General features: G+C 47.7%; 4 protein-coding genes across 7 annotated transcripts in view; all 4 read left to right on the forward strand.

Moving 5' to 3' along the window:
- Nucleotides 1-758: 758 nt before the first annotated feature.
- Nucleotides 759-35,830, forward strand: LOC135819504 (uncharacterized). Its single transcript, XM_065332721.1, has 16 exons — nt 759-1,612; nt 2,758-2,869; nt 3,257-3,362; nt 6,652-6,764; nt 8,391-8,502; nt 8,749-8,860; nt 9,258-9,376; nt 10,451-10,562; nt 11,282-11,393; nt 11,904-12,016; nt 18,061-18,475; nt 18,879-21,042; nt 21,503-21,833; nt 23,736-24,126; nt 24,596-24,744; nt 30,588-35,830. Exon 16 carries the CDS (start codon nt 30,755-30,757, stop codon nt 35,243-35,245), a length of 4,491 nt encoding a protein of 1,496 aa, XP_065188793.1. The 5' UTR covers nt 759-1,612; nt 2,758-2,869; nt 3,257-3,362; nt 6,652-6,764; nt 8,391-8,502; nt 8,749-8,860; nt 9,258-9,376; nt 10,451-10,562; nt 11,282-11,393; nt 11,904-12,016; nt 18,061-18,475; nt 18,879-21,042; nt 21,503-21,833; nt 23,736-24,126; nt 24,596-24,744; nt 30,588-30,754; the 3' UTR covers nt 35,246-35,830.
- A 7,969-nt stretch (nt 35,831-43,799) lies between these two features.
- On the forward strand, nt 43,800-111,086 carry LOC135819500 (uncharacterized). 2 transcript variants are annotated; one of them, XM_065332715.1, is made up of 16 exons: nt 43,800-44,759; nt 45,555-45,666; nt 46,041-46,146; nt 49,459-49,571; nt 51,195-51,306; nt 51,568-51,679; nt 52,082-52,193; nt 53,259-53,370; nt 53,932-54,027; nt 55,262-55,373; nt 93,672-93,783; nt 96,503-98,028; nt 98,488-98,818; nt 100,966-101,348; nt 101,830-102,139; nt 105,774-111,086. In XM_065332715.1, exon 16 carries the CDS (start codon nt 105,961-105,963, stop codon nt 110,497-110,499), a length of 4,539 nt encoding a protein of 1,512 aa, XP_065188787.1. In that variant the 5' UTR covers nt 43,800-44,759; nt 45,555-45,666; nt 46,041-46,146; nt 49,459-49,571; nt 51,195-51,306; nt 51,568-51,679; nt 52,082-52,193; nt 53,259-53,370; nt 53,932-54,027; nt 55,262-55,373; nt 93,672-93,783; nt 96,503-98,028; nt 98,488-98,818; nt 100,966-101,348; nt 101,830-102,139; nt 105,774-105,960; the 3' UTR covers nt 110,500-111,086. The 2 variants fall into 2 exon arrangements, with proteins under 2 accessions (XP_065188787.1, XP_065188788.1); XM_065332716.1 differs by lacking the exons at nt 43,800-44,759; nt 45,555-45,666; nt 46,041-46,146; ... (6 more) ...; nt 55,262-55,373; nt 93,672-93,783 and adding an exon at nt 95,753-96,159.
- Nucleotides 59,749-78,539, forward strand: LOC135819499 (uncharacterized). The gene is made up of 5 exons (XM_065332714.1): nt 59,749-60,263; nt 60,723-61,042; nt 62,320-62,705; nt 63,191-63,498; nt 73,260-78,539. Exon 5 carries the CDS (start codon nt 73,427-73,429, stop codon nt 77,975-77,977), a length of 4,551 nt encoding a protein of 1,516 aa, XP_065188786.1. The 5' UTR covers nt 59,749-60,263; nt 60,723-61,042; nt 62,320-62,705; nt 63,191-63,498; nt 73,260-73,426; the 3' UTR covers nt 77,978-78,539.
- A 23,045-nt stretch (nt 111,087-134,131) lies between the features above and the next one.
- LOC135819505 (uncharacterized) overlaps nt 134,132-144,179 on the forward strand; it is an 11,635-nt gene continuing 1,587 nt past the window's right edge. Inside the window, exons 1-5 of one of the 3 annotated variants that reach the window (XM_065332722.1) lie at nt 134,132-135,331; nt 135,791-136,118; nt 137,329-137,714; nt 138,202-138,510; nt 140,557-144,179. The exon at nt 140,557-144,179 is cut by the window's right edge and continues 1,587 nt beyond it. In XM_065332722.1, coding sequence (XP_065188794.1) covers nt 140,741-144,179 — 3,439 coding nt within the window. In that variant the 5' untranslated portion in view covers nt 134,132-135,331; nt 135,791-136,118; nt 137,329-137,714; nt 138,202-138,510; nt 140,557-140,740. The remainder of the gene's footprint in view (nt 135,332-135,790; nt 136,119-137,328; nt 137,715-138,201; nt 138,511-140,556) is intronic. The other 2 variants (XM_065332723.1, XM_065332724.1) reach the window with 2 other exon arrangements.

The following is a 144,179-nucleotide window of genomic DNA, read 5'->3' on the forward strand; positions in this document are numbered from 1 at the left end:
CACTGGCTACATCACCTTGCTGTGAGTATAGTAAGACCGCTTGAAATGTGCTTGGATCCATACAAAAACTGGATCCAAGTGGATCCAGTTTTTGAATTTTTGAAATTGTTGCTATGCTGTGACGTAGCACTTTCAAGCCCTTACATGTATATCCATTCTCCGGTAAACATGGTAAATCTACGTGGAGAGGTGTGTCAGAGATCGGTAGGCAGACATGTCGACAGTTACCTGGTTACTTGACAATGGTTTGTATGACTGTAGCTACATGTATTGTTGCCTATGTTTGTAGCCTGTTTGTAGGTGCACCCCGGTGATACTCACGTGATATCAAGACAAAGCTTTAGGTCAGTGTAGCCTTTGCCGGCATGCGCAGGAGATTCATGCACGATTTTTCGGCCTCTCCGGGGCCGCGGCGACATGTCGACAGTTAGTTGACAATGGTTTGTATGACTGTAGCTATTGTTGGTGCAGTGGTGCAACCCGGTGAGACTCATGTGATATCAAGACAAAGGTCAGTGTAGCCTTTGCAGGCATGCGCAGGAGATTCATGCACGATTTTTCGGCCTCTCCGGGTCCGCGGCCGTAGCCTAGCCATGGCATAGGCGTAGGCCCAAATGCACCTAACCCAACCCCGTCCCGCGACGGGCAAGTCGGAGTCACTTGGCACCGCTGCCAGCGCGAAGTGACAGACTAGTGCAGTGCTTCTTGCCCGAGTCGCGAGTGGGCATGACCTTGATGACACGAATCGGCAACGGTAATTTTGGTCAATTTGAACTGGAAAGCTTTCCGAGCCGGATCAGCTTTCTTTGGCTCTGGTTTTCGTTTTGTAGCCTATTTCGGCTGGGAGCAGGGAGTCGACTCCCTGGTTGGGGGCGCTAGAGTGAGGAGAAACACTTCCAACTTGCCGCTATTGCCTCTACAGACTCTATTGGGTATCGTTCGCATTCGAAAGAAAGAGACTATTGTGTTGAGTCTCTCACGATTCGCTTTCCTTCGACAAGAACCGTGCATTGGGCAGTACTAAGAGTTGCTCGCTGTCGTGTCAGTCAATTATTATTCGTGAATTTTCTCCGTTGACGAAGACCCTGACAAGAGGTGGACTAGGTTAGGCTCTTTACCAGCACCCGCTCGCACACGGGTGGTGCAGTCGTTGCTCTTCAAACCAGTTGTCCGGCGCTCGACGTCCGATTGTTACTGGTGCATACCGCGTATCGCTGGCTTCGTGACCCGGCTTAGAGCACTCAGTGCCAGGAACAGGTATTTCGTTCGCTATTCGCCGTTTCGTAACATCGGAACAAGTGTAGTTCACTGGTCGCAGGTCGCCAGCTAAGCATCCCATACGTTTGGTGGTCGTTTCAATCATCTTGATACCAAGTCAGTTGTTTGCCTTGCCACCAGAGTGAAACGGAACGCAGCATCGTTGGCTACTCATCCAGGTGAGACAACTCTTCGTCACGGCCCGGTCGTGGATCAGCCCTCTATCTCGATCCGGAACAAGTGCAAGGGGTGAGGAGAGGACGTGAGAGCGACACGCACGTTGAGTGGCGTCTGGTGACGACGGAAAGACATCACCCACACTCGCCACGCCACACCGCTCAGCAAGTGCAGACCGGTGAGTCTTCAGAAAACAAAATGATGTACCGTAAAGTACCGTTGATCCGCCCCCTCTCTAATTCCCGCCCCCTGTCGATTTTCTGCCTCTGAATACTTCGGCATATACAACGAAATACGATGTTGAACCGACGTATGCACTGCTGTACACAATCTGTGCCAACCCCAGGATGAAAATGTGCACAATCCAGCACATCGAGTCTCATCCTCTAAAGTTGTTGTTGTACATCGTACTGCACTTGACAGCATTGATCTAATTCTCGCCCCCTGCCGAAAATCCAGCTGGGAAGCGACGTGTGTGTGTGTGGGGGGGGGGGGAGGGGGGGGGGGGGGATCAATGGTGCTTTGCAGTAGTTGTCAATGGTTCTGCACTCCCAGTTCGGTATGCTTTTCTAGCTCTGTAACATAGCTGGAAACATAACTTTTTGTGCGTGACCATGACAATCATTATTGTGGTCCTTTGCGAGTCTGGCGACTAATGTGTTACTTGAAGGAGACGTGACCCAACGTGTTTGCTTCACTTGACATTAGGATACCTCGTTGTTGAGAATAGACCCAGCAATGGCAGTCGCTGGCTATGCCAGTATGAACTGTTCACTGGTGTGTTGTCCTAAAAGGATAAAGTGATTGATCACACAGTGTGTTTCTTGTGGTCGGGTGTAACGGTTTTAAACTAAGTTCTCTGTGAGTGTTGATGAAGTGTTACGTCACCTTGCCAACAGGTACAAGTTTACTATTATTGGTATGTACCCCCCCCCCCCTCCCCCCCCCCCCCCCCCCCAGCCCAGCCCTCCTAACACACTCAGTGGTGGTTGGTGGTGGGGCTGCACACTACATGTAGATGGAGACAAGTGACATGTCATATTAATTCACTGGGCACACTTCACAGTCCTCTTTACTGGCATTCAACAAAGCATGTTTGCAGGGATTTCCCCTTGTTCCATACAGTGTATGGCTGCTGGGATCATTCCGACTGCGAACTGTTCACTTCTTATTGCATGCAGTGATGCATTTATGCACGGGTTGTGTTTAGATCTTGAGTTACACAACGCCATGTTGGAACTGTCCCACGGGTTGAATATAAGGGGTGTTGCTTCAATAAAAAATTTGGGCCGTTCTCTTTTGCTCAATTTTACCACCATACAGGGTCTTTGTAACCTGCTGAAAGAGATCCTTGCTGGAAAGCTGCGATTAGCTGAAGTGGATTCATCGACTCATCGGCGATCTCTCCCAATAGCTGAGCTTGCCGTTCATCAAGGTAAGTTTCTGTAAAGTCCAAATTCTGAAGTTCTCGTGTGGTTTCTTGTTTGAGTGGATGATGAAAGGAATGTTCGGTCTAGGACCGTTTTGCGGTGAATCTGATCTATTCACCTCCCACCGCTTTAGGAGCTGCATCTACACCTTGATCTTTGAGAGTGATGGAGTTCCTATAGATGCTGAAAACTCGGTCTTTCGCGGAGTTTAACGCGAACCGTGAAATGTGTGCGTGTGCTTGTGTTTTCTGAGTTTAACGCGAACCGTTAAATGTGTGCGTGTGTTTTATTGTGTGTGTGTGTGTGTGTGTGTGTGTGTGTGTGTGCGTGTGTATGAGTGTGTGAGTGTGTGTGTGTGTGTGTGTGTGTGTGTGTGTGTATTTCTACCACAGATACTCAGTTACTTGTAGACAGCGTTCCCTGCCGGAAAACTGCGGTTAGCTGGTGTGGATTTCATCAAATCATCTCCAATCTACGCTGATATCACCGTTCACTAAGGTAGCTTATGTTTCTGTTCTTGCTGGGGTGCTCTGCCCCGAATACATCACAATTTACATGCAGGTACTTCATCCGTAAACAAAATAATACTTTGTGATGGGTTACGATCGGTACAGGTTAAGAACAATTTGTGTAGACTGGAAATCACTCGTCGAAGGTGATTCACCCAATGTACTTTACAGCGTCTATACAAGAGGAACTTTTGGTGGCGTGACCCGAGAGTTCATTTTGCGTCGCAATTGCACGACTCATCTTTTGCTTTCAAGATGCGTAATCCACGGTGGTGAATATAATAATGCCCGCCATGGTGTCGTTAAATATTTTGAGACTTTCTGGTGTTCACCTCCACTCTCTAGTATTCTGCGAAAGGAGGAGGAAAGGCACAGCCAAACACATTCCATTTTCCATGCTGGATACTCCTCCCAGTACTGAGCGCCAACCACTAGCAAGTGACGTCGACTTGCCTTAGCCACGAGAAGTCGCACTTCAGAATTCTAAAGAATGCATGGTCGTCAACTTTCAGATTTGCACTTTGCTGAGGTTGAACAAGAACTTGAATTCAGAATCCTTTCATTTTACCATGTGATTGGAACAACTGGGTGTCCACTTGTTCAAGGAATGGTCTCGCTGCTCCTTTTCATCGCTCTCTTTTACTCTCAAACTGAGAGCTAGAGAGGTCGAGCAGCGCATTATGTCCTTGGAGAAGTGGTATTCCTGTTCCGTTCATCATGGCTTTCATCAACGATGTTGCCAGAGAGCAACCATCGGTTCCCCTTGGTTTTCCTCTCGGTTTGTTGTGAATAATCGCTTTCCGTGCTTTGTATCTCTTTCCCGGCATGCACGTGAAGGCAGAGGAAGTGATCACGACTGTTTTTATGGCAGTTGATGTGCAAACCAGTGCATCAAAAACCCATCCCAAAGTTTTTGTTCACGGAGGAAGCATGCAGTGCTTGTACCTGCTACAAGTGAAACTTGGCGCGTTTTTTAGTTCAATCACTCAAACTATCTCACACTTTACGATCGAAAATTATGATTGGCTCACCAAAATACAACTTTGCATTGCTCAACAAGGACACTACTCGAAGATACATCATTTAGTCTAAATCACATACCTCTGCATCTGAGATCGCAGCTTCTTGAGGAGGGGAATTGTCACTGTCTTTGGACGAATGCGACTAAAGCGGATTCAGGTGCAGCAAGCGCCTCAGCTGTGATCGCTCTATAGCTCTCGATGTTGCTCCTGTGTGCAGTGCGAGAGCCACAATGTTGAGGGTAGTAATTTTGCCCGCCACTCTCCAGAATGCCGTAGTAAGAAACGTGGAAACACCTCCACATGGACTCCATCGTTTCGGCTGCGTCTTCTCGCCAACCAAGCGAGTACAAAATTGCCGCTAGCAATTCCTGGAGAATTTCCTTAGCAACCAGACACACATCGCTCTGGAGCCTATTGAAAATCACCAGGTCGTTGACAATTTCATCTGTACTCTGTGCGAGTGACGACGCAGAGAGAGCGAGAACAAGTTGAGTTTGCTTCTACACGCGAAAGCAGAACAGTTCTCCTTCGAAGTTTGAGGGGGCGCATCATCGTACTGCTACAGAAGAGACTCGCCTGCCTCAGCACACTATGTACCTCTGGAACGTGAAAATCGCCATGTGCCACTCGGCAGCTCAACGCTTGGCTTTCTGCACCCGGATACAACCATTCGAGGTCGTGCCTCGCACTAGAGTTGCAGTCTTGTGGTACAACCACAACAAATCGAATAGCACAAAAACACGCCAAGTTTCGCTTGTCGGAGGTAGTAAGTTAGGTGTATGCCTCAATGATGTTCTCCACCCTGGGAACTGTGAAATGTGATGCCGAGTTATTGAGTTGTTTTACCAAGCAGACAAATCATTGTGTGTGTGTGTGTGTGTGTGTGTGTGTGTGTGTGTGTGTGTGTGTGTGTGTGTGTGTGTGTGTGGTGGCGCGGGGGGGGGGGGGGGGGGGGGAGGGTGCAGGGTGAGTGTTTGTGGTGGTGGTGGTGGTGGGGGGTGGTGTGTGTGTGTGTGTGTGTTTGTGTGTGCGTGTGTGACACAATGATTCCCTCTCTCTAAGTGTACCTCCCGCCAATCTCCGGTTCCAAGTCTTTGCTCGTTTACTTGCATATAATTCCTAGTTCAATGATGCAACCTTGGTCAGCGGGGCATTCTAGGGCTTGGCCTGATTCTTAACTTGTTGGAAAGTGGCTTAAGTTTTCCACTGTTGCTATGACAATGGGTATTCATGAAACACCCAACCAACTCGCTACCACTGTGCCCTAGGAAGGTGAAACACGTGTCAATAGTACAGCTTGTAGATGAGTATCCGTTTACTCCTGCAGTGCAGTGTGCTAGTGTCATGGTACTCTAGTGCTGTGCCAAGCCACATTACTTCTCTCTGTTGCAATCATACCTGTGCACCAGATACCTTGTTCAGGCCGTGGCCAAATACAACGAACTTGTTCTTCTGTGACTGGAATAGGGGATAGCAAGGGGTGGGTGTGGAGATTGTGCAGCCTGTAGCTAAACAAGACTTATTTCTGCTGGCTTTCAGTGTGCCATGCTAGCCAGGGATAATTGATCACTGTCCATGGTCAATGTTTGCAGTATGTATTGTCCATGCAGTACTTGCCTGTACACACAGTTCCGGGGTGCAGTGGCAAAAGCCGACCTGCAAAGCGGCATGACGAAGTTGGTCTCATGTAGACAGCTTTTTAGCTTTCAGAGAAGACGTCGCTTGTTTCAAGTGGGGTACTGGTAATTGCTCTGTCGGGGGCGAGGAACCCGTGCCGCCAAAATTGTGGCCAAAGCCGCACCTTGGCCGAACCGACTATCTTGTGCCGTTTGAAGCATAGTAATTTGGGAATTTGGGTCCAATTTTCCGAAAAATATAAATGGCGGAGGGTCTTTCCCCCCCCTCCCTGCATGTTAATGGCTGCACCAGTGTGGAATACTCTCTGACCCCTGACCCCCCCCCCCCCATCCCTCCCTCTCCCCCTATCTCTCCCCCTGTTTAGTCCATGGATGCTTGAAGATAGCAGCTGTGATGAAATCTGAAGCGTTTGATTTTCTCGTCCTGCGTATAAACAACACTATGCACTCCGCAAAATGTGTTATGAAAACTACCAGTGATCTCCGTATACTCCATTATGGGAAGCCAAGGCACTGGTAAAATTAGGCAAAACATGCCCCCAACGATAGCTTACTTTGTGAAGATCTTGATGGCCAATTTGCTTTGATCTCTTGTGTTTTCAAACCTATTACTTTACAGAGAATCGGTGTCTTGTTGAAAGAGAACCTCGCACGATAGCTGCTGTTAGACAGTGTGGATTTCATCGCATCATCATCGATATCTGCCAGTATCTGTGCTCACGTTTCATCAAGGTATGTTTCTGTTCTTACCGGGATGCTCTCCAATGAATACATCACAACTTACATGTGTGTATGTGTTTCATGTTAGTATACTTCACACAGAGTAAACAATGGTCAAACAAGCTGCCACGTCTACCCATTGCAATTAAAGGGGAAGTATACCCTAAAATCTATTGTTCGCTAGTTGTAGTCTTCGGGGTGCTGAGTCGAATGGTGTTGGTCCGAGGAAGCTGAGATGATCTCTTTCTCCTTTATTCACAATCGAACTCGCGCATCTCCACCGAAACTGGGTGACTGCGCCCTACTAGATGGGGATTTGTATGCAAAATGTCACTAAAAGCGCCATTTCGCTATTTTAAAAGCACGGATGATCGCGATTGGCCCATATGTTGTAGTCTTTCGGACCCTGAGTCGACTGGTTTTGGTCCGAAAAGGCTACGACGCAGTGTTCAGGCCTTATTTCCAGTCAAACACGTGTGAGTAAGCGGTCACGGGCTCATGCGTACACCAGTCGCCTGGTCAGCGTGCCTGCAGGCTACAACTTTCACACGAAGGTTCAATACAAAAGCTCAAAGGTTCAACTCAAGTGACAGGAACGCTGTAAAAGTTGTGGCCTGCAGACACGGTGACCAGGTGAATGGTGTACGCATGACGGCTTATTTACTCGTGTTCGATTCAGAATAAGGGCGAACGCTGCATCGCAGCCTCTTCAGACAAAAAACAGTCGACTCAGCATCCAAAGGTCTACAGCATATGGACCAATCACGGTCATCCGTGCTTTTATAAGAGCGAAACGGTGCTTTATAGTGACATTTTGCTTACAAGTCCCCATCTAGTAGGGTGCAGTCAACCAGTATTGGTGGAAGTGCACGAGTTCGATTGGGAATAAAGAAGGAAGAGAGCGACTCAGGTTCCTCGGACCAAGGCCGTTCGACTCAGCACCCCGAAGATTAAAACTGGTGAAAGTTTGATTTTTGGGTATACTTCAACTTATCACATCTACCATCACGGTGGAAAGATTGTACTCTAAGATATAATCAATTTTAGGGATTGGGGAAGTGTGTGTTGCATCCTACATGGGAGCTCGCGGTTTTCTTGCCGACTTGAATTCTCACTTGACTGACTCTCGACTGCCATCCAGAGCACACGAGAAGTCCATCGAACCGTCCACTCGGCAAACCTGCAAGAAAGCACCACTACCAGCTCAATACACGGTGTTTCGGGGAATTCACCCCTCATCAGTTGAGCTTGAGTAGGCTGAGGAAGATTGTACCTGAAGAGCACCACTTATATACTGCTCTCCAGGCACAAGCATCACCAGGGATACAAACTTACAGAGACGCTCCGTTTCCAGCGCAGGAAAGCCGCGAGCTCCCATGTAGGGAGCAACACACAGTTCCCCAACTATCGCCGAAGTCGCACCACCCTCTTCTTCACATTTAGGGATTGGGTTGTGGTGTTTCAGAAAATTAACATGGCTTTTGTTTCTTATACAGCGATGATAGCATGGTCATCAATCTGTTGTTGTTGCCACTCTATTCATTCTGTTGTCTCCCTGTCCATTATGTTGTATCTTTGTTTGCTCTGTTGTGTCCCTGTCCATTCTGTTATCTTCCTGTTTATTCCGCATTCTTACAGAGAAGGGGCCAAGGCGAGAGGTAGCATTCGCAGGACAGCTGTCAGTTTTTGGAGTGTGGTCTTCACAAGCATCGAAGTTCACGATCGATATCGCATACTCCTATTCAACAAGGTATGTTGGATATGTCCCTAAGATTATATCGGGTTGACAGAATCATTGGGGAAATTTTCAATGGTGCTGGGGGGGGGGGGGGGGGGGTGTCTTTGTTGTGTCCCTGTCCTTTCTGTTGTCTAGCTGTCCTTTCTGTTGTCTAGCTGTCCTTTCTGTTGTCTAGCTGTCCTTTCTGTTGTCTCCCTATCCATTCTGTTGTCAACCTGTGTATTCTGTTGTCTCCCTGTCTATTCTGTCGTGTTTCAGAGAAGCGACCAAGGAGAGAGGTAGAATTCGCACGGAAGCTGTCCATTTTCAGACGGTGGTCTTCACAGGCCTCGTATTTCATGGTCGATACCACAGACTCCTATTTAACAAGGTATGTTTGAAATGGTTCTTAGATGTACTGGTTAAACATATTATTACAAGTTGAACCCCTCACAGCCCCAAACACGCGAACTTGGCAGGATCTAATTACTTTTTTTGATCGCTAGGGGCAACTATTTGATGTGTATGGTGCTTGTGCCAAGCCGCTTTATTAAGCTACTATGTGCCTGGCAAGGGAATGAAACCTGATCCCTGAAAAGATCATGGCTGCTGGAATTATTCTAAGTACGAAATGTGATCTTTTTATTGCTTCTTGCGATGAATTTGTGCACGTGTTTAACATCTCTAGTTACAAAATGCATTGTTTGAACTGTTCTGTGGCCTGTAAGGTGTCGCTTCCATTAACACCTACATGTATTTGTGCCTTTCTCTTGTGTTAATTTTACCAGCACACAGGAAATTGGTCACTCGTTGAAGGAGTTTCTTCCAGTAAACCTGGGGTTAGCAGGAGTGGATTCATCTAACCTTTGGTGATCTCTGCCGATATCTGTGCTCTCTATTCATTAAGGTATGTTTCTGTTCTTACCGGGGTGCTCTGTCTAGAAAACATCACAATTTACATGTAGGTACTTCCTCCGTAAACAAATATATACTTTGTGATGGATTACGATGGATATGAAAACAATTGGGACAGGTCAAGAACAATCTGCGTGGACTGGAAATCACTCGCCGGAGGTGGTTCAACCAATATACTTTTACACAGTGTCTATACAAGAGGAACTGTTGGTGGTGTGACCTGACAATTCATTTTGCGTCGCAATTGCACGACGCATATTTTGCTCTCAAGCTGCGTAATGCGTGGTGGCGAATATACTAAAGGCCACCAGGGAGTCGTGGAACATTTTATGATTTCCTGGTCTCTTCCAATCTCTAGTATTTTGTGATAGGAGTAGTAAAGGCACTAGCAAGTCACTTCGACTTTCCGTAGCCACGAGAAATCGGACTTCAGAATTCTAAAGAATGCATGGTCGTCAATGTTCAAATTTGGGCTTTTGCGCAGGTTGAACAAGTACTTGAATTCGGAATCCTTTCATTTCACAGTGCAATCGAAACAGCAGCGTGTTCACTCGTTCATTGAGTGGTCTCGCTGCTCCTTTTCATCGCTCTCTATCACTCTCAAGCTGAGAGCTAGAGAGGTCAAGAGGCGCATTATGTCACCGGAGAAGTGGTATTGCCGGCCCGTTTGTCACGGCTGTCATCAACTATGTTCCCATAGAGGGACCGTTGATTCCTCTCAGCTTGTTGTGAACAGTCGCTCTCTTTGCATCGTATCACTTTCATGTCGAGAACTGCCGTTCGCAAATATTTAATACGGATAGAAACTTTGTGTTCATGTCTTACTTGAATTCCTTGTGGTTTCTGTCTGAAACTCCATCGGCGTCTTGAAAAATAGATCTCTGTTTACGGATGGCCCCTCATACACCTTGAGAAAGCAAACATGATCTCTAGTTCCCCTACTGTGATGATAGCATGGTCATCAATCTGTCTTTGTTGCCGTCCTGTTCATTCTGTTGTCTCCCTGTCCATTCTGCTGTCTCCCTGTCTGCTCTGTTGTCTCCCTGTCCGTTCTGTTGTCTTACAGAGAAACCGTCAAGGCGAGACGTAGAATTCGCCCGGCAGCTGATAATTTTCAGAAGGTGGGTTTCACAGGCATCGTATCTCACGGTCGATATCACAGACGCCTATTCAACAAGGTATTTTGATATGTCCTTTAGATATACTGTCTTGAAATAATCAGACAAATTTTCAATGGTGCTAGACGCAAGCTATTATTGAAGTAGTGGGCCCAAAAATTGACTTTGACCAACAAGTTCACTTTACCATACTATTTCATTTAAGAGGTCGGGCACACCAGGAGTCGATGCAACTTCGTTTGACCAATCGGTTAAATTGGTATCAATTGCAGTGGGGTGGGAGGTAGAGGGGGCGGTACGTTTGTGGCTGAGCATGGTAGGAGTAATAAGTTAGTGTTATCGATGTTATCAGCACTTACTGTCCATGCAACTTATCCTCTGTGACTGGGATGGGAATAGGGGTGGGGGTGCAGGGGAGGAGTAGGGGAGGGGTTTAGGGGTGGGGTGGCGGCGTAGGGGCGGGGCGGGGGAGGAGTTGGGAGGGGTGTAGGGGTGGGGCGGGGGTGTAGGCGCGGGGGTGTGGGGGGGGGGGAGGAGGAAGAGAGGGGGTGCCATAAACTGTATCTTTGTTGTCTCCCTGCCCGTTCTGTTGTCTCGCTCTCCATTCTGTTGCCCCCTGTCCATTCTGTTGTCTCCTTGTCCATTCTATTGTCTTGCTCTCCATTCTGTTGTCTCGCTCTCCAATCTGTTGTCTCTCTGTCCATTCTGTTGCCTCCCTGTTCATTCTGTCATCTCGCTCTCTATTCTATTTTCTCCCTGTTCATTCTATTGTCTTACAGAGAAACGGCCAAGACAAAAGGTGGAATTCTCACGAAAGCTGTCAATGTTCAGAGCGTGGTCTTCATAGGCATCGTAGTTAACGGTCAGCATTACTGGTTCCTGTTCAACAAGGTATGTTGGATATGTCCCTCAGATATCCGGTCTGAAAACAATCATTGGGCAAATGTGTAATGGTGCATCATGCAAGGTAATATTGATGTAGTCATCTCAAAAATTGGCTTTGACCAACAAGTTCACTCAACCATACTATTATATTTGCGAGGTCGGGCACACCAGGAGTCGGTGTAACCTGATTTGACCGATCAGTTAAAATTGTATCAAATGCGGTAGGGTTGGAGTGTGGGGTTGGCAGAGTACTTACTGCACATGCTATTTGTCCTCTGTGGCTGGGATGGGGATAGGGGTGGGGTGGACGGGTTGGTAGGGGGGGGGGGGGGGGAGGGTTTGTTATAATCATCAATCTGTCTTTCTTGTGTCCCTGTCCTTTCCGTTGTCTGGCTCTCCATTCGGTTGTCTCCGTTTCCATTCTATTGTCTCCCTATCCCTTCAGTTATCTCCCTGTCTATTCTGTTGTCTCCCTGTCCATTCTGTTGTCTCCCTGTCCATTCTGTTGTTTTACAGAGAAGAGGCTCGAGGCGAGAGGTAGAATTCGCACGGAAGTTGTCAATTTTCGGAGCGTGGTCTTCATAGGCATCGTGTTTCACCGTCGATATCACGGATCCCTATTCAACAAGGTATGTTTGATATGTCCCTCAGATGTACTGTTTAAAAAAATGAGCCAAATTTTCAATTGTGTTTCACGCAACCTATTGTTGAACTGCCCCCAACCAAAAAAAAAACAAAAAAAACAACAAATGGCCTTAACCAACAACGTCCCTGTGGCATGATAATCCAGCTGCGAAGTCAGACACATCAGTGGTCGGAGCAACCTGAATTACCTATCGGTGAAGCTGGTATCAATTTTCCGGTATCTCACTTTTTCTCATCCTCCTTTCCTGGGATGTACATTTATAGCATTGACTGTCTGGTCTAATTCAAGATTGGCTTCTCTTTGGGGTTTACAGTTCCATTAGTAACATTTGGTCAACCAAACACACCAAGGTGCAAGCCAAAGCTGTCCATGTAGGGTACCTCTGTTGGAAAAATGGAGATATCAGGGTCTGCAGAGTTTGAAACACCTAGTCAAAGGGTATTGATTCCACTGGAACATTTCTATGACGGAGCTCTCCAGAGGATCTAAGAACTGAAGACGTGAGTCTCATGGGCAGTGCTATGACGCCATGTGACCGCAAAACACCGCTGCTGCATCCGTGCATGCAGCCAGGTCAACAGAACTTTATAACGGCAATAGTGCCTACGCATTTTGAGCTGATTTTCAAATCGATTCTTAGGCAGGATGAGCAACCCCCAGCGAGGATACATCCTATGTTAGACTGTGGATGGGTACATCCTATGTTTGAGTGTGGATGGGGTCATCCTATGTTAGAGTGTGGATGGATACATCCTATGTTAGAGTGTGGATGGATACATCCTATGTTTGAGTGTGGATGGGTACATCCTATGTTAGAGTGTGGATGGGTCCATCCTATGTTAGACTGTGGATGGATACATCCTATGTTAGAGTGTGGATGGGTACATCCTATGTTAGAGTGTGGATGTGTGCATCCTATGTTAGACTGTGGATGGGTACATCCTATGTTAGAGTGTGGATGGGTACATCCTATGTTGGAGTGTGGATGGGTACATCCTATGTTAGAGTGTGGATGGGTAAATCCTATGTTAGACTGTGAATGGAGCCATGCCTGACCAGTATGTGTTTTGTCTTGGCAAAAAATCTCGGTATTCTGCTGAAGAATTGGCCTCAGGGCAAAATATAGACTAAGAGTGAGCCCTGCGTCAAATGAAGAAGAAGCATCCATTCGAGATAGAGCTGATCTATGGGCGGCAAAGTCGGTAGCAAAGAGAAGGATGATGAGAATTCACTTAATATAAGTTTCCGTGCATGGCACGGTAAGTGAAGTTAGCAACCCACCAACAATTACATTCCTAACATAATTTGCACGTACTTGCCATAGCGCATCACGTGCCCGTGCAGAACACGCACTCCGAACTCCCGCGCCCCGGCACGGGACCACGCGGAGCATGCGCATTACTCCGGCTCTCGATGCTGTTTCTTCTTCATCCTTGCTGCGCCAACAGTCAGATCGCTTGACAACCTTGGCCAGTTTTTGAGCTTGGTCTTCGCTTTGCTGTGCTGACGGTCAAATTGTTTGACTATCGCGGCCAGTTTCTGATCAATATCCGATCAACCAGGTCTCTGTCAGTGAGCGATGTCCAGCCAAAACGCTCCGTTTGCTTTGCTGCGCTGACGCAGTGACGGTCAAATTGTTTGACAATTGCGGCCAGTTTCTGATCAATATCCGATCAACCATGTCTCTGTCAGTGAGCGATGTCCAGCCATAACGCTCTTTGCTTTGCTGCCTTGACGGTCAAATTGTTTGACAATCACGGCCAGTTTCTGATCAATATCCGATCAACCATGTCTCTGTCAGTGAGCGATGTCCAGCCAAAATGCGCTCTGCTGAGCTGCGAAACGCACTGGCATCCCGCAATTATTTAGACCCGACAGGAACAAAACCTACTCCGCGGACTCGCCTGCTCGAGTTGAAGTTGGCTCCAGACTACTGTACGCGAGGACTTGGCCGCTCCGGCAGCGGAGCAGAGGCAACTGCAGCCCCATCCCTGGCCTGGGAGACTTTAGTCGGGAGGAGGTTCGCGACGCTTGGAGCACGTATTGTGCGACTGACGCAGCAGCACACCCCTCCAGGGCCCCCGGAGCTGTTTTCGCACCAGCCCATAATCTTGAAGATGGCTCGGAAATTTAGGTCCCTGATGCTGAGCTCTTCTCTCTAAAGCTGACACGAAGTATGCCTGGCGGCTTTGGCCTGTTTCCCCTCATGTCTGGCCCCGGCTTGGCATTTTTGGGAAGGTTCGTACCATGTAGATAAGGCACCACCATTTGGCCTTAGATCCTCCCCCTTCCGTTCAACAGACCAGCTGATGTGGACTCTCAGCCCAACGGCGACTCTGCAATGATCCTGCTAAGTCTCTTACTCGTCTTCGAGTGCAGCGCTTCCGGACTCTCAGCCCATCTACCGACGCAGTGCTGACACACCCTGCACAGTCCACCCTCCAGCAGTTGACGACGCAACCATGGACCTCATCCGCCAGGGCCTGGCGGCCAGTTCCAGCATAACATGCGCTTCGCTGCCGCGCTCCGAACACTTGTCGCCCTGCGCCAGGGCAAGCCACACTCAGGGACTGATCAGTGCCGGCAGCATTGTTCCAGATCCTGTACTTTGAGTGCATTGCCCACTGTGCTAATGGCTAGCCGCATTGTACGGCACTCACATCAAATGCAGTGTAATAGTAATGCAGATAAATCCTGTTTGGGTCAGGTTGTCAGCGCTGCCGGACTCGCATCCCAACTGCCGAAGTGGTGCCGACACAACCAGCGCAGTCCACCCTCCAGCAGTTGACGACGCAACCATGGACCTCATCCGCCAGGGCCTGGCGGACAGCTCCAGCATGGCATGCGCTTCGCCGCAGCACTCCGAACGCTTGTCGCCCTGCGCCAGGGCAAGCCAACCTCAGGGACTGATCAGTGCCGGCAGCATTGTTCCAGATCCTGTACTTCGAGCACATCCCCCACTATGCTAATGGGCAGCCGCATTGGACGGCACTCACATAAATTGCAGTGTAATAGTAATGCAGATAAATCCTGTCTGGGTCCGGATGTCAGCGCGTCTGGACTTGCAGCCCAACTGCCGAAGCGGTGCCGGCACAACCAGCGCAATCCACCTTTCAGCAGTTGATGACGCAACCATGGACCTCATCCGCCAGGGCCTGGCGGGCAGCTCCAGCACAACATACGCTTCGCTGCAGCGCTCCGAACGCTTGTCACCCCGCACTAGGGCAAGCCATACCCAGTGACTGATCAGTGCCAGCAGCATTGTTCCATATCCGGTACGTTGAGCGCATTGCCCACTATGCTAATGGGCAGCCGCATTGGACGGCACTCACATCAATTGTAGTGTAATAGTAATGTAGATAAATCCTGTTTGGGTCAGGTTGTCGACGCTTCTGGACTCGCAGCCCAACTGCCGACGCAGTGCCGACACAACCAGCGCAGTCCACCCTTCAGCAGTTGACGACGCGGGCCGCAACTTTGGACGATCTGGCTGGCGTACAGCACTACCTGCAGTCCACCGTGCCTAGCCCGCACAACCGCGCCATGCTCTGGAGCGCCGTGACTCTGGCCTTCCACGGGCTGCTCAGAGTCAACGAGTACACCTTCGCGGCACGGGGCGCCGGCCTTGAGTACAGCGATGCGACCATGTACCCAGACCGCGTGGAGCTGCGCCTGCGTGTGACAAAGACGAGCCAATACGGCGGCGGCCAGGACATTAGCGTCAGGAGGACAGGCTCGCCGACATGCCCGCACACGGCAGCCACCAGCTACCTAGCAGCCCGTGGCTCGGCACCTGGCCCGCTCTATTGCTATGATGACGGCACGCCCCTGAAGCCGTATAACATCAACAGGCTACTACAAACAGCCTTGCCTAACAAAGACGTGCGCAGCCACAGCCTCAGACGAGGCGCTGCAACGCTGGCAGGCAAAGCTGGCGTGCCTGAGTACGTGCTGAAGACCGCCGGCAGGTGGCAAAGCTCTGCCTACCTCCGCTATGTCCGCACCCCTGTCGCAGACAGAGCATTGCCAGCGGCATTGTTCTAGTCCCTGCCCGTTATGCTAATGGGTAGCCGCATTGGACGGCCCTAGCAACAGCTGTAGTGTACATATGATATACCTATTATACTATAACTATAGTAACGCAACTATAACTATAGTAATGCCGATAATTACTGTTTGGGTCATGTTGTATTTTGGGAGAACGGTAGGGATCGTGGGTCAGGCCGGCATTGAGCCAAGTGCGCCTACATGTGCTCACAAGTGCATCCCTACCGTATGCGTGTATTGACACGCCGGGCAATTGTTGCCCCCATTAGCCCTGGCATTGGCCAGTCTAACGCACATTGGTGCTTGCGATACTACGGCATTGGTCCATAGTATTGCATACTGCATGCGGCAATTGTTGCCTGCGATACTACGGCATTGGTCCATAGTATTGCATACTGCATGCGGCAATTGTTGCCTATGCCCTGATAATACAACGCGTAATAGCTCCCAAACAGGTCGGCTTGTGTGGTTGTTAAATATAAGTTTCCGTGCATGGCACGGTAAGTGAAGTTAGCAACCCACCAACAATTACATTCCTAACATAATTTGCACGTACTTGCCATAGCGCATCACGTGCCCGTGCAGAACACGCACTCCGAACTCCCGCGCCCCGGCACGGGACCACGCGGAGCATGCGCATTACTCCGGCTCTCGATGCTGTTTCTTCTTCATCCTTGCTGCGCCAACAGTCAGATCGCTTGACAACCTTGGCCAGTTTTTGAGCACCACCACCCACCCCATCATCTCTAACCATCATTCTATTCTAAGCCATCCCGGAAGGGAGGACGGTAGGGATCGTGGGTCAGGCCGGCATTGAGCCAAGTGCGCCTACATGTGGTCACAAGTGCATCCCTACCGTATGCGTGTATTTACACGCCGGGCAATTGTTGCCCCCATTAGCCCTGGCATTGGCCAGTCCAACGCACATTGGTGCTTGCGATACTACGGCATTGGTCCATAGTATTGCATACTGCATGCGGCAATTGTTGCCTGCGATACTACGGCATTGGTCCAAAGTATTGCATACTGCATGCGGCAATTGTTGCCTATGCCCTGATAATACAACGCGTAATAGCTCCCAAACAGGTCGGCTTGTGTGGTTGTTAAATGTAGTTATAAGCCCACTCAAATTCGGCTGCCACCTAGCCAGCGTTGGCGTGAAAATAGGGCACTTTGGGTTCTCCTTAATTCGCAAACAAGTCCCTGCTCTTCGAACCACGACCACGGCCACTCGATTACATGCTCATGCATGCCTTTGTTGAAAACGAGGGTTCCAGTTCAAAGTTCGGACAATGCATGACTCTTGGAAAGCTTCTGGCCTACTAGCCTGCTGCAGGTATACTTCAATACCATGAGGAATTCAAGTCTCTCATTTTGAAAACTGCAACAAGTGACCCAGCACATTCGATGGCAAACTGTCCAATGGAATGGCAACCTGTCAAATGGGATGGCAAACTGTCAATAGCATGGCAACCTGTCAAATGGGATAGAAAACTGTCAAATTGGATGGCAAACTGTCAGTCATGCAGGGCCAAAACCTGTCACTTTGAGCCACAACCTGTCCCTTTTTAGCCAAAACCGAGTCATTATTTGCCAAAACTGGTCACTTTTGAGCAACAACCTGTAACTTTGAGCCACTCCCTGTGACTTTGAGCCAAAACCTGTCATGGCTTTACGCCACAACCTGTTACTTTGAACGAAATTGGAAGTAAGGTCTGTCCATTTGAACATAAATCCGTCCCCTTGAACCTAAACCCTTCACTATAAACTCAATTCAAGTATCTGACCAGAAATTCCACTAGAAATGTTCGCGAATGATCAATTTGTGTTTTTTCAAGCCTTATCGCTATTTTCTTTCATGTACCATTTGTTTGGCATTTTCCATCTCCCAGCTTTTGCTACTTTCACGGTTCGTTTCCAATGTTAACTTGTTTGCTGTCTATGTGTTGCTTGCTCTGTGTTGTTCACTAACATATACAGATTACTGTACTAAGCACGGCTGGCTCTCTGCAAACTGATCATTTTTGCACGTCCAGTTCCAAGCTCTGTGTTGGCTACAACGTGTGCCGATGAGCATGTCAGCTCAGTTGTACATGAACAACGTGTGGGTTGTGTAAAGTGTGCAGATCACCAGATCACGGCTATATCTCTACAGTTACAGTGTTATTATTGACATCCTCACTCTCTTTCATTGGTGTCTGTCAATCACTCACCAATATACTTTCTCACTGCAATAACCAACGGTGAACGTTAGAGCTGGTGTGACAGGTCGTTGGACAGCCTTGAAACACCTTGTTGAACTTGTGAAGTAAAACAAGGATCCTGCCACGTTGTCATCACCTACACAGAGCTGTGATCGGCCGTTCTTTGAGCAACCTTCCCAAAGGATTAACAGGTTCGTCACGATTGTTGTATGCAATTGTCAATCTCAGTGAAAGTTGACATGCATTGAACAAGTATGACATTGCCTTAGCAATCTTGTCTTGATAATCAGTGGCGTAAATCTCTGCTGTTGGGACAATGAGCACTTCTAGCTGCAGGTACTAAATAGCTAGAGAATTGTAAAGTTTTATCATTGCTACAGATCGACTGTTGTAATGTCCGATTCTTTGCTAATTTGTTCTTCATTTGTGTGTGTGTGTGTATGTTTGTGTGTGTGTGTGTGTGTGTGTGTGTGTGTGTGTGTGTGTGTGTACGTATGTATGTGTGTATGTATGTGTGTATGTATACGTGTGCGTGTGCGTGTGTGTGTGTGTGTGTGCGTGTGCGTGTGTGTGTTTATTCTGTATGCTCTGTAGCCTGGCCAGAGTTCCACTACAAAAATCAGCAAAACAGCTCCCACATTGACTGGCAGTACTGGAACCGAACAGGTGGTAGCAAAACTGGAGTGTTTCCATCAACAGCACAGCACTATAAACTATTTGGCATTTGTTTTCAGGGCTATGGTCATCTGCTATCCAACATTGAAGTAACTGTTTGATATCAACAACAACGTTCACTGGAACAGGAATTGTCATCTACAGATACCACCACGACTTGAATTGTCATCTACCAATACTACCACTGCCTGGAATTGTCAGCTACCACTGCTGCAATTGACCGTATCTGTTATCTACCACTGATACAATTAACTCCAGCTGTCATCTACCACTGCTGGAATTAACTGCAGCTGTCATCTACCACTGATACAATTAACTGCAGCTGTCATCTACCACTGCTGGAATTAACTGCAGCTGTCATCTACCACTGATACAATTACCTGCAGCTGTCATCTACAACTGCTGGAATTAACTGCAGCTGTCACCTACCACTGGTACAATTAACTGCGGCTGTCATCTACCACTGATACACATGACTACAGCTGTCATCTACCACTGGTACAATTAACTGCAGCTGTCATCTACCACTGATACAATTAACTGCAGCTGTCATCTACCACTGACACAATTAACTGCAGCTGTCATCTACCACTGATACAATTAACTGCAGCCGTCATCTACCACTGGTGGAATTAACTGCAGCTGTCATCTACCACTGCTGGAATTAACTGCAGCTGTCATCTACCACTGATACAATTAACTGCAGCTGTCATCTACCACTGCTACAATTAACTGCAGCTGTCATCTACCACTGGTACAATTAACTGCAGCTGTCATCTACCACTGATACAATTAACTGCAGCCGTCATCTACCACTGGTGGAACTAACTGCAGCTGTCATCTACCACTGACACACTTAACTGCAGCTGTCATCTACCACTGCTGGAATTAACTGCAGCTGTCATCTACCACTGACACACTTAACTGCAGCTGTCATCTACCACTGCTGGAAGTAACTGCAGGTGTCATCTGCCACTGACACAATTAACTGCAGCTGTCATCTACCACTGCTGGAATTAACTGCAGCTGTCATCTACCACTGATACAATTAACTGCAGCTGGCATCTACCACTGACACAATTAACTGCAGCTGTTATCTACCACTGCTGGAATTAACTGCAGCTGTCATCTACCACTGCTGGAATTAACTGCAGCTGTCATCAACCACTGCAGGAATTAACTGCAGCTGTCATCTACCACTGATACCATTAACTTCAGTTGTAATCTACCACTGCTGGAATTAACTGCAGCTGTCATCTACCACTGATACAATTATCTGCAGCTGTCATCTAACACTGATACAATTAACTGCAGCTGTCATCTACCACTGATACAATTAACTGCAGCTGTCATCTAACACTGACACAATTAACTGCAGCTGTCATCTTCCACTGCTGGAATTAACTGCAGCTGTCATCTACCACTGATACAATTAACTGCAGCTGGCATCTACCACTGACACAATTAACTGCAGCTGTCACAAACCACTGCAGGAATTAACTGCAGCTGTCATCTACCACTGCAGGAATTAACTGCAGCTGTCATCTACCACTGATACAATTAACTTCAGCTGTCATCTACCACTGCTGGAATTAACTGCAGCTGGCATCTACCACTGATACAATGAACTGCAGCTGTCATCTACCACTGATACAATTAACTGCAGCTGTCATCTACCACTGATAGTTGCAGCTGTCATCTACGACTGATACAATTAACTGCAGCTGTCATCTACCACTGACACAATTAACTGCAGCTGTCATCTACCACTGCTGGAATTAACTGCAGCTGTCATCTACCACTGCTGGAATTAACTGCAGCTGTCATCTACCAATGCTACACTTAACTGCAGCTGTCATCTACAAATTCTACAATTGACTGGAATTGTAACCACTATTACCATTGACTGGCACTGGTATTTACTACTGCTATCACTGGAATTTCTACGACTCATCAGGAAAGCAGTCAAAGCCTGCATTGTGTGAGGGTTGCTGGCTTGCCTTGTTGTCTCTTGGCATTTGCACCTGTGTTCTCTACATCAAAGGAAACACGTGGACTCAAGGAGTTTCTGTCCAAAAGAAAGGTCAGTTCACCATGGTTTTACACAGTGGTCTACTGTTGTCTCAATAGATTTTTCCCAGAGTGGAGTCCTTGTCTAACGAGTAATTGGATTCCAGGTTTACCTGCGGGCACTATACGTACACCATGTTTAGGGGTTTCCCCTACATAGAGTAAATCAAGGTGTGGAGCGGTTCACTCTACAAAATCATGGAGGATGGCCGCTTCCAAGTCCACACGGCATAATTCCCAAACCAAGTTGGACATTGTTTTGAGCTATGTGCATTCTTTTTAAGGAAGCTCTGCCGGTTGCAGTACTGAGCAGTGTTTGGATGGAGGAGTAATTCTACTGTTTAGCTACCTTCCACAGAGATTCCTGTCCTAGAGCTTTGCTGTGATTGGTCGTTGCCCCATCTGTCTATATTCAGCCAGAATGTTTTGTCGTTGTTTGTCTTTGGTTCATTTTTGTCTTGTTATTGTTGCAGGAAACCGCCAACACAAACTTCAGAGAGTCACTGGTCAGCAGCTTACCGCAAAAGAGCCTCCCTCAGCGGAGCAATAATTGTTATACTCTGGCATTCCACTTTGTCAATAGATCTGAAATCTGAAGTTGATTTGTAGTCGTAACACAATCCAGCACACCCAGCCAGCAACACAAAGCCGGAACCGGATATCCAGGGTCATATACACCCTGTCCTGTGCTGCTAACACTCTACACCGTAATACAGTACTCATGGTGTTCATCTGGTTGTCATAGTAACCTGGATTTCAACACCATTTCTACAGGATTTACTAGAGGATGTATTAAGTCGCCAGGTGAGTGTTACAGGTTTCTGTCTGAAAATGAGAGTTGCCATGCAAAGGGATAGGTTGCTTTCGAAAGTGACAGCTTGCTAACTGAAATGACAGCTTGCTGTCCACAATGGCAGGTTACTGTCCACCGGCAATAGCAGACCTTCGTCAAAATTGGCTGGTAGATGTCCCAATTAGCAGGCCACTGTCTAAAGTGACAGGTACTATATTACAGGATGTAGAAATGTTTTTCTATCAACACTCTTAGAGATAGGGCACACCAGCCCTGTCACCACAAACAAGACCGTACTGGAACAGAATCCCTTTCTATCCCCCAGTATCCCTCCGCATCCCTCAGTATCCCTCTGAATCCCTCTGTATCCCTCTGTATCCCTCTGTATCCCTCTGTATCCCTCTGCATCCCTCTGTATCCCTCTGCATCCCTCTGTATCCCTCTGTATCCCTCTGCATCCCTCTGCATCCCTCTGTATCCCTCTGTATCCCTCTGTATCCCTCTGTATCCCTCCGCATCCCTCTGTATCCCTCTGCATCCCTCTGTATCCCTCTGTATCCCTCCGCATCCCTCTGTATCCCTCTGTATCCCTCTGCATCCCTCTGTATCCCTCTGCATCCCTCTGTATCCCTCTGTATCCCTCTGCATCCCTCTGTATCCCTCTGTATCCCTCTGTATCCCTCTGTATCCCTCTGTATCCCTCCGCATCCCTCTGTATCCCTCTGCATCCCTCTGTATCCCTCTGCATCCCTCTGTATCCCTCTGTATCCCTCCGCATCCCTCTGTATCCCTCTGTATCCCTCTGCATCCCTCTGTATCCCTCTGTATCCCTCTGTATCCCTCTGTATCCCTCTGTATCCCTCCGCATCCCTCTGTATCCCTCTGTATCCCTCCGCATCCCTCTGTATCCCTCTGTATCCCTCTGTATCCCTCTGTATCCCTCCGCATCCCTCTGTATCCCTCTGTATCCCTCCGCATCCCTCTGTATCCCTCTGCATCCCTCTGTATCCCTCTGTATCCCTCTGCATCCCTCTGTATCCCTCTGTATCCCTCTGTATCCCTCTGTATCCCTCTGTATCCCTCTGTATCCCTCTGCATCCCTCTGTATCCCTCCGCATCCCTCTGTATCCCTCTGTATCCCTCTGTATCCCTCTGAATCCCTCCCACACCCTGTTTCACTTACAATTCTACTGCAAGCCACACTGATCTCACCTCAAGGCGTTCTCTCACCTTTCCACTAGTACTCGCCATGACGCTCCATCCTTATCATACATATGTACATGTAATCCCACGTCTTGACGTCCACACCCTAGTTAGCTCACCACCAGCAACCATATTCTAGATAGCACCCAACACACATTTTAACTTGAATTCATTCAGTGGAATATAGCACTAGAGGAGGTGGTTGCTGCCCCACTTTGGAGCTCCCCCCGCAAGCAGAGGACACGGCGGGGATTCCATTGAACCTACTACCTACCTACATGTACATGTATGTACTGGTGTGGGGGTTGAGTTCCCTTTTGGGAACGGACACGATAATTTACTTACTTTTTACTGGTGTGGGCATTGAAATCCGGTGAGACGTCAAGCGACCACGGGGTGCTGGCCATGCAGCTGTCAGTACTGCTGGTACAGTTCTGCAATGTTACAGTGCATGTACACGCTAAGCTAGTAAGGTCACCAGCCCTGGCTATTCCACCGGGTTTCTATATATATATAGCAGTCACTACTACCACTACCCTCAAACCTAATTCCTACCAATATGTCATATACGTATCCTAATGCTATTTAAACATTGATCGTTCCAGCCAGGAACATTCATTTGCTCTACTAGCATTTGACCACGTTCAAAACAGTATCCTATTCATCCAGTTTGGCTGCAAACCTCTCTATTCTTGTTGATGTTTTCCCAGATCTCAATCTCCACCCCTGTATCGGATTGGATTGATATTACAGTGGTGACGATCACAGACATCCGCCTAATAACAATAGACCCACTCGGGTATCAAGTCATCATATCAACCTATCAGCCATCAAAGATTTATCGCAGTTCATCTCAACTACAGCACGTTCAACAAAGTACCTACGTCAGTACGCTCTCAATTCCTATCAAGTACACCGCCTCTGCTTCAAAGTTGTCTACTTGTGTTCGGTCTTCACCTGGCTAAGTCAACACCACAACTACAAGTACAACTTGAGAGTTTTCTGCAGAGACTAGGGGAAACTTGCCAGAACAACACTATTGTCTTTTGCTCAAGTCACCAAGGCTAGCTGTGTGGTAGCTTCACCCTTTACATATCCAAGGTTAGTTCATCCCGCTATATGGACAAGTAACTGCTTGCAAGAGTGAAGTAGCAGTGCTGCCTATGTTTACATACTCCTGACTGACACACTGCACTACTGCATTATTGTGCAATAAGGTTGTGGGTGATGATAGGAGTCGTACGTCTTGTAGAAAACGTCATGAACTTGGAGTTTGGCTTTCTTGTTGTTGTGTACCCATCCTGTTGGTCTGTCTGTAGCAGAAATTAGTGAAACATTTCTACTGACTGTAACTATCTGCCTGTGTATTATACTCAGTCTGTGAGCATTCACAAGGAAAAGAGGGGAAAATAAGAAGAAGATAATGTTTATCACAAGAATTTGAGCAAGGGACCCTCGCTTATGACGAGTGATGCTTTACCACTGATTTATGGTAAAGTCTGCGAACACTTCACTGGTTTCACAATGCTGTTGTAATCTCTGATATTCTACTGTGTGCATTCTTGCCTAGGACACTCAACACAGCCAGAACAAGATCTGGTGACGTCATCAAACCATTCTCTCCGCTACTCCACTCACAGATCAATACTGTGGAACAGGTCACTCGCTGAACGTGCAAATTCCTCAGCTGACCGTGGTGTATCCTCGGCCATAGACACGGTGAGTTTTTCTCTATTCCCATTCCTGACATCTAGCACAGTGATGAAGTACATAGTGCTGTGAAATTGCTAGGAAGTACATCCCATGAACCAGCCATGCAGGATAACGAATAGCAAATATATATCCGGCCACACCACATCTATTTACTATGTGTATGACCACACTTATCAAGTTATTGGTCTTGCCCCCCCCCCCCCCATCCCCTATCCAAACAAGACCAGTCTGATCACTACTCCCCCCCCCCCCCCACCCCTATCCACACAAGACCAGTCTGATCACTACTCCCCCCCCCCCCCCTGCTATCCACACAAGACAAGTCTGATCACTACTCCCCCCGCCCCCCCCCCCCCCCCCTCATCACCTATCCACACAAGACCAGTCTGATCACTACTCCCCCCACACCCCATCCCCTATCCACACAAGACAAGTCTGATCACTACTCCCCTCCCCCCCCCCCCCCCATCCCCAATCCACACAAGACAAGTCTGATCAATACTCCCCCCCCCCCCCCCCCCACCCCCATCCCCTATCCACACAAGACCAGTCTGATCACTACTCCCCCCCCCCATCCCCTATCCACGCTAGACAAGTCTGATCCCCTCCCCCCCCCCCCCCATCCCCTATCCACACAAGACAAATCTGATCACCACACCCCCCCCCCCCCTTATCACCTATCCACGCAAGGCCAGTCTGATCACTACTCCCCCCCCCCCACACCCCATCCCCTATCCACACAAGACCAGTCTGATCACTACTCCCCTTCCCCCCCCCCCCCCCCCCTGCTATCCACACAAGACAAGTCTGATCCTTACCTCCCCCCCCCCCCCCCATCCCTTATCCACACAAGACCAGTCTTACCACTACTCCCCCCCCCCCCCCACCCTTCCCCTATCCACCAAGACAAGTCTGATCACTACTCCCCTTCCCCCCCCCCTGCTATCCACACAAGACAAGTCTGATCCTTACCTCCCCCCCCCCCCCCCATCCCTTATCCACACAAGACCAGTCTTACCACTACTCCCCCCCCCCCACCCTTCCCCTATCCACCAAGACAAGTCTGATCACTACTCCCCCCCCCCCCCCATCACCTATCCACACTAGACAAGTCTGATCACTACTCCACCCCCCCCCCCCCCCCTATCACCTATCCACACAAGACCAGCCTGATCACTACTCCCCCCCCCCCCATCCACACTGCTATCCACACAAGACCGGTTTGATCACTACTCCCCCCCCCCCCCCATCCCCTATCCACGCTAGACAAGTCTGATCACTACTCCCCCCCCCCCCCCATCCCCTATCCACACTAGACAAGTCTGATCACTACTCCCCCCCCCCCATCCCCTATCCACACAAGACAAGTCTGATCACCACTCCCCCCACCCCCCCCCCCATCCCCTATCCACACAAGACAAGTCTGATCACCACTCCCCCCACCCCCCCCCCCCCCCCATCCCCTATCCACACTAGACAAGTCTGATCACTACTCCCCCCCCCCCCCCATCACCTATCCACACAAGACAAGTCTGATCACCACTCCCCCCCCCCCCATCCCCTATCCACACAAGACAAGTCTGATCACTACTCCATCCCCCCCCCCCCCTAACCTATCCACACAAGACCAGTCTGATCACTACTCCCCTTCCCCCCCCCCCCCCTGCTATCCACGCAAGGCCAGTCTGATCACTACTCCCCCCACACCCCATCCCCTATCCACGCTAGACAAGTCTGATCACTACCCCCCTCCCCCCCCCCCCCCATCCCCTATCCACACAAGACAAATCTGATCACCACTCCCCCCACCCCCCCCTTATCACCTATCCACGCAAGGCCAGTCTGATCACTACTCCCCCCCCCCCCCACACCCAATCCCCTATCCTCACTAGACAAGTCTGATCACTACTCCCTCCCCCCCCCCCCCCTAACCTATCCACACAAGACCAGTCTTACCACTACTCCCCCCCCCCCCATCCCCTATCCACGCTAGACAAGTCTGATCACTACTCCCCCCCCCCCCCATCCCCTATCCACACTAGACAAGTCTGATCATTACTCCACCCCCCCCCCTAACCTATCCACACAAGACCAGTCTGATCACTACTCCCCTTCCCCCCCCCCCCCCCTGCTATCCACACAAGACCAGTCTGATCACTACTTCCCCCCCCCCCCATCCCTTATCCACACTAGACAAGTCTGATCATTACTCCACCCCCCCCCCCCCCCCCTAACCTATCCACACAAGACCAGTCTGATCACTACTCCCCTTCCCCCCCCCCCCCCTGCTATCCACACAAGACCAGTCTGATCACTACTCCCCCCCCCATCCCCTATCCACACTAGACAAGTCTGATCACTACTCCCCCCCCCCCCCCCCCATCCCCTATCCACACTAGACAAGTCTGATCATTACTCCACCCCCCCCCCCCCCTAACCTATCCACACAAGACCAGTCTGATCACTACTCCCCTTCCCCCCCCCCCCCCTGCTATCCACACAAGACCAGTCTGATCACTACTCCCCCCCCCCCCCCCATCCCCTATCCACACTAGACAAGTCTGATCATTACTCCACCCCTACCCCCCCCCCCCCCTAACCTATCCACACAAGACCAGTCTGATCACTACTCCCCTTCCCCCCCCCCCCCCCTGCTATCCACACAAGACCAGTCTGATCACTACTTCCCCCCCCCCCCCCATCCCTTATCCACACAAGACCAGTCTTACCACTACTCCCCCCCCCCCCCCCCATCCCTTATCCACACAAGACCAGTCTGATCACCACTCCCCCCCCCCCCCCCCATCACCTATCCACACTAGACAAGTCTGATCACTACTCCATCCCCCCCCCCCCCCCCATCACCTATCCACACAAGACCAGCCTGATCACTACTCCCCCCCCCCCCCCCCCCATCCACACTGGTATCCACACAAGACCAGTTTGATCACTACTCCCCCCCCCCCCTCCCCTCCCCTATCCACACAAGACAAGTCTGATCACCACTCCCCCCCCCCATCACCTATTCACACAAGGCCAGTCTGATCACTACTCCCCTTCCCCCCCCCATCCCCTATCCACACAAGACAAGTCAGATCACTACCCCCCCCCCCCCCCCCCTGCTATCCACGCAAGACCAGTCTGATCACTACTCCCCTTCCCCCCCCCCCCCCATCCCCTATCCACACAAGACAAGTCAGATCACTACCCCCCCCCCCCCCCCTGCTATCCACACAAGACCAGTCTGATCACTACTCCCCTTCCCCCCCCATCCCCTATCCACACAAGACAAGTCAGATCACTACTCCCCCCCCCCCTGCTATCCACACAAGACCAGTCTGATTACTACTCCCCCCCCCCCCATCCCCTATCCACACAAGACAAGTCTTACCACTACTCCCCCCCCCCCCCCCGTCCCCTATCCACACAAGACAAGTGATCACTACCCCCCCCCCCCCCCCACCCATCCCCTATCCACACAAGACAAGTCTGATCACTACTCCCCCCCCCCCATCCCCTATCCACACAAGACAAGTGATCACTACCCCCCCCCCCCCACCCATCCCCTATCCACGCTAGACAAGTCTGACCACTACCCCCCTCCCCCCATCCCCTATCCACACAAGACAGGTATGATCACTACTCCCCCCCCCCTCCCCCCATCCCCTATCCACACAAGACAAGTCTGATCACATCCCCCCCCCCCCCCCATCCCCTTTCCACACAAGACAAGTCTGATCACTACTGCCCCCCCCCCCCCTTCTCTCTTCATACTAGAGAAAACTAATCACTATTCCACCCTTCTCACCACCCCCTCCCATACCCCTTTCCAGACAAGACACTTCCCATCACAATGACCCCTCCTCCCCTACCCCTCTTCACACAATTCCCAACACTGCGCGCCCCTCTCCCCTCTCACCAGCATTGTGATTCACTCATACTGCTTTGGTCATCTTCATGGGATGTAGTTCTGCAAATCCTGCAATTTTAGTTAACATAGCATTTTGTCTGTCGGACCCTTGTGTTGCTACTGTCATTGGTGCATCACAACTTTACCCACTAACGGTGCATTCAGATGGGCCGATTTGGCGGTGCTGCGCAATAAACGGTGGGAAAAGACGAGAGGCATTCAGGTGCTCTCTCCGTTCGCACCAGCGATTTGTGGACATTGGGTTGTCGAATTAAAGGTTTCGAACTTTCAACACATTCGTTCGGTTTCGTGGTTGTGAGTTGGAGAGAGACGAATTAATCAAAGGGGATGTATGGTCTAGAATCAACATTTCACTACTCGTATTCTTCAGGGTGCTAAGTCGAATGGTCTTGGTCCGAGGAAGCTGAGACACTCATTTTGTCCCAGATTGCTCAACCGAAACAGTGTTACTGAACCATACTAGATGAGGATTTATACGCAAAACGTCACTAAAAGCACCATTTCGTTCTAATCAAAGGACGGATGAACGAGATTTGCCCGTATGTTGTAGTTTTTTGCATGCTGAATGGACTGATTTTGGTCCTTGAAGGCTGCGATGCAGCGCATTCACCCCTTATTCCCAATCGAACACGGTTGAGTAAGCGGTCACATTCTGATGCGAACACCAGTCACCTGGTTACTGTGCATGCAGGCTAAAACTTGCAAACAAAAGCTCAACTAGAGTGACAGGAACACGCACTAGTAGGCTGTTACTTGTAGCCTGCAGGAACAGTGACCAAGTGATTGCTGTACGCATCAGCACGTGACCGCTTACTCAACCCTGTTTGATCAGGAATAAGGGCCGAACGCTGCACTGCAGCCTCCTCACACCACAACCACTCGACTCAGCGTCCAAAACACAACAACAGATAAGTCAATCTCATTCATCCGTGATTTTAAAAGAACAATTTGGCACTTTTAGTGACGTTTTGTATAGAAATCTCCATCTAGAGTTCAGTCGCCCAGTTTCAGTGGAAGTGGCGAGTTCGATTGGGCAATCTGGGATGAAGGAAGCGTCTCAGCTTCCTCGTACCAAGACCATTTGACTCAGCGCCCTGAAGACTACGAGTAGTAAAATTTTGATTCCAGACAATGCAAACCCTATCAAACTATAGTTTTTTTGCAGCATTCTGAGGTTGCGGAATCCTGCTGAACCGTGCAAAACTTTTGAAATATTTTCAACAGGCAGTGTGCTCGGAAAACCCTCCTCCCCTGTTCATTCTGTTCCCCGACGGCTCCCAATTTTTTTTGCGTTGCCGGTGCAGGATCAGAAGACTACACGGACACTTCTTGGTAGCTGCGCATAGCCGGCACACTACATATCTGACGAGAACAAGAAGCAAGGCAGTACAGATGCCAGAGCCAACACAACAAACTTTGCATGTAACACAATACACCAACTTTTGTCTTCGAGCAAGTATTAGCAGTTGGCCGTTCACACTCGGGAAACCTTTTCTTGCGGGAATGGCTGCGTATGGGAAAGATTTAGGGATCGAGATCAAAGGAAATGTCACATGAGCCATGAAATCAAGGAAAATTGTCCGAGAATGCAACTTTTCACGCCTGTCTGAATGCACCCAAAAGAAAAATTATATTCCCATAATCAACACTGAACGTCATTTTGGCAAGAAATACATAATTTGAGTTGGCCTCCAGAATAGGCCACTTCATCACAGAATCGGTATTCAGAGATCCTCAGACGATTGCTTCAGTGCTCCTGATTCCTGATGATATACATTTTATTCTTGTACAACATATCTTCTTTCCATGGTTGGTGTAGCCCTAGTCTTTATGAATGCTTATACTATACTAAGGAGGTATTGCCATTCTAAATCTATCCTTTCTCCTTTTCTCTTTGTTCTTTCCAAATTGTCCACAGATTCTGAACTAAAGTGTCAGTGCCATTGCCGCGTCATCTCCATCTTTGACCTCATCTACCTGCAACACACCAACTAGTAAAGGTCTGGTTAGTCAATCAACTTCGCCTAGTACAGCCCTTGCCGAAGTCAACAACCGACACCAGCCTGATCATCCCCAGCCTCAGCAATGAAGACCAACCAGGCACTCGCACTCAAAGACCTCGAGGAACGGCTAAGAAATGAACTTCAACATAAAGTCCCTGATATCATGGATCACCTGGAGAGCGATCACAACTTGCTGCAGCACACGAGTTATGAGTTTGCCAAAATCACACACCGCATGTTGACTGGCCATGAACAGATCAGTTTGCTTATCGGTTATTTCCTGACTCTTGCAGGTCAGAAGGGAAAGAAGGTGTTCGCAATGTTTTGCAATGTTCTACGTCAGATCAACTTTGAGCAGCTTGCCAAGGAGCTGGAAAGCAAGGAAGAAATGTACGATCAAGGTACTTTGTCCAGCCAATCCAGTGGTGACATGGAGTTCCACGGATGGGAGTGTAAACGCTCTGCTCCATTTCTACCAGAAACCTTCCCATCGCCATCTACTGGATTACAACAAGCAGCCACCAATGCAGCCACTGCCAGTGTACAGAAGAGCCAAACAACAACTCAACAACAACAACAACCGCAGGCTGATGTTGAACCATTGCTAGCACACTACCGTAAGCGTCTTCTTCAACTTTGTCGAATCGAAAGCAAGAGGACTGCTCTACCAGGAATTGGGACACGGCGTGAAGGACAGACAGATGTTCGCAGTTTCTACACTAGCGTTCAGGCCTTGACACTGGAACAAGCTGAACAACGACTGAACGAAAAGGGTGGGAAAACAGAGAGATGCAGCACGACAACGGGATCAATACCAATACGTCGAGCATCACAACTTCTGCAACGTAAGCTAGGTGAACATGTGCCATCAGGTTACGATAACGACCGCAGATCACTTGTTGAAAGCAGCATGCTTGTTTCTCCAGCTGGCAGTGGTAAAAGCACAGTGTGTAAAATGCTTTTGTCCGACCACTACCATAACAACACTGACAGCAGCAGCAGCAACAGCAGCAGCAACAGCAGCAGTGCTGTACCTTCTTGCAGTGCTGTTGACAGTGGTACATGCACCAGTGCTACTGATCCTGATTCCACACGCCAAGCTAACACTACAACCAGCAAGGATGTAACTGCTACCAACAGTGGTAACGCCTCAACCAAGACAGGCAGTCTTAGCACATCTTCCAACACAACCAGCAGCAGCACGAGCACCAGCAGCAGCAGCACCAGCAGCAGCACCAGCTCCTACAGCAGCAGCACCAGCACCAACAGCAGCAGCACCAGCAGCAGCAGCAGCAGCACCAGCACCAGCAGCAGCAGCAGTACATGTGGTAGCAGCTGCGAAAACAGTGCAAGTGGCAAGAATGATGACGGCAAAAGTGGTGGAAGCAGAGATGGGCCCAACAGTGAAAAAGGTCGTGGGAGCAGCACTGAGAGCAGCGGTGGGAGAAGTCGGAGACAACATGCCGAAGAGGAGAGGAAGTTTAGAAGAGATGCAGTGCTGTCCAACTTCAACTATGTCGTACATCTACCTTGCCGTGATGTGGATCGAGTCTGCAGTTACAATTGGTCTACTCTACTTGGCCTGGATGAGCAATGTCTGCATCTAGACACGCACCAGCAAGACCAAATGATCGAGTACCTAGAGGATCAATCACAACAAGTCCTGTTCATTGTCGATGGATTGGACGAAATTGGCAAAGATGTGCTTGAGGATCGATCAGCTCTCTCATCTCTCGTCCATCGTGAACGGTTTGCTGACTCCCGAATCTTGTTGACAAGCCGTCCTTGTCAGCTAGCGTCCACGCTTGCAAAAAAATGTGAAGAACACTATTGGCTGGCTGGGTTCAATGAGCATCAACTCAAACGCTACTGCCTTCGTAATCTTGGTGAAGATCTTGGTCAGTCTTGTTGGGACGAGCTATGCGAGGTTAGCTCGGTGCACGTCAAAGAAGCACTTAAGTCCTCCCCATTGCTATGTGCAATGCTCTGTGAGCTCTACCGAAGTCGTCAGAATGTACCAAGGTGTGCAACCATGATGTACTCCGGCTTTGTCAAGCAAGCTGCAAACCTGCGTGGCTGGCAGTTGCAAGATAATGGAGTCAGCCTTGAGAGTCCCGCACTGAGTAACAGCTTGGCTCGTGCCACAACAACAGAGGAGGACCAAGAGGAACACTCTGCTCCACTGTGGACAACTCATAGCAGTCAACCCCATCACTGTGTACCAGCATCAACTGATACAGCCCACACCGCAGCTGTCAGTGGAGATACTGTACTAATACAACGTAGCAGTGATACGGAGCAATCACATCAATGTATGAGCAAACGTGCACAGAACGAGCTTGGTCGTGTAGCTCTCATGTACTTGAATAGCAAGCAAGTACTGATTCCTACTAGCGCCTTGTCCAGTGAGTGCAGGAATGCAGCTTGCTCTATTGGTCTCCTTGTTGAGAGTAACACCGGTATTGGCAATGTACTACGTTCACAGGCAAAACCATGTGTCTACTTCGTACACTACTCACTACAGGAGTACTTTGCAGCACAGTACTTGTGTGCAGATACTGAGCATGCTCAAGCTGTGAGAGAATGTGCACAATATGGTTATGGTGTTGGTGAGGAGACAGCACCATTCTGGGCATTTGTTTGTGGTACTGCAACTAGCAAGCAACTAGCGGAGATCATCAGTGTTCTAAAATCAGCAATGTTACAACATAGCCGGACTGTTGCTAACACTTCTCGTTCTCTCCTGTCCTACTTCATGGAGCATGTCAACACCAGACCAACCCTCGCAGAGCAAGCAATGCTAGGTTCTGGCGCAAGTGGGGAGACCAGTTACCTCTCCAAGGCAGTGGACTGCATTGCTGCTGATGGACTAAGACTGAATAACGTCCAACTTGGAATGAGTGATGTACTGGCTCTACAGTGTGTACATGATCATGCAACTACTATCAAGCTATTGGACCTCACAGGCTGCAACCTCACAGCAGAGAAGTGCAACATACTCACACTGTCCAAGGCTCAAGAGCTACGACTGCATGTGAATCCATGCAGTACCAGTCTGGTGGAAATGGCAGCAAGATCCCTATCTTGTCCAGGCAGCAAAGTGAGAAACCTTCGTCTTGCCACGTGTAATCTATCAGCATGTACCTATCCAGGTCTGCTGGCATGTGTGCAAGCTAAGAATCTCCAGGGATTACAGTTATCTTCCAATAAGGAACTTGGAAATGGTTTTCTGGAGTATCTACAACAGACACTCCACAGTGAGTGTCAGCTTACATACCTTAATCTGAGGAAGGTTGGTCTGACAGGTGGTTGTGGAAGTCGATTGGCTGAACTGATCACCAAACTGCCACAGCTTCAGCGACTGAATACGAGCGGCAATAACCTCAGCAACTCAGACGTGGAGCAAGTTCTGGCCGCTTTGAATACCAATGTAATTGGGATAGTCTGGGTCAAGGGCAATGCCCTGGATGATGGTATCGTTCCAGCTATCTGTGAGTTCTATCAGAGAAAGAACGGAAAGCTGCAGGAGCGGCATTCATCAACTAGCACCTCTCAAGCAGTTCAGAATGGCCACAAATGTCAAGTACAGTTACAAGGCTGTAATGTGACCCGAGAAGGTCTGGAAACCATAGCAACAGCACAGTGCTTATCCTGTGGTGATCAGGTGTTCACTGGTCTACACTTTGTGAACAGTGATGGTGTAAGGGAGCGGGATCTGCTGCAACCGTTGCTCGAGACCCATGCCAATCTCCACATGCAATATATTGGTGATACTGGCGCACAGCAGATTGCTCCAGCTATTGGCTTTAATGGCAGAGATCTCTATATGTACTACATAGCCCATCAAACCATCCAGAAAGTCATCCCAGTCATGGCTGTCAACACGACTATGGAGAGCCTATCACTTCCGTACTGCAACATGACCAACACTGGTGCAGAGGTGCTTGCCGAGCAAGGTCTGGCACACAACAACACACTCCGAGTGGTCGACTTATCGGACAACAACATTGGACTGCGTGGATTGTGCTCAGTACTAAGAGCATGTCGTCACCGCAATCTATCATCTCCACTGGCATTGGATATGTCAGATAACAACATCTTTCCTACGTATCAACAACTGCCACCGCTCCAACAACCACAACAGCAGCAGCAAATTGAAGTTATCCGTCCATTCACGAGTCTACTGTCACAGTGCACAGGGATTGTTTGTCTCGCACTTTCAGGGACAGGACTGGATGATGACACTGGAGCTAAGTTCATCACATCTCTACGCAGTAATCAGTCTATCAAGTGGCTCTCACTTATCCGTAATACCTTGAGTGATCGCAGCGCTGGTGCACTGTGTGTTGCTATGGAGACCAACACCTCGCTGAAGACCATCTCACTGTACAAGAACAATGTGACAGATGATGGAGTGAAGCAGCTCATCACATCACCTGGTGTACAGCGTATGTATGCTGTAGCATTGCGTGACAATCCATGTCACACAGAGCAGTTCAGATTGCCGCTGTTTGATGGTCGGATCTCATATAGCCATAGTAGTCTTCTGGAACTCACGAAGCGACGTGATTGAACAGCTGGAGCAATATGACAGTGAGTGTTTTCAGTCACGTGATCAATATTCTGCTGGCCATAGACTCTTCCTGTTTGCTATTATCATAATGACCATAAATTTTCAGGGAGCAGCCTTGAAACTGGAAATAGCTGCTACACTTGAATAGACGGAATGCATGACAGTACCCGCAGTGTTTGAGTTACCTGAGAGAGACAACTACAGTTGAAATCTATACTTTTTCTCATATCAGCAATGTTTAGTGAGAGCTACCATAGTTGGTTTAGATCACTTGTCAGACATTTCTTCAGCACGATCTTCACAAGACACACTTCATTCCCAAAACACGTAGAGATTGCAGTGCAAGAAGCAACATATCCACCAGCATCATTGTTTTTCTCTCCAGTAATTCTGTGTTGCTGTGTAATGCAACGTACACAGCAACTCAACTGTAATCATGGTTACAGCTATGTTACAGAATATACATTCACAGAGCATGGATAGTGCTGTCCTTTTCTTACACCCTTCCTCCCCTTCCATTTCCATCATTGAATTATGCAACTTTTGGATGAATTCCCTAAAAGAAGATCATGCTTCTAGAGGTAATCCCTCCTAGTGTGTTGCAGTGCTGCATGGGAGGAGGTAGCTGGAGCAAAGGAAGGGAGGGGAGCTGAGGGGAGGGAGACGGGAAGGGGAGAGTGACAGAGAGGGGAGCGGAGGGGAATGATACGGGGAGGGAGGGAGACGGGTAGGGGAGCGGAGGGAGACGTGGGGCGGAGGGGAGGCAGATGGGGAAGGGAACAGAGCGGAGGGGAGTGAGACTGGAGGGCAGGAAGAGATTAGGAAGAAAGCGGAGTGAAGGTTTCGGACTCGGCCGACTTGTTACAGGCACCCGAGGTGCTCCGCAGGGTTCAGTCCTGGGTCCGCTGCTCTCCAGCATCTACACCAGAGACGCACCGACTGTTACCTCCTCGACTAGGTCAATCCAGTTTGCAGACGATATAGCCTTGACTTCCAGTCGCCGCAGCGCTGTCTCGTCCAAGCTCACAACAGCAGTCTCTAGTCTAGTCGCAGGTGGTCTAATCGTCAACGCGACCACGAGTCAGCTGCTTGTCTTTGCATGATCAGATAGCTTCTAATGGGGGGGGGGGGGAATGGTTTAGACTATAACGCATAGTGGAAGCTTCGCCGGGATGAATTGCAAGGGCATCCGGTTTTTTGATTTATACAATTGAGTGCAGTAACAGTTCTACTTCCCACCTGGCTCCTTCATTCAACTGGACATAACCACGTATAGTGTAGTGATGCATGCCAAACAAACCTCTTTTTGCACAGCTACATGAAGCTACTTGTACACGTCATGTGACTCTGATCAAGGCACAGTTTGGCAAGAGAACATACATTGTACATCAGTACATGTACACAGAAAAACAGTTTTGTATAATAGTAGATTGGATACACTGCGGAATACCATCTTCAAAGTAATAATTTTGCAGGACTTTGCATTACAATATACCAGATAAATAATTTAACCTTGGATACACTGTACCTCGAATAAAACAGAGGAGTAGGAACCGGAGCGGCACGTGTGAGAAAAGAGGCACCAATAAAGATTTCATCTGGAGAATTTTCAAGCAATAAAACATGGGTTGTTTGGACCCATTCATAGAAACATTGCTCGCTCCCCACACCGGAGCTTGCGTTTATTCACCGACTTCACTGGACACTTGACTAATGATAGCCACCCAGAGCACACGAGAAGTCCATCGAACCTTCGACCCGGTGAATCTACAAGAAGGCATCTCTCCCTGCTCAATACACAGTGTTTCGGGGCATTCACCCACCGTCAGGTGACCATGAGGATGAGAAGTTTCAATGGAATTCTAGTGTGCTCTGGATCGCAGTCGTGAGTCAGTCAAGTGTCAAGGCGATTCGGCGGAAAAACGCAACCTCCGGTGTGGGGAGCGAACACCTTTCCTATAAAATCATTGCCACAGTCCCTACTACTATCACGTACTTTTGGACTCATTTCCCCAATTTGTTCCCGGACAACCCCTGCCCCCCCCCCCCCCCCCCCTCTCACTGCACACCTTTTTCATACGCACAACAATGTCGAGTACCATCCGACACCACCTGTACGTGTATAGGTTTTTCCAGTGCTTGATGGTACATGATGAGGGTAGTTCGGAGTTCAGACTTAGTACGTGCGATGCAGTATCTCTTCAGTCGCACCACACGTACACCGGATGATTAAAGGGGAAGTGCATCGCCGGATTTTTCGAGTATGGTCCGGAAGAAAGACAATTTGACATCGGTTCGAATGGCATATCTCTCGCTTCCATACGATAAGCCAAACTTGCCAAATCGCCAATTGTATACTCACGTTGCCATAGCGACCAGCGCAGTGATGGCGTACGAAAGGCTTAGCTTCACCACAGAGAAGGTGGATTACTGCAGAATTTGGTCATTTTCAATTGGTTTATTGTATTCACGAAGTGAAAGAAGGGCTCTGTTCAATGCTGTTAGTGCAGTGAACTGTTTGTAAGTAGTCCTCGTGGTTGTGTACTGGGACGTGACACCGACAGGAGAAAGCTGGAGTGCGGAGACACCAGCAGACAAGTGAAAATAGTGACGAACAAAATTCTGAAATCTTGGTTGGGGCAAAATAGAAGTTCAGCATTTCCCCCAACCAAGGAACATGCCGTTTGCTCTTTTCACTTCCTGAAGATGAATGTGATGCTTCCTGGCGACTCTACTATCTCTCGTAACATCCTCTGAAGCCAGGTGAGACGACGGGTGGCGGAGATTGACGAATGAAATAATGTTGTAGGTTTGAAAGTTTGCGAAAAATGTCTCAGTAGAGATGGCGAATTCCAAGCATCTTGTCCTGGAGGAAACCATTTCCTAGGCACAGTCAGCCTAGGGAAATGCATGAGAAGAGCGGTAAATAGTTCTTGGCACTAACAGCATTGAACAAAGCACTTCTTTCACATCGTGAATACAATAAGAAAATTGAAAATGACAAATTTCTGCAGTGATCGACCTTCTCTGTGGAAGAGCTAAGCCTTTCATACGTCATCACTGCGCTGGTCGCTATGGCAACGTGAGCATACAATTGGCGATTTGGCAAGTTTGGCTTATCGTAGGGAAGCGAGAGATACGCCATTCGAACCGGTATCAAATTGTCTTTCTTCTGGACCCTACTAGAAAAATCGATGCACTTCCCCTTTACATGTAACATGTACATCTACACTACAGTATAACCTGTCTAGGGTCACAGCTCAAGGTGCCTTCAAAATGTGGTCGCTGTCTACAGGTGATCTCCGCATCCAGGGTCGTTTGACTGAAAGCAACATCATTACAGTAAAACCGGAAAGTCTAACGAGTCACAAAGTCTAACGTTTTAAAGACCAATTTTTTATCTATTTTTTTCGTTACGTGAAGAAACGTTATAGGGAGATGTCTGTGCATATAGATGGGTACCGGGTGGCCGGCCAGGTAGCCATCGTTAAACTTTCTGCACGTTATCATGCCGAAATTACAAAAACGTTAAATTTTTTGGTCGTAAAACTTTCTGGTTTTACAATACTATAGCAGGAAATTTTCGGACGGAATTTATTTTCGTACGATTTCGTACACAGCCTCTTTTGCACTAAAATTAATTCCGTACTAAAATTTGTTCATGTGAAATTGCGTACACTATACATGTACCAGTATATGCATACTGCTTGCGAACACGTTTATTTACCATTCACTGATGCAGCACTGTACGAAAATACAATCTGTACGAAAGGTAGAAATCCGACTTTGGCCGAAACATTTTCCGTCCGAAAATGTCCTGCTATACAGTAATTCCTGAGCTGTGGTGGTCTCTGAGGCAGGTGGTCGCCTTATAAGACTTAAGAGTGGTCACCTTGACAGTTTACTGTACATGAAGACTACCGGTAGTCAAGTTTAGTTAGTACTAGCATTGCCTATGCAAGAAGAGCAAGTGTCTGCATGCCATCCCTAATAAGTCAGTACAGTCATGCTGGCCCAGTACATGTACCATTGGATACCGTACACGTACGAGATGTACGGCATCTTACCTATGCAAACAGGGACATGTATCCTGCAAGTCGACATGCTCCGGAAAATTTGGCCAAAATCGTATGCACGTCCATTGACATTCCAATGTCTCGACTGCAGTAATTCCAGTGACAGTACCTCAGCCTGTATAATAGTATTTTATACTAATATGCTAGGCAACCGTAAAAGCTGGTCACTCGCCAGCAGGCACCTTGGGTCTCATAACGTGTTCTCCTAACCTAGCTGAGCAGACTAATTTATGCCATTGTATGCAGTAACACTGTGGGCACTTCAACACAAACTTAGAGTAGGTGATAAAGAAGACCTGACTGTACCCATAGAGTGCAGGCTATGGGCATGCTTGGAAAGAATAAAATCCACCTAGAAACTTACTACACATTACAGTGATGACTGTACGTGTACGAATGTGACCAGCTCTAGCTGACCTAGTCAGTGCTCTTCAAGAAAAGTAAGCACAAACACAAAGAACTGAACATCACCATCTACCAGCGACGTGTCGTGCACAATGCCATGTACATGTTGTACAACTATGCTGTTTTTGGTTTGTGTGTCGGGTTAGTGCTAGCTGTAGTGTAGGTGTGAAGTCTAGACATGCAGCAGAAATCAGCACTGATAAAATTAAATGATAAGCTACTACAGCTGTAGTGCTAACAATAGCAAGACTCTCATTGTGTCAATATCCCTATGATTATGACACGGGCATGTCTACTCTGATAATGTACTCACCGACTACAAACTAGTTTTCATCTCGAAATTGAAGCGAACGCAACCTCGCGGCCGGCCCATCAACAACATCAAGATAATTATTAAACGACGTTTATTTAAAAATTGTATGGCTGCAGCGAAGGGGATTTTCTTTGTGGCGGGTCTGATCTACTCACCTCCCACCGTTTTAGGAGGTAGCCCTTTCCCAAAGGTGCTCTTGCTTTTCGCGTCCCTCAAAATATGCTGAAAAAGCTCTTTTTTCAGTGAAAACAGGCAAAAAGTACTCTTTTTTCAGTGAAGCATAGCCATGATACATGTTCAGATATGAACCCAAGCTGAGAAATGAATACGCACTCTTCCATTTATGGGTCCACGAAAGGCAAAACAGGAAGTAAAATTCAAAAACCCACATTTTACAGGATTATGTACACCGGGTACAAGCTTCATCAACTAACTACTTGTTCATCAACTAACTACTTGTTGCCCCCCAAAAAAACGGCGTGCCAAGGCCCATCGAGCACTCGGAAACTGTGATCGCGATCGCACGCATGCGCAAACAAACATTAATTTTAGCACTTTGTCTGCTAAAAATGCTCAAAAAGTGCGATATTCACCAAAAAACGCAATAAAGGGCGAAAGAAACTAGGCCTTGACAGATTATGCTAGCATAATTTGTCGCTTAATTCCTACCAAAATCGAATCATCGCATAATTCGAGGCAAAATGCATACGAATCGCATAAAATTGGAATAATCCGCCTGTTCGCATCAAATTCCATACAGTAAAAATTGTGTACATGTTCTACAAGTACAAGTACAAGTAGATGCACCAGGAAGTCGTAGGTTTACGACTTCCGTGAGAACATGTCCAGTCGGGACCAGCCCACTACAATCAGTGACGGTCGCGCGGTCGTAGCTAGCTGTAGGTCGGACGGTGCGTTGACCCCGTTGAACTTTTGCTACTACAGTACAACGCCCTCTACAAAAAAATTCCCCTGTTATTTTGCACAGAACCATTATACATCAGCAGCATTATGTGAGCACAATGCGGCATAATATGATAACTTTTAGCATAAAAATAGCATAATTCTGCAATTTTTTCAGCAATGCGAAAAGCATAATTTCACGAAAATATTAGCATAATCTGTCAAGGCCTAAAAACAAAGCACAATGGCTCATTCCTAGTCTGTTTTATTTTCCTTTTTACTTCCGTGAGAGAGAAGGTCAATCACTGCAGAATTTTGTCATTTTCAACTATGATTATTATTAAATGGAAAACCTTACAAGCACTATCTTCAATCCAAGTGGTCACTTCGCTGCAAATTACAATAATTCTCAATCAAATTTTCGGCCAGGAGTCATCATCTGGATTCCTGATGATGGCTCCTGGCCGGAAATTTGATTGAGAATTGTTGTAATTTGCAGCGAAGACTCGAAGAGACCACTTGGATTGAAAATGGTATGTGTAAGGTTGTCCATTTTAAATGGAAACCCTTACACCACTGCAGCCACTTCATTAAAATGAAGTAGGTAGGTACATTTTTATTTGAATTCGCAGAACCAAACGGGCGGTGTCGCCCAATTACATGGAAGCGAATGGAAACAGTAAAATATTGTAGGAAATAGCCTAACATGATAGCAGGGTGTAGTACAAAGCAAAGAACGCTCAGTCAATGAATAACGTTAACGTTAGAATACAACAACGGGGAGGCGGTAAACAGCACATGACTGGTACTGTGCAAACGTTCAAAGATTCCTGTGTGTTCAGTAGTGGGTGCTACTGCTAGCAAGACAGAACGGGAGGCAGGCTTGTTTGAACTGGTGGTACTGGGTAATACCACGCACGTCGGATGGCAGGGTGTTCCATAAAATGGACCCGCGAGCGGTTGGACGGTCGTGGCCGGCTTTGGAGGCAGATTTGGGCACTCGAAGGCCCAAGCTGCGTTGTGCGCGCGTTGTTCGAGTACTGGGATGCTCCAGAAGGGCTTGCAGTGTATTGCTTGCCCGACCATTCGAGCAACGCCAGATCATAATAAGGGTCTTTTGCTTGTGGAGCTCTTCGATGCCATACAGCTGCAGACGAGCAAGCAGAGGTTGGGCGCTTGTGCGAGGTGGCAGGCCGAATACGGCGCGTGCCGCACGGTTTTGCTGGACCTGAAGGCGGGACCGCTGGTCTTGTCGAAGGCACCCAGAGAACGCCACGGACCCGTAGAGCAAATCTGGCATCACAACGGATTTCACGTACTGCTCTCTGTGGCTGCAGTGAAGCTTGCGCACATTAAGAAATTCTTATTATTATGTGCCTCTCCTCGTTTGCATCAGGGTGTGTTACTACAAAAATCAACAAATCGACATAATAACACATCCACCGCTAGCATTCGCTCAGGCCGCTCAACTAGTCAGAAGACAGTAAGGACAAGAGAAAGCGAGGGAAGGGTCACAGTGCAGCGGGGTCGAAGGAGGGTTCCCAGTAAAAAGGCAATGGCTGTTGGGAGTTCCCTAGTAAAAATAATAAATTCTACTACTTGTACTTCTACTTCTAGCACTCAGGAAAAAAAGAAGGAGGCAAAGGATATGGAAGAAATGATTGTCCATTCCATTCCATTCATACATCATGTCATGTTCCATTTGGGCAAATCCGGGCATTCCTCTGCAGGCTCAGGTAAGGAAAAGCTGCCGCCATCCTGCACTGTCCTGTGTCAATTGTCTTATTTTATTCACGATGTGAAAGAAGTGCTGCGTTCAATGCCGCAAGATGTTTCTTTGAAATTTGGATGCCAAATATATTGCGCATTAGCTGCGGTTGATCTGAGGAAATCTTTCTCGCTTGTGGAGATGAAAGGCGCCGAGCTCGAGTCGTATGTGGAAAACATCAAACTAAAACAAACAAAACAACGGTGGTAGGATTCGTAGCGCGCATCTCAAAAGGCAGTCTTTCCTGCCGAATTTATTTGATACTTCACTAACTCACGACTGTCACCCAAAGCAGACGAAAAGTCTATCGTACCTTCGACTCGGAAATACATCATGAAAGAAAGCCTGCAAGGAGGCACAAGTCGCCCGCTCAATACACGATATTTCGGGGAATACTTCAGTTGAGCTTGAGTAGGCTGAAGAAGATTATGCGTGAAGAGCACCACTTTTATAGTGTTCTCTACATTGTAGGCCAAAACATTACCAGGCATGCAACCTAGCTCACAGAGCTAGAGCCGATCAATTTGCAGCGCGACAAACATCTCGGGAACACCAGATAACAGTGCGAGCTTTACATCGTCAGTCTTTTCTAGCCACCATGCATACAATCATGCATGTCAGGCTGTGCGTCCTTGTCTGATACAGTGATGATTCCTGTCAAACGCACAAATGACGTCGTATTCCCTGCGTTGAGACAAAGTCCCTCGCCATGCACAGGAGATCACCGAGTCAGATTACTCATACTGGATCACAGTGCTGAGAATCGACATCACGTGTCAAGCTGACACATGGTTGACAAGTCGAAGGATCGAAGAGAGAATGCCGCCATTGGTCAAATGTGAAGGGCCTCTCCACGCATGCGGTACAACAGTACCAGTATGACCAGAACAAGCTCTTCATGGCTCAGTGTCCTGGTGTCTGTCTCTGTAATAATGCCTGTCTCTTGTCCATTGGCCTTGGCACATCGTGCGACACAGGTAAATCTACGCACAGAGGTGTCAGAAATCAGTAGGCAGTGGATATGGTTGGCTACGGTTTTCGGCTTCTGTTCTCCGATGCCGCGATGTCCCGATGCACATAGTCCGTCCAACCCCGAGCGTGTGTGACAATCCAGAGTTGGCACCGTTGCCAGTGCCAAGTGAGCGCGTGCTTCTTGCCAGAGTGGGCATCATGACACGAATAGGCAACGGTAATTTTGGTCTATTTGAACTGGAAAGCTCTCCGAGCCAGATCGGCTTTCCTTGGCTCTGGTTTTCGTTTTGTAGCCTATTTTGGCTGGGAGCAGGGAGTCGACTCCCTCGTTGCGGGCGCTAGAGCGGGGAGAAACAATCTCAACTTGCCTGGAATAGTTCCGATCGAACTCCATACCCTATTGGGCATCGTTCGCATTCGGAAAAAGAGGCTATTGTGTTGAGTCTCTTAGGATTCGCTTTCCTTCAACAAGAACCGTACATTAGGTCAGTACTAAGAGTAGCTGGCTGTCGCGACAGTCAATTATTATTCGTGAATTTTCTCCGTTGACGAAGACCCTGTGGACTAGGTTAGGCTCTTTACCGGCAGCCGCCCCCACACGGGTGGTGCAGTCGTTGCTCTTCAAACCAGTTGTCCGGCTCTCGATGTCCGATTGTTACTGGTGCATACCGCGTATCGCTGGCTTCGTGACCCGGCTTAGAGCACTCAGTGCCAGGAACAGGTATTTCGTTCGCTATTCGCCGTTTCGTAACATCGGAACAAGTGTAGTTCACTGGTCGAAGGTCGCCAGCTAAGCACCCCATACGTTTGGTGGTCGTTTCAATCATCTTGATACCAAGTCAGTTGTTTGCCTTGCGACCAGAGTGAAACGGAACGCAGCTTCGTTGGCTACCCATCCAGGTGAGACAACTCTTCGTCACGGCCCGGTCGTGGATTCAGCCCTCTATCTCGATCCGGAACAAGTGCAAGGGGTGAGGAGAGGACGTGAGAGCGACACGCACGTTTAGTGGTGTCTGGTGACGACGCAAAGGCATCATCCACACTCGCCACGCCACACCGCTCAGCAAGTACAGACCGGTGAGTTTCCAGAATACAAAAATATGATGTAATTGTTACTCTTCTACACTCCCAGTTCGGTATGCTTTTCTAGCTCTGTAAGATAGGTGGAAACATTACTTTTTCTGCGTGACCATGACAGTCATATTGTGGTCCTTTGCGAGTCTGGCAACTTGGGGGAGACGTGACCCAACGTGTTTGCTTCACTTGACATTAGGATACCTCGTTGTTGAGAATAGACCCAGCAATGGCAGTCGTTGGCTATGCCAGTATGAACTGTTCACTGGTGTGTTGTCCTAAAAGGATAAAGTGATTGATCACACAGTGTGTTTCTTGTGGTCGGGTGTAACGGTTTTAAACTAAGTTCTCTGTGAGTGTTGATGAAGTGTTACGTCAACTTGCCAACAGGTACAAGTGTACTGTTATTGGTATGTACCCCCCCCCCCCCCCCGCCCAGCCCTCCTAACACACTCAGTGGTGGGTGGTGGTGGGGCTGCACACTACATGTATATGGAGACAAGTGACATGTCATATTAATTCACTGGGCACACTTCACAGTCCTCATTACTAGCATTCAACAAAGCCTTTTTGCAGGGATTTCCCCTTGTTCGATACAGTGTATGGCTGCTGGGATCATTCCGACTGCGAAATGTTCATTTCTTATTGCATGCAGTGATGCATTTATGCACGGGTTGTGTTTATATCTTGAGTTACACAACGCCATGTTAAAACTGTCCCACGGGTTGTATATAAGGGGTGTTGCTTCAATAAAATTTTTTGGGCCGTTCTCTTTTGCTCAATTTTACCACCATACAGGGACTTGGTCACCTGTTGAAAGAGATCCTTGCTTGAAAGCTGCGGTTAGCTGAAGTGGATTCATCGAATCATCGGCGATCTCTCCCAATAGCTGTGCTTGCTATTCATCAAGGTAAGTTTCTGTGAAGGCCAAATTCTGAAGTTCTCTTGTGTTTTCTTGTTTGCGTGGATGATGAAATAGAATGTTCGGTCTAGGACCATTTTGCGGTGAATCTGATCTACTCACCTCCCACTGCTTTATGAGCTGCATCTACACCTTGATCTTTGAGGGTGGTGGAGTTCCTATAGATGCTGAAAACTCGGTCTTTCGCGGAGTTTAACGCGAACCGTGAATTTTGTGGGTGTGGGTGTGCGTGTGTTTTCATGTGCGTGTGAGTGAGTGTGTGTGTGTATTTGTGTGTGTATGTGTGTGTGTGTGTGTGTGTGTGTGTGTGTCTGTGTGTGTGTGTGTGTGTGAGTGAGTGTGTATGTGTATTTCTACCACAGATACTCAGTTACTTGTAGAAAGCGTTCCCTGGCGGAAAGCTGCGGTTAGCTGGTGTGGATTTCATCAAATCATCTCCAATCTACGCTGATATCACCGTTCACTAAGGTAGCTTATGTTTCTGTTCTTGCTGGGGTGCTCTGCCCCGAATACATCACAATTTACATGCAGGTACTTCACCCGTAAACAAAAAATACTTTGTGATGGGTTACGATCGGTACAGGTAAAGAACATTTTGTGTAGACTAGAAATCACTCGTCGAAGGTGGTTCACCCAATGTACTTTACAGCGTCTATACAAGAGAAACTGTTGGTGGCATGACCCAAGAGTTCATTTTGCGTCGCAATTGCACGATTCATCTTTTGCTTTCAAGCTCCGTAATCCACGGTGGTGAATATAATAATGCCCACGATGGTGTCGTTAAATATTTTGAGACTTTCTGGTGTTCACCTCCACTCTCTAGTATTCTGCGAACGGAGGAGGAAAGGCACAGCCAAACACATTCCATTTTCCATGCTGGATACTCCTCCCAGTACTGAGCGGCAACCACTAGCAAGTGACGTCAACTTGCCTTAGCCACGAGAAGTCGCACTTCAGAATTCTAAAGAATGCATGGTCGTCAACTTTCAGATTTGCACTTTGTTGAGGTTGAACAAGAACTTGAATTCAGAATCCTTTCATTTTACCATGTGATTGGAACAACTGGGTGTCTACTTGTTCAAGGAATGGTCTCGCTGCTCCTTTTCATCGCTCTCTTTCACTCTCAAACTGAGAGCTAGAGAGGTCGAGCAGCGCATTATGTCCTTGGAGAAGTGGTATTCCTGTTCCGTTCATCATGGCTTTCATGAACGATGTTGCCAGAGAGCAACCATCGGTTCCCCTCGGTTTTCCTCTCGGTTTGTTGTGAATAATCGCTTTCCGTGCTTGTATCTCTTTCCCGGCATGCACGTGAAGGCAGAGGAAGTGATCACGACTGTTTTTATGGCAATTGATGTGCAAACCAGTGCATCAAAAATCCATCACAAAGTTTTTGTTCACGGAGGAAGCATGCAGTGCTTGTACCTGCGACAAGTGAAACTTGGCACGTTTTTTAGTTCAATCACTCAAACTATCTCACACTTTACGATCGAAAATAATGATTGGCTCACCAAAATACAACTTTGCATTGCTCAACAAGGACACTACTCGTCGAGACATCAGTTAGTCTAAATCACATACCTCTGCATCTGAGATCGCAGCTTCTTGAGGAGGGGAATTGTCACTGTCTTTGGACGAATGTGACTAAAGCGGATTCAGGTGCAGCAAGCGCCTCAGCTGTGATCGCTCTATAGCTCTCGATGTTGCTCCTGTGTGCAGTGCGAGAGCCACAATGTTGAGGGTAGTAATTTCGGCCGCCACTCTTTAGAATACCGTGGTAAGAAATGTGGAAACACCTCCACATGGACTCCATCGTTTCGCCTGCGTCTTCTCGCCAACCAAGCGAGTCCAAAATGGCCGCTAGCAATTCCTGGAGATTTTCCTTACAAAACAGACACATCGGTCTGGAGCCTATTGAAAATCACCAGGTAGTTGACAATGCCATCTGTACTCCCGCAGAGGGAGCGAGAACAAATTGGGTTTGCTTCTACACGCGAAAGCAGGACGATTCTCCTTTGAAGTTTGAGGGGGAGCATCATCGTACTGCTACAGAAGAGACTCGCCTGCCTCAGCACACTGTGTACCTCTGGAACGTGAAAATCACCATGTGCCACTCGACAGCTCAACGCTTGGCTTCCTGCACCCGGATACAACCATTCGTCGGAGGTAGTAAGTTAGGTGTATGCCTTAATGATGTTCTCCACCCTGGGAATTGTGAAATGTGATGCCGAGTTATTGAGTTGTTTTACCAAGCAGACAAATCATTGTGTGTGTGTGTGTGTGTGTGTGTGTGTGTGTGTGTGTGTGTGTGTGTGTGTGTGTGTGTGTGTGTGTGTGTGTGTGTGTGTGTGTGTGTGTGTGTGTGTGTGTGTGTGTGTGTGTGTGTGTGTGTGTGTGTGTGTGTGTGTGTGTGTGTGTGTGTGTGTTAGGTAGTGTGTGTGTGTGTGTGTGTGTGTGTGTGGTGGCGGGGGGGGGGGGGGGGATGGGGTGCAGGGTGAGTGTGTGTGGTGGTGGTGGTGGGGGGGGGGGGGGGGGGGGTGTTTGTGTGTGTGTGTGACACAATGATTCCCTCTCTCTAAGTGTACCTCCCGCCAATCTCCGGTTCCAAGTCTTTGCTCATTTACTTGCATATAATTCCAAGTTCAATGATGCAACCTTGGTCAGCGGGGGCATTCTAGGGCTTGGCCTGATTCTTAACTTGTTGGAAAGAGGCTAAAGTTGTCCACTGTTGCTATGACAATGAGTATTCATGAAACCCCCAACCAACCCGCTACCACTGTGCCCTAGGAAGGTGAAACACGTGTCAATAGTACAGCTTGTAGTCGAGTATCCGTTTACTCCTGCAGTGCACAGTGTGCTAGTGTCATGGTACTCTAGTGTTGTGCCAAGCCACATTACTTCTCTCTGTGAGAATCATACCTGTGCACCAGATATCTTGTGCAGGCCGTGGCCAAATTCAACTAACTTGTCGCCTGTGACTGGAATAGGGGATAGCAAGGGGTGGATGTGGAGATTGTGCAGCCTGTAGCTAAACAAGACTTGTTTCTGCTGGTTTTCAGTGTGCCATGCTAGCCAGGGATAATTGATCAGTGTGCATGGTCGATATTTGCAGTACTTATTGTAATTGCAGTAGCCTGCCTAATCAGTACCGGGGTGAAATGGCAAAAAGCCGACTTGCAAAGCGGCTTGACGAAGTTGGTCTCTTGAAGACAGCATTTCAGCTTTCAGAGAAGACGTCGCTTGTTTCAAGTGGGGTACTGACAATTGCTTTGCCGGGGCGAGGAACCCGTGCGGCCAATATTGTGGCCAAAGCCGCACCTTTGGCCGAACCGACTATCTTGTGCCGTTTGAAGCATTGTATTTTGGGATTTTGGGTCCAATTTTCCGAAAAATATAAATGGCGGAGGGCCCCTCCCCCCCCCCCCCCTCACTCCCCTGCATGTTTATGGCTGTACCAGTGTGGAATACTCTCTGACCCCTGCCCCCCCCCCCATTCCCTCCCTGCCCCCCTATCTCTCCCCCTGTTCAGTCCATGAATGCTTGGAGATAGCAGCTGTGATGAAATCTGAAGCGTTTGATTTCCTCGTCCCGCGTATAAGCAACACTATACACACCACAAAATATGTTATGAAAACTACCAGTGCTCGCCGTATATTCCATTGTGGGAAGCCAAGGCACTGGTAACATTAGGCAAAACATGTCCCCAACGATAGCTTACTTTGTGAAGATCTTGATAGTCAATTTGCTTTGTTCTCTTGTGTTTTCAATCCTATTACTTTACAGAGAATCGGTGTCTTGTTGAAAGAGAACCTCGCAGGATAGCTGCTGTTAGATGGTGTGGATTTCATCGCATCATCATCGATATCTGCCAGTATCTGTGTTCACGTTTCATCAAGGTATGTTTCTGTTCTTACCGGGATGCTCTCCAATGAATACATCACAACTTACATGTGTGTATGTGTTTCATGTTAGTATACTTCACACAGAGTAAACAATGGTCAAACAAGCTGCCACGTCTACCCATTGCAATTAAAGGGGAAGTATACTCTAAAATATATTGTTCGCCAGTTGTAGTCTTTGGGGTGCTGAGTCGAATGGTGTTGGTCCGAGGAAGCTGAGACGATCCCTTCCTCCTTTATTCACAATCGAACTCGCGCATCTCCACCGAAACTGGGTGACTGCGCCCTACTAGATGGGGATTTGTATGCAAAAGGTCCCTTAAAGCGTAATTTCGCTCTTGTAGAAGCACGGATGATCGCGATTGGCCCATATGTTGTAGTCTTTCGGACCCTGAGTGGACTGGTTTTGGTCCGAAAAGGCTACGACGCAGTGTTCAGGCCTTATTTCCAGTCAAACACGTGTGAGTAAGCGGTCACGGGCTCATGCGTACACCAGTCGCCTGGTCAGCGTGCCTGCAGGCTACAACTTTCACGAGAAAGGTTCAACTCAAAAGCTCAAAGGTTCAACTCGAGTGACAGGAACGCTGTAAAAGTTGTAGCCTGCAGACACGGTGACCAGGTGACTGGTGTACGCATGACGGCTTATTTACTCGTGTTCGATTCAGAATAAGGGTGAATGTTGCATCGCAGCCTCTTCGGACAAAAACCAATCGACTCAGCATCCAAAGGTCTACAGCATATGGACCAATCACGGTCATCCGTGCTTTTATAAGAGCGAAACGGTGCTTTTAAGTGACATGTTGCTTACAAGTCCCCATCTAGTAGGGCGCAGTCAACCAGTTTTGATGGAAGTGCGTGAGTTCGATTGAGAATAAAGAAGGAAGAGAGTGTCTCAGGTTCCTCGGACCAAGACCATTCGACTCAGCACCCCGAAGACTACAACTGGTGAAAGTTTGATTTTTGGGTATACTTCCCCTTATCACATCTACCATCACGGTGGAAAGATTGTACTCTAAGATATAATCAATTTTAGGGATTGGGGAAGTGTGTCTTGCACCCTACATGGGAGCTCGCGGTTTTCCTGCCGACTTGAATTCTCACTTGACTGACCCATGACTGCCATCCAGAGCACATGAGAAGTCAATCGAACCGTCCACTCGGCAAACCTGCAAGAAAGCACCACTCCCTGCTCAATACACAGTGTTGGGAATTCACCCCTCATCAGTTGAGCTTGAGTAGGCTGAGGAAGATTGTGCCTGAAGAGCACCACTTATGAAGTGCTCTCCAGGCACACACATTACCTGGGATACAAACTTACAGAGACCCTCCGTTTCCAGCGCAGGAAAACCGCGAGGTCCCATGTAGGTAGCAACACACAGTTCCCAAACTATCGCCGAACTCGCACCACCCTCTTCTTCACATTTAGGGATTGGGTTGTAGTATTTCAGAAAATTAACATGGCTTTGGTTCTTATACAGCGATGATAGCATGGTCATCAATCTGTCTTTGTTGCCTCTCTATTCATTCTGTTGTCTCCCTGTCCATTCTGTTGTGTCTTTGTTTATTCTGTTGTGTCCCTGTTCATTCTGTTATCTTCCTGTTTATTCCGCATTCTTACAGAGAAGGGGCCAAGGCGAGAGGTAGAATTCGCAGGACAGCTGTCAGATTTTGGAGCGTGGTCTTCACAAGCATCGAAGTTCACGATCGATATCACATACTCCTATTCAACAAGGTATGTTTGATATATCCCTAAGATTACACCGTCTTGATAGAATCTTCGGGCAAATTTTCAATGGTGCTGGGGGGTTGATATAGGCGGGGGGGGGGGGGGGGGGTGTCTTTGTTGTGTCCCTGTCATTCCTGTTGTCTAGCTGTCCTTTCTGTTGTCTAGCTGTCCTTTCTGTTGTCTAGCTGTCCTTTCTGTTGTCTCCCTATCCATTCTGTTGTCCCCTGTTCATTCTGTTGTCTCCCTGTCTATTCTGTTGTGTTACAGAGAAGCGACCAAGGAGAGAGGTAGAATTCGCACGAAGGCGATCAATTTCCAGAGTGTGGTCTTCACAGGCCTCGTATTTTTCGGTCAATATCACAGACTCCAATTTAACAACGTATGTTTGATATGGTTCTTAGATGTACTGTTTAAAACTATTATTACAAGTTGAACCCTCACAGCACCAAAAAGGCGAACCTGGAAGGATATAATTGTTTTTCTTGATCACGATGGGTAACTATTTGATGTGTATGGCGCTTGAGCCAAGCCGCTTTCTTAAGCTAGTACTATGTGCCTGGTAAGGGAATTAAACCTGATCTCTGAAAAGATCATGTTTGCTGGAATTATTCTAAGTGCAAAATGTGATTTTTTCATTGCTTGTTGCGATGAATTTGTGCACATGTTTTTATATCTCGAGTTACACAACGCATAGTTTGAACTGTTCTGTGGCCTGTAAGGTGTCGCTTGCATTAACGCCTATTTGTGCCTTTCTTTTGTGTTTAATTTTACCACCACACAGGAAATTGGTCACTCGTTGAAGGAGTTTCTTCCAGTAAACCTGGGGTTAGCAGGAGTGGATTCATCTAACCTTTGGCGATCTCTGCCGATATCTGTGCTCGCTATTCATTAAGGTATGATTCTGTTCTTACTGTGGTGCTCTGCCTCGAATCCATCACGATTGACATGTAGGTACTTCCTCCATAAACAAAAACTTTGTGATGGATTACGATGGATATGGAAACCATTGGGACAGGTCAGAACAATTTGTGTAGACTGGAAATCACTCGTCGGAGGTGGTTCAACCGACGTACTTTTACACAGTGTCTATACAAGAGGAATTGTTGGTGGCGTGACCTGACACTTCATTTTGCGTCGCAATCGCACGACTCATCTTTTGCTCTCAAGCTGCGTAATCCGTGGTGGCGAATATACTAAAGGCCACCAGGGAGTCGGAAACTTTTATTATTGCCAGATTTCCTCCAATCTCTAGTATTTTGTGAAAGGAGGAGTAAAGGCACTAGCAAGTCACTTCGACTTCTCGTAGCCACGAGAAGTCGGACTTCAGAATTCTAAAGAATGCATGGTTGTCAATGTTCAAATCTGGGCTTTTGCGCAGGTTGAACAAGTACTTGAATTCAGAATCCTTTCATTTCACCGTGCAATCGAAACAGCTGCGTGTTCACCCGTTCATTGAGTGGCCTCGCTGGTCCTTTTCATTGCTCTCTATCACTCTCAAGCTGAGAGCTAGAGAGGTCAAGCGGCGCATTATGTCACCAGAGAAGTGGTATTGGCGGTCCGTTTGTCATGGCTGTCATCAAATATGTTCCCAAAGAGGGACCGTTGATTCCTCTCAGCTTGTTATGAACAGTCGCTCTCTTCGCATCGTATCTCTTTCATGTCCAGAACTGCCATTCCGAAATATTTAATACGGATATATACTTTTTGTTCATCTCTTACTTGAATTCCCTGTGGTTTCAGTCTGAAACTACGTCGGCATCTTGAAAACTATATCGCTGTTTACAGATGGCCCCTTATAGACCTTGAGAAAGCCAACATGACCTCTGGTTCCCCTACTGTGATGATAGCATGGTCATCAATCTGTCTGTTGCCTTTCTTTTCATTCTGTTGTCTCCCTGTCCATTCTGCTGTCTCCCTGTCTGCTCTGTTGTCTCCCTGTCCATTCTGTTGTTTCACAGAGAAGCCGCCAAGGCGAGACGTAGAATTCGCACGGAAGCTGTAAATTTTCAGAAGGTGGTCTTCACAGGCATCGTATTTCACGGTCGATATCACAGACGCCTATTCAACAAGGTATTTTGATATCTCCCTTAGATATACTGTCTTGAAACAATCGTTAGACAAAATTTCAATGGTGCTTGACGCAAGGAATTATTGAAGTAGTGAGCCCAAAATTGACTTTGACCAACAAGTTCACTTTACCATACTGTTTCATTTGCGAAGTCGGACACACCAGGAGTCGATGCAACTTCATTTGACCAATCGGTTAAATTTGTATCAATTGCAGTGGAGTGGAGGGGGGGGGGGGGGGGTAGAGGGGGTGGTACGTTTGTGGCTGAGCATGGCAGGAAGAATAGGTTTGTGTGATCAATGTTATCAGCACTTACTGTCCATGCAACTTGTCCTCTGTGACTGGGATGGGAATAGGGGTGGGGCGGGGGTGTAGGGGAGGAGGGGAGGGGGTGCCATGGACTGTATCTTTGTAGACTTCCTCTCCATTCTGTTGTCTCGCTCTCCATTCTGCTGTCTCCCTGTCCATTCTGTTGTCTCCCTGTCCATTCTGTTGTCTGGCTCTTCATTTTGTTGTCTCGCTCTCCATTCTATTGTCTCCCTGTTCATTCTATTGTTTTACAGAGAAACGGCCAAGGCGAAAGGTGGAATTCGCACGAAAGCGTGGTCTTCATAGGCATCGTAGTTCACGGTCAGCATTACTGATTCCTATTCAACAAGGTATGTTGGTTATGTCCCTCAGATATCCGGTCTGGAAACAATCATTGGGCAAATGTGTACTGGTGCATCATCCAAGCCAATATTGATGTAGTCATCCCAAAAATTGACTTTGACCAACAAGTTCACTCAACCATACTATTCTATTCCCGTAGCTATGCAGAAGACGTTACGTCAGTAACGTCTGGTGCCAGCCACACAGCTTAAATTTGGTGTTTGTTTGTGGCGGACGGACCTCCGTCTGTCACTATCCCGTATCTGCCCCGTACCGTACCATCAAAGACAGCTGGCCACTAACAGCTGGCCACAATATTCAAATGCAAGATTATAACGTGAAGCAACTTGGAAAAATGAGTATGAATGCGAAGTGTATCGGGTAATGCATGTAGCGCGATTGTGCGGGTTCGAATCCCAGGTTATGATTGAAAAAAATAGGAGAATTGAAAAATGTATAACATCCCTCTGCATTTTTGCCTAGGTCATCAAGGTGGTAGACGGTGTCGTATTGCCCTAGACCGTACCTGTTCCGTACCGTACCGTACCATCAAAGATGGCTGGCCATAAACAGCTGGCCACAATATTCAAATAGGGCTTTCAAATGCAAGATCATAACGTGAAGCAACTTGGAAGAATTAGTATGTATGCGAAGTGTATCGGGGATGCATGCGGGGCGATAGTGCGGGTTCGAATTCCAGGTTATGTCATGGAAAAAAGAGGAGAAATGAAAAAACTTACTTTGCTTTTTTGCCTATGTCATCAAGGCAAAAAGCATAGCATAGGGCCCTTAGCTTCCAAGCTCTCTCGTTTGCGAGGTCGGGCACACCAGGAGTCGGTGCAACCTGATTTAACCGATCGGTTAAAATTGTATCAAATGCGGTAGGGTTGGAGTGTGGGGTTGGCAGAGTGCTTACTGTACATACAATGTGTCCTCTGTGACTGAGATAGGGATAAGGGTGGGGTGGATGGGTTGGTAGAGGGGGGGGGGGGAGGGGAGGGGGGGTTGTCATAGCCATCAATCTGTCTTTGTTGTGTCCCTGTCCTTACCGTTGTCTGGCTCTCCATTCTGTTGTCTCCCTGTTCATTCTGTTGTCTCTCTGTTCATCCCGTTATCTCGCTGTTCGTTCTGTTGTCCCCCTGTTCATTTTATTGTCTCCCTGTTCATTCTGTTATATCGCTGTTCGTTCTGTTGTCTCCCTATCCATTCTGTTGTCTCCCTGTCCATTCTGTTGTTTTACAGAGAAGAGGCCAAGGCAAGAGGTAGAATTCGCACGGAAGTTGTCAATTTTCGGAGCGTGGTCTTTACAGGCATCGAGTTTCACGGTCGATTTCACAGACCCCTTTTCAACAAGGTATGTTTGATATGTCCCTCAGATGTACTGTTTATAAAAATCATGAACCAAATTTTCAATTGTGGTTCACGCAACCTATTGTTGAACTGCCCCCAACCAAAAACGCAACCAATAAAGGGCCTTGACCAACAACGTCCCTGTGGCATGATATTCCAGCTGCGAAGTCAGACACGTCAGTGGTCGGGGCAACCTAAATTACCTATCGGTGAAGCTGGTATCAATTTTCCGGTATCCCACTTTTCTCATCCTCCTTTCCTGGGATGTACACTTATAGCATTGGCTGCCTGATCTAATTCAAGATTGGCTTCTCTTTGGAGTTTACAGTTCCATTAGTAACATTTGGTCAACCAAACACACCAAGGTGCAAGCCAAAGCCGTCCATGTAGGGTACCTCTGTTGGAAAAATGGAGATATCAGGGTCTGCAGAGTTTGAAACGCCTAGCCAAAGGGTATTGATTCCACTGGAACATTTCTATGACGGAGCTCTCTAGAGGATCTAAGAACTAAAGACGTGAGTCTCAGGGGCAGTGCTATGACGTCATGTGGCCGCAACATACTGCTGCTGCATCCATACATTTTGATTGATTGATTGATTTTTATTTCACGGATCCTCCAGAGGCAAATAGATGCCTATCGAAGGGAGTCTCCTCATACATGCAGCCAGGTCAACAGAACTTTATAACGGCAATAGTGCCTACGCATTTTGAGCTGATTTTCAAATCGATTCATACTATCATAGGCAGGATGAGCGACCCCCAGCGAGGATACATCCTATGTTAGACTGTCGATGGGTACATCCTATGTTAGACTGTGGATGGATACATGCCTGACCAGTATGTGTTTGGTCTTGGCAACAATCTCGGTATTCTGCTGAAGAATTGGCCTCATGGCCAAATAAAGAGTGAGCCCTGCGTCAAATGAAGAAGAAGCATCCATTGGAGATGGAGCTGATCTATGGGCAGCAAAGTCGGTAGCAAAGAGAAGGATGATGAGAATTCACTTAATGTAGTTATAAGCCCACTCAAATTAGGCTGCCACCTAGCCAGCATTGGCGGGAAAATAGGGCACTTTGGGTTCTCCCTAATTCGCAAACAAGTCCCTGCTCTTCGAACCACGACCACAGCCACTCGATTACATGCTCATGCATACCTTTGTTGAAAACGAGGGTTCCAGTTCCACGTTCTGATAATGCATGACTCTTGGAAAGTTGCTGGCCTACTAGCCATGAGGAATTCAAGTCTCTCATTTTGAAAACTGCAGCAAGTGACCCAGCACATTCGATGGCAAACTGTCCAATGGGATGGCAACCTGTCAAATGGGATGGCAAACTGTCAATGGCATGGCAACCTGTCAAATGGGATGGCAAACTGTCAAATGGGATGGCAAACTGTCAAATTGGATGGCAAACTGTCAGTCATGTAGGGCCAAAACCTGTCACTTTGAGCCACAACCTGTCCCTTTTTAGCCAAAACCGAGTCATTATTTGCCAAAACTGGTCACTTTTGAGCAACAACCTGTAACTTTGAGCCACTCCCTGTGACTTTGAGCCTAAACCTGTCATGGCTTTACGCCACAACCTGTTACTTTGAACGAAATTGGAAGTAAGGTCTGTCCATTTGAACATAAATCCGTCACCTTGAACCTTAACCCTTCACTATAAACTCAATTCAAGTATGTGACCAGAAATTCCACTAGAAATGTTTACAAATGATCAATTTGTGTTTTTTCAAGCCTTCTTCTACAAGCCTTATCGCTATCTTCTTTCATGTACCATTTGTTTGGCATTTTCCATCTCCCAGCTTCTGCTACTTTCACGGTTCGTTTCCAATGTTAACTTGTTTTCTGTCTATGTGTTGCTTGCTCTGTGTTGTTCACTAACATATACAGATTACTGTACTAAGCACGGCTGGCTCTCTGCAAACTGATCATTTTTGCACGGCCAGTTCCAAGCTCTGTGTTGGCTACAAGGTGTGCCGATGAGCATGTCAGCTCAGTTGTACATGAACAACGTGTGGGTTGTGTAAAGTGTGCAGATCACCAGATCACGGCTACATCTCTACAGTTACAGTGTTATTATTGACATCCTCACTCTCTTTCATTGGTGCCTGTCAATCACTCACCAATATACTTTCTCACTGCAATAACCAACGGTGAACGTTAGAGCTGGTGTGACAGGGCGTTAGACAGCCTTGAAACACCTTGTTGAACCTGTGGAGTAAGACAAGGATCCCGACACTTTCTCATCAACTGCACAGAGCTGTGATCGGCCGTTCTTTGAGCAACCTTCCCAAAGGGTTAACAGGTTCGTCACGATTGTTGTGTGCAGTTGTCAATCTCAGTGAAAGTTGACATGCATTGAACAAGTATGACATTGCCTTAGCAGTCTTGTCTTGATAATCAGCGGCGTAAATCTCTGCTGTTTGGACAATGATCACTTCTAGCTGCAGGTACCAAATAGCTAGAGAATTGTAAAGTTTTATCATGGCTACAGACTGTTGTAATGTCCGATTCTTTGCTAATTTACTCTTCATCTGTGTGTGTGTGTGTATGTGTGTGTGTGTGTGTGTATGTGTGTGTGTATGTGTGCGTGTGTGTGTGTACGTGTGTGTGTTTATTCTGTATGCTCTGTAGCCTGGCCAGAGTTCCACTACAAAAAAGCAGCAAAACAGCTCCCACATTGACTAGCAGTACTGGAACCGAACAGGTTGTAGCAATACTGGAGTGTTTCCATCAACAGCACAGCACTATCAACTATTTGGCATTTGTTTTCAGGGTAATGGTCATCTGCTATCCAACATTGAAGTAACTGTTTGATATCAACAACAACGTTCGCTGGAACAGGAATTGTCCTCTACAGATACCACCACGACTTGAATTGTCATCTACCGATACTACCACTGCCTGGTATTGTCAGCTACCACTGCTGCAACTGACCGTATCTGTTATCTACCACTGATACAATTAACTGCAGCTGTCATCTACCACTGATACAATTAACTTCAGCTGTCATCTACCACTGCTGGAAGTAGCTGCAGCTGTCATCTACCACTGATACAATTAACTGCAGCTGTCATCTACCACTGCCAGAATTAACTGCAGCTGTCATCTACCACTGCTGAAATTAACTGCAGCTGTCATCTACCACTGATACAATTAACTGCAGCTGTCATCTACCACTGCTGCAATTAACTGCAGCTGTCATCTACCACTGATACAATCGACTGCAGTCGTCATCTACCACTGCTGGAATTATCTGCAGCTGTCATCTACCACTGCTGGAATTAACTGCAGCTGTCATCTACCACTGACACAATTAACTGCAGCTGTCATCTACCACTGACACAATTAACTGCAGCTTTCATCTACCACTTATACAATTAACTGCAGCTGTCATCTACCACTGATACAATTAACTGCAGCTGTCATCTATCACTGATAGTTGCTGCTGTCATTTACCACTGATACAATTAACTGCAGCTGTCATCTACCACTGACACAATTAACTGCAGCTGTCATCTACCACTGCTGGAATTAACCGCAGCTGTCATCTACCACTGATACAATTAACTGCAGCTGTCATCTACCACTGACACAATTAACTGCAGCTGTCATCAACCACTGCAGGAATTAACTGCAGCTGTCATCTACCACTGATACAATTAACTGCAGCTGTCATCTACCACTGCTGCAATTAACTGCAGCTGTCATCTACCACTGATACAATCGACTGCAGTCGTCATCTACCACTGCTGGAATTATCTGCAGCTGTCATCTACCACTGCTGGAATTAACTGCAGCTGTCATCTACCACTGACACAATTAACTGCAGCTGTCATCTACCACTGACACAATTAACTGCAGCTGTCATCTACCACTGCTACAATTAACTGCAGCTTTCATCTACCACTTATACAATTAACTGCAGCTGTCATCTACCACTGATACAATTAACTGCAGCTGTCATCTATCACTGATAGTTGCTGCTGTCATTTACCACTGATACAATTAACTGCAGCTGTCATCTACCACTGACACAATTAACTGCAGCTGTCATCTACCACTGCTGGAATTAACCGCAGCTGTCATCTACCACTGATACAATTAACTGCAGCTGTCATCTACCACTGACACAATTAACTGCAGCTGTCATCAACCACTGCAGGAATTAACTGCAGCTGTCATCTACCACTGATACAATTAACTGCAGCTGTCATCAACCACTGCTACAATTAACTGCAGCTGTCATCTACCACTGATACAATTAACTGCAGCTGTCATCAACCACTGCTACAATTAACTGCAGCTGTCATCAACCACTGCTACAATTAACTGCAGCTGTCATCTACCAATTGATACAGTTAACTGCAGCTGTCATCTACCACTGCTGGAATTAACTGCAGCTGTCATCTACCACTGATACAATTAACTGCAGCTGTCATCTACCACTGACACAATTAACTGCAGCTGTCATCTACCAATTGATACAGTTAACTGCAGCTGTCATCTACCACTGATACAATTAACTTCAGTCGTAATCTACCACTGCTGGAATTACCTGGAGCTGTCATCTACCACGGACACATATATAGCTGCAGCTGTCATCCACCACTGACACAATTAACTGCAGCTGTCATCTACCACTGATACAATTAACTGCAGCTGTCATCTACAACTTCTACAATTGACTGGAATTGTAACCACTATTACCATTGACTTGCACTGGTATTTACTACTGCTATCACTGGAAATTCTGCCAGTTATCAGGAAAGCAGTCAAAGCTTACATTGTGTGAGGGTTGCTGGCTTGCCTTGTTGTCTCTTGGCATTTGCACCTGTGTTCTCTACATCAAAGGAAACACGTGGACACAAGGGGTTTCTGTCCAAAGGAAAGGTCAGTTCTCCATGGTTTTACACAGTGGTCTACTGTTGTCTCAATATATTTTTCCCAGAGTGGAGTCCTTGTCTAACGAGTAATTGGATTCCAGGTTTACCTGCAGGCACTATACGTACACCATTTTTAGGGGTTTCCCCTACATAGAGTAAATCAAGGTGTGGAGCGGGTCACTCTACAAAATCATGGAGGATGGACGCTGCCAAGTCCACACGGCATAATTCCTAAACCAAGTTGGACATTGTTTTGAGCTATGTGCAATCTTTGTAAGCAAGCTCTGTCGGTTTCATTACTGAGCAGTGTGTGGACGGAGGAGTGATTCTACTGTAAAGATATTTCTACAGAGATTCCTGTCCTGAAGCTTTGCTGTGCTTGCTCGTTGCCACATCTCTCTTTATTCAGCCAGAATGTTTTGTCGTTGTTTGTCTTTGGTTCATTTTTGTCTTGTTATTGTCACAGGAAACTGTCGACACTCACTTCAGAGAGTCACTGGTCAGCAGCTGTCCGCAAAAGAGACTTCCTCAGCGGAGCAACAATTATACTCTGGCTTTCCACTTTGTCAATAGGACTAAAGTCTGAAGTTGATTTGTAGTCATAACACCATCCAGCACACCCAGCCAGCAACACAAAGCCGGAACCGGATATCCAGGGTCATATACACCCTGTCCTAAGCTGCTAACACTCTACACCATAATCACGGTGTTCATCTGGTTGTCATAGTAACCTGGATATTAAAACCATTTCTACAGGATTTACTAGAGGATTTATTAAGTAGCCAGGTGAGTGTTTCAGGTTTCTGTCTGAAAATGAGAGTTGCCATGCAAAGTGATAGGTTGCTTTCGAAAGTGACAGCTTGCTAACTGAAATGACAGGTTGCTGTCCACAATGGCAGGTTACTGTCCACCGGCAATAGCAGACCTTCGTCAAAATTGGCTGGTAGATGTCCCAATTAGCAGGCCACTGCCTAAAGTGACAGGTACTATACTACAGGATGTAGAAATGTTTTTCAATCAACACTCTTAGAGATAGGGCACACCAGCCCTGTCACTACAAACAAGACCGTACTGGAACAGAATCCCTCTCTTTCCCTCTGTATCCCTCTGCATCCCTCTGTATCCCTCTGCATCCCTCTGTATCCCTCTGCATCCCTCTGTATCCCTCTGCATCCCTCTGTATCCCTCTGCATCCCTCTGTATCCCTCCGCATCCCTCTGTATCCCTCTGCATCCCTCTGTATCCCTCTGCATCCCTCTGTATCCCTCCGCATCCCTCTGTATCCCTCCCACACCCTGTTTCCCTTGCAGTCCTACTGCAAGCCACACTGATCTCACCTCAAGGCGTTCTCTCATCTTCCCACTAATGACGCTCCATCCTTACCATACATATGTACATGTAATCCCACGTTTTGACTTCCACACCCTAGTTAGCTCACCACCAGCAACCATACTCTAGAAAACACCAACACACATTTTAACTTGAATTCATTCAGCAGAATATAGCACTAGAGGAGGTGGTTGCTGCCCCACTTTGGAGCTCCCCCCGCAAGCAGAGGACACGGCGGGGATTCCATTGAACCTACTACATACCTACATGTACATGTATGTACTGGTGTGGGGGTTGAGTTCCCTTTTGGGAACGGACACGATAATTTACTTACTTTTTACTGGTGTGGGCATTGAAATCCAGTGAGAAGTCAAGCGGCCACGGGGTGCTGGCAATGCAGCTGTCAGTACTGCTTGTCCAGTTCTGCAGTGTTACAGTGCATGTACACGCTAAGCTAGTAAGGTCACCAGCCCTGGCTATTCCACCGGGTTTCTATATATATAGCAGTCACTACTACCACTACCATCAAACCTAATTGCTACCAATATGTCATATACGTATCCTAATGTTAATTTAAACATTGATCGTTCCAGCCAGGAACATTCATTTGCTCTACTTGCATTTGACCACGTTATAAACAATATCCTATTCATCCAGTTTGTCTGCAAATTTGAAATTGGTTTTCCGGCTCAACTTTGTATGTGACCTCTCTGTTCTTGTTGATGTTTTCCCAGATCTCAATCTCCACCCCTTTATCGGATTGGATTGATTATATTTATAGTGGTGACTAGAACAGACATTACTCTAATAACAATAGACCCACTCGGGTATCAAGTCATCATATCAACCTATCAGCCATCAAAGATATATTGCAGTTGATCTCAACTACAGCAAAGTACCTACGTCAGTACGCTCTCAGTTCCTATCAAGTACACCGCCTCTGCTTCAAAGTTGTCTACTTGTGTTTGGTCTTCACCTGGCTAAGTCAACACCACAACTACAAGTACAACTTGAGAGTTTTCTGCAGAGACTAGGGGAAACTTGGCAGAACAACACTATTGTCTATTGCTCAAGTCACCAAGACTAGCTGTGTGGTAGCTTCACCCATTACATACCCAAGGTTAGTTCATCCCGCTATATGGAGAAGTAACTGCTTGCAAGAGTGAAGTAGCAGTACTGCCTATGTTTACATACCCCTGACTGACACACTGCACTACTGCATTATTGTGCAATACAGTTGTGGGTGATGATAGGAGTCATACATCTTGTAGAAAACGTCATGAACATGGAGTTTGGCTTTCTTGTTGTTGTGTACCCATCCTGTTGGTCTCTCTGTAGCAGAAATTAGTGAAAAATGTCTACTGACTGTAACTATCTGCCTGCGTGTTATACTAAGTCTGTGAGCATTCACAAGGAAAGGGGGGGGGGGGTTGAAAATGGGAAAATAAGAAGAAGAAAATGTTTATCACAAGGATTTTAGCAAGGGACCCTCGCTTATGACGAGTGATGCTCTACCACTGACCTATGGTAAAGTCTGTGAACAATTCACTGGTTTCACAATGCTGTTATAATCTCTGATATTCTACTGTGTGCACTCTTGCGTAGGACACTCAACACAGGCAGGACAAGATCTGGTGACGTCATCAAACCATTCTCTCCGCTACTCCACTCACAGATCAATACTGTGGAACAGGTGACTTGCTGAACGTGCAAATTCCTCAGCTGACCGTGGCTATCGACACTTGATATATCAATTGCTGCTGCAACATCTGTCCCACCCTCGCATCAGCTGCATTCTGACTACAACCATATACGGTTATTGATCCTGAGCTGGTGACCTGGTCTCTGCCTATACAACTTGACTCCGTGCAAACAGAAAACATCCCCAGGGAGTGTTCTCGGCCATAGACACGGTGAGTTTTTCTCTATTCCCATTCCTGACATCTAGCACTGTGATGAAGTACATAGTGCTGTGAAATTGCTAGGAACTACATCCCATGACCCAACTATGCAGGATAACGAATAACAACTCTACATCCGGCCACACCACATCTACAGTGTGCAAGACCACACTTAAAAAAGTTATTGGTCTTGCCCCCCCCCCCCCTCCCCTATACACACAAGACCAGTCTGATCACTACTCCCCCCCCCCCCCCCATCCCCTATCCATACAAGACCAGTCTGATCACTACTCCCCTCCCCCATCCCTTATCCACACAAGACCAGTCTGATCACTACTCCCCCAGCCCCTATCCACACAAGACAAGTCTGATCACTACTCCCCCCCCCCCCCCCCATCCCCTATCGACACAAGACAAGTCTGATCATTACTCCCTCCCCCCCCCCCCCCTGCTATCCACACAAGACAAGTCTGATCACTACTCCCCCCACCCCATCTCCTATCCACACAAGACCAGTCTGATCACTACTCCCCCCCCCCCCTGCTATCCACACAAGACAAGTCTGATCACTACTCCCCCCCCCCCCCCCCTATCCACACAAGACAAGTCTGATCACTACTCCCCCCCCCCCCCCCATCCCCTATCCACACAAGACAAGTCTGATCACTACTCCCCCCCCCCCCCCCCATCACCTATCCACACAACACAAGACAAGTCTGATCACAACTCCCCCCCCATCCCCTATCCACACAGCACCAGTCTGATCACTACTCCCCCCCCCCTGCTATCCACACAAGACAAGTCTGATCACTACTCCCCCCCCCCCCCCATCCCCTATCCACACAAGACAAGTCTGATCACTACTCCCCCTATCCCCTATCCACACAAGACCCCCCCATTCACACAAGACAAGTCTGATCACTAATCCCCCCCCCCCCCATCCCCTACTGTAAGACATGTATATATAACGACGAAGCAAATCTAACGTTTTAACGGATGACATTTCTTCGTTATAATAAGATCCATTGAGGCCGTACTGCTTCATATATGCTGTGTGCGGATATGGCAGAATACTGCAAGATCGTTAACATATCTTCTCGTTAACCTATGAATTTTGGACAATCGTTAAATTTGCGACTCGTTATAATAACATGTCTTACAGTATCCGCACAAGACAAGTCTGATCACTACTCCCCCCACCCTACCCCCACCCCCATCCCCTATCCACACAAGACAAATATGATCACTACTCCCCCCCCCCCCTCCATCAGTCCCCTATCCACACAAGACAAGTCTTATCACTACTCCCCCACACCCCATCCCCTATCCACACAAGACAAGTCTGATCACTACCCCCCCCCCCCCCCCCCCACACCCCATCTGCTATCCACACAAGACAAGTCTGATCACTACTCCCCCCCATCCCCTATCCACACAAGACAAGTCTGATCACTAATCCCTCCCCCCCCCCCATCCCCTATCCACACAAGACAAGTCTGATCCCTTCCCCCCCCCCCCCACATCCCCTATCCATACAAGACAAGTCTGATCACTACTCCCCCCCCCCCATCCCCTATCCACACATTACAAGTCTGATCACTACTCCCCCCCCCCCCACATCCCCTATCCACACAAGACCAGTCTGATCACTACTCCCACCCCCCTGCTATCCACACAAGACAAGTCTGATCACTACTCCCCCCACACCCAATCTCCTAACCACACAAGACCAGTCTGATCACTACTCCCCCACCCCTCCCCCCCCCCATCCCCTATCCACACAAGAAAAGTCTGATCACTACTCCCCCCCCCCCATCCCCTTTTCACACAAGACAAGTCTGATCACAATTCCCCCCCCCCCCCATCCCCTATCCACACAAGACAAGTCTGATCACTACTCCCCCCCCCCCCCCTCCCCCATCCCCTATCCACACAAGACAAGTCTGATCACTACTCTCCCCCCCCCCCCCCCCCCCCCCCATCCCCTATCCACACAAGACAAGTCTGATCACTACTCCCCCCACACCCCATCTCCTATCCACACAAGACCAGTCTGATCACTACTCCCCCACCCCTCCACCCCCCATCCCCCATCCACACAAGACAAGTCTGATCCTTACCCCCCCCCCCCCCCCATCACCTATCCACACAAGACAAGTCTGATCCTTACCCCGCCCCCCCCCCCCCCCATCCCCTATCCACACAAGACAAGTCTGATCACTACTCCCCCCCCCCCCATCCCCTATCCACACAAGACAAGTCTGCTCACTACTCCCCCCCCCCCCCCCCGCCCCCTATCCACACAAGACCAGTCTGATCACTACTCCCCCACCCCCCCACCCCCCGCCATCCCCTACCCACACAAGACCAGTCTGATCACTACTCCCTCCCCCCCCCCCCCCCAAATCCCCTATCCACACAGGACCAGTCTGATCACTACTCCCCCCTGCTATAGACAAGTCTGATCACTACTCCCCCCCCCCCATCTCCTATCCCCTATCCACACAAGACCAGTCTGATCACTACTCCCCCACCCACCCCCCCCCCATACCCTACCCACACAAGACCAGTCTGATCATTACTCCTTCCCCCCCCCCCCCCATCCCCTATCCACACAAGACAAGCCTGATCCCTTCCCCCACCCCCCCCCCCACCCCCCCCCATCTCCTATCCACACAGTACCAGTCTGATCACCACTCCCCCCCCCCCCCCCCCCTGCTTTCCACACAAGACCAGTCTGATCACTACTCCCCCCCCGCCATCCCCTATCCACACAAGACAAGTCTGATCACTACTCCCCCCCCCCATCAGTCCCCTATCCACACAAGACAAGTCTAATCACTACTCCCTCCCCATCCCCTATCCACACAAGACAAGTCTGATCACTACTCCCTCCCCCCCCCATCCCCTATCCACACAAGACAAGTCTGATCCCTCCCCCCCCCCCCCCCACATCCCCAATCCACACAAGACAAGTCTGATCACTACTCCCCCCCCCCCCATCCCCTATCCACACAAGACAAGTCTGATCACTACTCCCCCCCCCCCCATCCCCTATCCACACAAGACACGTGTGATCACTACTCCCCCCACACCCCATCTCCTATCCACACAAGACAAGTCTGATCCTTACCCCCCCCCCCCCCCCCATCTCCTATCCACACAAGACAAGTCTGCTCATTACTCCCCCCCCCCCCCCTATCCACACAAGACCAGTCTGATCACTACTCCCCCACCCCCCCCCCCCCCTATCCACACAAGACAAGTCTGATCCCTTCCCCTACCCCCCCCCCCCCCACATCCCCTATCCACACAAGACAAGTCTGATCACTACTCCCCCCCCCCATCCCCTATCCCCTATCCACACAAGACCAGTCTGATCACTACTCCCCCCCCCCCATCCCCTATCCACACAAGACAAGCCGTATCCCTTCCCCCATGCCCCCCCCCCATCCCCTATCCACACAGGACCAGTCTGATCACTACTCCCCCCTGCTATCCACACAAGAAAAGTCTGATCACTACTCCCCCCCCCCCCATTCCCCTATCCACACAAGACAAGTGTGATCACTACCCCCCCCCCCCCACACCAAATCTCCTATCCACACAAGACCAGTCTGATCACTACTCCCCCACCCCTCCCCCCCCCATCCCCCATCCACACAAGACAAGTCTGATCCTTACCCCCCCCCCCATCACCTATCCACACAAGACAAGTCTGATCCTTACCCCCCCCCCCCCCCATCCCCTATCCACACAAGACAAGCCTGCTCACTACTCCCCTCCACCCCCCCCCCCATCCACACAAGACAAGTCTGATCACTACTCCCCCCCCCCCCCCATCCCCTATCCGCACAAGACAACTCTGATCACTACTCCCCCCCCCCCCCCCATCCCCTATCCACACAAGACAAGTCTGATCACTACTCCCCTTCCCCCCCCCCCCCATCCCCCATCCACACAAGACAAGTCTGATCACTACTCCCCCCCCCTATCCCCTATCCACACAAGACCCCCCCATTCACACAAGACAAGTCTGATCACTAATCCCCCCCCCCCCCATCCCCTACTGTAAGACATGTATATATAACGAGGAAGCAAATCTAACGTTTTAACGGATGACATTTCTTCGTTATAATAAGATCCATTGAGGCCGTACTGCTTCATATATGCTGTGTGCGGATATGGCAGAATACTGCAAGATCGTTAACATATCTTCTCGTTAACCTATGAATTTTGGACAATCGTTAAATTTGCGACTCGTTATAATAACATGTCTTACAGTATCCGCACAAGACAAGTCTGATCACTACTCCCCCCACCCTACCCCCACCCCCATCCCCTATCCACACAAGACAAATATGATCACTACTCCCCCCCCCCCTCCATCAGTCCCCTATCCACACAAGACAAGTCTGATCACTACCCCCCCCCCCCCCCACACCCCATCTGCTATCCACACAAGACAAGTCTGATCACTACTCCCCCCCATCCCCTATCCACACAAGACAAGTCTGATCACTAATCCCTCCCCCCCCCCCCCATCCCCTATCCACACAAGACAAGTCTGATCCCTTCCCCCCCCCCCCCCCCCCACATCCCCTATCCATACAAGACAAGTCTGATCACTACTCCCCCCCCCCCCATCCCCTATCCACACATTACAAGTCTGATCACTACTCCCCCCCCCCCCCCCCCCACATCCCCTATCCACACAAGACCAGTCTGATCACTACTCCCACCACCCTGCTATCCACACAAGACAAGTCTGATCACTACTCCCCCCACACCCAATCTCCTAACCACACAAGACCAGTCTGATCACTACTCCCCCACCCCTCCCCCCCCCCCATCCCCTATCCACACAAGAAAAGTCTGATCACTACTCCCCCCCCCCCCATCCCCTTTTCACACAAGACAAGTCTGATCACAATTCCCCCCCCCCCCCATCCCCTATCCACACAAGACAAGTCTGATCACTACTCTCCCCCCCCCTCCCCCATCCCCTATCCACACAAGACAAGTCTGATCACTACTCTCCCCCCCCCCCCCATCCCCTATCCACACAAGACAAGTCTGATCACTACTCCCCCCACACCCCATCTCCTATCCACACAAGACCAGTCTGATCACTACTCCCCCACCCCTCCACCCCCCATCCCCCATCCACACAAGACAAGTCTGATCCTTACCCCCCCCCATCACCTATCCACACAAGACAAGTCTGATCCTTACCCCCCCCCCCCCCCCCAATCCCCTATCCACACAAGACAAGTCTGATCACTACTCCCTCCACACCCCATCTCCTATCCACACAAGACAAGTCTGCTCACTACTCCCCCCCCCCCCCCGCCCCCTATCCACACAAGACCAGTCTGATCACTACTCCCCCACCCCCCCCCCCCCGCCATCCCCTACCCACACAAGACCAGTCTGATCACTACTCCCTCCCCCCCCCCCAAATCCCCTATCCACACAGGACCAGTCTGATCACTACTCCCCCCTGCTATCCACACAAGACAAGTCTGATCACTACTCCCCCCCCCCCCATCCCCTATCCCCTATCCACACAAGACCAGTCTGATCACTACTCCCCCACCCACCCCCCCCCCCCCCATACCCTACCCACACAAGACCAGTCTGATCATTACTCCTTCCCCCCCCCCATCCCCTATCCACACAAGACAAGCCTGATCCCTTCCCCCACCCCCCCCCCCCCCACCCCATCTCCTATCCACACAGTACCAGTCTGATCACCACTCCCCCCCCTGCTATCCACACAAGACCAGTCTGATCACTACTCCCCCCCCCCATCCCCTATCCACACAAGACAAGTCTGATCACTACTCCCCCCCCCCCCCCCCCCCATCAGTCCCCTATCCACACAAGACAAGTCTGATCACTACTCCCCCCACACCCCATCTGCTATCCACACAAGACAAGTCTAATCACTACTCCCTCCCCATCCCCTATCCACACAAGACAAGTCTGATCACTACTCCCTCCCCCCCCCCCCCATCCCCTATCCACACAAGACAAGTCTGATCCCTCCCCCCCCCCCACATCCCCTATCCACACAAGACAAGTCTGATCACTACTCCCCCCCCCCCCCATCCCCTATCCACACAAGACAAGTCTGATCACTACTCTCCCCCCCCCCCCCATCCCCTATCCACACAAGACACGTGTGATCACTACTCCCCCCACACCCCATCTCCTATCCACACAAGACAAGTCTGATCACTACTCCCCCCCCCCCCCCCCCATCCCCTATCCACACACGACAAGTCTGATCACTACTCCCCCCCCCCCCCATCCCCTATCCACACAAGACAAGTCTGATCACTACTCTCCCCCCCCCCCCCATCCCCTATCCACACAAGACACGTGTGATCACTACTCCCCCCACACCCCATCTCCTATCCACCCAAGACAAGTCTGATCCTTACCCCCCCCCCATCCCCTTATCCACACAAGACAAGTCTGATCCCTCCCCCCCCCCCCCCCCCACATCCCCTATCCACACAAGACAAGTCTGATCACTACTCCCCCCCCCCCCCATCCCCTATCCACACAAGACAAGTCTGATCACTACTCCCCCCCCCCCATCCCCTATCCACACAAGACAAGTCTGATCCTTACCCCCCCCCCCCATCCCCTATCCACACAAGACAAGTCTGATCCCTTCCCCTACCCCCCCCCCCCCCACATCCCCTATCCACACAAGACAAGTCTGATCACTACTCCCCCCCCCCCCCCCCATCCCCTATCCCCTATCCACACAAGACCAGTCTGATCACTACTCCCCCCCCCCCCCCATCCCCTACCCACACAAGACCAGTTTGATCATTACTCCCCCCCCCCCCCCCATCCCCTATCCACACAAGACAAGCCGTATCCCTTCCCCCATGCCCCCCCCCCCATCCCCTATCCACACAAGACAAGTGTGATCACTACCCCCCCCCCCCCCCACACCCCATCTCCTATCCACACAAGACCAGTCTGATCACTACTCCCCCACCCCTTCCCCCCCATCCCCTATCCACACAAGACAAGCCTGCTCACTACTCCCCTCCACCCCCCCCCCCCATCCACACAAGACAAGTCTGATCACTACTCCCCCCCCCCATCCCCTATCCGCACAAGACAACTCTGATCACTACTCCCCCCCCCCCCCATCAGTCCCCTATCCACACAAGACAAGTCTGATCACTACTCCCCCCCCCCCCATCCCCTATCCACACAAGACAAGTCTGATCACTACTCCCCCCCCCCACCCCCCCATCCCCTATCCACACAAGACAAGTCTGATCACTACTCCCCCCCCCCCCCCTGCTATCCACACAAGACAAGTCTGGTCACTACTCCCTCCTCCCCCCCCCCCCCAATCCCCTATCCACACAAGACAAGTCCGATCCCTCCCCCCCCCCCCCCCACATCCCCTATCCACACAAGGCAAGTCTGATCACTACTCCCCCCCCCCCCCCCCATCCCCTATCCACACATGACAAGTCTGATCACTACCCCCTCCCCCCCCCCCCCATCCCCTATCCACACAAGACAAGTCTGATCATTATCCCCCCCCCCCCCATCCCCTATCCACACAAGACAAGTCTGATCACTACTCTCCCCCCCCCCCCCCCCCATCACCTAACCACACAAGCCGAGTTCGATCACTACTCTCCCCCCCCCCCTTCTCTCTTCATACTAGAGAATTCTGATCACTATTCCACCCTTCTCCCCCCCCCTCCCACACCCCTTTCCTCACAAAACACTTCCCATAACTATGAACCCTCCTCCCCTACCCCTCTTCACACAATTCCCATCACTATGCCCCCCCCCCCCCTCTCCCGTCTCACCACCATTGTGATTCACTCATACTGCTTTAGTCATCTTCATGGGATGTAGTTCTGAAAATCCTGCAACTTTAGTTAACATAGCATTTTGTCTGTCGGACCCTTGTGTTGCTACTATCATTGGTGCATCACAACTTTACCCACTAACGGTGCATTCAGATGGGCTGATTTGGCGGTTTGGCGGAATAAACAGCGGGAAAAGACGAGAGGCATTCAGATGCTCTCTCCATTCGCACCAGCGATTTGTAGACATTGGGTTGTGGGGTTAAAGGTTTCGAACTTTCAACACATTCGTTCGGTTGGAGAGAGACGAGTTAATCAAAGGGGATGTATGGTCTAGAATCAAAATTTTACTACTCGTATTCTTCAGGGCGGTGAGTCGAATGGTCTTGGTCCGAGGATGCTGAGACACTCATTTTGTCCCAGATTGCTCAACCAAAACAGGGTTACTGAACCATACTAGATGGGGATTTATACGCAAAACGTCACTAAAAGCTCCATTTCGTTCTAATAAAAGGACGGATGAACGAGATTGGCCCATATGTTGTAGTCTTTTGGATGCTGAATGGACTGATTTTGGTCCTTGAAGGCTGCGATGCAGCGCATTCACCCCTTATTCCCAATCGAACACGGTTGAGTAAGCGATCACATTCTGATGCAAACACCAGTCACCTGGTTACTGTGCATGCAGGCTAAAACTTGCAAATAAAAGCTCAACTAGAGTGACAGGAACGCGCACTAGTAGGCTGTTACTTGTAGCCTGCAGGAACAGTGACCAAGTCATTGCTGTACGCATCAGCTCGTGGCCGCTTACTCAACCGTGTTTGATCAGGAATAAGGGCCGAACGCTGCACTGTAGCCTCCTCACACCACAACCACTCGACTCAGCGTCCAAAACACAACAACAGAGAGGTCAACCTCATTCATCCGTGATTTTAAAAGAACAATTTGGCACTTTTAGTGACGTTTTGTATAGAAATCTCCATCTAGAGTTCAGTCGCCCAGTTTCAGTGGAAGTGGCGAGTTCGATTGGGCAATCTGGGATGAAGGAAGCATCTCAGCTTCCTCGTACCAAGACCATTTGACTCAGCGCCCTGAAGACTACGAGTAGTAAAATTTTGATTCCCGGCAATGCAAACCCTATCAAACTATAGTTTTTTGCAGCATTCTGAGGTTGCGGAATCCTGCTGAACCGTGCAAAACCTTTGAAATATTTTCAACAGGCAGTGTGCTCGGAAAACCCTCCTCCCCTGTTCATTCTGTTCCCTGACGGCTCCCAATTTTTCTTGCGTTGCCGGTGCAGGATCAGAAGACTACACGGACACTTCTTGGTAGCTGCGCATAGCCGGCACACTACATATCTGACGAGAACAAGAAGCAAGGCAGTACAGATGCCAGAGCAGACACAACAAACTTTGCATGTAACACAATACACCAACTTTTGTCTTCGAGCAAGTATTAGCAGTTGGCCGTTCACACTCGGGAAACCTTTTCTTGCGGGAATGGCTGCGTATGGGAAAGATTTAGCGATCGAGATCAAAGGAAATGTCACATGAGCCATGAAATCAAGGAAAATTGTCCGAGAATGCAACTTTTCACGCCTGTCTGAATGCACCCAAAAGAAAAATTATATTCCCATAATCAACACTGAACGTCATTTTGGCAAGAAATACATAATTTGAGTTGGCCTCCAGAATAGGCCACTTCATCACAGAATCGGTATTCAGAGATCCTCAGACGATTGCTTCAGTGCTCCTGATTCCTGATGAGATACATTTTATTCTTGTACAACATATCTTCTTTCCATGGTTGGTGTAGCCCTAGTCTTTATGAATGCTTATACTATACTAAGGAGGTATTGCCATTCTAAATCTATCCTTTCTCCTTTTCTCTTTGTTCTTTCCGAATTGTCCACAGATTCTGAACTAAAGTGTCAGTGCCATTGCCGCGTCATCTCCATCTTTGACCTCATCTACCTGCAACACACCAACTAGTAAAGGTCTGGTTAGTCAATCAACTTCGCCTAGTACAGCCCTTGCCGAAGTCAACAACCGACACCAGCCTGATCATCCCCAGCCTCAGCAATGAAGACCAACCAGGCACTCGCACTCAAAGACCTCGAGGAACGGCTAAGAAATGAACTTCAACATAACGTCCCTGATATCATGGATCACCTGGAGAGCGATCACAACTTGCTGCAGCACACGAGTTATGAGTTTGCCAAAATCACACACCGCATGTTGACTGGCCATGAACAGATCAGTTTGCTTATCGGTTATTTCCTGACTCTGGCAGGTCAGAAGGGAAAGAAGGTGTTCGCAATGTTTTGCAATGTTCTACGTCAGATCAACTTTGAGCAGCTTGCCAAGGAGCTGGAAAGCAAGGAAGAAATATACGATCAAGGAACTTTGTCCAGCCAATCCAGTGGTGACATGGAGTTCCACGGATGGGAGTGTAAACGCTCTGCTCCATTCCTACCAGAAACCTTCCCATCGCCATCTACTGGATTACAACAAGCAGCCACCAATGCAGCCACTGCCAGTGTACAGAAGAGCCAAACAACAACTCAACAACAACAACAACAACAACCGCAGGCTGATGTTGAACCATTGCTAGCACACTACCGTAAGCGTCTTCTTCAACTTTGTCGAATCGAGAGCAAGAGGACTGCTCTACCAGGAATTGGTACCCGGCGTGAAGGACAGACTGATGTTCGCAGTTTCTACACTAGCGTGCAGGCCTTGACACTGGAGCAAGCTGAACAACGACTGAATGAAAAGGGTGGAAAAACAGAGAGATGCAGCATGACAACGAGATCAATACCAATACGTCGAGCATCACAACTTCTGCAACGTAAACTAGGTGAGCGTGTGCCATCACGTTATGATAACGACCGCAGATCACTTGTTGAAAGCAGCATGCTTGTTTCTCCAGCTGGCAGCGGGAAAAGCACAGTGTGTAAGATGCTTTTGTCTGACCACTACCATAACAACACTGACAGCAGCAGCAGCAGCAGCAGTGCTATACCTTCTTGCACTGCTGTTGACAGCGGTGTATACACCAGTGCTACTGATCCTGATTCCACACGCCAAGCTAACACTACAACCAGCAAGGATGTAACTGCTACCAACAGTGGTAACGCCTCCACCATGACAGGCAGTCTTAGCACCTCTTCCAACACAACCAGCAGCAGCACCGACACTATCACCAGCAGCAGCACCAGCAGCAGCGTCGACACTATCACCAGCAGCACCACCAGCAGCAGCAGCACCGACACTATCACCAGCAGCACCACCAGCAGCAGCAGCACCACCAGCAGCAGCAGCAGCACCGACACTATCACCAGCAGCAGCACCACCAGCGGCAGCAGCAGTACATGTGTTAGCAGCAACGAAAACAGTGCAAAGGGCAAAATTGATGATGGCAAAAGTAGTGGAAGCAGAGATGGGGCCAACATTGAAAAAAGTCGTGGGAGCAGCACTGAGAGCAGCGGTGGGAGAAGTCGGAGACAACATGCCGAAAAGGAGAGGGAGTTAAGAAGAGATGCAGTGCTGTCCAATTTCAACTATGTCGTACATCTACCTTGCCGTGATGTGGATAGAGTCTGCAGTTACAATTGGTCTACTCTACTTGGCCTGGATGAGCAATGTCTGCATCTAGACACACACCAGCAAGACCAAATGATCGAGTACCTAGAGGATCAATCACAACAAGTCCTGTTCATTGTCGATGGATTGGACGAAATTGGTAAAGATGTGCTCGAGAAACGATCAGCTCTCTCTGCTCTCGTCCATCGTGAGCGGTTTGCTGACTCCCGAATCTTGTTGACAAGCCGTCCTTGTCAGCTAGCATCCACGCTTGCAAAAGAATGTGAAGAACACTATTGGCTGGCTGGATTTAACGATCATCAACTCGAACGCTACTGCCTTCGTAATCTTGGTGAAGATCTGGGCCAGTCTTGTTGGGAGGAGCTATGCGAGGTTAGCTTAGGCCACGTCAAAGAAGCACTGAAGTCCTCCCCATTGCTATGTGCAATGCTCTGTGAGCTCTACCGAAGTCGTCAGAATGTACCGAGGTGTGCAACCATGATGTACTCCGGCTTTGTCAAGCAAGCTGCAAACCTGCGTGGCTGGCAGTTGCAAGATGATGGAGTCAGCCTTGAGAGTTCCACACTGAGTAACAGCTTGGCTCGTGCCACAACAACAGAGGAGGACCAAGAGAAATATTCTGCTCCACTGTGGACAACTCAAAGCAGTCAACCCCATTACTGTGTACCAGCATCAACTGATACAGCCCACACCGCAGCTGTCAGTGGAGATACTGTACTAATACAACGTAGCAGTGATACGGAGCAATCACATCAATGTATGAGCAAACGTGCACAGAACGAGCTTGGTCGTGTAGCTCTCATGTACTTGAATAGAAAGCAAGTACTGATCCCTACAAGTGCCTTGTCCAGTGAGTGCAGGAATGCAGCTTGCTCTATTGGTCTCCTTGTTGAGTGTAACACAGGTATTGGCAATGTACTACGTTCACAGGCAAAACCATGTGTCTACTTCGTACACTACTCACTACAGGAGTACTTTGCAGCACAGTACTTGTGTGCAGATCCTGAGCATGCTCAAGCTGTGAAAGAATGTGCACAAGATGGTTATGGTGTTGGTGAGGAGACAGCACCATTCTGGGCATTTGTTTGTGGTACTGCAACTAGCAAGCAACTAGCGGAGATCATCAGTATACTAAAATCAGCAATGTTAGAACATGGCCGGACTGTTGCCAACGCTACTCGTTCTCTCCTGTCCTACTTCATGGAGCATGTCAACACCAGACCAACCCTCGAGGAACAAGCAATATTTGGTTTTGGCACAAGTGAGGAGACCAGTTACCTCTCCAAGGCAGTGGATAGCATTGCTGCTGATGGACTAAGACTGAATAACGTCCGACTTGGAATGAGTGATGTACTGGCTCTACAGTGTGTACATGATCATGCAACTACTATCAAGCTACTGGATCTCACAGGTTGCAACCTCACAGCAGAGAAGTGCAACATACTCACACTGACCAAGGCTGAACACCTACAACTGCGGGCGACTCCATGCAGTGCCAGTCTGGTGGAAATGGCAGCAAGATCTCTATCTTGTCCAGGCAGCAAAGTGAGAAACCTTCAGCTTGACATGTGTGATCTATCAGCATGTACCTATCCAGCTCTGCTGGCATGTGTGCAAGCTAAGAATCTCCAGAGATTAGTCTTATTTTCCAATAAGGAACTTGGAAATGGCTTTCTGGAGTATCTACAACAGACACTCTACAGTGATTGTCAGCTTAAACACCTTAATCTGCACCATGTTGGTCTGACAGCTGGTTGTGGAAGTCAATTGGCTGCACTCATCACCAAACTGTCACAGCTTCAGCGACTGGATATGAGTGGCAATAACCTCAGCAACTCAGACGTGGAGCAAGTTCTGGCCGCTTTGAATACCAATGTAATTGGGATAGTCTGGGTCCAGGGCAGTGACCTGGATGATGGTATCGTTCCAGCTATCTGTGAGTTCTATCAGAGAAAGAACGGAAAGCTGCAGGAGCGGCATTCATCAACTAGCACCTCTCAAGCAGTTCAGAATGGCCACACATGTGAAGTACAGTTACAAGGCTGTAATGTGACCCGAGAAGGCCTGGAAACCATAGCAACAGCACAGTGCTTATCCCGTGGTGATCAGGTGCTCACTGGTCTACACTTTGTAAACAGTGATGGTGTAAGGGAACGGGATCTGCGGCAAAGGTTGCTCCAGAACCATGGCGATCTCTGCATGGAATACATTGGTGATAGTGGCGCACAGCAGATTGCTCCAGCTATTGGCTATAATGGCAGCGATCACTATATGTACTACATAGCCCATCAAACCATCCAGAAAGTCATCCCAGTCATGGCTATCAACACAACTATGGAGAAACTAGATCTCCGGTACTGCAACATAACCAGCACTGGTGCAGAGGTGATTGCAGAACAAGGCCTGGCGCACAACAACACGCTCCGAGTGGTCGGGTTATCGTACAACAACATTGGACTGCATGGATTGTGCTCATTACTCAGAGCATGTCGTCAACGCACTGCATCATCTCCACTGGCATTGGATATGTCAGATAACAACATATTTCCTGCATATCAACAACTGCCACCGCTACAACAGCAACAACAGCCACAACAGCAGCAGCAAGCTGATGTTATCCGTCCAGTCACCAGTCTACTGTCACAGTGCACAGGGATTGTTTTTCTCGCACTTTCAGGCACAGGACTGGATGATGACACTGGAGCTGAGTTCATCACATCTCTACGCAGTAATCAGTCTATCACGTGGCTCACACTTGTCCGAAATTCCTTGAGTGATCGCAGTGCTGGTGCACTGTGTGTTGCTATGGAGACCAACACCACACTGAAAACCATCTCACTGTACAAGAACAACGTGACAGATGATGGAGTGAAGCAGCTCATCAGCTCGCCTGGTATACAACGTATGCATTCTGTAGCACTGGGTGGCAATCCATGTCAGACAGAGCAGTTAAGAATGCCGCTGTTTGACGGTAGGATCTCATATGTCCTAAGTAGTCTTCTGGAACTCACGAAGCGACCTGATTGAACAGCTGGAGCAATATGACAGTGAGTGTTTTCAGTCACATGATCAATATTCTGCTGGCCATAGACTCTTCCTGTTTGCTATTCTCATAATGACCATTTCATGGAGCAGCCTTGAAACTGGAAATAGCTGCTACACTTGAATAGACGGAATGCATGATAGTACCCATAGTGTTTGAGTTACCTGAGAGAGACAACTACAGTTGAAATCTATACTTTTTCTCATATCAGCAATGTTTAGTGAGAGCTACCATAGTTGGTTTAGATCACTTGTTAGACATTTCTTCAGTACAATCTTCACAACACACACTTCGTTCCCAAAACATGTAGAGATTACAAAGCAAGAAGCAACATATCCACCAGCAACATTTATATTCTCACCAGTAATTCTGTGTTGCCGTGTAATGCAACATACCCAGCAACTCCACTGTAACCATGGTGACAGCTATGTTACAGAATATCCACTCACAGAGCATGGATAGTGTTGTCCTTTTCTTGCACCCTTCCTCCCCTTCCATTTCCGTCATTGAATTATGCTAGTTTTGGATGAATTCTCTAAAAGAAGATCATGTTTCTAGAGGTAATCTCCTAGTGTGTTGCAGTGCTGCATGGGAGGAGGTAGCTGGAGCAAAGGAAGGGAGGGGAGGGAGATGGGCAGGGGAGAGTGACAGGGAGGGGAGCGGAGGGGAATGATACGGGGACGGGAGGGAGACGGGTAGGGGAGCAGAGGAAAAGGGGACGGAGGGGAGACAGAGCGGAAGGGAGTGAGACTAGGAGGGCAGGAAGAGCTTTGGAAGAATAGCGGAGTGAAGGTTTCGGACTCGGCAGGCTTGTTACAGGCACCCGAGGTGTTCCGCAGGGTTCAGTCCTGGGTGCGCTGCTCTCCAGCTCTACACCTGAGACATACAGACTAGCTGTTACCTCCCCGACAATGTCAATCCAGTTTGCAGACGATATAGCCTTGACTTCCAGACGCCGCAGCGCTGACCTCGTCTCGTCTGAGCTCACAACAGCAGTCTGTAGCCTAGCTCGCTGGCTAGCCTCCAGTGGTCTAATCCTCAACGCCGCCACGAGTCAGCTGCTTGTCTTTGCAGGATCAGATGGCTTCTAATGGGAGGGGGCAATGGTAGACGATAATGCATAGTGGAAGCTTTGCAAGGATGAATTGTAAGAGCATCCCTTTTTTTTGAAAATCGATTTTCACGTTGCGATCATCAGTGGAAATACGCAACTAAAGAGATCAAGGGAAAAACAAAGGTTAAAAATCCAAAGAAGTGTGACACATGACGGGTAACTTGTGGTAAGTATTACAAAAAGTGAGAACTAAAATAAAGAGTAAGTGTGACAAACGGGCATGAACAGTGCAGAAACAACTCATGAACACGGGGTGCAAACTCACGAAAATAACCTAAGTGCTAAAACATGTTCTTTTTGCTTACACAAATCGGGCTTATGCGTACGAATACAAACAGCTTCAAGGACCTTCAACTGCTGGACATAACGGGCACGACACAGTACAGAGAAGTGGGAATCATCATACACACTCAAACAATCGGGACGAGATAACAAATGCAAATACACAGCTGACTTCTTACGAATTTCACCCTCATCAGCTCCATCACCTTCCCTGCCACCTGACTCCTCCTCGTCCGTTTTATCACCATCACCACCAGCCGTCTCACCGTCATCCGCCTCGTCTTCATCCGCCGCCTCGTCATCACCCGCCTCGTCGTCATCTGTATCCTCGCCGTCATCCGCCTCGCCGTCATCTGTATTCTCGTCATCCGCCGCATCATCACCCAACTCATATTCACCACCAGTCAGTCGTCTGATACCATCCATGTTCTCCTTCCTACGTCTGTCCCCTTCTCTGTACTGTGTCGTGCCCGTTATGTCCAGCAGTTGAAGGTCCTTGAAGCTGTTTGTATTCGTACGCATAAGCCCGATTTGTGTAAGCAAAAAGAACATGTTTTAGCACTTAGGTTATTTTCGTGAGTTTGCACCCCGTGTTCATGAGTTGTTTCTGCACTGTTCATGCCCGTTTGTCACACTTACTCTTTATTTTAGTTCTCACTTTTTGTAATACTTACCACAAGTTACCCGTCATGTGTCACACTTCTTTGGATTTTTAACCTTTGTTTTTCCCTTGATCTCTTTAGTTGCGTATTTCCACTGATGATCGCAACGTGAAAATCGATTTTGGAAACACACAAAACCAAACCTTTTTTTTTGATTTATACAATTGAGTGCAGTAGCAGTTCAACTTCCCACCTGGCTCCTTCATTCAACTGGACATAATCATGTATAGTGTAGTGATGCATGCCAAAAAAACCTCTTTTTGCATAGCTATATGAAGCTACTTGTACACATCATGTGACTCTGACCAAGACACAGTTTGGCAAGAGAACATACATTATACATCAGTACATGTACACATACTCTGACCAAGGCACAGTTTGGCAAGAGAACGTACATTGTACATCAGTGCATGTACAGTAAAATAATTTAGTATAATAGTAGATTGGATACACTGCGGAATACCATCTTCAAAGTACTAATTTTGCAGGACCCTGCATTACACTATACCCGGTCAATAATTTAACCTTGGATACACTGTACTTTGAATATAACAGGAGAGGAGGAACCGCAGCGGCACGTGCGAGAAAAGACGCACCGATAAAGATTTTGTCTGGAGAACTTTAAAGCGGTAAAACATGGGCTGTTTGGATCCATTCATAGACAAGTTGCTCGCTCACCACATCGGAGCTCGCGTTTTTTCACCGACTTAAGTCGACACTTGACTCATGATAGCCATCCAGAGCACACGGGAAATCAATCGAACCTTTGACTCGACGTTTCTGCAAGAAGGCACAACTCACTGCTCAATGCACAGTGTTTCGGGGCATTCACCCCTCATCAGTAGGGCTTGAGTTTGAGAAGTTTCAATGGCCTTCCAGTGTGCTCTGGATAGCAGTCGTGAGTCAGTCAAGTGACTCCAGTGTCAAGGCAATTAATTCACCAGGAAAACACAAGTTCCGGTCTGGGGAGCGAATAAGTTTCCTATAAAATCATCGCCGCAGTCTCTACCACTATCTTGCATTGTTGGGCTCATTTCCTCAATTTTTTCCCAGAGAGCCCCTGTCCCCCCCCCCCCCCTCCTCATGCCCACAACAATGTCGAGTACCATCCAACATCCCCTGCACGTGTATAGGGTTTTACAGTGCTTGATGGTACATGATGAGTGTAGTTCAGAGTTCAGACTTAGTACGTGTACTGCAGTCACTGCATGTACACTGCATATACACTGCACGTACACTGCATGTACACTGCATGTACACTGCATATACACTGCATGTACACTGCATATACACTGCACGTACACTGCATGTACACTGCATGTACACTGCATATACACTGCATATACACTGCATATACACTGCACGTACACTGCACGTACACTGCATGTACACTGCATATACACTGCATATACACTGCATATACACTGCATGTACACTGCATATACACTGCATATACACTGCATATACACTGCATATACACTGCATATACACTGCATATACACTGCATGTACACTGCATATACACTGCATATACACTGCATATACACTGCATATACACTGCATATACACTGCACGTACACTGCATATACACTGCATGTACACTGCATATACACTGCATATACACTGCATATACACTGCATGTACACTGCATATACACTGCATATACACTGCATATACACTGCATGTACACTGCATGTACATGTGCATGTACACTGGATGATTTACATGTACATGTGCAGTAAAAACTGTCTAAGGCCACATCTGAAGGTGCCTTCAAAATGTGGTCGCTGTGTACAGGTGGTCTCCGTATCCATGGTCATTGGAAGAAACATCACTAAGTCCTGACCGTAGCTGTAGTGGTCCTCTGAGGCAGGTGGTCGCCTTATAAGAGTGGTCACCTTGCCAGTTTACTGTACATGAAGACTACCGGTAGTCAAGTTTAGTTAGTACTAGCATTGCCTATGCAAGAAGAGCAAGTGTCTGCATGCCATCCCTAATAAGTCAGTACAGTCATGCTGGCCCAGTACATGTACCATTGGATACAGTACACGTACGAGATGTACGGCATCTTACCTATGCAAACAGGGACATGTATCCTGCAAGTCGACATGCTCCGGAAAATATGTCCAAAATCGTATGCACGTCCATTGACATTCCAATGTCTCAGCGGCAATGTTTCCAGTGACAGTACCTCAACCAGTATAATAATAATAATACTAATATGCTAGGCAACCGTAAAAGCCGGTTACACGCCAGCAGGCACCTTGGGTCTCATAACGTGTTCTCCTAACCTAGCTGAGCAGACTAACTTTATGCCATTGTATTCAGTAACACTGTGGGCACTTCAACCGTCAGGCGAAATAGCACGTCATAGTACATTTGAGATCAGCGGGAAGAAGATGACGACGTCCACTAATTTAGTATCTGTGCACACGAATCTGCTGTGTGTGTGACTCTGTGTGTCAGCTATGATAATTATCATCTTCTGTGGTTCCATGCCTAGCATCAAGAGTACATAACCCCCCAGAGTGTGCAACGCCGATCCAGCTCTGTGTAGGGTCTTGCCCCTTGGTCGAGCGGTCTCGGATCTTCTGATGTCATGCGTACACTTCACACCCGCGCAAGGCCGGTCTCGAGGCAGGGCACCATTGTTTTTGATCCAAGAGTACCCGCGACTCCCCGGGTTCCCCTCAGATGTGTACGGTATTATGACGCAAAGATCCGATTCCGCTCGACCAAGACCCTATGCAGAGCTGGATCAGGCGTTGCACACTCTGGGGGGTTATGTAGAGGCGACGGTTTCAAATAGGAAATAGGTTGCAAACCGGAACGGACTCAATATTCACTTTCTCTCTTGGTATTTTGATTAGAAAACATATGTCACAGTGAGACTACGATGTGTTATACTCCGAGCCAAAATTTCATGGCTCTGCGATGACCAGAAGCGCCATATCAAGCAGGTGAGTTTTTGACGTGTTGCTTCGCACTGCGACTTGAGTTTTACGACTTTCGAAAAATCAACTTCTTGTCGCAGGTAAACAGCGGCTCGCCTCTCGACAATAAAGCACCGCATACCAATCAAAACTAATGGAAGCACACACAAGGCTTATTGTTACTCTGTGCTGGCCGTCGTGGAGCGATAGCAATTACCTAATTTCAGACCCAGAGTGAATTTGACGGGCACTCTAAAACGTGTCCGGTTTGGAGCCACCTCTGATTTGAACTTTTTTGAAGCGAAAAATTGGGCAACTTGGAGGCAATGGGTCAACACAAAGGAGTGGCTCAGTTCGATTGACTCTGGCCCCAGAGCAAACTTCAACATGCCAGTTTCCTTCCACAAACATATTTCGAGTGAAAAATCAACGTTGATGATCGTTTTGGGTCTATACAAATTTGGCTGTCAAAACGTTCCGGTATCGAGCCGTCTCCTCTACTCTTGCTAGCATGTACGTCTGAACCATCCGGCCTGCAAAGTTTGAATGACGTAGGTTGAGCGATCGCTCCGCGAAACATACTTTTTGAAATTCTCTTCATAGTATATCTTCCACCATTGAAATTTCGAATTTCTTCAAAAAAGGTGCTGAGAGGGGTGGCTTGCAACCTCGATATGGCTTGTTCCAGGCATGCTTTGGAGCCATCTTCTGTTGAAGTAGTGGCGGGGATCTGCCCTGCAACTGCTACAACAAAAAATGATTCGATCTGAGAAAGGGTGAGACCGCGAATCTCGGTTGAATATTGAGTATTTCAAGCCTTTTCACGACGAAGATGGAGTTCTTTTTGGAGATGGACGTCGCGGCAAAGGACATGGTGTCCGACTTCTGGCGTCTGGTGAAGAGAGGGATCATTTGTCCAGTCAGGTCGGCAGTCTAACCGTTGGTAAGCTTGTGTTTGGATCCCGTTCTGCTCGATGTGGTAGATCACAAACAATTTGATATCGCACAAATTGATCTCAGCATCGTGCGTACGGTGTTTTATATTCAGAAAATCCCAAAGTGTCTCTGTGTGGCCGTCCTATGCCACGAGAAACTCCAATCAGGCTCCTATGTCCTCTGCCTTCATGATTGAATGTCCACTTCGTTTGAACAACGAACACAACAATCGAGGACGGCTTTGCAATGAAAAATACAGCTATACTGGAGCTGAAAAAAGAAAACAACGTGCTCAGGATGAGACTCGAGTACACGCATACACTCCCAGCAGGTGAAACGCAATTTTTTTGTGAAAAATGCGTGTCGCCGACTGACCAGTAATTCCCCTTCAACACAAACTTAGAGTAGGTGATAAAGAAGACCTGACTGTACCCATAGAGTGCAGGCTATGGGCATGCTTGGAAAGAATAAAATCCACCTAGAAACTTACTACACATCACAGTGATGACTGTACGTGTACGAATGTGACCAGCTCTAGCTGACCTAGTCAGTGCTGTTCAAGAAAAGTAAGCACAAAGACTAAGAACTGAACATCACCATCTACCAACGACGTGTCGTGCACAATGCCATGTACATTGTACAACTATGCTGTTTTTGGTTTGTGTGCCGGGTTAGTGCTAGCTGTAGTGTAGGTGTGAAGTCTAGACAAACAGCAGAAATCAGCACTGATAAATCACTACAGCTGTAGTGTAGGTGTAAAGCTTAGACATGCAGCAGAAAACAGCACTGATAAACTGATATTCACTGGTTTGAGGGAAAGAAACAAACGGGAAAAGTCTGACCAATAATTGACTGTCACAACCAGGACTCGAACCACGGACACTCGCTTGTAGCCGGCGATGCTCTAACCACTGAGCTATGGTATAGTCGTCATCCCAGCAGAGACCATTCAACATTTTCTTCGGACTTCGTAACTCACACTTCCTGTGAATCGACACAGGCGGGTGGGACCCAGCCCTCACTGTAACCCACACATTTCACGTACAAACTAGCACGCGGGGAGCCCCAAGTCATAACAAATTCACTGGTTTGAGCGAAAGACACAAACGGGAAAGATCTGAAGAATAAATTTGACTGTCACCACCAGGACTCGAACCAAGGACCTTCGCTTGAGGCCAGCTATGCTCTAACCACTGAGCTATGGTGTAGTCGTCATCCCAGGAGAGACCGGTCAACATTTTCTTCAGACTTCGTACCTTACACTTCCTGTGAGTCCACACAGGCGGGTGGGACCCAGCTAGCCCTTTCCCAAAGATGCCAACATATTTCGCAACTTATGCTTTTCGCAACCATGCCAAAACAAGCGAAAGTTGCTGAAAAAGCATCCATATTTTCAGAAAAATCTCGAAAGTTGCTGATATCGCAACTCAAAATGAGCGAGTTCTTGTGCATGATATCATAGCAACATTGTTCAGTGCTTACTACAACCATCCATGGTTGGCAGAGCCGGTTCAATGGTCGCAAGACTGGGGCTCTGTCAACAGTGGATGGTTGTAGTAAGGTCACTGTTTCCAAACACAGTGGTCCTCCGCCTTGTAACATGTTGTTGCTGTTGTTGACTTCTTTTACTTCACCAATGGCACAGGCATGATTGCCTCCTAACCGTCCCATAGGTCCGGTTCTCACAGAAAGATGACGGATGCTGTCAACCAACAATGTACATGTACATGTACATGCATGTGTATGTGTATGTGCATGTGCATGACTTTTGTTGCATTTAGTACATTTACATCATGTACACCACGTTCTTCAAGAAGTACACTTGTTATGATGCAATTTTCAGCGCTTGTTGTTGAAGCGGAGCATCACGGACACTTCAATAGTCTCCTCCAAGGTGCTTCTCTGCTCACGGTTGCGGAAAGTTGCGAAGTAGTTCGTGAAAATGAAGAACGTTGCGAAAGTTGCGATCTCTTCCACAACAACCAAAAGTTGCGAAAAACGTGGCGAGCATCTTTGGGAAAGGGCTATACCCAGCCCCCACTGTAACCATGGTAACCCACACACACGCTTCACGTACAAACTAGCACGGGGCGAGCCCCAAGTCATAACAGATTCACTGCTTTGAGGGAAAGACACAAACAGGAAAAGTGTGAACAAAAAGTTGACTGTCACCACCAGGACTCGAACCAGGGACCCTCGCTTGTAGCCAGCGATGCTCTAACCACCGAGCTATGGTGTAGTCGGCATTCCAGCAGAGACCGTTAAACATAAAAATAATATTTTTTAAATCCGCGATATGCGTGTTTATGTGTCTACCCGCAACGCATCACCAATAACAACTTATACACAGAAACAAAACAATCTCCAGTTAGTGCCACATGTCGGCGACGCAGGCTGCTGTGGTTTGGCCATGTGGTGCGAGAGGGTCCGGAATCCGCCTCGTTCCAAGCACTGGAGCTATCAATCAACACAAACGACATAAAAAAACCCGTGGCCGTCCGCCATTGCGGTGGATAGATACGATTCGGCACGACCTGAAGGCAGCGGATCTCTCCGTGGAGAGCGCTCTCCAAGCTGCAGGAGATAGACTAACTTGGCTTGACACTGTTGACAGATGCGTCAACTCTGCTCCTGTCTAACAGGTTCAGGGAAGATGCGAGCTGTGTTTATTATGCGTGTTAAAACAAAATGGCGTGACGATTAATTTATTGAAAGTGGCATAGTTGGTGGTGCGAGTGTTCAAACCCATTTGAACTTCATACTGTTCGTCTTCTTTTTGACATGCTCTCTTTCCATCGTCCTTAGCTTCTGTTTATTGTGAGCTGTTTTGGCTTTCTCCTATACCTCTGGCCTAGCTGGGGGATGCCAAGTGATGGTTTTGAGAGGCTGGTGATGGCTGTGAGCGAGAGTTCGCCGATCGGCGTCGTCCTCGCTATAGCGATGAAAATGCTAGTTACTGCGCACCTGGCAGATATCACGACACGTCGGAGCGTCCAGGATCGAGGAGGAGCAAAGGAATCTTGGGTTTTCACTGGAATCTAGTTCCTCCAGCATCGTGTAGCCCACCGGCGGTGAATGGCCGTCCAGAAAGGTCGAACCTGGTCTTCTGCAGCATCTCGCAGTCCTGCGAGGCACACTGAATACGCCTGTCATGTATTCTACAAATAAAACTCATGCAGTAGTGGACTCTATAGTGATTATAGCAATAAAAACTGCTCTATGGCAGTTTTCTAAAAAAAGTTATTGTGTTCTAGTCCATGGACCCCGTCTAAAAAGTAAGAAATTAACGAAATGTGATAGCCGAAAATTAAAATTTCACACGAAACCTCACAATAATCACAACACTTTAAATGCTGCTTTCAACCAGGGAGTAGTACAATACTACTCCCTGCTTTCAACACTAAACTTGTACTGCACCAACAATAGATGACTTGCACAAAGATTGTCTGGGTTCGAGACGGGGCAAGTGGACCTTCTGACTCTGACTTCCCCACCTTTTGAGTTCGTGACTTTCGCTTTTTGCCTGACGAACACTCGGCTAGTTTTTTTGGCTAGAGAGTAGAGTTGTTTTGATTCGGCTTGTATCGTCATGCCGAAGCGCTGCTGCGCTCCTGAATGCACTAGCAGACGAGAGATGGAACTGAGGCTCCCATTCCATACGTTCCTTTCCGAGCCGGCCGGCCGGGAGGCAGAAAAATGAGGCGGAATATTATTTTAGTATCATTGGTGTAGGCTGCAACAAGCACGTCGTGGTCCTGAAGTGTGACTACTTTCCCGCAGTGGAAGCGAAATCAAGCACAACGAAAGTTTGTGGACGTCTGAGAAAGAACTCGATTCCCTTTGATTCGGCTGCACTAGCTCCAGAGCGACTCTCTCCTGAGGACAGACTGCGGAGAGGCCAGGAACCTGCCGAGTCACGAGTGGAAGCCCAAACCACGAAAATGAAGGGTGAAAGGACTGAGTGTGAGAGCCAGATGGCCTTTAGTAGTACTTCAACTAGTATCTGAGTTGAAGGAGAGAACAAGTGTGCTGGAGAAACGCTGCGAAGTCCTCAGGCCTGATGTGTACTAGCTACTGTTGAAGTCTCACTTGTTCCGATATGAAAATTTCATCAGCCCTGACTCTGAGCAGCTGTATCTAGACTTGGACTTAGGCCGGAGACATAGCATTGTAAACTTTACTGAAGCCATATGTACCCAATGGCTGGCTCTAGTGAGAAAGCAGTTTGGCGCAGGCTCGCAAACTATGATTGAATCAGGGAGTGGTGGAAAGTCACATTATACCTCTCCATGATTAGCTGGTAATGACGACGATGCGGCTCCGGCTGGGTCTCATAGGAAAGTAACTTGCATACCTGTTTAGTTGCAACGAGGCAACGGTACCCCGGCCATGTACTGAAGACATGATTGAACTACATTTTATCTCCTCCTGGGAGAAGGTGGAACAAATAATGCCAGAGTGTGTCTGATACACGTCACAGTCTGCTGAGTGTGTTCATTATTGTGGACGTAACAGAACTGCGCTGCGAGGTACCTTCTGCGTTGGACCTACAGTTGAGCCACTACTCTTCTTACAAATTCCATACAACGGTGAAAGGATTTGTTGGAGCATCATCAAACAGTGCATTCACCTTCATCATACACTGGCTCCGTTGCCTACAGTAGTTCACATTTTGACGGGGCGCGCTGGGACGATACGGAAGGAGCGGCGGGAACCATTGGAGTGCTCATGATGCTGGTTAGCGGAGACGGATGTGAGTGTCAGGAACGGGAACGCAACCGCACTACTGTACAGATCAGGAAGCGATGGAAGAGTTGAATCTGTTCAACCTTCCATGCCGTGTACAGGGACACAAGCGTAAAAATGGCTACATTTCGAATGTGAACTGGCGATGGCATCGTGTGGCGACGAACACAACTGCAACTGTTGAAATTTCAGCATTTCGAACATTATGCTTCCCATGATAACTCACCGAATGGCTCACATGACGGAGTTGGACATTACCAGGCTAGGATTATCATTTGCTGTATTTATGGATAGTCCTTGAGTTTTCAGATGAAGTGCTTTATCTTTTACCTGTCGTTCCTTTAGAATGGCACAATGTCCATGGCTACTTTCTTGTCTTCATAACAGACTGGTATAATCAGCATGATTCTGCTTTATTTGAGAAGAAATAAAACTTTCCTTTCGGAAAGGAAGCCCAGAAACGTCAACCCCCATGGACTGTGCTTTATGACTCTCGTCCTAGCTGCATCGACATTAACCGTCGCAATAACTGCTGCATGTATGTTGTGCTGTGCAAACCGTACAAGATTTTACAGCTCACCCACGCCTTCCCAACAGGCTCCTATATCCCGTACCGTTAGCGTTACATTGAATATGAACTAGGCTAGCACAGTTATCCTTCGTTCTTTTGATGGCGGTGGGTAGCATGGAACTTGACGTGTTCTTGGGATCCTCGTGCAACACTTGCTGTTCCCGGATGCCATATTATTGGGTGCATCGAGGTTTCTTCTATGCTCACTGTTGTTTGGTAAGACAATTTTTTATAACTATTTCACCGAAGAATAAGGCAAGAGTATTCTGGGTTGGTTTGGACGCCTGGCTTCTCTTCACATAATAATAGTACAGTCATGTACTTCCACTAACCCTACAACTACAAGTGCACATGCATGACTCATGAGCTGCTGAAGACAGTGACGGTACTGATCATGTACATGACATTGTACATGTACATGCCGTGCACCAGGTGCACCGTTCATTCATGCTGACAAAAAAAGTACACTGCACTACAGACGGTGTAGGGTGCCCGCAGTGTAGCCTGGGTGCACAGGGTGCACTTGCCCCGTCTCACTCGTGGCTCGGATCTTTGTGCAAGTCATCTATTGGCAACATGCATGTCATGCATGCATAGGAACTAGGATCACGAGGGGAAAAGGTCTTCTACATGTAGCTTTTCATTCTGTGTGTGATTATTGTGAGGTTTTGTGTGAAATTTTAATTTTCGGCTATCACATTTCGTTAATTTCTTACTTTTTAGACGGGGTCTATGGACTAGAACACAATAACTTTTTTTAGAAAACTGCCATAGAGCAGTTTTTATTGCTATAATTTCTTTTGTTTTTTCTGTCACCAATCAATGGAATGCCCAAAATCAATATGTATGATGGCCTTCACATCATATCAATACCGTATTATGCGCATTGATGTGTAAGCCTTTTCTTGCAGAAAATGGCACTAGCATAATGCATGTTCTTCTGCGGGGAAACATGTGAGTAGTGGTGGACCATGGTGATACTTTTTCAAGTTATACGGAGGTTATATATGGAGGTCATTCTGTGCATGTTGCTGCAGCAGAATTTCATGACTCTGTCATAAAATTGTCTTGCCTTTCAGATATTTCAGATTTCCCTACCCTTGATCAGATTTATTTGAGAAATGTAACCAGGTGCGTGTCGCAGATGTTTTTGTTGATTCTGTGTTTATAATGGTTTATATTCATGGATGGGTTTTCGTGATAAGGTCATCCTGCATCATATTGCACTGAAATCGCAATCCTGTTGATGTCGATACAACTTTTGGAAGTAGTTCAATGACTTCAAACTGTTAGTCCACGATTTTCTAAAACAACACAGCAAAGGAGGAACAATAAACAATTTTTTTTAGTTACATGTATTAAAATGTAAACAAATACATTGCTGAGCCCGACACCTCGCTCCAGCAAGGCTATGGTTGGAGGTACTGAGAGATAAACAAGGCACTCCATAATAATAAAATCTTACACATCTTTTGGTGAGTATGAATGATATCCAGTCGAACCTCTTTAGGACGAACACCAATGGACCGATGGTATTTATTCTGTAAGTTTGTCTTAACCTATTTTATAACCAGTGAATACAATTATTTCTCCAATAGACATACGAATAGATTTCTTCTACAGCGAAAGATTCTAAGCCACACCAACTCATTGACTCGTCTCGTACGAAAATGTGCAGAACGCAAAATTCGTGCAAAAATTCGCACACACTTTCGCAAGGACTGTCGCGAAACTTCGTTCGAATTTTCGTTTTGCAGAGCCTCTCTACTGAACCTTTCTTTAGAAACATGACGGCAACTGAAACAGCAACAGAGAAAGTACGAAAGTACGATACATGTACAGCACATTCTTGCAGGTACTACAAACAGATTGCAGATCGTAATTCTTGCTTTGGCGGCACGAAACTTTATTTGGGGCAGTGCAATCTCGGCGGTACACACAAATAATAAATCAAACAGCCCAGACTCGAGTAAACAAATCCAATCATACATGTACAAGATCTTCACGAGACGAGACCGCACCCATTGGCTTGTTTCGTATGAAGCAAACAAGTTACTGAACCTCTCCACAATGGAGATTTTCCCTGATATGCGAATTTATTTTGCAAACTCGGTCAATGGGTCCTTGAACCTTTCCCTCCAGATTGGGAACTGCCAACGATAGTATGCCACTGACCAGTGCCTTGCTTGTAACGTACCAATGTACAATGAATATGAGTATTTCGACAACACATCTAACATAAGCCTTACCGTCAAGAAGGTGAACTCGCGTTCTTCGCACATTGTAGACAAGGGCAAAGAGATAAAAATGGATCTAAATCCGAATAAAATCAGCACACGTTTCCGTAAATGAAAGGGTGAGCATAAGCAAATGAATCGAAGGAAACCGGTCAACTCAGAGATCACCTAGTACCTGTCATCAAGTATTCCGTAAAAGGAGGCCTCGGCAGCGGAAAAGCTAAATTTAGAAAAGAGATCCTGTCAGGTTTTCCATTATTTATTGCATTCCGCCCAAAATCAGCACACTTTTCGTAAATTAAAGAGTCAACACAAGCAAATGAATCAAAGGGAACTGGTGAACTCACCTGTCATTGAGTAATATTCCGCGAAAGGACGTCTCAGCAGCGCCGAAACGAAATAAGCCAGGCCAGGAGACGAAATATCCGAAACAGCTCATACAAAAAGCAGTTCCAAAGAAGGAAGTTCCTCGCGCATGCACATCCGAACACGGACTGCACTGCAACACAATGTCTGCCGTGCACGTGCACCGCACGCGGCTACCAACCGTTGGTAGCTCTAATACCGAGCACCTTACGTAGAGACTTACGTAGCCTAATTGAAATACCGAGCACCTTACGTAGAAACTTACGTAGCATAGCGGTGTCGTTTTTCTTGCCATGAAAAAGAACACAATAATAGAAAAGCTGACAGGATCGCTTTTCTAAATGAGTATATCCTGTATGCTGCAAAAGACACAGGAAATGTGACTGGTGTCGGTACACTGAACGCCAATATCCCAGTCTTCTTCCCAGTATTCAGTGTGCCTCGCAGGACCTCCCCCAGAGGTATAGGAGAAAGCCAAAAACAGCTCACAACAAACAAAAGCTAAGGACGATGGAAAGAGAGTATGTCAAAAAGAAGACGAAAAGTATGAAGTTCAAATGGGTTTGAACACTCGTACCACCAACTATACCACTTTCAATAAATCGTGACGCCATTTTGTTTTAACACGCATACGGTCCATTATGGTGAAAAAGTTATTATTTATTAGTTGTCGCTCTCCTGGCGGCTTCCCTCAAGCTCAAGCGAGTCGAGATTCGTATCTTGCCTCTTGCCTTCACGAATTATTTTATTTTCCTCGTTGTGGAGTACGCCTGGACAAAGGAACTGGCAAGCGAATCGTTTTGGTCGCATTGAAATATGCAAGTGCACCAGAGGATTGGCGAAGCAATTTTGTGTTCGCACTTTCAGCAGAGCAGTAGCTGCTGCTGCGATAAAGTTTTTACTTTCGCCATTGGTTTCAGGCAGCAGAAGGATCTGGCTGAAAGCGATGGCGATACGTCCATGACCACCACGTCCTGGGTTGATATCCAAGAAAGACCGTCCAAGGTCCAGTTTTAGCCAAGAGCTGTCGTATCCAAGAAATCAAAAACGCCAACAGCAAGCTTTGGCCAAATAATATCTTCCAGGCAGTAATTTACGGGCCTAGCGCCTGCTGCGTCGTCTTCCTCCTCTGCATGGCCAGGTTTGGGGCGAAATGAACGCACGGGGCGTGAAGAAACATTCCAAAGGCAAACCATTCAAAATTAGAACCAATCGTTTCCAAAGAAGCGCCGCGTGGCTACGAGAAACCCCACATGAAATCCCCAAACGAAAACGGCCATTCGGTCGGGTATTCGATGGAGAATCGAATATACACTACCTCAATCCCCGCCGATGTCTGATATTCTCCGCCTATTCCCTCAAACTTGACCAATTCGGAAAGAAATCCATCGCCATTACGATCGTGCATCCTCCACATACATTCAGAAATGCTCACGCAGCACTTCTTTTCATCGCGTGTGCGCGATCGACGCTTCCATGACAACTCTGGGACAGGTAACCAATCAGACTCATTCAGAGTGCGATGTCCTAGATAGGACATCTCCCCGACTGGTCCTTTCCGTTGTTTGGCTCTCCATTCTGGTGTCTCCCTGTGCATTCTATTGTCTGCCTATCCATTCTGTTATCTCCCTGTTCATTCTGTTTTCTCACTGTTTATTTTATTGTCTCCCTGTCCATTCTATTGTTACCCTGTCTATTCTATTGTCTCCCTGTCCATTCTGCTGTCTCCCTGTTCATTCTGCTGTCTCACTGTTCATTCTGTTATCTCGCTGTTCATTCTCTTGTCTCCCTGTCCATTCTGTTGTATCCCTTTCCACTCTGGTGTCTTACAGAGAAGAGGCTAAGACGAGAGGTAGAAGTCGCACAGAAGCTGTCAATTTTTGGAGTGTGGTCTTCGCAGGCATCGTATTTCACGGTCGATATCACAGATCCCTATTCAACAAGGTATGTTTGATATGTCCCTCAGATGTACTGCTTAAAAAAAATCATGAGCCAAATTTTCAATTGTGGTTCACGCAACCTATTGTTGAACTGCCTCCAACCAAAAAACCCAACCAAAAAATGGTCTTGACCAACAACGTTCCTGTGGCATGATATTCCAGCTGCGAAGTCAGACACATCAGTGGTCGGGGCAACCTGAATTACCTATCGGTGAAGCTGGTTTCAATTTTCCGGTATCTCACTTTTTCTCATCCTCCTTCCCTGGGATGAACATGTATAGCATTGACTGCCTGGTCTAATTCAATATTGGCTTCTCTTTGGGGTTTACAGTTCCATTAGTAACATTTGGTCAACCAAACACACCATGGTGCAAGCCAAAGCAACCCATGTAGGGTACCTCTGTTGGGAAAATGGAGATATCAGGGTCTGCAGAGTTTGAAACGCCTAGCTAAAGGGTACTAATTCCACTGGAACATTTCTATGACGGAGCTCTCTAGAGGATCTAAGAACTGAAGATGTGAGTCTCAGGGGCAGTGCTATGACGTCATGTGGCCGCAACACATGGCTGCTGCATCCGTGCATGCAGCCAGGTCAACAGACCTTTATAAAGGCAATAGTGGCTACGCATTTTCAGCTGATTTGCCAATCTATTCATAGGCAGGATGCGCAATCCCCAGCAAAGATACATCCTATGTTAGAGTGTGGATGGGTACATCCTATGTTAGAGTGTGGATGGGTACATCCTATGTTAGACTGTGGATGGATACATCCTATGTTAGAGTGTGGATAGGTACATCCTATGTTAGAGTGTGGATGGGTACATCCTATGTTAGAGTGTTGATGGGTACATCCTATGTTAGAGTGTGGATGGGTACATCCTATGTTAGAGTGTGGATGGGTACATCCTATGTTAGAGTGTGGATGGGTACATCCTATGTTAGAGTGTGGATGGGTACATCCTATGTTAGAGTGTGGATGGGTACATCCTATGTTAGACTGTGGATGGAGCCCTGCCTGACTGTTATGTGTTTTGTCTTGGCTGAAGAATTGGCCTCTTGGCCCAATAAAGAGTGGGCGCTGCGTATAATGAAGAAGAAGCATCCATTGAAGATGAACCTGGTCTATGGGTAGCAAAGTCGGTAGCAAAGATAACAAGTCCCTGCTCTTCGAACAATGACCACAGCCACTCGATTACATGCTCACACATGCCTCTTTTCAAAACGAGGGTTCCAGTTCTACATTTGGATAATGTATGGTTGTTGGAAAGCTGTTGGCCTACTAGCCTGCTGCAGGTATACTTTAACACCATGAGGAATTCAAGTCTCTCATTTTGAAACTGCAGCAAGTGACCCAGCACTTTCGATGGAAACTGTCAAATGTGATGGAAAACTGTCCAATGGGATGGCAACCTGTCCAATGGGATGGCAACCTGTCAGTCACTTTGGGCCAAAACCTGTCACTTTGAGCCACAACCTGTCCAATGGGGTGGCAACCTGTCACTTTGAAAGCCAAAACCTGTGCACTTTGAGGTGCAACCTGTCACTTTGAGCCAAAACTGAGTCATTATTAGCCCAAACTGGTCACTTTTGAGCCACAACCTGTGACTTTGAGCCACTCCCTGTGACTTTGAGCCAAAACCTGTCATGGCTTTGTGCCACAACCTGGTACTTCGAACAAAATTGGAAGTAAAATCTGTCCATTGAACATAAATCCGTCATCTTGAACCCAAACCCTTCACTATGAACTCAATTCAAGTATGTGACCTGAAATCCCACTAGAAATGTTCGCGAATGATCAATGTGTGTGTTTTACAAGCCTTCTCCTACGAGCATTATCTCTATCTTCTTTCATGTACCATTAATTTTGTTTAGCATCTTCCATCTCCCAGCTTTTACTAATTTTTTTCATTTCCAATGTTAACTTGTTTGCTGTCTATGTGTTGCTTGCTCTGCGTTGTTCACTAACATAATGTACTAGACACGGCTGGCTCTCTGCAAACTGATCATTTTTGCACGGCCAGTTCCAAGCTCTGTGTTGGCTACAAGGTGTGCCGATGAGCATGTCAGCTGAGTTGTACATGAACAACGTGTGGGTTGTGTAAAGTGTGCAGATCACCAGATCACGGCTACATCTCTACAGTTACAGTGTTATTATTGACATCCTCACTCTCTTTCATTGGTGCCTGTCAATCACTCACCAATATACTTTCTCACTGCAATAACCAACGGTCAACGTTAGAGCTGGTGTGACAGGTCGTTGGACAGCCTTGAAACACCTTGTTGAACCTGTGAAGTAAAACAAGGATCCTGCCACGTTCTCATCACCTACACAGAGCTGTGATCGGCCGTTCTTTGAGCAACCTTCCCAAAGGATTAACAGGTTCGTCACGATTGTTGTATGCAATTGTCAATCTCAGTGAAAGTTGACATGCATTGAACAAGTATGACATTGCCTTAGCAATCTTGTCTTGATAATCAGTGGCGTTAATCTCTGCGGTTGGGACAATGAGCACTTCTAGCTGCAGGTACCAAATAGCTAGAGAATTGTAAAGTTTTATCATGGCTACAGACTGTTGTAATGTCCGATTCTTTGCTAATTTACTCTTCATCTGTGTGTGCGTGTGTGTGTGTGTGTATGTATGTATGTATGTGTGTATGTATGTGTGTGTGCGTGTGTGTGTGTGTGTGTGTGCGTGTGTGTGTTTATTCTGTATGCTCTGTAGCCTGGCCAGAGTTCCACTACAAAAAGCAGCAAAACAGCTCCCACATTGACTAGCAGTGCTGGAACCGAACAGGTTGTAGCAATACTGGAGTGTTTCCATCAACAGCACGGCACTATCAACTATTTGGCATTTGTTTTCAGGGTAAGGGTCATCTGCTATCCAACATTGAAGTAACTGTTTGATATCAACAACAACGTTCACTGGAACAGGAATTGTCATCTACAGATACCACCACGACTTGAATTTTCATCTACCGATACTACCACTGCCTGGAATTGTCAGCTACCACTGCTGCAATTGACCGTATCTGTTATCTACCACTGAAACAATTAACTGCAGCTGTCATCTACCACTGGTACAATTAACTTCAGCTGTCATCTACCACTGCTGGAATTAACTGCAGCTGTTATCTACCACTGATACAATTAACTGCAGCTGTCATCTACCACTGACACAATTAACTGCAGCTGTCATCTACCACTGCTGGAATTAACTGCAGCTGTCATCTACCACTGATACAATTAACTGCAGCTGTCATCTACCACTGCTACAATTAACTGCAGCCATCATCTACCACTGCTGGAATTAACTGCAGCTGTCATCTACCACTGACACACTTAACTCCAGCTGTCATCTACCACTGCTGGAATTAACTGCAGCTGTCATCTACCATTGACACAATTAACTGCAGCTGTCATCTACCACTGATACAATTAACTGCAGCTGTCATCAACCACTAATAGTTGCAGCTGTCATCTGCCACTGATACAATTAACTGCAGCTGTCATTTACCACTGACACCATTAACTGCAGCTGTCATCAACCACTGCAGGAATTAACTGCAGCTGTCATCTACCACTGATACAATTAACTGCAGCTGTCATCTACCACTGCTACAATTAACTGCAGCTGTCATCAACCACTGCAGGAATTAACTGCAGCTGTCATCTACCACTGATACAATTAACTGCAGCTGTCATCTACCACTGATACAATTAACTGCAGCTGTCATCTACCACTGCAGGAATTAACTGCAGCTGTCATCTACCAACTGATACAATTAACTGCAGCTGTCATCTACCACTGCAGGAATTAACTGCAGCTGTCATCTACCAACTGACACAATTAACTGCAGCTGTCATCTACCACTGATACAATTAATTGCAGCCGTCATCTGCCACTGCTGGATTTAACTGCAGCTGTCATCTACCACTGACGCATAATACTGCAGCTGTCATCTACCACTGACACAATTAGCTGCAGCTGTCATCTACCACTGATACAATTAACTGCAGCTGTCATCTACAACTTCTACAGTTGACTGGAATTGTAACCACTATTACCATTGACTGGCACTGGTATTTACTACTGCTATCACTGGAAATTCTGCGACTCATCAGGAAAGCAATCAAAGTTTACATTGTGTGAGGGTTGCTGGCTTGCCTTGTTGTCTCTTGGCATTTGCACCTGTGTTCTCTACATCAAAGGAAACACGTGGACTCAAGGGGTTTCTGTCCAAAAGAAAGGTCAGTTCTCCATGGTTTTACACAGCAGTCTACTGTTGTCTCAATAGATTTTTCCCAGAGTGGAGTCCTTGTCTAACGAGTAATTGGATTCCAGGTTTACATGCAGGCACTATACGTACACCATTTTTAGGGGTTTCCCCTACATAGAGTAAATCAAGTTGTGGAGCGGTTCACTCTACAAAATCATGGAGGATGGATGCTGCCAAGTCCACACGGCATAATTCCCAAACCAAGTTGGACATTGTTTTGAGCTATGTGCATTCTTTGTAAGCAAGCTCTGCCAGTTGCAGTACTGAGCAGTGTGTGGACGGAGGAGTAATTCTACTGTAAAGATATTTCTACAGAGATTCCTGTCCTGAAGATTTGCTGTGCTTGCTCGTTGCCCCATCTGTCTTTATTCAGCCAGAATGTTTTGCCGTTGTTTGTCTTTGGTTCATTTTTGTCTTGTTATTGTCACAGGAAACTGTCGACACTCACTTCAGAGAGTCACTGGTCAGCAGCTGTCCACAAAAGAGACTTCCTCAGCGGAGCAATAATTATTATACTCTGGCATTCCACTTTGTCAATAGGTCTGAAATCTGAAGTTGACTTGTAGTCGTAACACAATCCAGCATATCCAGCCAGCAACACAAAGCCGGAACCGGATATCCAGGGTCATATACACCCTGTCCTGTGCTGCTAACACTCTACACCGTAATACATTACTCATGGTGTTCATCTGGTTGTCATAGTAACCTGGATTTCAACAACATTTCTACAGGATTTACTAGAGGATTTGTTAAGTAGCCAGGTGAGTGTTTCAGGTTTCTGTCTGAAAATGAGAGTTGCCATGCAAAGGGATAGGTTGCTTTCGAAAGTGACAGCTTGCTAACTGAAATGACAGGTTGCTGTCCACAATGACAGGTTACTGTCCACCGGCAATAGCAGACCTTCGTCAAAGTTGGCTGGTAGATGTCCCAATTAGCAGGCCACTGTCTAAAGTGACAGGTTCTATATTACAGGATGTAGAAATGTTTTTCTATCAACACTCTTAGAGATAGGGCACACCAGCCCTGTCACTACAAACAAGACCGTACTGGAACAGAATCCATCTCTATCCCTCTGTATCCCTCTAAATCTCTCTGTATCCCTCTGTATCCCTCCCACACCCTGTCTACTTTGCAATTCTACTGCAAGCCACACTGATCTCACCTCAAGGCGTTCTCTCATCTTTCCACTAGTACTCGCCATGACGCTCCATCCTTATCATACATATGTACATGTAATCCCAAGTCTTCACATCCACACCCTAGTTAGCTCACCGCCAGCAACCATAATCTAGATAACACCCAACACACATTTTAACTTGAATTCATTCAGTGGAATATAGCACTAGAGGAGGTGGTTGCTGCCCCACTTTGGAGCTCCCCCCGCAAGCAGAGGACACGGCGGGGATTCCATTGAACCTAATACCTACCTACATGTACATGTATCTACTGGTGTGGGGGTTGAGTTCCCTTTTGGGAACGGACACGATAATTTACTTACTTTTTACTGGTGTGGGCATTGAAATCCGGTGAGACATCAAGCGACCACGGGGTGCTGGCCATGCAGCTGTCAGTACTGCTGTTCCAGTTCTGCAGTGTTACAGTGCATGTACACGCTAAGCTAGTAAGGTCACCAGCCCTGGCTATTCCACCGGGTTTCTATATGTATAGCAGTCACTACTACCACTACCATCAAACCTAATTCCTACCAATATGTCATATACTTCCTCCACGTCATCGAAATTGTCGCAGTTTGACTTTTGATGTAAAACGCGGTATTTACTCACCAGCACTCGTACCAGAGGCAAGGAATCGGACATAGGCGATAGTCATCAGTATAGGGTGACGGCAAAGTTCTATTTTCTGTTATTGGAAGCTTGAATTTTTGAACTGGACGCAATTTCTTCGCTGATGTCGCTGCGCTGGTAATTTCGACTCGCTGAGATCAGTCAGGCGTTGCAGCCTGCACATTTCTCATGCTTATCGCCATTCACTCAAGCCCCATCACTGTTTTACCTTAGCTGGGGTGAGAATGACTTCGTGGAACAAGTGGCAGCGCTTGGAGAAACATCGAGGGGTCGGCAAACTAAATGCCTGCAACAGAGATAAAATTTGTCGCTCTGGCTGAGACACTCAGTACTAGTACATGATTGTACCTGTAAGAGCCGTGTAGACTCTACACGTAGTGCTAGTGATGCACGCGCAGGTGCCGTACCATGGTATACCAGTGATGCTGAAAAAGAGGGCGCGCTGGACGTGATACTACACTTACCTGCATGAGCTGTGGGCATGCCACGGCTAAAAAAAGTTCATTTCAAGATCGAGGTGATTCCGAGGAGATTCCACCGACAGTAATCAACCGACCTCGCAACGATCGTGTATTCTTACTAGGCTTCGTTGGTGGTGAAGTAGAAATCATCCAGAGCTAGCAGACAACAAGCATAGCAGCTCTTGTCCTGTGGAGAAAGTCAAAGCGTTTGAGATGAGGCGCGACCAACTTTCAACCTTCCTTGAAATATTTCGGAACGATATTTTTGCGTCCATTGACATCAGCGACGACGAGGACTTCATCTCTGCATGAAAACTTTCAGTCCAATTGTCCTGGAACGTTACTCTAGTCTTCAGACTATCATACTGTGTAATAAGTTTTGAATGGCTTAGTTTATGGAGTTGTCAGTAACAAAAGACAAGTCACTAGTCAAACGCCGACAATTTCGATGACGCGGAGGAAGTACGTATCCTAATGCTATTTAAACATTGATTGTTCCAGCCAGGAACATTCATTTGCTCTACTAGCATTCGACTACGTTCAAAACAATATCCTATTCATCCAGTTTGTCTGGAAATTTGAAATTGGTTCTCCTGCTCAACTTTGTATGTGACCTCTCTGTTCTTGTTGATGTTTTCCCAGATCTCAATCTCCACCACTGTATTGGATTGATATTACAGTGGTGACTATCACAGACATCCGCCTAATAACAGACCCACTCGGGTATCAAGTCATCATATCAACCTATCAACCATCAAAGATTTATCGCAGTTCATCTCAACTACAGCACGTTCAACAAAGTACCTACATCAGTACGCTCTCCGTTCCCATCAAGTACACCGCCTCTGCTTCAAAGTTGTCTACTTGTGTTTGGTCTTGACCTGGCTAAGTCAACACCACAACTACAAGTACAACTTGAGAGTTTTCTGCAGAGACTAGGGGAAACTTGGCAGAACAACACTATTGTCTTTTGCTCAAGACACCAAGGCTAGCTGTGTGGTAGCTTCACCCTTTACATAGCCAAGGTTAGTTCATCCCGCTATATGGACAAGTAACTGCTTGCAAGAGTGAAGTAGCAGTACTGCCTATGTTTACATACCCCTGACTGACACACTGCACTACTGCATTATTGTGCAATAAGGTTGTGGGTGATGATAGGAGTCGTACGTCTTGTAGAAAACGTCATGAACTTGGATTTTGGCTTTCTTGTTGTTGTGTACCCATCCTGTTGGTCTCTCTGTAGCAGAAATTAGTGAAAAATGTCTACTGACTGTAACTATCTGCCTGTGTATTATACTAAGTCTGTGAGCATTCACAAGGAAAAGAGGGGGTTGAAAATGGGAAAATAATAATAAGAAAATGTTTATCACAAGGATTTGAGCAAGGGACCCTCGCTCATGGCGAGTGATGCTCTACCACTGATCTATGGTAAAGTCTGTGAACAATTCACTGGTTTCACACTGCTGTTATAATCTCTGATATTCTACTTTGTGTATTCTTGCCTAGGACACTCAACACAGCCAGAACAAGATCTGGTGACGTCATCAAAACATTCTCTCTGCTACTCCACTCACAGATCAATACTGTGGTACAGGTGACTCGCTGAACGTGCAAATTCCTCAGCTGACCGTGGCTATCGACACTTGATATATCATTGCTGCTGCAACATCTGTTCTACCCTCACATCAGCTGCATTCTCACTACAACCCTATACTGTTATTGATTCTGAGCTGTTGACCTGATCTCTGCCTATACAACTTGACTCCGTGAAAACAGAAAACATCACTCAGGGAGTGTATCCTCGGCCATAGACACGGTGAGTTTTTTCTCTATTCCCATTCCTGACATTTAGCACAGTGATGAAGTACATAGTGCTGTGAAATTGCTAGGAAATACATTCCATGAACCAGCCATGCAGGATAACGAATAACAACTCTACATCCGGCCACACCGCATATACTTTGTGCAAGACAACAACACATAGTGAAAATGAGATTATATAGATAGATACATGCATGCTTTGCTGCCTGTTTTGGTGGTATCATTAATTTCAGGGCTCACCACGACCATACAAAATTCAAAAAGCGTCGACCACCATTTTGAATGCCGCCAAAGCCAGAGTTTGTGCAGTCATAGCGGCTACGCACCCGAGTTCATGCTCATCGATGTACAGCGATGTACAGTCTAGTCGTAAAATACCGGTATTTTACGACTTCCTGGTCTACTCTGTACAGCGAAGTGCCAGTGCCGAAGCGAATCTTGTTGTTTGATGTCGAGAAAGACACGCGGAGAAGACGTCCTTTCTCCAAGCAATCTTGGTCATTTTTCTCAATCCGCTGGTGGGTGTCGACCAAGATATGTCCGTGGGTACTGGTGAACTTGAGTCCTGGCATCTACAAGAATTTTCCGCGCCTAGCTAACCAATGTTGTCAGTAGAACTCAGCGTTTCCTGATCGCGACTCGGCACACTCTTTTCTGTTTGGTCTCGCAGTTTTCACGCTGCGAGTGGGGAGTTTCCTTGTCACAAATGAATCCCTTAGTCATGACCATGATGAGAGGTGACTGTAGTATGATCCCTGACTGGCATGAGTCCTCAGCTCGAGTCAACACGAAGGTAAACTCTTCACTTGGAACGCTTGCTGTCTCCTCCGCCCTTTCTTGTTGCACTTGCAGATATGCGCACTGCTGCCAGTTTTTGTTGGTGCGCGCGGCGACGCACGGCCGACCTTGATGTCTTCAAAAAAGTAGAACAGCGGTTCTCCTTGGCCGATTCTCATCATCGATAGCTCATTTTCAAGGTCTTTGAATTCTCTATCGGTTTACCGTCCCCGATTTCTAATTTTCTCTTCATTCACTTGTTTGCACGCCTTCGCGTTTGAGTGATTTCAACATCCGATCTCAGCCAAACGAAGGCCAAATCGAAAAATTCGAGACGGTAACCCCCCAAAGACACACCTTCTGAACACGAATCCACAATGGCCTAATGTCTAAAACCAACGAATACAGCCAAGCTCCACTCAGAAAACACCCCACAATTGCAAGAAACAGCCCGTTTTGCTGTGCGCTGATTGGTCAAATCCAAATGACCGTTATTGACGCTTTGTATGGTCGTGGTGAGCCCTGAATTTGACCTCGCAGTTGCAGAGGTTTCTTGAAATTTGTACATATGGGCCGCAACCAGCTAAAACATGTCTCAGAGTGAAAAATTTCAAATTTTGCTTCTCAAGAAAAGTGTTTGGGACCGCACTTGACGTCTTGAAGGTGATGCAGGGCACCAAAGTAGTCTAAACGTTCCCCAAACACCGCTTTCAAAATTATACCTTTAAATAGAAAATCACAGTTTTCGCACAGATGAACAAGTGGGTTTTGTGGAGGAGCAAAATACAAAGGAACTAAAAATGATGACAGGGACTTGAGCATGTCGTTGACATCAGTTCCAAGTCACGGACCAAGGTCTTCCTGGAAAACACCACGAATCAGGCACGATGCTGTGGGCGGCGTTGAACTTGCACACTCTTTCGATTCGGGCAGTGACACTTTTGATCGTCTCTTTCACTTCGGAAAAAATGCGTCACAACTCATGAGAGCTGAGGTGCACGTAACATCGTAAGCTAGTTCGTCGTCTAATGTACTCGTCAAGAAGGCTTCTTCGCTACTGGGATGACAGGGGGCTATTCAACTTCGCTGTCGACATCAGATCCAGAAAATTGTCATCGTGGTTCTGTAGACCTGCTACGGCCTTGCTGACACCTGAGCAAACCCAGGGCACAGCGGTCGTCTGACCCTGTGTGCTGCTTTACTGCCACTAATAGACACGGAATTGTCAGTCTTTGATCGCCAGCTACTTCAACTAGACCGCCAAATAAAAGTGTTTGAACAAAATTGAGAAGATTATCGCAACCGGTTCATGAATGAAGCGCAGTGTGAACTCACTCGACAAAAACAGTTTTTTACATTCCGTCAATTCTCATATTTACGACAACCCAAAAACATAATTTTAGCTGATCGCGGCCCATATACATGGTTTTCATCTTAAAATTACTAGCAGTCATTCTCGAAACACTCAGACCTCCATGCTCTCCGCTTCCCCTCTCCACACAAGACACACCCAATCACTATCATCCCCCTCTCCCACCACCTCTCCCACCACCCAGCCCCTCCCACCACCCGGCCCCTCTCACCACCACCCCCACTACCCTTCTCCAAACAAACAAAATTCGGACGACCGAGCTCTCCACTTTCCCTCTCCACATACAAAACGGCTGATCACCATGTCCCCTCTCCACTCCTCCCTCCCCAACAACCCTTTCCACACAGTACGAATCTGAAAGGAACCCTTCCACCACCCGTTCCTAAGCAAAAAAGTTGGTCCACTATGACCCCCCCCCCACCCATCTCCACACAAGACGAGTCCCATCACTATGCCCCCCCCCTCCCACCACCCTTTGTTCACACAAGACAAGTCGTATCACTACCTCTCTTCTCCCCCTCCTCCCCTCCTCCCACCCTTCTTCATAAAGGACAAGTTGTATCACTACCCCCCCCCCCCACCCCCACTCCTACCCCCACTCCTCCCCCACCCTCTTCACACATGACAAGTCTGATCAGTTTGTTCCCTATTCCACCCCCCCCCCCGTTCTTCATACAACTCAAGTCTGATCACCCCCCCCCCCACCCTCCCCCCCCCCCACCTTCCCCTCACACCACCCCTTTTCACATAAGACAAGTCTGATCACTGTCTCCCCCCCCCCCTCCACCACCCGGCCCCTCCCACCAACCCTCCCACCACCCTTCTCCAAACGAAAAAATATCGGACCACCGAGCTCACACAAGACAAGTCTCCCCCCCCCTACCCCACCCTACCCATTTCACACATGACAAGCCTGATCACAACCCTCCCCCTTCCCCTTTCCACACAAGACACGCCCAATCTTTATCTCCCACCCCCTCCACCACCCGGCCCCTCCCACCCGGCCCCTCCCACCACCCTTCTCCAAACGAAAAAATATCGGACCACCGAGCTCACACAAGACAAGTCTTATCAAGACCTCCCCCCCCCCCCTCCCCTCACCCTTCTTCATAAAGGACAAGTCATATCACTACCCCCCCCCTCACCCCTCCCCTTTTAATCATATCACTACCCCACCCACCCCCCCCCCCCCACCCCTCACCCCTCCCTCTTTAATCATATCACTACCCCCCCCTCCCCCCCCCACTCCTCCCCCCCCACCCTCTTCACACAAGACAAGTCTGATCCAAGCCTTTCTCACCGAAGACAAGTCTGATCCCTATCCCCCCCCCCCTTCCCACCCCTCTTCATAAAAGACAAAATTAATCTGATCACTACCCCCACCCCCATCCTAAATAGATAGACTCTCATGTTCAATATGCAATGATATCATCATTCTAAATCTGCTTTATTTTCTCTTTGCTTTCTAATTTGTGTACAGTTTGCGAGGTGAAACTACCAACGTCATTGCCTTATCATCGCCACTATCATCTCCACTATCATCAACATTATCGCAGGGAAGCACACTGACCAGCAATTGTCCGGGTAGTCAATCAGCTTCACCTCAGGACACCAATTGCGGTCCAAGTCACCAACAGTCTTTGTGTTGATCAAACGTAGCCTTCACCATGAAGACCATCGAAGCACTGGCATTCAAGGACCTCGAGAGCATGCTATGTGAGGACCTTCAACATTCTGTCCACGACATCATGGATCGGCTTGTAAGCAACAGCTTTATCCCAAGCTACAGTCGTGAGTTTGCAAAAATCACGCATCAAAAATCGACTGGCCATGAACAGATCAATTTGCTAATTGGCTACCTTCTGACTGTGCCAGGTCAGAAAGGAAAGAAGGTGTTTGTAATGTTTTGCAATATTCTACGTCAGATCAACTTTGGGCAGCTTGCCAAGAAGCTGGAGAGCAGGGCAGAAATGTACGATCAAAGAAATTTGTCCAGCCAATCCAATGGTGACATGGAGTTCCACGGATGGGAGTGTAAACGCTCTGCTCCATTCCTAACAGAAACCTTCCCATCGCCATCTACTGGATTACAACAAGCAGCCACCAATGCAGCCACTGCCAGTGTACAGAAGAGCCAAACAACAACTCAACCACAACAACAACAACAACCGCAGGCTGATGTTGAACCATTGCTAGCACACTACCGTAAGCGTCTTCTTCAACTTTGTCGAATCGAAAGCAAGCGGACTGCTCTACCAGGAATTGGTACCCGGCGTGAAGGACAGACAGATGTTCGCAGTTTCTACACTAGCGTGCAGGCCTTGACACTGGAACAAGCTGAACAACAACTGAACGAAAAGGGTGGGAAAACAGAAAGATGCAGCATGACAACGAGATCAATACCAATACGTCGAGCATCACAACTTCTGCAACGTAAGCTAGGTGAACATGTGCCGTCACGTTATGATAACGACCGCAGATCACTTGTTGAAAGCAGCATGCTTGTTTCTCCAGCTGGCAGTGGGAAAAGCACAGTGTGTAAGATGCTTTTATCCGACCACTACCATAACAACACTGACAGCAGCAGCAACAGCAACAGCAGCAGCAAAAGCAGCAGCAGCAACAGCAGCAGCAACAGCAGCAGCAGCAACAACAGCAGCAGCAGCAGCAACAGCAGCAGCAACAACAGCAACAGCAGCAATAGCAGCAGCAGTGCTGTACCTTCTTGCAGTGCTGTTGACAGCGGTACATGCACCAGTGCTACTGATCCTGATTCCACACGCCAAGCTAACACTACAATCAGCAAGGATGTAACTGCTGCCAACAGTGGTAACGCCTCAACCATGACAGACAGTCTTAGCACCTCTTCCAACACAACCAGCAGCAGCACCGTCACTATCACCAGCAGCAGCACCAGCAGCAGCACCAGCAGCACCAGCAGCGGCAGCACCAGCAGCAGTACATGTGGTAGCAGCAACGAAAACGGTGCAAAGGGCAAAAATGAGGATGGAAAAAGTAGTGGAAGCAGAGATGGGGCCAACAGTGAAAAAAGCCGTGAGAGCAGCACTGAGAGCAGCGGTGGGAGAAGTCGGAGACAACATGCCGAAGAGGAGAGGGAGTTTAGAAGAGATGCAGTGCTCTCCAATTTCAACTATGTAATACATCTACCTTGCCGTGATGTGGATAGAGTCTGCAGTTACAATTGGTCTACTCTACTTGGCCTGGATGAGCAATGTCTGCATCTAGACACACACCAGCAAGACCAAATGATCGAGTACCTAGAGGATCAATCACAACAAGTCCTGTTCATTGTCGATGGATTGGACGAAATTGGCAAAGATGTGCTCGAGGAACGATCAGCTCTCTCATCTCTCGTCCATCGTGAACGGTTTGCTGACTCCCGAATCTTGTTGACAAGCCGTCCTTGTCAGCTAGCATCCACGCTTGCTAAAGAATGTGAAGAACACTATTGGCTGGCTGGGTTCAATGATCATCAACTCGAACGCTACTGCCTTCGTAATCTTGGTGAAGATCTTGGCCAATCTTGTTGGGACGAGCTATGCGAGGTTAGCTTGGGGCACGTCAAGGAAGCACTGAAGTCCTCCCCATTGCTATGTGCAATGCTCTGTGAGCTCTACCGAAGTCGTCAGAATGTACCGAGGTGTGCAACCATGATGTACTCCGGCTTCGTCAAGCAAGCTGCAAACCTTCGTGGCTGGCAGTTGCAAGATAATGGAGTCAGCCTTGAGAGCCCCACACTGAGTAACAGCTTGGCTTGTGCCACAACAACAGAGGAGGACCAAGAGGAACACTCTGCTCCACTGTGGACAACTCATAGCAGTCAACCTCATCACTGTGTACCAGCATCAACTGATACAGCCCACACCGCAGCTGTCAGTGGAGATACTGTACTAATACAACGTAGCAGTGATACGGAGCAATCACATCAATGTATGAGCAAACGTGCACAGAACGAGCTTGGTCGTGTAGCTCTCATGTCCTTGAATAGAAAGCAAGTACTGATTCCTACAAGCGCCTTGTCCAGTGAGTGCATTAATGCAGCTTGCTCTATTGGTCTCCTTGTTGAGAGTAACACAGGTATTGGCAATGTACTACGTTCACAGGCAAAACCATGTGTCTACTTCGTACACTACTCACTACAGGAGTACTTTGCAGCACAGTACTTGTGTGCAGATCCTGAGCATGCTCAAGCGGTGAGAGAATGTGCACGAGATGGTTATGGTGTTGGTGAGGAGGCAGCACCATTCTGGGCATTTGTTTGTGGTTCTGCAACTAGCAAGCAAATAGCGGAGATCATCAGTATACTAAAATCAGCAATGTTAGAACATGGCCGGACTGTTGCCAACGCTACTCGTTCTCTCCTGTCCTACTTCATGGAGCATGTCAACACCAGACCAACCCTCACAGAACAAGCAATGTTTGGTTCTGGCGCGCCTGAGGAGACCAGTTACCTCTCCAAGGCAGTGGACAGCATTGCTGCTGATGGACTAAGACTGGATCACATCCAACTTGTAATGAGTGATATACTGGCACAACAGTGTGTACATGATCATGCAACTACTATCAAGCTACTGAATCTCACAAGTTGCAACCTCACAGCAGAGACGTGCAACATACTCACACTGTCCAAGGCTGAAGAGCTACAACTGGGGGTGAATCCATGCAGTGCCAGTCTGGTGGAAATGGCAGCAAGATCTCTATCTTGTCCAGGCAGCAAAGTGAGAAACCTTTGGCTTCGCGTGTGTAATCTATCTTCATGTAGCTATCCAGGTCTGCTGGCATGTATGCAGGCTAAGAATCTCCAAAAATTATGGATATCTTCCAATAAGGGACTTGGAAATGGCTTTCTGGAGTATCTACAACGGACACTCTACAGTGAGTGTCAGCTTACATACCTTGATCTGGAACATGTTGGTCTGACAGCTGGTTGTGGAAGTCAATTGGCTGCACTCATCACCAAACTGCCACAGCTTCAGCGACTGGATATGAGCTGCAATAACCTCAGCAACTCAGACATTGAACAAGTTCTGGGTGCTTTGAATACCAATGTCGTTGAGGTAGTCTGGGTCAAGGGCAATGACCTGGATGATGGTATCGTTCCAGCTATCTGTGAGTTCTATCAGAGAAAGAACGGAAAGCAGCAGCAGCAGCAGCATTCATCAACTAGCACCTCTCAAGCAGTTCAGAATGGCCACACATGTCAACTTCAGTTACAAGGCTGTAATGTGACCAGAGAAGGTCTGGAAACCATAGCAACCGCACAGTGCTTATCCCATGGTGATGTGGTGGTCACTGGTCTCCACTTTGTGAACAGTGATGGTGTACGAGAGCGGGATCTGCGGCAAAAGTTGCTCAAGTCCAGTGCCAATCTCTACATGGAATATATTGGTGATACTGGCGCACAGCAGATTGCTCCAGCTATTGGCTATAATGGCAGCGATCACTATATGTACTACATAGCCCATCAAACCATCCAGAAAGTCATCCCAGTCATGGCTGTCAACACAACTATGGAGATACTAGATCTCCGGTACTGCAACATAACCAACACTGGTGCAGAGATGCTTGCCGAGCAAGGTCTGGCACACAACAACACACTCCGAGTGGTCTACTTATCGTGCAACAACATTGGACTGCGTGGATTGTGCTCAGTACTCAGAGCATGTCGTCAACGCACTGCATCATCTCCACTGGCATTGGATATGTCAGATAACAACATCTTTCCTACATATCAACAACTGCCACCGCTCCAACAACCACAACAGCAGCAGCAAGTTGATGTTATCCGTCCAGTAACGAGTCTACTGTCACAGTTCAAAGGGATTGTTTATCTCGCACTTTCAGGCACAGGACTGGATGATGACACTGGAGCTGAGTTCATCACATCTCTACGCAGTAATCAGTCTATCAAGTTGCTCACACTTGGCCGTAATGCCTTGAGTGATCGCAGCGCTGGTGCACTGTGTGTTGCTATGGAGACCAACACCACACTGAAGACCATCTCACTGTACGAGAACAACGTGACCGATGATGAAGTGAAGCAGCTCATCAGCTCACCTGGTGTACAGCGTATGCATGCTGTAGCATTGGGTGACAATCCATGTCAGGCAGAGCAGCTCAGAATGCCGCTGTTTGATGGCGGGATCTCATATAGCCCAAGTAGTCTTCTGGAACTCATAAAGTGACCTAATTGGACAGCTGGAGCAATATGACAGTGAGTGTTTTCAGTCGCGTGATCAATATTCTGCTGGCCATAGACTCTTCCTGTTTGCTATTCTCATAATGACCATTTCATGGAGCAGCCTTGAAACTGTAAACAGCTGCTACACTTGAATAGACGGAATGCATGATAGTACCCGTAGTGTTTGAGTTACCTGAGAGAGACAACTACAGTTGAAATCTATACTTTTTCTCATATCAGCAATGTTTAGTGAGAGCTACCATAGTTGGTTTAGATCACTTGTCAGACATTTCTTCAGTACGATCTTCACAACACACACTTCATTCCCAAAACATGTAGAGATCACAGTGCAAGAAGCAACATATCCAACAGCATCATTGTTTTTCCCACCAGTAATTCTGTGTAGTCGTGTAATGGAACGTACACAGCAACTCCACTGTAACCATGGTGACAGCTATGTTACAGAATATCCACTCACAGAGCATGGATAGTGTTGTCCTTTTCTTACACCCTTCCTCCCCTTACATTTCCATCATTGAATTATGCTAGTTTTGGATGAATTCTCTAAAAGAAGATCATGCTTCTAGAGGTGATCTCCTAGTGTGTTGCAGTGCTGCATGGGAGGAGGTAGCTTGAGCAAAGGAAGGGAGGGGAGCTGAGGTGAGGGAGACGGGAAGGGTAGAGTGACAGAGAGGGGAGCGGAGGGGAATGATACGGGGACGGAAGGGAGACGGGTAGGGGAGCGGAGGGAGATGGGTAGGGGACCGGAGGGAGACGGGGTGCGGAGGGGAGGCAGAGCGGAAGGGAGTGAGACTAGGAGGGCAGGAAGAGCTTTGGAAGAAGAGCGGAGTGAAGGTTTCGGACTCGGCAGGCTTGTTACAGGCACCCGAGGTGTTCCGCAGGGTTCAGTCCTGGGTGCGCTGCTCTCCAGCCCTACACCAGAGACGTACAGACTAGCTGTTACCTCCCCGACTATGTCAATCCAGTTTGCAGACGATATAGCCTTGACTTTCAGACGCCGCAGTGCTGACCTCGTTTCATCTGAGCTCACAACAGCAGTAAGTATCCTAGCTCGCTGGCTAGCCTCCGGTGGTCTAATTCTAAACGCCACCACGAGTCAGCTGCTTGTCTTTGCAGGATCAGATGGGTTCTAATGGGAGGGGGCAATGGTAGACGATAACGTATAGTGGAAGCTTCACAAGGATGAATTATTGTACTTCAAAAAGAGCGTCCGGTTTTTTGATTTACACAATTGAGTGCAGTAACAGTTCAACTTCCCATCTGGCTCCTTCATTCAACTGGACATGACCATGTACAGTGTATTGATGCATGCCAAAAAAACCTCTTTTCGCACAGCTACATGAAGCTACATGTACACATACTCTGACCAAGGCACAGTTTGGCAAGAGAACATACATTGTACATCAGTACATGTACACATACTCTGACCAAGGCACAGTTTGGCAAGAGAACATACATTGTACATCAGTACATGTACACATACTCTGACCAAGGCACAGGTTGGCAAGAGAACATACATTATACATCAGTACATGTACACATACTCTGACCAAGGCACAGTTTGGCAAGAGAACATACATTATACATCAGTACATGTACACATACTCTGATCAAGGCACAGTTTGGCAAGAGAACATACATTGTACATCAGTACATGTACACATACTCTGATCAAGGCACAGTTTGGCAAGAGAACATACATTGTACATCAGTGCATGTACAGTAAAATAATTAAATTTTAGTATAATAGTAGATTGGATACACTGCGGAATACCATCTCCAAAGTACTAATTTTGCAGGACCCTGCATTACACTATACCAGGTCAATAATTTAACCTTGGATACATTGTACTTTGAATATAACAGAGGAGGAGGAACCGCAGCGGCACGTGTGAGAAAAGACGCACCGATAAAGATTTCATCTTGAGAATTTGTAAAGCAGTAAAACATGGGCTGTTTGGACCCATTCATAGACAAGTTGCTCGCTCACCACATTTGAGACTTAGAACGAAGCGATATCTCAAATTTGATGGAATTGTTGCCTGTCAAATGCGTGGGCGAGCCAGCCCAGCTGACTGGTTATGCATGAGCATGCATTGATTTTTCATAGGTCACGTGCGAAAACTAAGTTGCCGCGATCCAAGTGCAGCTAACCAGCAGCGCGTATCTCAAAAGGCAGTCTTTCCTGCCGAATTTATTTGATACTTCACTAACTCACGACTGTCACTCAAAGCAGACGAAAAGTCTATCGTACCTTCGACTCGGAAATACATCATGAAAGAAAGCCTGCAAGGAGGCACAAGTCGCCTGCTCAATACACGATATTTCGGGGAATACTTCAGTTGAGCTTTAGTAGGCTGAAAAAGATTATGCGTGAAGAGCACCACTTTTGCTCTCTACAATATAGGCCAACACATTACCAGGCATGCAACCTAGCTCACAGAGCTAGAGCCGATCAATAATTATTTGCAGCGCGACAACATCTCGGGAACATCAGATAACAGTGCGAGCTTTACCATGTTTACACCGTCAGTCTTTTCTAGCCACGATGCATACAATCATGCATGTCAGGCTCTGCGTCCTTGTCTGATGGGTAGATTCCCGTCAAACGCACAAATGACGTCGTATTCCATGCGTTGAGACAAAATCCCTCGCCATGCACAGGAGATACTGGATCACAGTGCTGAGAATCGACATCACGTGTCAAGCTGACACATGGTTGACAAGTCTAGGATCGAAGAGAGAATGCCATTGACATTGGCCTAATGCGAAGGGCCTCTCCACGCACGCGGTACAACAGTGCCAGTATGACCAGAACAAGGTCTTCATGGCTCAGTGTCTGTCTCTGTACTATCATGCCTGTCTCTTGTCCATTGGCATTGGCACATCGTGCGACACAGGTAAATCTACGCACAGAGGTGTCAGAAACCAGTAGGCAATGGATATGGCTGGCTACGGTTTTCGGCTTCGGTTTTCAAATGCGGCGATGGCCCAATGCACATAATCTGTCCAACCCCGAGCCGTGTGTGACAATCTAGAGTTGGCACCGTTGCCAGCGCCAAGTGAGCGCGTGCTTCTTTCCCGAGTGGGCATCATAACACGAATAGCCAACGGTAATTTTGGTCAATTTGAACTGGAAAGCTTTCCGAGCCAGATCGGCTTTCCTTGGCTCTGGTTTTCGTTTTGTAGCCTCCTTCAGGGAGCAGGAAGTCGACTCCCTGGTTGGGGGCATTAGAGTGAGGAGCACAACCCCAACTTGCCTGGAATAGTTCTGATCGAACTCCATGCCCTGTTGGGTATCGTTCGCATTCGGAAGAAAGAGACTATTGTGTTGAGTCTCTCACGATTCGCTTTCCTTCCACAAGAACCGTGCATTGGGCAGTACTAAGAGTTGCTCGCTGTCGTGTCAGTCAATTATTATTCGTGAATTTTCTCCGTTGACGAAGACCCTGACAAGAGGTGGACTAGGTTAGGCTCTTTACCGGCACCCTTTCCCACACGGGTGGTGCAATCGTTGCTCTTCAAACCAGTTGTCCGGCGCTCGACGTCCGATTGTTACTGGTGCATACCGCGTATCGCTGGCTTCGTGACCCGGCTTAGAGAACTCAGTGCCAGGAACAGGTATTTCGTTCGCTATTCGCCGTTTCGTAACATCGGAACAAGTTTAGTTCACTGGTCGAAGGTCGCCAGCTAAGCATCCCATACGTTTGGTGGTCGTTTCAATCATCTTCATACCAAGTCAGTTGTTTGCCTTGCGACCAGAGTGAAACGGAACGCAGCTTCGTTGGCTACTCATCCAGGTGAGACAACTCTTCGTCACGGCCCGGTCGTGGATTCAGCCCTCTATCTCGATCCGGAACAAGCGCAAGGGGTGAGGAGAGCACGTGAGAGCGACACTCACGTTGAGTGGTGTCTGGTGAGGACGCAAAGACATCACCCACACTCGCCACGCCACACCGCTCAGCAAGTACAGACCGGTGAGTCTTCAGAAAACAGATATGGGCCACAACCAGCTAAAACATGTCTTAGGGTGAAAAATTTCAAATTTTGTTTTCCTCCAGAAAACAGTTCTTGGGACCTTACTTGACCTCTTGAAGGTGATACAGGGCAGAAAAGTAGTCTACAAGTGCCCCAAACACCGCTTTCAAAATATGTACTTTGAAATAGAAAATGACAGTTTTCGCACAGTCTGACACAAAGAGACAAACTACTACTTAGTGGCTTTTGTGGCGGAGCACAATACAACGGAACTAAAGATGTTGACACCGACTTGAGCATGTCAACGACATCAGTTCAAAGGCATGGCCCAAGTTCTTCCTGGAAAGCAACACCATGCGCTGGGCGGCGTTGCACTTGCATACTCTTTCGATTCTGGCAGTGACGATCGTCGCCTGCGTTTCCGAGACTGCGTCAGACGCCTCATGAGAGCTGAACGCAAATAACGTCGTAAGGCAGCCGGTTCGCCGCCTAAATGATTATGTACTAGCCCACAACTTGTGCCTCTTCGCTACTGGAGACGACGGGGTCGATTCAGCTTCGCTGTCGACATAAACATCAATGAGATCCCAACAAATTGTCAGCGTCGCTCTGCAGACCCGCCGCCACGGACTTGCAGACACCTGAACAAACCTGGGCCATGCACAGCGATCGTCTGGCCGTGCGAGCTGCTCTAGTATCACTAGATGCGGACATTGTCAGTCTTTGCTCGCCAGCTACTTGAAGTTGAAGTAGAACGCCAAACAAGTGTTTGAACAAAATTTGAGAAGATGATCGCCACATCATGAATCATTTGAATGAAGTGCAGAGTGAACGTGCTCCAAAAAAACATTTTTTTTCATTTCGTCATTTCCCAACTTTTTTACGAAACCCCAAAGACATGTTTTAGCTGATCGCGGCCCATATACCGTAAAGTACCGTTGATCCGCCCCCTCTCTAATTCCCGCCCCCTGTCGATTTTCTGCCTCTGTACACGTCGCGTATACAACGAAATACGATGTTGAACCGACGCATGCACTGCTGTACACAATCTGTGCCAACCCAGGATGAACTTGAACGTGCACAATCCAGCACATCGAGTCTCATCCTCCAAGTTGTTGTTGTACATCGTACTGCACTTGACAGTATTGATCTAATTCTCGCCCCCTGCCGAAAATCCAGCTGGGAAGCGACTTGGCGTGGGGGGGGGGGGGGGTGGTGGGTGGTGGGTGGGTGGGGGGGGGGGGGGTGGAGGGGGGGGGGGCGGGCGGATCAATGGTACTTTACAGTAGTTGTCAATGGTTCTGCACTCCCAGTTCGGTATGCTTTTCTAGCTCTGTAACATAGCTGGAAACATTACTTTTTGTGCGTTACCATGACAATCATAATTGTGGTCCTTTGCGAGTCTGGCGACTAATGTGTTACTTGAAGGAGACGTGACCCAACGTGTTTGCTTCACTTGACATTAGGATACCTCGTTGTTGAGAATAGACCCAGCAATGGCAGTCGCTGGCTATGCCAGGTTGAACTGTTCACTGGTGTGTTGTCCTAAAAGGATAAAGTGATTGATCACACAGTGTGTTTCTTGTGGTCGGGTGTAACGCTTTTAAACTAAGTTCTCTGTGAGTGTTGATGAAGTGTTACGTCAACTTGCCAACAGGTACAAGTGTACTGTTATTGGTATGTACCCCCCCCCCCCCCTTCCCCACCCCCCCTTCCCCACCCCCCCCCCCTTCCCCACCCCCCCCCCCCCCCCCCCGCCCAGCCCTCCTAACACACTCAGTGGTGGTTGGTGGTGGGGCTGCACACTACATGAATATGGAGACAAGTGACATGTCATATTAATTCACTGGGCACACTTCACATTCCTCTTTACTGGCATTCAACAAAGCCTGTTTGCAGGGATTTCCCCTTGTTCCATACAGTGTATGGCGGCTGCTGGAATCATTCCGACTGCGAAATGTTCACTTCTTATTGTATGCAGTGATGCATTTATGCACGGGTTGTGTTTATATCTTGAGTTACACAACGCCATGTTGGAACTGTCCCACGGGTTGTATATAAGGGGTGTTGCTTCAATAAAAAAATTTGAGCCGTTCTCTTTTGCTCAATTTTACCACCATACAGGGTCTTTGTCACCTGCTGAAAGAGATCCTTGCTGGAAAGCTGCGATTAGCTGAAGAGGACTCATCGACTCATCGGCGATCTCTCCAAATAGCTGAGCTTGCCGTTCATCAAGGTAAGTTTCTGTCAAGGCCAAATTCTGAAGTTCTCGTGTGCTTTCTTGTTTGCGTGGATGATGAAAGGAATGTTCGGTCTAGGACCATTTTGCGGTGAATCTGATCTACTCACCTCCCACTGCTTTATGAGCTGCATCTACACCTTGATCTTTGAGGGTGGTGGAGTTCCTATAGATGCTGAAAACTCGGTCTTTCGCGGAGTTTAACGCGAACCGTGAAATGTGTGCGTGTGCGTGCGTTTTCTGAGTTTAACGCGAACCGTGAAATGTGTGCGTGTGTTTTATTGTGTGTGTGTGTGTGTGTGTGTGTGTGTGCGTGTGTGTGTTTGTGTGAGTGTGTGTGTGTGTGTGTGTGTATTTCTACCACAGATACTCAGTCACTTGTAGAAAGCGTTCCCTGCCGGAAAGCTGCGGTTAGCTGGTGTGGATTTCATCAAATCATCTCCAATCTACGCTGATATCACCATTCACTAAGGTAACTTATGTTTCTGTTCTTGTTGGGGTGCTCTGCCCCGAATACATCACAATTTACATGCAGGTACTTCATCCGTAAACAAAATATACTTTGTGATGGGTTACGATCGGTACAGGTCAAGAACAATTTGTGTAGACTGGAATTCACTCGTCGAAGGTGGTTCACCCAATGTACTTTACAGCGTCTACACAAGAGGAACTGTTGGTTGCGTGACCCGAGAGTTCATTTTGCGTTGCAATCGCACGACTCATCTTTTGCTTTCAAGCTGCGTAATCCACGATGGCGAATATAATAGTGCCCGCCATGGTGTCGTTAAATATTTTGAGACTTCCTGGTGTTCACCTCCACTCTCTAGTAATCTGCGAAAGGAGGAGGAAAGGGACAGCAAAACACATTCCATTTTCCATGCTGGATACTCCTCCCAGCACTGAGTGGCAACCACTAGCAAGTGACGTCAACTTGCCTTAGCCACGAGAAGTCGCACTTCGGAATTCTAAAGAATGCATTGTCGTCAACTTTCAGATTTGCGATTTGCTGAGGTTGAACAAGAACTTGAATTCAGAATCCTTTCATTTTACCATGTGATTGGGACAACTGGATGTCCACTTGTTCACGGAATGGTCTCGCTGCTCCTTTCCATCGCTCTCTTTCACTCTCAAGCTGAGAGCTAGAGAGGTCGAGCAGCGCATTATGTCCTTGGAGAAGTGGTATTCCTGTTTCGTTCGTCATGGCTTTCATCAACTATGTTGCCAGAGAGCAACCATCGGTTCCCCTCGGTTTTCCTCTCGGTTTGTTGTGAATAATCGCTTTCCGTGCTTCGTATCTCTTTCTCGGCATGCACGTGAAGGCAGAGGAAGTGATCATGACTGTTTTCATGGCAGTTGATGTGCAAACCAGTGCATCAAAAACCCATCACAAAGGTTTTGTTTACGGAGGAAGCATGCAGTCTTGTACCTGCGACAAGTGAAACTTGGCACGTTTTTTAGTTCAATCACTCAAACTATCTCACACTTTACGATCGAAAATTATGATTGGCTCACCGAAATACAACTGTGTATTGCTCAACAAGGACACTACTCGTAGAGACATCAGTTCGTCTAAATCACGTACCTCTGCATCTGAGATCGCAGCTTCTTGAGGAGAGGAATTGTCAATGTCTTTGGACGACTGCGACTAAAGCGGATTCAGGTGCAGCAAGCGGCTCAGCTGTGATCGCTCCACAGCTCTTGATGTTGCTCCTGTGTGCAGTGCGAGAGCCACAATGTTGTGGATAGTAATTTCGGCCACCACTCTCCAGAATGCCGTTGTAAGAAATGTGGAAACACATCCACATGGACTCCATCGTTTCGGCTGCGTCTTCTCGCCAACCAAGCGAGTCCGGAATTGCCGCTAGCAATTCCTGGAGAATTTCCTTAGCAACCAGACACACATCGCTCTGGAGCCTATTGAAAATCACCAGGTCGTTGACAATTTCATCTGTACTCTATGCGAGTGACGACGCAGAGAGAGCGAGAACAAATTGGGTTTGCTTCTACTCGCGAAAGCAGGACGATTCTCCTTCGAAGTTTGAGGGGGAGCATCATCGTACTGCTACAGAAGAGACTCGCCTGCCTCAGCACACTGTGTACCTCTGGAACGTGAAAATCGCCAAGTGCCACTCGCCAGCTCAACGCTTGGCTTTCTGCACCCGGATACAACCATTCGAGGTCGTGCCTCGCACTAGAGTTGCAGCCTTGTGGCACAACCACAACAAATCAAAAAGCACAAAACGCGTCAAGTATTAGTTTCGCTTGTCGGAGGTAGTAAGTTAGGTGCATGCCTCAATGATGTTCTCCACCCTGGGAATTGTGAAATGTGATGCCGAGTTATTGAGTTGTTTTACCAAGCAGACAAATCATTGTGTGTGTGTGTGTGTGTGTGTGGCGAGGGGGATGGGGTGCAGGGTGTGTGACTGTGTGTCTGTGTGTGGTCGTGGGGGGGGGGGGGGGGGGGTGCGTGTGAGTAGGACACAATGATTCCATCTCTCAGCGTAAGCGTACCTCCTGCCAATCTCCTCTTCCAAGTCTCTGCTTTGTGTACTTGCATAAAATTCCAAGTTCAATGAAGCATTGCTATGACAATGAGTATTCATGAAACACCGAACCAACTCGCTACCACTGTGCCCTAGGAAGGTGAAACACGTGTCAATAGTACAGCTTGTAGTCGAGTATCCGTTTACTCCTGCAGTGCACTGTGCTAGTGTAATGGTACTCTAGTGCTTTGCCAAGCCACATTACTTCTCTTTGTTGCAATCATACCTGTGCACCAGATACCTTATGCAGGCCTTGGCCAATATATAACTAACTTGTTCTTCGGTGACTGGAATAGGGGATAGCAAGGGATGGGTGTGGAGATTGTGCAGCCTGTAGCTAAACAAGACTTATTTCTGCTGGCTTTCAGTGTGCCATGCTAGCCAGGGATAATTGATCAGTGTCCATGGTCGATGTTTGCAGTACTTATTATCAATGCAGTACTTGCCTGTACAACCAGTTCCGGGGTGCAGTGGCAAAAGCCGACCTGCAAAGCGGCATGACGCAGTTGGGCTCATGTAGACAGCTTTTCAGCTTTCAGAGAAGACGTCGCTTGTTTGAAGTGGGGTACTGGTAATTGCTCTGTCGGGGGCGAGGGGGGGGGGGGGGGGGGGGGCGAGGAACCCAAGCGGCCAAAATTGTGGCCAAAGCCGCACCTTTGGCCGAACCGACTGTCTTGTGCCGTTTGAAGCATAGTAATTTGGGGTTTTGGGTCCAATTTTCCGAAAAATATAAATGGCGGAGGGCCCTTCCCCCCCCCCCCCCCTCCCCTACATGTTTATGGCTGCACCAGTGTGGAATACTCTCTGACCCCTGCCCCCCCCCCACCCCCTTCCCCTATCTCTCCCCCTGTTTAGTCCATGAATGCTTGGAGATAGCAGCTGTGATGAAATCTGAAGCGTTTGATTTTCTCGTCCCGCGTATAAGCAACACTAAACAGACCACAAAATGTGTTATGAAAACTACGAGTGCTCGCCGTATACTCCATTATGGGAAGCCAAGGCACTTGTAAATTTAGGCAAAACATGCCCCTAACGATAGCTTACTTTGTGAAGATCTTGATGGCCAATTTGCTTTGTTCTCTTGTGTTTTCAATCCTATTACTTTACAGAGAATCGGTGTCTTGTTGAAAGAGAACCTCACAAGATAGCTGCTGTAAGATGGTGTAGATTTCATCGCATCATCATCGATATCTGCCAGTATCTGTGCTCACGTTTCATCAAGGTATGTTTCTGTTCTTACCGGGATGCTCTCCAATGAATACATCACAACTTACATGTGTGTATGTGTTTCATGTTAGTATACTTCACACAGAGTAAACAATGGTCAAACAAGCTGCCACGTCTACCCATTGCCATTAACGGGGAAGTATACCCTCAAATCTATTGTTCGCCAGTTGCAGTCTTCGGGGTGCTGAGTCGAATTGTCTTGGTCCGAGGAAGCTGAGACGCCCCCTTCCTCCTTTATTCACAATCGAACTCGCTCATCTCCACCGAAACTGGGTGACTGCGCCCTACTAGATGGGGATTTGTATGCAAAAGGTCCCTAAAAGCGCCATTTCGCTCTTGTAAAAGCAGGGATGATCGCGATTGGCCCATATGTTGTAGTCTTTCGGACCCTGCGTCGACTGGTTTTGGTCCGAGAAGGCTACGATGCAGTGTTCAGGCCTTATTTCCAGTCAATCCAAGTGTGAGTAAGCGGTCACGGGCTCATGCGTACACCAGTTGCCTGGTCAGCGTGCCTGCAGGCTACAACTTTCACACGAAGGTTCAACTCAAAAGCTCAAAGGTTCAACTCGAGTGACAGGAACGCTGTAAAAGTTGTAGCCTGCAGACACGGTGACCAGGTGACTGGTGTACGCATGGCGGCTTATTTACTCGTGTTCGAATCAGAATAAGGGCGAACGCTGCATCGCAGCCTCTTCGGACAAAAACCAGTCGACTCAGCATCCAAAGGTCTACAGCATATGGACCAATCACGGTCATGCGTGCTTTTATAAGAGCGAAACGGTGCTTTTTAGTGACATTTTGCTTACAAGTCCCCATCTAGTAGGGCGCAGTCAACCAGTTTTGGTGGAAGTGCGGGAGTTCGATTGAGAATAGAGAAGGAAGAGAGCGTCTCAGGTTCCTCGGACCAAGACCATTCGACTCAGCACCCCGAAGACTACAACTGGTGAAAAATTGATTTAAGGGTACACTTCCTCTTATCACATCTACCATCACGGTGGAAAGATTGCACTCTAAGATATAATCAATTTTAGGAATTGGGGAAGTGTGTGTTGCATCCTACATGGGAGCTTGAGGTTTTCCTGCCGACTTGAATTCTCACTTGACTGACTCACGACTGCCATCCAGAACACACGAGAAGTCCATCGAACCGTCCACTCGGCAAACCTGCAAGAAAGCACCACTACCAGCTCAATACACAGTGTTTCGTGGAATTCACCCCTCATCAGTTGAGCTTGAGTAGGCTGAGGAAGATTGTGTCTGAAGAGCACCACTTATATACTGCTCTCCAGGCACAAACATCACCAGGGATACAAACTTACAGAGACGCTCCGTTTCCAGCGCAGGAAAGCCGCGAGCTCCCATGTAGGTAGCAACACACAGTTCCCCAACTATCGCCGAAGTCGCACCACCCTCTTCTTCACATCTAGGGATTGGGTTATGGTATTTCAGAACATTAACATGGCTTTTGGTTCTAGTACAGCGATGATAGCATGGTCATCAATCTGTCTTTGTTGCCACTCTATTCATTCTGTTTTCTCCCTGTCCATTCTGTTGTGTCTTTGTTTATTCTGTTGTGTCCCTGTTCATTCTGTTATCTTCCTGTTTATTCCGCATTCTTACAGAGAAGGGACCAAGGCGAGAGGTAGAATTCGCAGGACAGCTGTCAGTTTTTTGAGCGTGGTCTTCACAAGCATCGAAGTTCACGATCGATATCACATACTCCTATTCAACAAGGTATGTTTGATATATCCCTAAGATAATACCGTCTTGAAGGAATCATTGGGTAAATTTTCAATGGTGATGGGGGGGGGGGAGGTTGATATAAGCGGGGGGGGGGGGGGGGGGGGCTGTCTATGTTGTGTCCCTGTCCTTTCTGTTGTCTAGCTGTCCTTTCTGTTGTCAAGATGTCCATTCTGTTGTCTCCCTATACATTCTGTTGTCCCCTGTTCATTCTGTTGTCTCCCTGTCTATTCTGTTGTGTTACAGAGAAGCGACCAAGGAGAGAGGTAGACGCACGGAGGCGGTCAATTTCCAGAGGGTGGTCTTCACAGGTCTTGTATTTCTCGGTCGATACCACAGACTCCTATTAAACAAGGTATGTTTCATACGGTTCTTAGATGTACTGGTTAAAAATATTATTACAAGCTGAACCCTTCACAGCCCCAAAAACGCAAACCTGGAAGGATATAATTGCTTTTATTGATCGCGATGGGTAACTATTTGATGTGTGTGGCGCTTGTGCCAAACCGCTTTAGTAAACTAGTACTATGTGCCTGGCAAGGGAATGAAACCTGATCCCTGAAAAGATCATGTTTGCTGGAATTATTCTAAGTGCGAAATGTGATCTTTTTATTGCTTGTTGCGATGAATTTGTGCACGTGTTCTTTATATCTCGAGTTACAAAACGCAGTGTTTGAACTGTTCTGTGGCCTGTAAGGTGTCGCTTCAGTTAACACCTACATGTATTTGTGCCTTTCTCTTGTGTTTAATTTTACCAGCACACAGGAAATTGGTCACTCGTTGAAGGAGTTTCTTCCAGTTAACCTGGGGTTAGCAGGAGTGGATTCATCTAACCTTTGGTGATCTCTGCCGATATCTGTGCTCTCTATTCATTAAGGTATGTTTCTGTTCTTACTGGGGTGCTCTGCCTAGAAAACATCACAATATATATGTAGGTACGTCCTCCGTAAACAAATAAATACTTTGTGATGGATTACGATGGATATGAAAACAATTGGGACAGGTCAAGAACAATTTGCGTGGACTGGAAATCACTCGTCGGAGGTGGTTCAACCGATGTACTTTTACACAGTGTCTATACAAGAGGAACTGTTGGTGGTGTGACCTGACAATTCCTTTTGCGTCGCAATTGCACGACGCATATTTTGCTCTCAAGCTGCGTAATGCGTGGTGGCGAATATACTAAATGCCACCACGGAGTCGTGGAAATATTTATGATTTCCTGATTTCTTCCAATCTCTAGTATTTTGTGATAGGAGTAGTAAAGGCACTAGCAAGTCACTTCAACTTTCCGTAGCCACGAGAAGTCGGACTTCAGAATTCTAAAGAATGCATGGTCGTCAATGTTCAAATCTGGGCTTTTGCGAAGGTTGAACAAGTACTTCAATTCAGAATCCGTTCATTTCACCGTGCAATCGAAACAGCAGCGTGTTCACTCGTTCATGGAGTGGTCTCGCTGCTCCTTTTCATCGCTCTCTATCACTCTCAAGTTGAGAGCTAGAGAGGTCAAGCGGCGCATTATGTCACCGGAGAAGTGGTATTGCTGATCCGTTTGTCATGGCTGTCATCAACTATGTTCCCATAGAGGGACCTTTGATTCTTCTCAACTTGTTATGAACAATCGCTCTCTTTGCATCGTATCTCTTTCATGTTGAGAACTGCCGTTCGCAAATATTTAATACGGATAGAAACTTTGTGTTCAAGTCTTACTTGAATTTCTTGTGGTTTCAGTCTGAAACTCCGTCGATGTCTTGAAAAATATATCGCTGTTTACGGATGGCCCCTTATAGACCTTGAGAAAGCAAACATGATCTCTAGTTCCTCTACTGTGATGATAGCATGGTCATCAATCTGTCTTTGTTGCCGTCCTGTTCATTCTGTTGTCTCCCTGTCCATTCTGCTGTCTCTCTGTCTGCTCTGTTGTCTCTCTGTCCGTTCTGTTGTTTTACAGAGAAGCTGCAAAGGCGAGACGTAGAATTCGCACGGAAGCTGATAATTTTCAGAAGGTATCGTATCTCACCGTCGATATTACAGACGACTATTCAACAAGGTATTTTGATATGTCCCTTAGATAGACTGTCTTGAAATCATCATTAGACAAATTTTCAATGGTGCTAGACGCAAGCTATTATTGAAGTAGTTTGCCCAAAAATTGACTTTGACCAACAAGTTCACTTTACCATACTATTTCATTTACGAAGTCGGGCACACCAGGAGTCGATGCAACTTCATTTGACCAATCGGTTAAATTGGTATCAATTGCAGTGGGGTGGGGGGTAGAGGAGGCGGTACGTTTGTGGCTGAGCATGGCAGGAGTAATACGTTAGTGTTATCAATGTTATCAGTACTTACTGTCCATGCAACTTGTCCTCTTTGACTAGGATGGGAAAAGGGGTGGGGGTGTAGGGGGAGGAGTAGGGGTGGGGTTGGGCATAGGGGTGGGGCGGGGGTGTAGGGGGAGGAGTAGGGAGGGGTGTAGGGGTGGGGCGGGGGTGAAGGGGCGGGGTGTGGGGGGGGGGGGGGAGGAGGAAGGGAGGGGGTGCCATAGACTGTATCTTTGTTGTCTCCCTGCCCGTTCTGTTGTCTCGCTCTCCATTCTGTTGCCTCCCTGTCCATTCTGTTGTCTCCCTGTCCATTCTATTGTCTTGCTCTCCATTCTGTTGTCTCGCTCTCCATTCTGTTGTCTTCTTGTCCATTCTATTGTCTTGCTCTCCATTCTGTTGTCTTGCTCTCCATTCTGTTGTCTCCCTGTCCATTCTATTGTCTTGCTCTCCATTCTTTTGTCTCGCTCTCCATTCTGTTGTCTCGCTGTCCATTCTGTTGCCTCCCTGTTCATTCTGTCATCTCGCTCTCTATTCTATTTTCTCCCTGTTCATTCTATTGTCTTACAGAGAAAGGGCCAAGACAAAAGGTGGAATTCTCACGAAAGCTGTCAATTTTCAGAGGGTGGTCTTCATAGGCATCGTAGTTCACGGTCAGCATTACTGGTTCCTGTTCAACAAGGTATGTTGGATATGTCCCTCAGATATCCGGTCTGAAAACAATCATTGGGCAAATGTGTAATGGTGCATCATGCAAGCTACTATTGATGTAGTCATCTCAAAAATTGGCTTTGACCAACAAGTTCACTCAACCATACTATTTTATTCGCGAGGTCGGGCACACCAGGAGTCGGTGTTACCTGATTTGTCCGATCGGTTAAAATTGTATCAAATGCGCTAGGGTTGGAGTGTGGGGTTGGCAGAGTACTTACTGTGCATGCTATTAAATTTTGTCCTCTGTGCCTCGGATGGGGATAGGGGTGGGGTGAATGGGTTGGTAGAGGGGGGGGTTGTTATAATCATCAATCTGTCTTTCTTGTGTCCCTGTCCTTTCCATTGTCTGGCTCTCCATTCTGTTGTCTTCCTGTGTATCCTGTTGTCTCTCTGTTCATTCTGTTATCTCGCTGTTTGTTCTGTTGTCCCCCTATTCATTCTATTGTCTCTCTGTTCATTCTGTTATCTCGCTGTTCGTTCTGTTATCTCCCTGTTCATTCTATTGTCTCCCTGTCCATTCTGTTGTCTCCCTGTCCATCCTGTTGTATCCCTGTCCATTCTGTTGTCTCCCTGTCCATTCTGTTGTCTCCCTGTCCATTCTGTTGTTTTACAGAGAAGAGGCTAAGGCGAGAGGTAGAATTCGCACGGAAAGCTGTCAATTTTCGGAGCGTGGTCTTTACAGGCATCGTGTTTCACGGTCGATTTCACAGACCCCTATTCAACAAGGTATGTTTGATATGTCCCTCAGATGTACTGTTTAAAAAATCATGAGCCAAATTTTCAATTGTGGTTCACGCAACCTATTGTTGAACTGCCTCCAACCAAAAACGCAACCAAAAAAAGGCCTTGACCAACAACGTCCCTGTGGCATGGTATTCCAGCTGCGAAGTTAGACACATCAGTGGTCGGAGCAACCTTTTTTTTTTTTTTTTTTTTTTTACTAAGTACACAACCTACTCGTCAGAAGGGGAGAAGACAACAGAGTATACAATGACAAAACAGCAGGGAGAGTAGGGGCTGCAAAGCAAGCCTGTGCTGGTGAGGCAAGCCCACAACACCGACCTATGGTCTCGGCGTTAACGTGAGCTTACGCACCATAGCCTAAAAGAGGGGGGTGATTTAGTGCGATAAAGACAAGAGAAGGTGAGGTAGAATGGATGAGGAGAAAGAAAGAGAGAGAGAGAGGGGGGTGGAGAAAGAGAGAGAGAGAGAGAGAGAGAGAGAGAGAGAGAGAGAGAGAGAGAGAGAGAGAGAGAGAGAGTGAGAGAGAGTGAGAGAGAGGGGGGGGGGGGGGGGTGGGGGTGGAGAGAGAACAAGAAGAGAGAAAAATAGATTCAAAGGCAGTTCAGATGCAGTGAACATCATGCAATGCTTGGGGGGGGGGGGGGAGCTTCAGGATGGAAATAGTTCTGAACTGTTAGAGGGAGTCTGTGGCCCAAAGCCACTGGCTTCGGCGAAGATGGTAGTGGACGTTCGCTTTGAAGGATTGTAGGCCCTTAGGAGATGGTGGTTTGGTGAAGAGGGAGGATGGCAGCGCATTCCAGGTGTTGATGATGTTGTATGGAAAGGCGCGTCTTAGGTAGTTAGGAGCGCCTGGAGGGAGAACATTTTCCAGTTGGAAGGGGTGTGAAGCAGACTGTTGGCATTGTCTCCGGGTTACAGGTGCGGCATGGTGGACGACGAGAGGGGGGACCATGGATCTCAGCAGAGGAGGACCTGGTTGGCCCAGCAGCTTGTAGACGAAAGTCAGTGCCGCCACTGTCCGTCGGGCCTCTAGGCTCTGTAGCAAGATGTTGGGTCCCAGGATGTGGAGGGCACGCCTCTGCACTCTGTTAAGGTGTTCAAGGTTAGTGGGAGCAGCTCCCATCCAGACAAGGGGAGCGTACTCGAGCAGGGGCCGGACGAAGCCGTGATACACGGCCAACATGCCACGGCAGTCCAGAACACGAGCAGCTCTACGTAGGAGGCCAAGACGTGAGTTTGCCCTGGCAGCAACTGACCGGAGATGGGCGGAAAAGGATAGCTTGGAGTCAACCATAACTCCGAGGAGCTTGAGGTGTGGCTGTTGTGGGATGACTTCCCCTCCAAAGTTTATTGCGGGGACAGGCCAAGGCTGCTGGCGATGGCAGGAGATTCGTAGGAGCTGCGACTTGGATGGTTCAAACTTAACATGCCACTTTGTTCCCCATGCATGTAACGCATTAACGGAAGCTTGAAGACTGTCAGCTTGGTGTATGGCATCATCGCGTGTATTGACGCAGGCATACAGCGTGGTGTCGTCTGCAAATGTTCCCATTTCAGACCCTGGAGCCAGACAGCTATCAGCATCATTTACATATACTAGGAACAAGGACGGTCCAAGGATGCTGCCTTGTGGTACTCCTGCAGAGATCGGATAGCGATCGGAGCTCTTGCCGCCGATGACCACTTCCAGCGAACGACCTGTTAAGTAATCTCTAAGCCAGTCCAGGAGGGGGCCCTTCACACCGATGTTCCGCAACTTGTGCAGTACACCTGTGTGGGAGACTTTGTCAAAAGCCCCGGCGATGTCGACAGCAAGCACCTCCACAGATCCACCAAGGCCAGATGTGGCCGACCACTTGTGGTGTAGTCCCGTAAGTAGATCGGATGGACCTAGGCCTCGGCGAAAGCCAAATTGCCTTGGTGATAGGAGGTTTTGTCCCTCCAGAAAGTTCATTAACTGGCGGTTGATGATGGACTCCATTACTTTGGAACATATAGAAAGCAGCGAGACTGGTCGGTAATTCTTTTCAGCGGATTTGGAAGACTTTTTGTATACTGGAACTACTCGGGCAACCTTCCATGCCTGTGGTTGGTGGCCAGTACTGAAAGACAGGGAGAAGAGGCGTGCTAGGGGCCCCGCAAGCTCAGTTGCGCATTCCTTGAGTACCCTAGCTGGGATATTGTCCGGTCCAGTGGCTTTGGAGGAGTCGAGTCTTGCCAGATGTCGTCGTACTGTGTCAGCCCGGAAATGGATCCTTGTGACTGATGGAGTTTTACTGTCGCCAGAGGCAGCAGGCAGGCTGTCCACTGATATGTCGGAGGCAAGACTGCATTTCTTGGAAAAGAATGATCCAAAGCAGTTTGCCTTTGCCAGGTTGGTTGCGCATTCCTGCCCATGTGCATCAATCAGGGTTGGGATATCAGAGGAGCGCTTAACACCAGCGACTGATTTCATCACCGACCACCACTGTTTGTCACGCAGATTACCCGCACAGAGCTTAGCCCGGACACGCCGTTCCCAAGCTAGGCGGGCCGTGTCCATCACAGTTGAGGCATGGTTGACTGATTGTAAAAATGTCTGCTTCAGAGGCTCAGAAGATGGAAATCTCCTCCAGCGCCGCCAGGCCTGTTCCTTGAGGACTACTGCGTCCAGACACTCTGGGTTCCACCATGGAGGGTCAGAGGGTGTTGTAGTGTATTGCTTGCACGGGATAAATCGGTGCATCCCCACTAGAATTGTCTCTGAGATGACATCCCAGACCTTGTTGCAGTCGGTATGGGGAGCAGTGACTTGCAGCCAATCTACGGATCTGAAGTGTGCCCTCAGTCTCGACCAATCGGCTTTGTTGTAGCGCCATACTGTTCTAGTAGAGCTCTCCTCCTGTGAGGGAGAAACTGTCAAGAAGTCTGCGATGATGACCGCATGGTCAGAGCGTCCAAGGGGCTTACAGATAGAAGTGCTCACATGCCCAGGCAAGTCTGAAAGGACAAGGTCTAGAATGGCATCACCTCTAGTGGGATCCGTGATATGCTGCGTGAGGCAATAAGCAGATGCTAGATACTCCAGTGCAAGACCAGCCAATGTTGTTTTACTACTTTTGAGCCAGGCGGAATTGTGGACATTAAAGTCCCCTGCAATGACTACATGGTCACCGAGTTGCTGTGCTGCAGGTAATGAGCTGTCTAGGTAGTCGATGACGGAGCAATCTGATGGGCTACTTGAACCGGAACGATACACAGCACAGACTACAACCTTGCCATGAGAGCATGAATCTACTAAGAGCCATACTACCTCAAAACCTTTACAGTCAATGGTGTCAAGGTGCCGAGCATGCAGGTTGGACTTCACCCAGACAGCTACGCCCCCGCCTGAAGCAGTTCGGTCTTGGCGAATAGGTGCTGCATAGCCAGGAATAGTTGACATGGCGAGTGGAACCTTGTCCGGCGTGAATTTCGTTTCTGTGACGATCGCTATATCAGGCTTAGTTGAACTCAGATTGTTTTGGAACTCGCCGAGTTTGGACAGCAGCCCAAAGGCGTTTGTGACTAGCAGCCGGAAACTTGCAGTAGTCATTCTGCCAAGCCGGACTGCTCCGTGTTGACTCCCGGGCTGCGAGGCAAGTCGTCACGATCAGGCTCAACTGAACGTTGCTTAAACTTCCACGGTCTGGCATAGAGTGGCCTTGGCCAGAAGTTTGGTGAGGTGATGAGTGCGATGGCAGTGGCATCCACAGTGATCCTTGCAGATATCTTGCCATTTTCAGCCTTGTGGATGCTACAGTTATGGACAGTAGCTGGAGTCCCGGCTGTGCCTGACCTTTTCAGGGTGAAAGCTTTGATGTCGTCGTCAGTGCATGACTCACTCAGGTTACCGACATACAGGACAGATGTCTTGGGTCTGGGTGGCTCTGATGACACTAGCTGCCAACTATCGTCAGAAATGACGTCCAGAGGCTGGAACTCCTCGCCGTACTCCTCAAGTTCCACGCTCGTCACGTCGTGCTGCATGTCTTCGTCACTCTGCGCCTCTGGGTCACCGCCCGTGTCACCCACGCTACGGGGCTCACCCGTACTACTACTACTAGTGCACCCGGCCGCCTGGCCTGGGTGGGTACGGGTACGATTTCTGGACGATTTCGCACGCGTACGCTGGCTCTGCTGAGCAGCTTGAAATTTCGGCGGAACACTTGCCTTGGCAATGGCGGCTTCCTTGAGGGATACAACCTCCTCAGTCAGGCCGGACACCTGCCGCGACAGCTCATCAATCCTTTTGTTGAAGCGAGCCTCACGATCGGCCGACTCGGACGCTAGGTTAGCCAGGGTCTTGATTATTTCCAGCACAGACGACTCAATACCCGGAAGGGAGCACAAAAGTTTCATCTCTGCCTCTGAGAGCCCCTTGAGGGCGGTCTTTGTAGTTGGGGGCATGGCGGCCAGAGGTGGGTCAGCCCTACTACTAATCTATACTTACTACTAGTACTGGTCCTCTTGGCCACGCCGAAGGGCTGCCAGGAAGCCGTGGAAACTAAAAACTGCGGAGCTCAAAAATTTGCTTCCACTTCCTGTTCACTCGGCTGTTCAAATCTGAATTGCCTATGGGTGAAGCTTGTATCGATTTTCCGGTATCTCACTTTTTCTCATCCTCCTTCCCTGGGATGTGCATGTATAACATTGGCTGCCTGGTCTAATTCAAGATTGGCTTCTCTTTGGAGTTTACAGTTCCATTAGTAACATTTGGTCAACCAAACACACCATGGTGCAAGCCAAAGCTGTCATTCTGCTGAAGAATTGGCCTCATGGCCCAATAAAGCTTGAGACCTGCGTCAAATGAAGATGAAGCTGGTCTATGGGCAGCAAAGTCGGTAGCAAAGAGAAGGGTGATGAGAATTCACTTAATGTAGTTATAAGCCCACTCAAATTAGTCTGCCACCTATCCAGCGTAGGCGTGAAAATGGCATACGTTGCGCTCTCCTTAATTCACAAACAAGTCCCTGCTCTTCGAACAACGACCACAGCCACTCGATTAGATACTCACGCACGCCTTTGTTCAAAACAAGGGTTCCAGTTCCATATTTGGATATTGCATGACTGTTGGAAAGCTGCTGGCCTACTAGCCTGCTGCAGGTATACTTTAACACCTTGATGAATTCAAGTCTCTCATTTTGAAACTGCAGCGAGTAACCCAGCACTTTCGTTGGAAAACTGTCAAATGGGATTGCAAACTGTCCAATGGGATGGCAACCTGTCAGTCACTTTGGGCCAAAACCTGTCACTTTAAGCCACAACCTATCCAATGGGGTGGCAACCTGTCACTTTGAAAGCCAAAACCTGTCACTTTGAAAGCTAAAACCTGTCACTTTGAAAGCCAAAACCTGTCACTTTGAAAGCCAAAACCTGTCACTTTGAGCTACAACCTGCCACTTTGAGCCAAAACCTGTCATTTTGAGCCACAACATGTCCAATGGGGTGGCAATCTGTCGCTTTGAAAGCCAAAACCTGTCACTTTCAAAGCCAAAACCTGTCACTTTGAGCTACAACCTGCCACTTTGAGCCAAAACCTGTCATTTTGAGCCACAACATGTCCAATGGGATGGCAATCTGTCGCTTTGAGCCAAAGTCGAGTCATTATTAGCCATAACTGGTCACTTTTGAGCCACGACCTGTAACTTTGAGCCACTCCTTGTTACTTTGAAGAAAATTGGAAGTAAAAATATGTCCACTTGAACATAAATCCGTCACCTTGAACCCAAACCCTTCGCTATGAACTCAATTCAAGTATGTGACCTGAAATCCCACTAGAAATGTTCCCGAATGATCAATGTGTGTGTTTTTCAAGCCTTCTCTTACAAAACTTATCGCTTTCCTCTTTCATGTACCGTATTCCCCCAATTGTAAGTCGCACTCGATTGCAAGTCGCATCCCCATTTTTAGGTCCACGTCATATTGTTTCAGTACATTCACTCCAGTAGTAAGCCATGCTTGATTCCAAGCTCGCACCCCCTTTGTTGGCCATCAAGTTGAGGGTAGAAACATGCAACTTATATTCGGGGAAATACGGTACCATTTGTTTGGCAAATTCCATCTCCCAGCTTTTGCTACTTTCACGGTTCGTTTCCAATGTGATCTTGTTTGCTGTCTATGTGTTGCTTGCTCTGTGTTGTTCACTAACATATGCAGACTACTGTACTAGACACGGCTGGCTCTCTGCAAACTGATCATTTTTGCACGGCCAGTTCCAAGCTCTGTGTTGGCTACAAGGTGTGCCGATGAGCATGTCAGCTGAGTTGTACATGAACAACGTGTGGGTTGTGTAAAGTGTGCAGATCACCAGATCACGGCTATATCTCTACAGTTACAGTGCTATTATTGACATCCTCACTCTCTTTCAGTGGTACCTGTCAATCACTCACCAATATACTTTCTCACTGCAATAACCAATGGTGAACGTTAGAGCTGGTGTGACAGGTCGTTGGACAGCCTTGAAACACCTTGTTGAACCTGTGAAGTAAAACAAGGATCCTGCCACGTTCCCATCACCTACACAGAGCTGTGATCGGCCGTTCTTTGAGCAACCTTCCCAAAGGATTAAGAGGTTCGTCACGATTGTTGTATGCAGTTGCCAATCTCAGTGAAAGTTGACATGCATTGAACAAGTATGACATTGCCTTAGCAATCTTGTCTTGATAATCAGTGACGTTAATCTCTACTGTTGGGACAATGAGCACTTCTAGCTAGAGGTACTAAATAGCTAGAGAATTGTAAAGTTTTATCATGGCTACAGACTGTTGTAATGTCCGATTCTTTGCTAATTTACTCTTCATCTGTGTGTGTGTGTATGTATGTGTGTATGTATGTGTGTGCATGTGTGTGTGTGTGCGTGTGCGTGTGTGTGTTTATTCTGTATGCTCTGTAGCCTGGCCAGAGTTCCACTACAAAAAGCAGCAAAACAGTTCCCACATTGACTAGCAGTACTGGAACCGAACAGGTGGTAGCAATACTGAAGTGTTTTCATCAACGGCACGGCACTATCAACTATTTGGCATTTGTTTTCAGGGCTATGGTCATCTGGTATCCAACATTGAAGTAACTGTTTGATATCAACAACAACGTTCACTGGAACAGGAATTGTCACCTACAGGTACCACCACGACTTGAATTGTCATCTACCGATACTACGACTGCCTGGAATTGTCCTCTACCACTGCTGCAATTGACCGTATCTGTCATCTACCACTGATACAATTAACTGCAGCTGTCATCTACCACTGATACAATTAACTTCAGTTGTCATCTACCTATGCTGAAATTAACTGCAGCTGTCATCTACCACTGATACAATTAACTGGAGCTGTCATCTACCACTGACACAATTACCTGCAGCTGTCATCTACCTCTGCTGGAATTAACTGAAGCTGTCATCTAACACTGACACAAATACCTGCAGCTGTCATCTACCACTGATACAATTAACTGCAGCTGTCATCTACCACTGACACAATCAACTACAGCTGTCATCTACCACTGCCGGAATTAACTGCAGCTGTCATCTACCACTGATACAATTAACTGCAGCTGTCATCTACCACTGCTACAATTAACTCCAGCTGTCATCTACCACTGATACAATTAACTACAGCTGTCATCTACCACTGATACAATTAACTGCAGCTGTCATCTACCACTGATATAATTAACTGCAGCTGTCATCTACCACTGACACAATTAACTGCAGCTGTCATCTGCCACTGCTGGAATTAACTGCAGCTGTCATCTACCACTGATACAATTAACTGCAGCTGTCATCTACCACTGACACAATTAACTGCAGCTGTCATCAACCACTGCAGGAATTAACTGCAGCTGTCATCTACCACTGATACAATTAACTGCAGCTGTCATCTACCATTGCTACAATTAACTGCAGCTGTCATCTACCACTGCAGGAATTAACTGCAGCTGTCATCTACCACTGATACAATTAACTGCAGCTGTCATCTACCACTGACACAATTAACTGCAGCTGTCATCAACCACTGCAGGAATTAACTGCAGCTGTCATCTACCACTGGTGGAATTAACTGCAGCTGTCATATACCACTGCTGTAATTAACTGTAGCTGTCATCTACCACTGATACAATTAACTGCAGCTGTCATCTACCACTGACACAATTAACTGCAGCTGTCATCAACCACTGCAGGAATTAACTGCAGCTGTCATCTACCACTGCTTCAATTGACTGCAGCTTTCATCTACCACTGACACAATTAACTTCAGCTGTCATCTACCACTGATAGTTGCAGCTGTCAACTACCACTGATACAATTTACTGCAGCTGTCATCTACCACTGACACCATTAACTGCAGCTGTCATCTACCACTGCTTTAATTAACTGCAGCTGTCATCTACCACTGATACAATTAACTGCAGCTGTCATCTACCACTGGCACAATTAACTGCAGCTGTCATCAACCACTGCAGGAATTAACTGCAGCTGTCATCTATCACTGATACAATTAACTTCAGCTGTCATCTACCACTGCTGGAATTAACTGCAGCTGTCATCTACCACTGATACAATTAACTACAGCTGTCATCTACCACTGATACAATTAACTGCAGCTGTCATCTACCACTGATATAATTAACTGCAGCTGTCATCTACCACTGACACAATTAACTGCAGCTGTCATCTGCCACTGCTGGAATTAACTGCAGCTGTCATCTACCACTGATACAATTAACTGCAGCTGTCATCTACCACTGACACAATTAACTGCAGCTGTCATCAACCACTGCAGGAATTAACTGCAGCTGTCATCTACCACTGATACAATTAACTGCAGCTGTCATCTACCATTGCTACAATTAACTGCAGCTGTCATCTACCACTGCAGGAATTAACTGCAGCTGTCATCTACCACTGATACAATTAACTGCAGCTGTCATCTACCACTGACACAATTAACTGCAGCTGTCATCAACCACTGCAGGAATTAACTGCAGCTGTCATCTACCACTGATACAATTAACTGCAGCTGTCATCTACCACTGATACAATTAACTGCAGCTGTCATCTACAACTTCTACAATTGACTGGAATTGTAACCACTATTACCATTGACTGGCACTGGTATTAATAATTTTACTACAGCTATCACTGGAATTTCTGCGACTCATCAGGAAAGCAGTCAAAGTTTACATTGTGTGAGGGTTGCTGGCTTGCCTTATCGTCTCTTGGCATTTGCACCTGTGTTCTCTACATCAAAGGAAACACGTGGACTCAAGGGGTTTCTGTGCAAAAGAAAGGTCAGTTCTCCATGGTTTTACACAGTGGTCTACTGTTGTCTCAATAGGATTTTCCCAGAGTGGAGTCATTGTCTAACGAGTAATTGGATTCCAGGTTTACCTGCAGGCACTATACGTACACCATTTTTAGGGGTTTCCCCTACATAGAGTAAATCAAGGTGTGGAGCGGTTCACTCTACAAAATCATGGAGGATGGACGCTGCCAAGTCCACACGGCATAATTTCGAAACCAAGTTGGACATTGTTTTGAGCTATGTGCATTCTTTGTAAGCAAGCTCTGTCGGTTGCAGTACTGAGCAGTGTGTGGATGGAGGAGTAATTGTACTGTAAAGCTATTTCCACAGAGATTCCTGTCCTGAAGCTTTGCTGTGCTTGCTCGTTGCCCCATCTGTCTTTATTCAGCCAGAATGTTTTGTCGTTGTTTGTCTTTGGTTCATTTTTGTCTTGTTATTGTCACAGGAAACTGTCGACACTCACTTCAGAGAGTCACTGGTCAGCAGCTGTCCACAAAAGAGACTTCCTCAGCGGAGCAACAATTATACTCTGGCATTCCACTTTGTCAATAGGTCTGAAATCTGAAGTTGATTTGTAGTCATAACACAATCCAGCACACCAAGCCAGCAACACAAAGCCGGAACCGGATATCCAGGGTCATATACACCCTGTCCTGTGCTGCTAACACTCTACACCGGAATACAGTACTCATGGTATTCATCTGGTTGTCATAGTTACCTGGATTTCAACACCATTTCTACAGGATTTACTAGAGGATTTATTAAGTAGCCAGGTGAGTGTTACAGGTTTCTGTCTGAAAATGAGAGTTGCCATGCAAGGGGATAGGTTGCTTTCGAAAGTGACAGCTTGCTAACTGAAATGACAGGTTGCTGTCCACAATGGCAGGTTACTGTCCACCGGCAATAGCAGGCCTTCGTCAAAATTGGCTGGTAGATGTCCCAGTTAGCAGGCCACTGTCCACCGGCAATAGCAGGCCTTCGTCAAAATTGGCTGGTAGATGTCCCAATTAGCAGGCCACTGTCTAAAGTGACAGGTACCATATTACAGGATGTAGGAATGTTTTTCAATCAACACTCTTAGAGATAGGGCACACCAGCCCTGTCCCTACAAACAAGACCGTACTGGAACAGAATCCATCTGTATCCCTCTGTATCCCTCAGTATCCCTCTGAATCCCTTTGTATCCCTCTGTATCCCTCCCACACCCTGTTTCCCTTGCAATTCTTCTGCAAGCCACACTGATCTCACTTCAAGGTGTTCTCTCACCTTTCCACTAGTACTCGCCATGACGCTCCATCCTTATCATACATTTGTACATGTAATCCTACGTCTTGACGTCCACACCTTAGTTAGCTCACCGCCAGCAACCATATCCTACATAGCACCAAACACACATTTTAACTTGAATTCATTCAGTGGAGTATAGCACTAGAGGAGGTGGTTGCTGCCCCACTTTGGAGCTCCCCCCGCAAGCAGAGGACACGGCGGGGATTCCATTGAACCTACTACCTACCTACATATACATGTATGTACTGGTGTGGGGGTTGAGTTCCCTTTTGGGAACGCACACGATAATTTACTTACTTTTTACTGGTGTGGGCATTGAAATCCGGTGAGACGTCAAGCGGCCACGGGGTGCTGGCCATGCAGCTGTCAGTACTGCTGGTCCAGTTCTGCAGTGTTACAGTGCATGTACACGCTAAGCTAGTAAGGTCACCAGCCCTGGCTATTCCACCGGGTTTCTATATATATAGCAGTCACTACTACCACTACCATCAAACCTAATTCCTACCAATATGTCATATACGTATCCTAATGCTATTGAAACATTGATCGTTCCAGCCAGGAACATTCATTTGCTCTACTAGCATTTGACCACGTTCAAAACAATATCCTATTCATCCAGTTTGGCTGCAAATTTGAAATTGGTTTTCCGGCTCAACTTTGTATGTGACCTCTCTGTTCTTGTTGATGTTTTCCCAGATCTCAATCTCCACCACTGTATTGGATTGATATTACAGTGGTGACTATCACAGACATCCGCCTAATAACAATAGACCCACTCGGGTATCAAGTCATCATATCAACCTATCAGCCATTAAAGATTTATCGCAGTTCATCTCAACTACAACACGTTCAACAAAGTACCTACATCAGTACGCTCTCCGTTCCCATAAAGTACACCGCCTCTGCTTCAAAGTTGTCTACTTGTGTTCGGTCTTCACCTGGCTAAGTCAACACCACAACTACAAGTACAACTTGAGAGTTTTCTGCAGAGACTAGAGGAAACTTGGCAGAACAACACTATTGTCTTTTGCTCCAGTCACCAAGGCTAGCTGTGTGGTAGCTTCACCCTTTACATACCCAAGGTTAGCTCATCCCGCTATATGGACAAGTAACTGCTTGCAAGAGTGAAGTAGCAGCACTGCCTATGTTTACATACCCCTGACTGACACACTGCACTACTGCATTATTGTGTATTAAGGTTGTGGGTGATGATAGGAGTCGTACGTCTTGTAGAAAACGTCATGAACTTGGAGTTTGGCTTTCTTGTTGTTGTGTACCCATCCTGTTGGTCTCTCTGTAGCAGAAATTAGTGAAAAATGTCTACTGACTGTAACTATCTGCCTGTGTATTATACTCAGTCTGTGAGCATTCACAAGGAAAAGAGGGGGTTGAAAATGGGAAAGTCTGAGGAAAAGAATGTTTGTCACAAGGATTTGAGCCAAGAACCCTCGCTTATAGTGAATGATCATGTGGCTCCACCACTGACTTAAAGTAAAGTCTGTGAACAATTCACTGTTTTCACAATGCTGTTTTAATCTCTGATATTCTACTGTGTGCATTCGTGCCTAGGACACTCAACACAGCCAGAACAAGATCTGGTGACGTCATCAAAACATTCTCTCCGCTACTCCACTCACAGATCAATACTGTGGAACAGGTCACTCGCTGAACGTGCAAATTCCTCAGCTGACCGTGGCTATCAACACTTGAAATAACATTGCTGCTGGAACATCTGTTCTACCCTCACATCAGCTGCATTCTCACTACAACCCTATACTGTTATTGATCCTGAGCTGTTGACCTGATCTCTGCCTATACAACTTGACTCCGTGCAAACAGAAACCATCACCAGGGAGTGTGTCCTCGGCCATAGACACGGTGAGTTTTTCTCTATTCCCATTCCTGACATATAGCACAGTGATGAAGTACATAATGCTGTGAAATTGCTAGGAACTACATCCCATGAACCAACCATGCAGGATAACGAATAACAACTCTACATATCCGGCCACAGCACATCTATATTAATTTTACACTGAGTGTGCAAGACAACAACACATAATGAAAATGAGATAGGTAGATAGATACATGCATGCTGTATTGCCTGTTTGGATGCTATCATTAATTGTGACCTCACAGCTGCAGAGGTTTCTTGAAATTTGCCAATATGGGCCGCAACCAGCTAAAACATGTCTCAGAGGGACAACTTTCAAATTTCGTTTTTCTCCAGAAAACTGTGTTTGTGACCTCACTTGACCTCTTGAAGGCGATACAGGGCACCAAAGTAGTCTAAAAGTGCCCCAAACACCACTTTCAAAATATATACATGTACCTTGAAATAGACAATCACAGTTTTCGCACAGACGAACAAATGGCTTTTGTGGAGGAGCATAATACAAAGGAACTAAACATGATGACACCGACATGAGCATATCAACGACATCAGTTCCAAGCCATGGACCACGGTCTTCCGGGAAAACACCACGAATCAGGCAAGATGCTTTGGGCGGCGTTGCACTTGCACACCCTTTCGATTCCGGCAGTGACACTTTTGATCGTCACCTGCGCTTCCGAAACTGCGCAAGACAACTCATGATAGCTGAGTGGCCCTATTATCGTAGGCTAATTCGTGGTCTAATGTACTCGCCCACAAGGCTTCTTCGCTACTGGGGACGACGAGGGCGATTCAGCTTCGCTGTTGACATCAACATCGGGTCCAAAAAATTGTCATCGTGGCTCTACAGATCTCCTGCTACGACCTTGCTGACACCTGAGCAAACCCGGGCACAGCGATCGTCTGACCCTGTGTGCTGCTCTACTGCCACTAGTAGACTCGGAATTGTCAGTCTTTGCACGCCAGCTACTTGAGCTAGACCACCAAATAATAGTGTTTGAACGAAAGTGAGAAGATGATCGCCACCGGTTCATGAATAAAGCGCAGCGTGAACTCGCTCGACAAAAACATTTTTTACATTCCGTCAATTCTAATTTTTTTCGAAAACCCAAAGACATAATTAATTTAGCTGATTGCGGCCCATACAATATACATGGTCGTTATCTATAAATTCCTAGCAATCATTCTCGAAACACTCAGATCTCCATGCTCTCTGCTTCCCCTCTCACACAAGACACGCCCACTCACTATCATCCTCCCCTCTCCCACCACCCGGCCCCTCCCACCACCCCTCCCACTACCCTTCTCCAAACGAACAAATGTCGGACCACTGAGCTCTACACTTCCCCTCTCCACATTCAAAACGGCTGATCACTATGTCCCCTCTCGCCACCCCCCCCCCCTCCCCAACACCCTTCTCCACACAAGACAAATGTGAAGGGAACCCTGCCACCACTCGTCTCTAACAGTCTAAGGTAACAAGTCGGACCACTATGCCCCCCCCCCTCTCCCCCACCCCTCTCCACACGAAAGGAGTCTCATCGCTATCCCCCCCCCCCCTCCTACCACCCCTTGTTCATACAAGACAAGTCTTATCAATGCCTCCCCCCCCCACCACCACTGCTCAGCCCAGCCTTCTTCATAAAGGACAAGTCATATCACTACCCCACTCCTCCCCCTCTTCCCACTCCTCCCCCTCCTCCCACTCCTCCCCCACCCTCTTCACACAAGACAAGTCAGGTCACCATGTTCCCTCCCCCCCCTCCCCGTTCTTCATACAAGACAAGGCTGATTACACCCCCCCCCCCCCCCCCGTTCCCCTCACACCATACCCCTCTTCATATAAGACAACTCTGATCACTACCCCCCCCCCGCCCCCCACCCCGCCCCTCTTCATAAAAATGAATACAAGTCTGATCACTACCCCCCCCCCCCATTCCTAACTATTATAGACTCTCATGTTCAATATGCAATGATATCATCGTTCTAAATCTGCTCCATTTTTTCTTTCCTTTCTAATTTGTGTACAGATTGCGAGGTGAAACTACTAACGCCATTGCCGTATCATCTCCATTATCATCTCCAGTACCATCGACATTATATCAGTGAAGCACACTGACCAGCAATTGTCCGGGTAGTCAATCAGCTTCACCTCACGACACCAATTGTCCAAGTCACCAACAGTCTATGTGTTGATCAAACGTAGCCTTCACAATGAAGACCATCGAAGCACTGGCATTCAAGGACCTCGAGAGCACGCTATGCGAGGACCTTCAACATTCTGTCGACGACATCATGGATCGGATTGTAAGCAACAGCTTTATCCCGAGCAACAGCCGCGAGTTTGCCAAAATCACACACCGCATGTTGACTGGCCATGAACAGATCAGTTTGCTAATTGGCTACCTTCTGACTGTGCCAGGTCAGAAAGGAAAGAAGGTGTTTGCAATGTTTTGCAATGTTCTACGTCAGAACAACTTTGAGCAGCTTGCCAAGGAGCTGGAGAGCAGGGCAGAAATGTACGATCAAAGAAATTTGTCCAGCCAATCCAATGGTGACATGGAGTTCCACGGATGGGAGTGTAAACGCTCTGCTCCATTCCTACCAGAAACCTTCCCAACGCCATCTACCGGCTTGCAACAAGCAGCCACCAATGCAACCACTGCCAGTGTACAGAAGAGCCAAGCAACAACTCAACAACAACAACAACAACCGCAGGCTGATGTTGAACCATTGCTAACACACTACCGTAAGCGTCTTCTTCAACTTTGTCGAATCGAAAGCAAGAGCACTGCTCTACCAGGAATTGGGACACGGCGTGAAGGACAGACTGATGTTCGCAGTTTCTACACTAGCGTGCAGGCCTTGACACTGGAGCAAGCTGAACAACAACTGAATGAAAAGGGTGGAAAAACAGAGAGATGCAGCATGACAACGAGATCAATACCAATACGTCGAGCATCACAACTTCTGCAACGTAAACTAGGTGAGCATGTGCCATCACGTTATGATAACGACCGCAGATCACTTGTTGAAAGCAGCATGCTTGTTTCTCCAGCTGGCAGCGGGAAAAGCACAGTGTGTAAGATGCTTTTGTCCGACCACTACCATAACAACACTGACAGCAGCAGCAGCAGCAGCAGCAGCAGCAGTGCTGAACCTTCTTGCAGTGCTGTTGACAGGGGTGCATGCACCAGTGCTACTGATCCTGATTCCACACGCCAAGCTAACACTACAATCAGCAAGGATGTAACTGCTGCCAACAGTGGTAACGCCTCCACCATGACAGGCAGTCTTAGCACCTCTTCCAACACAACCAGCAGCAGCACCGACACTATCGCCAGCAGCACCACCAGCAGCAGCAGCATCGACACTATCACCAGCAGCACCACCAGCAGCAGCACCACCAGCAGCAGCAGCAGCAGTACATGTGTTAGCAGCAACGAAAACAGTGCAAAGGGCAAAAATGATGATGGCAAAAGTAGTGGAAGCAGAGATGGGGCCAACATTGAAAAAAGTCGTGGGAGCAGCACTGAGAGCAGCGGGGGGAGAAGTCGGAGACAACATGCCGAAGAGGAGAAGGAGTTTAGAAGAGATGCAGTGCTCTCCAATTTCAACTATGTCGTACATCTACCTTGCCGTGATGTGGGTAGAGTCTGCAGTTACAATTGGTCTACTCTACTTGGCCTGGATGAGCAATGTCTGCATCTAGACACACACCAGCAAGACCAAATGATCGAGTACCTAGAGGATCAATCACAACAAGTCCTGTTCATTGTCGATGGATTGGACGAAATTGGTAAAGATGTGCTCGAGGAACGATCAGCTCTCTCTGCTCTCGTCCATCGTGAGCGGTTTGCTGACTCCCGAATCTTGTTGACAAGCCGTCCTTGTCAGCTAGCATCCACGCTTGCAAAAGAATGTGAAGAACACTATTGGCTGGCTGGATTCAACGATCATCAACTCGAACGCTACTGCCTTCGTAATCTTGGTAAACATCTTGGCCAGTCTTGTTGGGACGAGCTATGCGAGGTTAGCTTAGGCCACGTCAAAGAAGCACTGAAGTCCTCCCCATTGCTATGTGCAATGCTCTGTGAGCTCTACCGAAGTCGTCAGAATGTACCAAGGTGTGCAACCATGATGTACTCCGGCTTTGTCAAGCAAGCTGCAAACCTGCGTGGCTGGCGGTTGCAAGATGATGGAGTCAGCCTTGAGAGTCCCACACTGAGTAACAGCTTGGCTGGTGTCACAAAAACAGAGGAGGACCAAGAGGAACACTCTACTCCACAGTGGACAACTCGTAGCAGTCAACCCCATCACTGTGTACCAGCATCAACTGATACAGCCCACACCGCAGCTGTCAGTGGAGATGCAGTAATACTACAACGTAGCAGTGATATGGAGCAATCACATCAATGTATGAGCAAACGTGCACAGAACGAGCTTGGTCGTGTAGCTCTCATGTACTTGAATAGAAAGCAAGTACTGATTCCTACAAGCGCCTTGTCCAGTGAGTGCAGGAATGCAGCTTGCTCTATTGGTCTCCTTGTTGAGAGTAACACCGGTATTGGCAATGTACTACGTTCACAGGCAAAACCATGTGTCTACTTCGTACACTACTCACTACAGGAGTACTTTGCAGCACAGTACTTGTGTGCAGATCCTGAGCATGCTCAAGCTGTGAAAGAATGTGCACAAGATGGTTATGGTGTTGGTGAGGAGACAGCACCATTCTGGGCACTTGTATGTGGTACTGCAACTAGCAAGCAACTAGCGGAGATCATCAGTATACTAAAATCAGCAATGTTAGAACATGGCCGGACTGTTGCCAACGCTACTCGTTCTCTCCTGTCCTACTTCATGGAGCATGTCAACACCAGACCAACCCTCACAGAACAAGCAATGTTTGGTTCTGGCGCGAGTGAGGAGACCAGTTACCTCTCCAAGGCAGTGGACAGCATTGCTGCTGATGGACTAAGACTGAATAACGTTCGACTTGTAATGAGTGATATACTGGCACTACAGTGTGTACATGATCATGCAACTACTATCAAGCTACTGGATCTCACAGGTTGTAACCTCACAGCAGAGAAGTGCAACATACTCACACTGACCAAGGCTGAAGAGCTACGACTGGGGGTGAATCCATGCAGTGCCCGTCTGGTGGAAATGGCAGCAAGATCTCTATCTTGTCCAGGCAGCAAAGTGAGAAAGCTGGGGCTCGAGAGTAGTGATCTATCAGCATGTACCTATCCAGCTCTGCTGGCATGTGTGCAAGCTAGGAATCTCCAGCATTTAGGGTTAACTTTCAATACGGAACTTGGAAATGGCTTTCTGGAGTATCTACAACAGACACTCTACAGTGATTGTCAGCTTACACACCTTAGTCTGCGGCATGTTGGTCTGACAGCTGGTTGTGGAAGTCAATTGGCTGCACTCATCACCAAACTGCCACAGCTTCAGCGACTAAATATGAGCGGCAACAACCCCAGCAACTCAGACATTGAGCAAGTTCTGGCCGCTTTGAATACCAATGTCGTTGAGGTAGTCTGGGTCATAGGCAATGACCTGGATGATGCAATCGTTCCAGCTATCTGTCAGTTCTATCACAGAAAGAACGGAAAGCAGCAGCAGCATTCATCAACTAGCACCT

This window comes from Sycon ciliatum, chromosome 6 (assembly GCF_964019385.1).
Source record: "Sycon ciliatum chromosome 6, ocSycCili1.1, whole genome shotgun sequence".
Classification (NCBI taxonomy): Eukaryota; Metazoa; Porifera; class Calcarea; order Leucosolenida; family Sycettidae; genus Sycon; species Sycon ciliatum.

Excerpts from the sequence above, each read along its gene's own strand:
- LOC135819504 (XM_065332721.1), top strand. The coding sequence starts at position 30,755 with ATGAAGACCAACCAGGCACTCGCACTCAAAGACCTCGAGGAACGGCTA.
- LOC135819499 (XM_065332714.1), top strand. The coding sequence starts at position 73,427 with ATGAAGACCAACCAGGCACTCGCACTCAAAGACCTCGAGGAACGGCTA.
- LOC135819500 (XM_065332715.1), top strand. The coding sequence starts at position 105,961 with ATGAAGACCATCGAAGCACTGGCATTCAAGGACCTCGAGAGCATGCTA.